The sequence below is a fragment of the Tympanuchus pallidicinctus genome, unplaced genomic scaffold (assembly GCF_026119805.1).
Source record: "Tympanuchus pallidicinctus isolate F22 unplaced genomic scaffold, pur_lepc_1.0 scaffold1, whole genome shotgun sequence".
NCBI lineage: Eukaryota > Metazoa > Chordata > Aves > Galliformes > Phasianidae > Tympanuchus > Tympanuchus pallidicinctus.
In genome coordinates, this window is record NW_026294618.1 from 59,546,491 (window position 1) to 59,668,386 (window position 121,896).

The 121,896-nt window shown below is 38.3% G+C and overlaps 3 protein-coding genes across 9 annotated transcripts; 1 reads left to right on the top strand and 2 right to left on the bottom strand.

The window, feature by feature from the left end:
* Positions 1 to 6,604: 6,604 nt before the first annotated feature.
* TFB1M (transcription factor B1, mitochondrial) lies at positions 6,605 to 31,943 on the top strand. 2 transcript variants are annotated; one of them, XM_052687079.1, is made up of 8 exons: positions 6,605 to 6,705; positions 7,693 to 7,834; positions 9,307 to 9,458; positions 11,312 to 11,420; positions 12,339 to 12,490; positions 18,176 to 18,295; positions 28,910 to 29,037; positions 31,372 to 31,943. In XM_052687079.1, the coding sequence occupies exons 2-8, from the start codon at positions 7,702 to 7,704 to the stop codon at positions 31,628 to 31,630; spliced, it is 1,053 nt and encodes a 350-aa protein (XP_052543039.1). In that variant the 5' UTR covers positions 6,605 to 6,705; positions 7,693 to 7,701; the 3' UTR covers positions 31,631 to 31,943. The 2 variants fall into 2 exon arrangements, with proteins under 2 accessions (XP_052543039.1, XP_052543032.1); XM_052687072.1 differs by lacking the exon at positions 6,605 to 6,705 and adding an exon at positions 6,717 to 6,778.
* CLDN20 (claudin 20) lies at positions 21,822 to 22,709 on the bottom strand. The gene has a single exon (XM_052687087.1). It carries the CDS (start codon positions 22,707 to 22,709, stop codon positions 22,050 to 22,052), a length of 660 nt encoding a protein of 219 aa, XP_052543047.1. The 3' UTR covers positions 21,822 to 22,049.
* A 774-nt stretch (positions 31,944 to 32,717) lies between the features above and the next one.
* Positions 32,718 to 121,001, bottom strand: TIAM2 (TIAM Rac1 associated GEF 2). 6 transcript variants are annotated; one of them, XM_052686815.1, is made up of 26 exons: positions 120,888 to 121,001; positions 117,863 to 119,062; positions 112,022 to 112,457; positions 106,975 to 107,147; positions 105,750 to 105,974; positions 94,122 to 94,307; positions 92,802 to 92,948; positions 89,747 to 89,809; positions 84,967 to 85,131; positions 82,360 to 82,465; positions 81,823 to 81,900; positions 80,812 to 80,904; positions 79,529 to 79,792; positions 63,137 to 63,240; positions 46,079 to 46,258; positions 44,517 to 44,585; positions 44,002 to 44,127; positions 42,629 to 42,737; positions 41,844 to 42,023; positions 40,354 to 40,472; positions 38,545 to 38,653; positions 36,778 to 36,836; positions 35,837 to 35,942; positions 34,999 to 35,086; positions 34,258 to 34,412; positions 32,718 to 33,463 (listed from the first exon to the last, which is right to left on the bottom strand). In XM_052686815.1, the coding sequence occupies exons 2-26, from the start codon at positions 119,054 to 119,056 to the stop codon at positions 32,823 to 32,825; spliced, it is 5,175 nt and encodes a 1,724-aa protein (XP_052542775.1). In that variant the 5' UTR covers positions 119,057 to 119,062; positions 120,888 to 121,001; the 3' UTR covers positions 32,718 to 32,822. The 6 variants fall into 6 exon arrangements, with proteins under 6 accessions (XP_052542775.1, XP_052542766.1, XP_052542784.1 ...); XM_052686806.1 differs by having other exon boundaries at positions 84,967 to 85,134; XM_052686824.1 differs by lacking the exon at positions 84,967 to 85,131.
* Between the last annotated feature and the right edge of the window lie 895 nt (positions 121,002 to 121,896).

Genomic DNA, 121,896 nt, shown 5'->3' on the forward strand with positions numbered 1-121,896 from the left:
CAGCCCTTTACAAAGCTTTCTAAGTCTGCTTCCCAAAAACCTATTCAATGCTGAGGGGTCATCTGTTTCTTGAGAACAGCCTATGTTTCAAAGAAGCACCTTGCTTTCTCCTTTCTGCCTCCTGTAAACATCCACAAAGATCATGCCCTTCAGATCCTTCTTCTGTGATGCTATGAGAAAAATGCTGCCTTTCTGAGACCGCAGCTTGCCACACTGACCATTACTAACTCAGTGCCTCCTCACTCTCTTCATTTGTCATTGTCTATATTTTCACTACTTATACACTACTAGTATTTTCAATACTATATGTACAAGGCAAGGTTTTCCAGACAGAGGTCATATCTTCTGCTGTGCCAGTGCAATTTCTGACATGCCAGTCCTTTTAGGGTCAGGTGAGTGTAAGCACAATATAAAAAAAATCCATTCTAAGCTTTGAATACAACATTGAATAATGTCTACTTAATACACAAGGCTGAACAGACACATTCATTAGCAGTCTGAATGGATTTGTGGCTCCAAATTAACTTCAAATAAGTTACTGAAGTGAAGAAAGAAATCAGTTTACCACACATTCCTCCATTTCCCAATTACAGCATGACAGAATGTATCTAGAAGTGAGCAAATCACTGCTATATTTTCAAATGTATTAGAATATATTAAAGCCAAATCAAACCAACAAGACATAAAATAATAAAGTATTCTGACCTGGTGAAAATCAACCCTGTCACCATGGCTTTAACAAAAATGTAGTAATTCACCATAGGTAAAGTCTGAGCACAATATATTTTGAGAAGACTCACACTGTTGATTAGGAGCGAAATTTCTTGTGTTTAACTCTTAATTTCAGCATAGCGCTTTCCTTTTCTTTACAGAAAGTCATTCCAGTTAGCTTTACTTTTCACTACTCATCACTATGGTAATGGTTGTGATCAGAATGCAGTGTGGTAGCTACAACACCTAAAGGATATAAGCAAGTTAAGGTTCAAACAGAGGTGCTATGTTCTATTGTACACATTGTACATTACTGGAAATTACTGTATTTGTTCATCAGGAAAAAAAAGCTGATGTAACAATCAGTCTTCTTAACGTTTTCTTAGCAAAATATGAATTCTGACCTAACCTACTTTGGAGCTTCCAAAGAGCAGAGCCACTGTGATTAACAACCTACTCTTTCCTGTGGTGTATTTAGCAAACCTGAACCTCCAGGTTTTATAGCTTGGGTTTTGCTAGCTAAATCTTCCTTTCTTGTTTACTGTAATCCTGTATCATTTAACTTCTGCTTTTTATTTCTGCTAGGCAGAATATACGGTGCTCATATTCCAGCAGCCTGACTTGACATGAGGATGTACAGCAGTCAGTAAACTTTTCGTTCATTGGTAGATTGTAGCTCACTCATCGTGAAACAAGAGTGGCACCCAGTGGCCAGAGAGTTTGGTTCAAATTCTCATACCCTGAAATTTCTCTCTGCATTTTATAAATGCCTTTCCAGCATTTTGAAGACAGAAATGCTTCCCTGCTCAAACTCGCAGAGCTCTACTTCCTCTCCCACCTATCTGAAAGAAAAAAGGCAGAGAACTGATACTAAAACATCTCTCTTCTGTATTTTCTCTGAATATCACTTTTTCTTAGAGCATAAATAACCAACCACGGGTATGACACACGTAGATAGGTTAATACTTATCAGGGATCAGGCAGAGGCTGACTCACTTGAAGTGAGTGCAGAAAAAAGAGGACCTTATCCAACTCCCACAAATTGTACAGTGATGCCTGCCATATGAGGTAAGTTTACATACAGAAACTGCCTGGCAGACACTTCAAAGAAACACTACAACTGGAAAGAAAAACCCAGGGACATGCTTGTTTTGTGATCTGCCCCTGTGGGGAACACACAGGTTCTGTGCTGCTCCCAGCCCATGGCTGCATGTTATAAGACAATACAATAGATCATTATACAGAGTGGCCATGAACACTGTTAACTTTAACAAGTGTGTGCTACTACAAATTTCATGTGCTTCTCAGAGGACTGTGTAATTTTTTATTCATTTTTCACGATCCTCAGAGTTTAAAAAATTTTGTTGATGCGGTATGCTATACTTTTAATGAAATTCAATGGCGGAGCTACTGCTAGTAGTGAGGAAGCCATTACTTTCCATCATTTTTCTTTAACTTGTGTGACTTACTGCTTAAAAAAGAAACATGAAATTTGAAAATTCTCTGTCAGAGAGTCTATTTAAGTGGGTATGGTTTACATTGCTGAGTCTGTTCTTATGTCTTCAGGCCCACCTTGCAGTGTGAAAATTCCCAGTTCCCCAGAGGCTGTCACATAGGTGAAAATAGTCTCAGTGCTCACTGTAACTCCTGGCATTCCTAAAATGGTACCACAAGCTTTGCATTAACTGATTTCTGCTTGTCCTAGAGTCTAGAATGGTATGAGCATGTGGAAATCAAAACTGTATAGTAAAAATAAACTTTTTTTAACATGAAGGGATATAGCTAGCAGTCGACAGTGTGACACAACCAGATTAAGGGGCTCAGAAATGAAATGGCACATCAGAAGAATAAGCATCAAAAGAAATCCAAATGTTTTAAAGTAAACATAATGTTTTTTAGACATCTGCTGTGGCAATGATGAAAGCCATGAATTTTTCTATTTCCTGAGTTATGTTAGAAAAGGACTCAGCAGGCTGGATAGCATTTTCTGCCAGATTTTTTGCTAATGGGAATTCTTTGTTCCTTCAGTGTTTAGTTTTTTCCACACAACATTATTGAAGTGGTAACAGAGAAAATACTGTTCTTGATCATACTGTGGCTTGATGATTCCTCAGTGGTACACAAGGAGGAAGATTTTACTCATAACTGGATTGCTTTGCTAGAGCAAAGAATGGATGTAGTAATTCTGTTGTACTTCATAACCATTGCATCTAACAGAACTATTTAGTTCAAGAAAAGGTACTCTAAATTGCATTGCCTCCACAATCAAAGAGCAAGAAAGAGCAAGAGACCATTTTATGGATCTTCTTCACAGTTAATACAGAAGATGTTCCATGGCATTTTTGAATTTTTTATTTTTTTTTTTCAGCCAGTGGCTTCTAAAATTACCATAACTATGTATGAAAATGTATCTCTCTCTTCAGTTATCTCACCAAAACCTTTTACCGTTTGCGATTTACTCTCTTCAGCATTTTATCTGCTTCTTCAGAGGGAAGGCAGTTATCATGTTGTTTGTACAGTGCCTGGTGCAATGGGCTCCTGAAGTCTATTTACAATCCTTATGAGGTGGCGCAATAGAAATAATAAACATTTCATTTTAACAGTAGGAAACACTGTATATGAAAATTAGTTGAAGAATAGAGGTCTTGTAGTATCGAAATCCAGGTGTTTTTTTTGTTTGTTTGTTTGCTTGTTTGTTTTCCATAGAATGGGAAGGAAAACTAAAAGATTTTCTGTCTCTAACTTCTGTGTGTTACATTTTTGTAACATTGTTCAATTCTCATAATTGCCATTCATAATTTGTTATTCTATTTACCTCAAGCTGATGTAAGATAATTGCCAAATAGGTGTTTCTGTCTAAGAATTCTAATAGAGTGTGGCAATTATGGGAGTACAGTGTGAAGCCAGTTTTCTAGAACAAGATGCCATAACGTATAACTGGTAATAATAATCCCCAAAGCACAATCATTTTAAGCCACTGATATCGTGCTTCCTTTTACAGAGGAAGGATTATTTAAGTTCTAACAACTTGAACACGGAAACAATACATAAGTCACAGTACTTATGAAGAAGCACAGCAAGTCTATAAACCCAAAAACTGAAAATGCCAGTGAAATTCTCAATTACAGTGAAGACTTTTCAGCAGTACAGTGTTCTGTAATCATGGCTGCAAAGTTGGTTCCAATGCTTGTAATGCTGGCAAATGAACCCGAATTAAAGCCACACTTTAGATAAACAATTCCAAGTGATCCCCCAAGAGTGTTTTCACACAATTGATCTCACAACCTGAATGTTTCTTCAGATGCCTGGTTTACCTTTCCCTGGCATCTGTGCAAAACTGTGGAAGGTGGAACTGTGGATCTATGTCTCCAAGGCAAGGAATGACTTTTCTACCCTTCCTACTATTATTTTTTTTCTGTAATTACTATTGATATAGATTGTTATATTCCTATAAATTACTTAAATATAAAACTATTACATCGTGTTATTATTATAGTAAGAGTTGTGGCCACACAAAATATCCAGAAACTTCTGTACATGCATCTAATGAGTAAAGTGCCTTTACTTAAGCAATGGTAGAACTATTTTCCAATAGAAAGATTTGTTAGACCTGAATTTGCAAGATGAAAGTGCTCAGCCTAGGTGACAAACAAGTATGAAAAGCATTATTAAAAAAAACATTCTGACATAAAAAATTTTCATGTACTGAGAAAAATTATTAGACGGGCAATTTTTTGCTTTAGAGATAAAACCGCCTGGATTATTCAATGATCATAAAACAGATTAATTACATGCTATTTTCACAGTTGTTCTTCTGGTCCTCATTTCTTCAAATTTCTTCACATTTTAAGTAGAAAAATCATCAGTATTATTATTTTCTTCTACTTCTTGGGTGAAATAACAAATGAGATTTGAAATCCCACATTCCTACCAACAGGTGGAGCATGTATTTTATTTTTTCAATTATGATAACTGCAAATTCATTCAAAATGAAAAGACAAATATTTTATAGCTCACAAATTCAAAATGACAGTGTTTCAGTTATGACTATGACCAATGACATTTTATTCTAATATTCCACTGTATGTAAACAATAACTTCTAATCCAGCTCCCTTTGTTACTGACACTAATTGCGATTCTCCATAAATTTTAATGACTCCAAAATTAAATCTATTTTCTTTTTTCATTTTTGTTGGCTCCACAGGTGTTCACAACATTTTTTTTTATCTGACATGCACAAGTTTCAACTGTGATAAATTCTGATCTCAATACAAGATTGAGCCCACATTCATAAAATATATTTATGTGGTTACAGTGTACTTACTTTCTTCTACTTTATTCTATTCTGACAACATTACAATACACTACAACGGAGAAGGAATTAGAAAACAAGACAGATAAGCTGCTGAGGAAACTGAGATTTAGTCTGGAGAGGAGAAGTCTGAGGGTAGAACTCATCTCTCTTTGTCTGAAAGGTGGATGCAGAGAGAAAGATGTTGGTCTCATTTCCCAGGTGGTATGTGATAGAACATAAGGAAATGGCCTTAGTTGCAAAAAGGAAGGTTTAGATTGAACTTAGAAAGAACGTTTTTAAAAGATAGGGTGATCAAATGTCAGAATGAGCTGCCCAAGGCAATGTGGTGGTTTCTCCATCCTTGAAGATATTTAAGAAACATACACGGATGGCACTGAGGGACACAGTTTAGTGATGCAGCTGGGTAGCTCAGGTTGATGGTTGGACTTGATACAGAAGGTCTTTTCCAAGCTAACTGATTCCATGATCTAAGCAGAACATGATACTGATGGCAAAAGCTGTGTCTAATGTATAGCTATTTTAAATTACATCCATTCTTTGCACTGAGCAAGGAATTACTTTTGGAACTCCTTGAATGTTTCCATTTTCTCACACCTAGGTGATTATCTTTGGCTTTTTAGGAACATTAGCTTTCTGGAAATATCTTTTAAGTGTCCACTTTTTGGGGTAACAGCAAATAACCATTGGAGCAAATTCAAAGGAGGGCCACAAGGATGATCAGAGGGCTGAAGCACCTCTTCTACAAAGACTGGCTAATAGAGATGGGGCTATTCAGCATAGAGAAGGCTCCAGGATAGCTTACAGCGGCCTTCCAGTACCTAAAGGGGACTAACAAGAAAGTTCTGGAGAGATTCTTTATCAAGGAGCATGGCAAACAGACAGGACCGATATCTTTAAAATGAAAGAACAAGTCTAAATTAACTATTAGGTGGAAAATTATTCAGAGGTTAGTGTGGCACTGGAACAGATTGCCCAGAGATACTCCATCCCTAGGTTAGGGGTCAGGCTGGATGGAGCCCTGGCCAGCCTGCAGCCTGATCTGATGGGTAACAAACCTGCCCACAGCAAGGGGCTGGGACCGGGTATCTCTAAGGTCCCTTCTAACCCTTATCAGTCATGTGGTCCTGTCATTCTGTGACTTACTTACACTGTTGTACTAATCACCAAGCATACCCCCATAAAAGGAAAATGGAAGAAGAAACCGTAACACTCGACAATTGGTTAAAAGCGTTGCGGAGAACAAAACTTCTTTAATTCACCGTTACTGTGAGCACACAGCACGCCAGCAGCTCCCGTCACCACTCGGAAATTCTAAGCTGAGCAGTGCTGGAAAATATTCAAAGCAATATAAACGCAGACAACGATGCACACACAGCTCCGAAAATTACAGGTCCTGACCCTAATCTCAAATTATTCCGCAGACAGTCAGAACAGACAAGATCCAAACATTCACACGCAGCTGCGCAACCACCGCGCTCAGCCACATCCCACAACAGCCCATCACCACCCGCACATGCGCACTCGGAACACCTGCTGAACGCGGCCGTAGCGGGGCGCATGCGCAACCCTGCCCCGAGCCCCCACCGCCATCCAGGGCGCTGTGCGGGCACATGCGCCTGCAGGACAGGCCGCAGAGCGGAGAGGTGTTTCCTATTCCGGGTCAGCTCTCGCGTGTACTGTAAGAAACTGCTGCGATGCTTGCGGCTGCTCGTGAGATTTCTTTTTTACAGCGGGAGAAAAAGAAGAGACGGGTCAATCACCCCTCCCCCGCTTACCCTTCTTGTCCACGCTTGCAGCTGCCGCGTGTGTGCAGCCGGGACTCCGTGCAGCGTGCCAAGGAGCGGCTGCGGGGCGGGGTTCCATCAGACCCCGCCTCGCTGTGGGAGCTTGGGGATGTTTGGGCCTGAGGGCTGTAATGGTTGGGCTGGCCTTGGGGTGGAATGCTTTGCTTCGGTGGAAGGGGGTAGAATCTTTTAAGAATCAGTGGTGCTGCTTATGCCTGCCATTCCTGTTTTTTTAAATCTCTGCTTAGAGGAGCAGGTGACTTAGCAGTGAATTCTTGCTATGTGTGACACCACAAACCAAACAAGCAAGTCTTAATGAAGACATAAATTGACAGTGATAGGACAAGGGGGAATGCTTTTAAACTAAGACAGAGGAGGCTTAAGTTAGATATTAGGAGGAAGTTTTTCGCATGGAGGGTGGTGACACACTAGAACAGGTTGTCCAAGGAGTTTGTGGATGCCCCATCCCTAGAGGCATTCAAGGCCAGGCTGGATGTGGCTCTGGGCAGCCTGGTCTAGTGCTTGGTGACCCCACACATAGCAGGGGGTTGAAACTAGATGAGTATTGTGATCCTTTTCAACCCAGGCAATTCTATAATTAACTATATATTGTTGAAAAGTAAAGAAAGATTGAAAGTGAACAGTCATGGGATGGTTTTGTTTTGTTCAGTGTTTTGGCAAACCCACCAAATGAGTCTCACTCAGCTCCCACAGAGATGCGCTTATTACAGGCACTGTGTCCAATAGTGAAAACACCCGTGGGTGAAATCAAGCACTTGTGTAATGATTTGTAAATCATCTATTGGTTTGTAAATTCTGTGGAGTTTTGACATGTGTAAATTCACTGCAAATGCCAGAACTGTCTTCTTGGTTCTCTCCAGTTCCGTCCGATGGCTGCTGCAGGAAAGGCTGCTGCTTTCCATCTGCCTCCTCTGCCAACAGTGGGGGAGATCATTAAGCTTTTTCGTCTTCGAGCACAGAAAGAACTTTCCCAGAATTTTTTGCTGGACTTACGATTGACAGGTTAACTATTTTATTTTATACGCTTTTAGCTGTTATGAAGTACATACACATCTCAAGTTTTGTCAGAATCTGATTTTTGGCTAAGGGGATCATGTTTGCATGATAACATCTGTCAAATATACAACAGCATAGAGTCTCCTTTGAAAGCTCTTTTAGGTTAGACTTCTTGATTTTGTTTGTGCATTCCTAGAAAACATCTTTCTTTATAGAGTAAATTGCAGGATATTTTTTAGGTATATTCCTATATCAGTATCAATATCAGTAACAAAATATCAGTTCAGTGCGAAACTCCAAGCCTTAGTTGTACCATTTCCATTCAAATACTGTCATTTAATAAGAACTGTCAAGAATTACCAAAGTGTTGACAAATTTGGTTAAATTTCAGGTGGGTTGAATTTATATTCAGGAAGGATTTCCTTCAGGTTATTATATATCACAAGTACTGTTGGTCCTTCTGTCTTTCAATATACTATATACTGTACTTAGGAACATTGGTTAGGTCAGTCTGATAGAAATTTCATAGCTTTTCAGACCTGTTACAGTTCAGTTTCCTGCAGCTTCATCTCAGCAGTGGCTGACAAAGATGGCAGTGTGCAATCCGTAGCAGATTTTTTAGTTGTATAAGTGGTGGCTGGGTTTGACAGTAATCAGTGCAGTGTATCTTCATGTACCCAATGATTCAATTATACATTGGTACTCCAGCTGATATAGATTAGGAACGTGAATATAAAACTCTCTTCCCTCTTATGAACAGCCAGGTTCTTATGCTAGAGTAAAAATGTGTGAATGAGTTTAGTAAAACCTTAGAATAGAAGATTGTCAGAATCTCTTGTTTTTGTTACACATTTAGAAGACTTGTAGAGTGAGCAGTATAGTTTCCCTCAGCATTCCAGTATAGGCTTCCTAAGAATCTCTTTGTTTCATTAGCAATGTTTTTAATCCTTACTTTAAGCCTTTTTCAATTGTTCATTTGTTTTTTCCTGCTCATCTGTATTGACTTCCAGAGTTGTATCTTTCTATTCATGTACAGTAGTCTTGCTAGAGCTTCACTGTATCCTTTTTGCCTCTCATTTCCTTAAAACAGGTGTTCGGTAGTGATACACCTTTATAAAGATAAGTATTGAGACCCCAGGTTGTTGAGTGCTTACTTACAGTACTGCTGGTTTACAGATAAAAAAGTAATATTCTCCTTTTATTTGATTCTGTAATGAGCAACAATGTACATGAAAGACAGTAAACTGGAAGTAGCCTTTCTTTAAACAGTGGAACAGTAAAGCAGTATCTCTTGGCATGAAACAAATCTGAATTCTGTGCAGTCTAGCAGGCATGTGATTGTGTAAGTGGGATGTGTCACTGTTTGTGCCTATTCTGAGATAAACTCATTGTTTATTGTTAAGAGTGCGAATGTGCTTATCTTAGTAAGCTGGATCCTTTGGAGAATAAAGGCTTAGTGTGTTCTTATTGTCTTGCAGACAAGATAGTGAGACAAGCTGGCAAGCTGAAAAATGCTTATGTCTGCGAAGTGGGCCCTGGGCCAGGAGGAATTACCAGGTCTATTCTCAATGCCTGTGTTCAACAACTCCTCTTGGTTGAAAAAGATACTCGATTTATTCCAGGATTGCAGGTATCAATTGCAGAATGATTCATATGAATGTATGCCTGAACATTTTAAGAACGTGGAAAGATTCAAGGTGTCTTAGTTAGATCAGCACATTGAAAACAGTTTTGATACTTTGGCTCAAATTAGAGCTGTCATTTGCTTGAAATGAAAACATGTACTATGGCAATTAATTGATCCTGTCTTATCTTAACAAGTACTCCTTGTCTCTTTCTGACCTGATGCTGCAAATGAATAACAGTTGTTTGTTTTTTTTTTTTTTAACATGGGGATGTTTCAAGTGCTTCAAAGAGGCTATTCATGAAATAGTAGTTTGAATGTTGATGTTGTTTGATCTCATTTTTCATTTTAATCCTAATAATTTTACCTTAAAGTTTATAACATTCTGACCATATATCTCCAGTTAAAACAGTTCAGTGTGGGTTCGCATTCAGGTACAGAAGAATGAAATAAGCATTTATTTCATATCTTTCTTGATTTGTATGACAGAAAATGTCAGAGATTAACCCAGTTGTTATTTTATAAATGTCTTCTTAGGTATTTATAAGATGCTGATATAAAGCATGCAGCATTTTTCACTGGCTGTTTTTTTGTCTGTGATCTCTATCACAAAGCTGAAGCTGGGATCCGCTACTGCAAAAATGGAAATACAGTGAAGAACATATGTGTTCAGAGTAACAGTTTACACAAGCTGAGAGTCTGTCAGTTCTGTCTCACTCTTAAAGAAACACAAACGCCTTATGCCATATGCCCTAATACTTGTTAGGCTGGAAAGATATATGAGGAGAGAGAAGGTGCTCTTAGTTAGAAAGTAGTTTGAATATGCAGCTCTTCCAGGGAGCACACTTAGTTTTTGTGAACCATGCCCTTTTTGTTTTTGTTTTTATACACCCTTTCCCTCGTGTATGAAGAGCAAGAGGATCTGCATAGTGGAAGATTACTCAGCTCGTGTACTAGGTGCATAAATGCTTCTGGAACCATGTTAGCTGCACACATTGGCCTTAAAGTGAAGAAAGCTTCAGTGACTTCCCTCAATTTCTGATTTCAAATTGAATGTATACAGTTGTGATTTTCTGGTGTCAAATGCATTTCTCAATTATGTTAATTATAATACTAAATAAAACCCGCATTCCTTCTGACATGGAAACTAATATTAACAAACAGTAGAACATATTAATAATCCTTTGTGTAGGTGGGTCTTGGCTTCTTCTTGTACTGTTTTCTAAGTTTATTGATCTTACATTATCTTTCATCCGTTTACAGTACTTGGAATAGCTTCAAAGAAGAATTTGACAAATCATGGTAGATTAGAGAATTTGAATGCAATATAATTGCTAATGTAGTGCTGGAAAACTCATTAAGTGATTTGGATTTGTGGTTAGATTTGTTTTTCTGGTTGAAAATAATTGCACTTAAATCATGTGGAATCATAAAACCCTAGAATAGCTTGGGTGGGAAGGGAACTTAAAGTTGATCATCCAAGTCTGTGCCATGAGCAGGAACATGTTCTACTGTAATAGATCCAGAACATTTCCAAAATTTGCTACGTTCAATACCTGTTAATAAAGCAGAGCTTGTTAATAATTTTTGCGGACAAGAAACTTGTCAACCTTTTCAGGCTTAAATTTCCTGTTCGGAACTGTGCAGCTTTGAATAATAAGGTTTTAGATACGTACTGAACATTTTTCACCAGTGCTTGCTTTTCGAAGGTAAATAGTTATTAAGTGTGCTCAGTTTTAATTGCTACTGTTTTTTGTATAATAAGGTATATAGCAGGGGTTTTTCTCATACTGTGGATGATGCTGAAAATCAGAGTGGTTAATATTCACTGTAAATTCTATTTGCGTGTATACAAACAGATGCTGTCTGAAGCAGCTCCAGGAAAAGTACGCATTGTTCACGGAGATATTCTGACATATAAGATGGAGAAGGCCTTTCCAAATCACTTAAAGAAGAACTGGGAGGATGGTTAGTATTTGGGCTTGTTTTGGTTTCATTTTAAAGCTTTTGAGTTGGAAATCTGAAATACTTGTAGATTTCAAAAATATACTTACCTGTGGCTGGTATTTGAGGAAAAATCACAAATATCCAAGAAATATCCTAGCCTAGAAAGTGAATAATAAATAAACTGTGCCTAAAACACAGCTTGAATTTGGTATTGTCATCTGCCATTCGTGTAATTAAATGCTTCAGTATCTAAGAAACAACAACACTTTCTTCTGTCCACCTCTTCTGCAGTACTTACTGTGTGCTGTGTAACATTTCCATTGATGCAGTGCAGAATTGAACAATACATATAACTTTGCATGGCTAAGGAGCTGTCTTGTGCTAGTTAGAAAGCTTTCTGATTTCATATATGGGTCTCTGTGCAGAGACCCATTTCATATATGGGTCTCTTTAACTTGAGCTAAGTTAGTTATGACTCCCCTGAGTCTCCAAAGCCCATGGGATGAAACGTGCTGGACAGAATAACATATGCCTGTTTTCTCTGTATCTGATAGTCATAGTTGAATGAAAACAGAAATGTCTAAATTATGTATTTCTGCTGTTCTGGAGTAGCTCAGCTGAAATCTATCAATCAGCTGAAAATTGGCTGAAAGCTACTAATTTATTCTAATGTAAACAAGAATAAAACCTACCTTTTTTTTTTCTATTTTTTTTGCAACCAACTACCATAAACAGTAACAGTTTTGTCAGTATAAGACAAGTATAAATAGAAAGGCATAATTTTAATGTGTCACAATAAAAATTGTTTTAATATTTTAACTCTAGATTGATAGGCTCATATGTTTGTTATGTAAATATTCTTTCATGGCAAATCTTATCCAAAACTTTTTGTCAGTTGTTTGTGTTTTTTGTTTTTTTTTTCCAATCAAATGTGAGCAGAGCCACCAAATATTCATATCATTGGAAATCTACCCTTCAGTGTTTCAACTCCTCTAATCATCAAATGGCTTGAAAATGTTTCTAAAAGAGATGGACCTTTTATTTATGGAAGGACGCAGATGACACTGACTTTTCAGAAGGAAGTTGCAGAGGTACTGTTACTGTTTTCCCTAAATTTTAATTAAAAAAAAAAAAAAATATATATATATATATATATATATATATATATATATATATATATGTATATATGTATATATATATATATATAAGGACAGTCTTAGTAGATACACAAAATACACTGGGTGAAAGAGAAATCCATTCCTTGAAATAAAGAAAAAATGCAAGTTTGGAAGATTTTAGCATTATTTCCAGTTTTGATTAAACAATTCAAACACAGGAGATGTTTGGTTCAGGCCGTGGAAACTGACTCCAGCTTGAACAAGAAAGACTTCAGTTCAGAATTAGGAATGGATTTCTGTCAGCCTTATGAAAGTATAAAAGCATCATTTGTGTTTTGTCACAAATTGAGGTTTTTAGCGTCTCGATAGTTAGATTCTCAAAGAAGGCTGAATTGATTTGCTATGTTTTGGTGTTAAAACTAGGTAAATTAATATTAGGAGGATTTCACTCAGAATGCTTTCAGGCTTAACAGTTTATTTTTGTTGCCATGGCATAAAACATACCATAAATCTGGGGATTTGTTGTGATTCTGTGATTCTTACCTGAATCCCAGTTGCTGGGTTTTAGTGTTGTTTTTTTTTTTCTGGTTTTCTTGTTGTTGATTTTGTTGTTTTTAAAGGGAGGAACTGTGCGTTGGTCTGAATAACACATCAGTACATGTTAGAGGATGATCTGCAGGAGATGAGCTGTGCAGAAAAGGACCTGGATGTCCTGCTGGACACCAGAATGGCCATGAGCCAGCAGTGTGCCCCTGTGGCCAAGAAGGCCACTGGTATCCTAGGGTGCATTAAAAAGAGCATGACCATGGTCAAGGGTGGTGGTCCTCCCCCTCTGCTCTGCTCTGCCCTGGTGAGGCCACGTTTAGATTACTCCGTCCACTTCTGGGCTCCCTAGTTCAGAAAAACAGGAATCTCCTAGAAGGAGCCCAGTGGAGGGCCACAAAGATAAAACAGGGCCTGATGCATCTGCCATAGGAGGTAAGACTGAATAGCTGGTTCTGTTCAGCCTTGGGAAAAGAAGACTGAGAGGAGATCTGATAAATGTATAGCAATATCTGGAGGGAGGTGGGAGGCAAATGGATGACGCTGGGCTCTTCTTGGTGGTGTGTAGCAAAAGGGCAAGGAGTAATGGCCTAAGACTTGAACATAGGAAGTTTAGTGCTAACGTGTGGAAGAACTTATTTATGCTGAGTGTGGCAGAGCACAGGAGCAGGTTGCCCGTAGAAGTTGTGGATTCTCCTTCTCTGGTGATATTCAAGACCTGTCTGGATGCCTACCTGTGTGACGTATTGTAGGGAACCTGCTTTAGCAGAGGGCTGGGCTTGATGATCTCTTGAGGTCCTTTCCAACCTCTGCAATTCTGTGATTCTATATCATTGAATTTCCATCTAATTAGCTGAGAATACGAAATAATGTTTCCTCTGTGCAACCTAAATGTATATGTTGCTTTAATTATGTTGCTTTAATTTTTATCTTTTACAATGAATATTATAAAAATAAAATTTTACTCAGTTTTTTACTGTATGCAGAGAATTATTTATACATGCAAGTGGCATGTCTGCTGTCATTTTGTGGTCGTGGAAAACCAGTCTTTGCTGTTACTGCTCTAGCTCTGCAATCAAGTTTCAAGAAAAGTACTGAAGTTGTTCCAGCAGATGGCTCTAGAGATCACAAGGGACAAAAGTTTTTTATGACATGAGTAGGATTTTTTAATTCAGTTCTGAGTTTAGGCATTAAAAAATCCTGTTCTGTTTTCCAGAAGGACTTCGTGTCATCTGAGGTTATACGTTGTTGTAAAATATGGCTAATGGACTAAGATAGAAAATGCAAGTGATGATTAATAATAAACAAAGACTTGTGACAGCAGTGAAAAAAGTGGCAGAGCGCTGAGATAAGTGGACTCTGTACTTTTTTTTTTGTAACCAGCTGCATATGCTGATGGTGACATGCAGATTATAGTACTTCTGTACCCAGCGTAGCTCAAATGAGATGCAAAATGCCATGCACTCTCAACTTCCTAGCTTTTTAAGTGCAAATAACTTAAAAACACTAGGAAGTGGAGTGGTATGTTCAAGACTATACAATTAATCAGTGTTAACTGTTGTTGACTTTGCATTCTGGGACATCTTGATTCGTGTTTTTATGCTTATTCAAACACAGAGCTTGCTGTGATGCAGAAATTCCATAGTTTATGGTTTGTGTTTTCATAGTGAATGCTCATTTGGGATACACTATTTTGTTTTATGGTTAGGAGGAATGGTAATCTTTCTTGTGCCGCTCTGAAGTAGCTTAACCATTGATATTTGGCAACTACAGGCCAAACTGCAGGTATTCTGTACCTGCAAATACAGAACAGTTTAACACAGTAGAAAACTTAAAAAAATTTATTTATTGATATTTTATGTATCTGAAAGGAAAATTTCTTAATAGCTTGATATTCTCTCTGATCCTTTGAAGCTAAAAGCCTGAATACTGAATAAAGTATTGGTTGTGTATATCACGAGTTCAGTGGAAGGATAACATGCTGTAATGGAACGGTTCTGTGTGCTTCACAATCACTTCTGATAACTTGATGTTAATGGTGAGAAAATAAATCAGTGTGCCAATCCATAGTCAAGCTAGTTTGTGCTGTTATATACAGGTAAAAAATACCTTTGCCATTTCTTGCTGGTGGTAATTTCCTGCTTTTCTGTTTCTTTCTAATTGCTACGCTGTCATAAGTTATGTTAGTATAGGCCTATTGCTACTAATTTCTCTATTCTGATACAATTTAATTAAATTGATTAAAATTATTGATGAGAACCAGTAGTTATGATTTATATACTAGGTTTTAAGGACTATTAAGGAGGATAAGACCAGATATTTACAGTTATAAAAATGATGCCTGGAAGTGTTGGGTGAATCATTTTGCCTCTGTAGTTCATTTTTGTAAAATTGTTTGTTATTTTCTGGAAAAAATCTTTGCCAGAAATTCCTCAGTAATTCATCTCAGATTTGCCACTTGGGCTGGATACTTTCTGACCCACTTATATTAAAATGAATCATAATTCAGTTTAAATGGAAGATCTTTGTCAGTGTCTAATTTTGAGTAAAACTGGCTGCAGAGTGTAGTTCACCTGCTGCTCCACCAACACAATCTGTAGGCTGGGCCATATACTATTAGACGTCTAGAAGATAGGAGTATTAGAGGAGCAGAATGCTTAATCTGTGTGTAACGCTGCTATCTACTTAGAAGGCTAGAGAAAAGGTGCTAAGAAATTGGAAAATAGTTCAGGTTTTTGAACTATGAACAAAAGAAGACTTACTATGTTTTCTTGAGTTGTAAGATGTAAGTTAAGTTCTTAAGTTAAGATGTAAGTTGTGTATAAATACTGGCATTCTGAAAAAAAGTAATTGGCTTGTGTATTAGGATTGATTTGATAGTTGTAGAATCACAGAATGGCCCAGGTTGGAAGGTACCTCAAGGATCGTGAATCTCCAACCCCCTGCCACATGTAGGGCCACCAACCCAGGGCCCAGGTCCCCATCCAACCTGGCCTTGAACACCTCTATGGATAGAGCATCCACAGCTTCTCTGGGCAGCCTGTTCCAGCACCTCACCACTCTCTTGGTAAACAACTTCACCTTGATATCCAACTTAAACCTTCCCTCTTTGAGCTTAAAACCATTTCCCCTTATCCTGCCATTATCTACCCTTGTAAAGAGTTGATTCCCCTCCTGTTTGTAGGCTCCCTTTAGGTACTGAAAGGCTGCAATGAGGTCACCCCGCAGCCTTCTTTTCTCCAGGCTGAGCAAGCCCAGCTCCCTCAGCCTGTCTTTGTAGGGGAGGGCTCCAGCCCTCTGCTTTGCCAGTTCTTAATTCTTTGTGTAGGTTGATTCCTGTGATGGATTTTGCAGATTGATTGATAATGGGCTTTTAATATATGCTTATGAAAAGCATGGCTTACTGAGGAACAAAACGAATAGTTGTCCCTGAGGAACATTGAGAGGAGTTGATAGTGAGCAACATTAAAAAGATGTCATTGTACCACCTTGACTGTGTTCCATGTTATGTTCCAGAATCAGTGTTCTGACTCCTGCCTTGAAATTTTTGTAGAACATAGATACAAAAATGTTGCCTAGTTAGCTGAACTTCTGACATGGTTGACTTACTGCAGTTTCAGATGCTATCCACATTTTAAAGGTAAATACAAAGAAAATTTTGAGAGCTAAGGGAGAAACAACCCAACTACCTAAATAGCTCAGGTTACAGAATTACTGTTCGTAGCATTTTTGCAACGTGCCATACCCACGTATGCTCCTGCCGATGCGATTGAAGTAATTTAAGATGTTACTGCCCAGAGGTGGATGTTCTTACCTTATTCCCTCTGTAAACTGAGAGGCAGGAACTAAGCCTGAGTCTTGTTTTCATGGAAAGTAGACTTGCTTGTTTGAATTGGCAGTTGAAGAGCTGTAAGTGCTGTCCATTTCATTTCCATTGCAGAATTAAGGACGTTTGTATCTGATTGCTTTTTTTTTTTTGTTAGATTTTTTAATCAGTTTTCTTTTTATTTATTTATTTTTAATAAGTTTTCTCTGAAGCAATAAAAAGTAGTTTGAAGAGCTCGTGTAGGCTGAAAGAATCTCTGAGTTTGCTTTCTGAGAAATTGTTGGAAAGGATTATATTTGTTCCATGCTAATACTTAAACTGCCTTTTAGGAGACTTGTTGGAAAAAGAGGAAGAAAAAAAAAAAAGAGAAAAACTTGAGCAATGGGTTTTGTTTTTCTGACATAGTTTGAGCAGTATTTTATCAGCATGAATTTCACATGAAGCTGTGTAACGTACAGATGTTATTAGATATGTAAACTGCTCCTTTTTAAAAAAATTAAGGTAGTTGTAAATAAGATGAGAAATCTTCAAAATTCAATTGTTACCTGTAACCATTTGAGAGATGTTTTACTGAGAGTTTTTTTGTTTGAGTCTTGTTTTTGCTAGCGAGACAAGCAGATAGTGTTTCATGCCAGCTTTTGAAAGTGTAGAAAACCTCTTTTGTCTGGGTGACTTTTTGATAACCTTTGTAAGAAATTCCATGGGAAAATTAGAGAGCTGCTAATTGAACTTTAAGTATTAAATGCTTGTATTGTTAGGTATCTAAACTTAAGTAGATTGGACAACCTTGCATACATAGTAAGCATAGATGAGTTTAAAACAAAGAAATTTTGTTTAGTATCTGATTTTGAGTTTATGGAGCTTTAATTTTGGAGAAAAAAAGGAAAAAGAATAAAAAGATCCGCAAACAGTGGAAGGGAAGAATGTGAAAATATTATCAGCCAGCACTGTTTTGATTTGAATTCTGCAGTGACATTGGTTTAGTCTTCTCATGTTCCCATACAAAATTATGTTGACATTTAGTTAGTTCTGCAGAAGTTCAAGGAGCTCCTTTCTGTGTGCTTTTGATTGAAGGACTGGGATTGTAAATTAGCATGATGTCATGATGAAATGGTATTACATAGGATAATATAGTTCAAGACGATTCAGGCTTAAACTCTGATGTGAGCTTTTAAAGGTTAGTTGTTTTTTTTAATTTGTCCTTGATTATAGTGGTAATCAAGCTTTTGTGTAATTGACAGTTTTGTCCATTCAGTTTCACTAATTCACGTGTTTTGATTCTTCAACAGAGGCTTACTGCTAATACAGGAGGCAAGCAACGTAGCAGACTGTCCATCATGTCTCAGCATCTCTGCACTGTTGAGAACTGTTTTGTAATACCAGGCCAAGCCTTTGTTCCAAAGCCAGATGTAAGTTTTGTTATGTTCTTCTGATTTTATTGTTAACTTTTCAGTTAGGCACTCCATTTGATTTTCAGGCAGGAAAGTAGTTGGGTCCTCAATTCAGCATCTCCACACTACTAAGTAGACTGTTTGTGGTATGCGTGAAAGTGACACATCCATGGCTCAAGAGCATTCTTTTCTTTTTGGTTACTGAGAACTTGTGCTTTGATGTTCAAGTCTATTTGCATGATCACTGTAATTCTTTGGGTGTTTGTGGAATTTTAAATTTCGTGGCAGGATAGTTTGCTAGAATTGCAGCATCTTTGAAAAGCTAATTATTTTACAATTGCAGTTATAGACAGTTTAAAACTACCTGGAAAATTTGTTGAGTCTTCTGAAACAGGCTTATTAATAAAAGCTTTTCAAATGCCACTGATAACTATTTTTACCATGTCTGTGGTCTGTGTATTTCACCTTACTCATCTTCAGCATTTTGAACTCCTTCATGTTTGCTATACTACTTAGTCACCTACATCCCACTCCCTGTTTAAAAAAGTAACCATGTTTTCTCTATTTTGTCTGTTCTTTAGAGGAGAAAAGTGTCTTTACTATCCTCTTATTTCCTGCTACTATTTTTTGTTGTTTTAATAAATCCATTAGGATAACAGGAATCAAGAATGCAAAAATTAAACTGCATTTTGATCACAGATCTACCTTTTTTTCTTCTTTTTCTTTTTGTAAAAATGTGTGCATGACAATAAGTAGGATCTGTTTGCCATGAGTGCACATGGACATTTACTTGCTCCTTCTGAGTTTCTCTTAAAATGGTTGGTTTGGCTCTTAAGTAAATCATCCTTTCCCTTTCTCACAGTCTCCCTGTGGGTCGTTTTATTCTTCAGTCATATCTCTCGAGAACCTATAGAAGGTTATTCTCTTTCTCTTATATTGAATTTTACAGCCTATATCTGTGCATATTCAGATGACGTAGAATTCCTTTACTGTTTTTTTTAAACAAGTAACTGTCCAGACATGTTGCACTATTATTTGTGACAACAAATCTTCACTATTGTGAAGAAAAACGGCCATTCATGTGACTTTTTTTTTGCTTTACATTTTTGTTTGAATTTGTTCGTATTTGTTTTGTGATTTTCTTGCCCTCCTTTGTGTTTTTTTTCCAATAATATTATCATATTATTAATCTGAATGTTAAATATGTGAAGTATTGTACAATAAGACTAAAATTTGGATTTTGTGGATGTAGTATGAGAACATATTAGAGCTGCAGTGAAAAATATTGTGCCATCTGTGTCTCAGCACTGGGTAGCTGTAACTGAAATTCCCATTTTCCTGTAATGAATAGGCTTCAATTGACTGAGTGGGAAAGATAACTCCATGAAGGTGTGACAGCTGTCTGAGTGTAAGCAAATCCTAGAATCAGTTGTTGCTTAGTTGAATAAGGACCTCACAAAAAGGCAGTACTGCTAAACACAAACATGTAATTATTTAATATATTTATTTGATTTACAGCAAATACAAATTACATTGCAAGAGCAGATAATGCAAGCTTTTCAGGAAGACCTGACACCCGTTGCACTGTACTTTGTTTCCTTCTAACTCCTGTTGTAGCTTCGTCTCCTGTTTTGTTTGTTTATTTTGGATTGAAGTGGTTTGAGGTGTCGCTGTTGCTGAGAACCTTTGCCTTCAAAGAAAGCTCTTGCAGATGTTGTGAATAATGCAGCTGTGTACCTGCCTTTTGTTTCACAGGTGTCCAAAGAAGTTCAGGTACTTCTGTGTAAAGTTTTAGAAAGAAAAATGTGTTGCTTATGTAATTGAAAAATACTTCATTTTGCTTGGAGTATGGAATTGTTACATTTTTCGTATGTATAAACATCTTTGGTTTCTGTTTTATGAATGTCAGTTTTCATTCACGTACGTTACCAGTGATCACAGCATAGTGTTGTGTCAGGCCCCAAATGAAAGGTGGAGAAGAATGGTTTCTGGGAATGAGTTGTCTACCTCATTTGCTCAGTGAATGAATAATATTTTAACAATATCTATGAATATTGAGTCATAATGGGCTTCTGTTTTATGAACAAGATGATGCTGCAAAGCATTCTGTCTTAATGATGAGCAAAAAGCCAAATTTTCTTTGCTTATGTCTCTGCAGTATTAAGTAACTGCTGATAAAAGTAGTAGGCATAGTGCAAAAGAAGCTCCCTGATGAATAGATAAGAAACTTCAAATGGCTACGTAACAGTAGTAATAAGAGCAAGATGAAGTTTGAAATTTCTTTCAGAGAATGCAGACAGTAGAACAAAGACTTTACATTATTAGATACAAAGCATTTGACTTTCTAAAACGCTGTAACAGAAGATTTTACTTTTTCCAACAAACATTAGATAGATAGATAACATTATGGGCTCTTTATACTGTTCTTGGAAATTTGGGATAATAAAACAAGAACTGAAAGTTGCATATAAATATACCAAATAAATAGCAGTTGGTTTTGTTTGAAGACTTGTCCAAAGTTGTAACGTTCCTGAATTTAAGGGTCTGCATCATATCCTCTTACCTGTGCTAACAAATGGGCATCAATTTGATTCCTGTTCAGTAAAATGTTTAAACAGGACATCTGCCAATGAACACTGACAAACAAAATTGGTTTGTTGAAAGAAAAGGTTAAAGGATCTAAGATGAGCAATCAAATTAAAAGAGTTAACATATACATTTAAGTGTAATAGCATTCTCTTATCATTATTGTATATTACATTTTACACTAATAAGATATCTGGGACTGGGCCTGAAACATACCTTAGTGGAATAATTGAAAGCACCTATAAAGTTCTTTTAGAAGGCCAAAAGCATTCAAGGCAATAAATGGTAGCTGAAGGCAAAATGCTTCTGGATTTTTCATGTAAATAGGTAAACAGTTTGTATCCCACATTACAGTTTTCATAGTCACAGTTACATTTCAGTTGTACTGCTCCTCAAATCTAACACTTGTGATAGATTAGCAGCAATTGAAGAGTGCCCAATTGGCATTGCTTTAACAGTAATAAATGAAACCCACAGCAGGTGGTAGTTTAGGGGGTGAGAGATGATTTTGGCAGCATCTGAATGATGCCACTGATTTTCCTTCCTAATGTGTAAATGCTGTGCAGCTAAGGTTGGGAGTACGAGTTTGTGTTGTTAGTTTGGTGGTTTTCTTTTTTGTATTGGGCAATTTATTTCTTTTTTGCTTTTTATTGTTGTTGTTTAGGAAATCTAAACGTTACTATGACAATTTAGAACAAAAAATGAAAGGCAGATATGTCCCTTACATAGAAATTGTTGAATTGAGCTTCTTGGACAGGGAATAGTTGCTTTTTTTCCTTGCATCATAATTAAAGGGAAAAAGGTAAAATACCATATAGAGCATTCTGTTACCAGTGGCCTGATTTCACTGAATTGAAGTGTCTTTGCTGTAACAAGCGATCAGTACATTAAATGTACTGTTGCTTATGCTGAAATAATTTATTTTTCTTCGGTAAATCTTACTTGGAAAGTCAAAGAAAATGGTTTGAGATGTCAGTTAAAAAAAGTACTCTTGCAGCAGACTCAGGGACTGCTTCGTAACTTGTTCTTTTTGCTGATATTGCTAAGAGGAAAATATCTTATGTAAATATAATTGCAGCCCAGATGTAAGAAAATTTAGGTGTTACACATTCTTTACAATAATCAGAGTACACTTAGCATTAAAAAAAAAAAAAAAAAAAGCCTTAATGGATAAAAACAATGGTATTTACACGTAGTCCTTCAGGTTGTAACCTGTATTGTTCTCCTGCAATGTGGGTGGGAGATGCTGCTGCTTTGGAGGATAAATCCATGCTCCTTGCTGCTTTTTAAAGCAGGAAGTACAGAAAATTGCACCTGCGACAAGCAGAAACCCTGCTGAAATGAATCCTATATAAACTGCTCCTCCTGGTTCGTGTTTACTGCTCTCTGGAATGGTCTGGTCCAGAAAATTGGAAATGATTTCTCTCGTGTACCAAGATGTTGGTACTAATCCAAAAATTCCTGCGAGAATGAAGCAGACTCCTCCAGCAAAACAAGTGTGACTTTTGCTGTCGGTGTCCCCTCCCAGCTTTGTGCATTTCATTCCAACTGTAGTGATGCAGATCCCAAAGGTTGATAGGATGCAAGACAGTACCATGGTGGTTCGTGCAGTCTGGATGTAGATGGGGAGAGACAGAACGGAGTATTTCAGGGTGCAGCTGAACATCCCGGTGCTGTACCACGTGCAGTCCATCCACAGTCCTTGCATCTGCGTTATAGCCGTTATGATGTTGGAACCAACATCTGCATTTACCTTCCAGTTCGGTAGCAAGGTGGCTGCGATGTCTCCAAAAAGGCCAAACAAAGCCAGCATAAAAGCAAAGAACTGCAGACCAGCTGATGCCATGCTTATCTGCTGTCCCCTTTTGTCTGCCCGCTTCTCTCTTGTAAATGCGTGTAACTGGTTGGTAGCTTCGTAGCCAAGGCTGTAGCTGGCTGTGGAATACAGAGGAGGGGGAGGAGAAGTACAGAGAGAAAGAAAAAGAAATCAACAAACAAAAAAAGCTTGCATTTAAAATCAGAGCTATGTGAATGAGTAACTGAACGTGACCCTGCAAGCAGATGAGAGCAGCTGAGCCACTGTATGCAAGGCACTTGGTCCTCAGTGATAACAAATGGACAGTGTTTTAGCATTGCCTGTAAGGGGGAGCTACTCTGCCATACGTGATTGCAAGCTACCAAACAAAACATGGTTTACCAGAGTGGTGTTCAGTGGTAGTATCAGATTACAGGCTTACTGGACAACTACACATTGTAAGTGGGACATTAGAAACTTGCAGATTATCAGCCATTGTGGAAAAATATTGTGGTGGAAAAATATTGTGGTGAAAGATATGTTGTACGCTCAGCATTTCTTCTGTAAGCACGTTGATGACTGTAGCTGTCGCTCCTGTTGACAGTTTTTTTAGCGAAGAGCACTGATGATCATATCTGTCACTTAAAGTTCCAAGCAACCCTTTATTTCAGTTCTTTAAATACTTGTGTTCTTTTCTTTGCTTTATTAACTTTAATAATTTTTTTTTAATAATTTTTTTTTTTTTAAAGGAAAGTGAAATGGTGCTTAGTTTTGCTGTATTTTCGCAATTAAGTCATATCAGAACATATCAGAATAACTTACTCATTTTCACTTAAGTGATTCTCAGTCCTCAACATAGACAAGCAGTCTTAGCAAATCTGTCTTAGGAGTGAATATGATGTGCTTTTGTCTATAAGTGAAATACTATTTTTAATACTCATATGACACTACTTAGTTGTGTAAGAGCATTTTTTTAAATCAGAAACCTGTCTGAAATAATCTGCAAATTTGCCTCACGGTGGCACTTCATAAAATTTGTTAAAAAGCAGAAATGCTGTTCTTGTTTTAAAGGCTGAATTTCACATAGTAGATTAGAACATGTAGTTGTTAGGAAGCACCTGTGAAGATAGAATTGTTGCTGTTACAGCAATGGGACAATTGAGATAGCAGAGACAGAAGAACAGTTTGAAACTTATGATGAGGATTAGAAAAGATGTCCTGCATTTAGATTGGGGCTGGATAGTAGGCAGTTCTTGTTTTCTACCACTATGGTAAAGAAAGGGCAGTCCTTGCATTTCCTCAGACATTCTGTCTGAATATGAACAGTAATATTGGAATTGGTCTTTAGCAATGAACATTTTTGAAAAGTTGTAATAATAGTGGATACAGTTGAAATGAGTGGTGCACAAAATAACTGCAGCATTGTAAACTTATTTTGTATTTTTATGCGTAAGACAGCAAGCTTTTGATCAGTATGTCATTAGTGGCATTACATATCAAGTAATTCTCTAATTCTGTAGTATAGGATTACTCATAAGCTAGAATTTATATATTGAACTTAATTCGGGTAATTTTTCAAGTATGTGCTCTGTCCAGCATAAATGTATGTATATATCAAATGATTACATTTCAGGTGAATATGATAACAAAAACCTTATTTCCAAGTCTTGCCTATTTTGAAATTCTGTCATTTTGTTCAGACTGTGAAGAGCTCCTTTGGCAAATACGTATCTTTCTTTTTGTATCGGGCCCACGGGAAAGATGGCTTATCTTCCTTTTGCAGAAGGAACTGACATTTTCCTGATAGCTCAAAAGTCATTCAGAATCTTCTGGAAGCTCTCACTAGGACCTAGAGTTAGCCTTTTTATTGTTTCATTTTTAACATTTCAGCTACAGCATGCACACACAAACCCAAAGCACTGCAAACGGTAGTCACGCTTTATAATTAATGGGATGAACTGAATTAAAGGTATGATAAATTCAAGTATAAGCACTGAAAGTGTAATAGAAGATACAGTTATCATGCATTCCTGTTCACGTAACACTTACTGCTGGTTGTGAGATCTGAGATGTTTTCTTCACCGTCGAAGTCCTCAAAAAATAGGGTTTCACCTGAATGGGACTGTCCCTTCTCATATAAAACTGCATTGGCGTTCATTAACAAAATTTCTTGGAGTGTTGTTTTTTCTCTTCTCTACAGCAAGTGCTGTACTGTTGTTTGTTCCCTCTCTTAGTTCCATCTACCAGAGAATAAAGGAGTACTTTGTTTAATGAGTTTTGTTTGACGAACACTTAGAAAGGGAAAGCAAAGAGATTATAGAGAAAAATACGTGGAGGCTCTTAGTGCTAAATGCATAACAATATCCAACTGCTTTGATTAAAGCTGCCAACAGGGATTAAAAGGAAAGAATAAAATCATAAGAATCCAGAAACTCTATAGACTTACGAATTTGGGCTGGATATGATTCATTTAAGTTGATCTGGGAGCTGTAGAGCTGTTTTCTCTCATTATTTTTTTTTCTTCATTTTTTCATCACATGTAATCTTATTATGAGTTTAAACTTCCTAGGAAAGAACTATGCAATGTATTTTAATTTCTAATTGGAGCAGCAGCACATTTCTTTTCAGCTACAGGTTTTGCTTGTCTGTCCTTAGTAGCTTTCGCCTTCTGTAGGACATCCTTTACTCTTTACCTTTCCATTATATATAAAAGAATAAAGGGATAAAGCTGCTCTAAAACTTATATGATAATTGCAGCGTATTGGTGAAATGGCCTCAACAAGTCAGGGTAAGAAATCATTAAGCTGGGAGAAAAGCCTTTCTGATTGTCACAGTGATATAACCATAGCTTTTGGTTCTGAGTTGTAGTTTCCTGTGTCCACATCTGTGTTTCAAAAGATTTTTGGAGAATAGAATTGTTTTAGTTTTCATTTGCCAGTGAAGAATGTTTTACATCCTCAGGTTTGTCTCTGTAAATGTTGTGACATTTAATATCTGGTCAGTTGTCACATCCAAGAGAAGTTTCTCTGTTCCCAGATAAGCACAGGTGTGATGATTCAGGAGCTGCAGTATGAGCTGATGTAATGGGTGAACACTGGTACAACGTATTCAGTTGTTCTTAAGGATTTTTCTGCTTGTCAGGAGCTTTCTATAGTGTTGAGCAAACTGGTATGAGCTGCTGTAAATATCAAAAGTAGTGGATAACGCATGCAGAAATGCACACAGTGTCTCATACATTTGTTTGGAATGCTTTGGAGCAGAGAATGCGTGGTCCACAGCATGATTTCGTTAGGCTCTTTGAAGGCATTTGTGGTGCCCTCACAACACTCTTGAAAGAGACCGTTGCAGAGTAAAGAGGAAAGGTCTCATCAGGGAGAAATGGTTGGCTAGAAGATTAGGTATGAGTAGATAGATAGAAATAAATGGTCAGTGGAATTGTACAGCAAATCTAAGCAAATGCTTGTGCTGTGTAGCCTAAAGAGTCTGGAAAAAATGTGAAGATGTAAAATTTTTTGCTCACAAAAATCATGAGAGTAGTAAAGATGGGGTTTAACCTTGAAGAATTGTAAAGGGACCTTTATAGTGCTACTGATTAGATGATAAAATAGCAAATGAATGAAGCTTTAATGCATAGGATGTGACAGGCGAGGGGAAGAGCACTGCTCACGTCGTGTGTGCAGTAACTGTCTCTGAATTCATCAACCTGAAATGAGGTTTTATAGGAAAGTTCACTGTGTTGCTTTAAAAAGCCTCATCTTAGTGACTCTTTGCTCCATCAAAAAAAAGTGGTGAGTAAAGTAGTCAGATTATGAGTCATCCAGTGCCTCTTCGTTCTGGAGCAATGCTCCTTGTGAGGAGATCTGTGTTAAAGAACTGAGAACTATCCTTGGGAAGAAAGCTCATCTTTTCCAGTATGGTAATAAGAAGTTGTATATAATTGCTCTTAGTGCCGTGCCACAGTTATTTTCTGCTGGAGGGAAAACCAAAGTGAAACCTTCACATCAGAATAAGGGGCTGTGTGATCAGCATACCTGGTGTGAGACTGAATGCTTGCCTGTAGCATACAGACACAGAGCTGGTGCTGAATGCTTGGCTAATAGAGGAGCTGCCTTAGAACTGTCTTATTAGGAACTCAGACAGTCCACTTTAATGAAGTGTAATATGTTCTGCTTAGGTTTCAGCTCCCTGCAGGAGAAAATTACAGCTTCGAAAAAGATACATGGGTTTGCTTTTAATACAGGCTTATTGCAAGATACATGTATTACCTATCGTGAGACTTCTGTTGCTAACAGTTAGCTAAAATTGTCTTATGTAGGCTTATTCTGATTTAGAGCATTGATTTCATCAACAAGGCAACAGACTGAATTACATTGTATTTTGTCACGTGTTCCTCCTGCCTCACTAGAGCATAAACCTTCATTGTACTTAAATGCTAAAACAGTAAGAGGAAAATAATTGTTACACTATTGACAGTTCAGGATATATCGGTAGGATAATTTTCATATTCATTATTTTATTAGAATTGAGTATTATTTTGAAAATAGTGGTGGGGCAAAAAAAAGTGTTAGAAATAAAATGATCCTCAGATTATCTTGTGTGTTCTAAGTACTCTTGTGTACTCTGTATTGATTTTCGTAATTCTACTCTCTTTTTAATGCATATTTAAAAGGTTAGCAACAAATAGCTTGGATAATTTTTAAGGAGTGGCCAATTAGAAGTGAAAAGCTTTCCCTGTATCTGTCACTATAGTAACCAGGCAGCTTTCCTGGGGTCCAAATAAATCAGTGTCTGTAATGGAACAAACGCTGAGGAGTGCTGTTTTCTTTCAGAAGCAGAAATTATTGCCTTCCAGCCTCTAGATAGCAAGTTGAGCTGGTTGTTTTTTTTTTTCCCTAAATTTTACAATGTGTTTTTTTTCTTATCCTTCAGAATTTTGTGGTCAAAAATGCAGGTGTCAGGGATTGAAATGTATTGTTGTATTTCTTGACAAAAACGTAGATAAGTATACATGCATGTAAATAAGTCTTTGGTATTTCTGGGCATGGAGGTGGTTGGTCATGCAAAGGATGTATTTACCCTGTTCAAAAAACTGAAGTGTTCTGACATTCAGTGTGAGCAAAAGTTTTCATTGTGTGCTTGTGCTCTTCCTTACAAGTAGGGGGCTGTGGCAAGTCTAGAAGCCCATGAGAAATTCAGAAACTATTTTTGAGATATGTGCTAATCTCCACAGATTCTGTATGCCAGGTTTTTATTTGTTATCTCACTTCTAAATAAGCTCTCATGACATTTTTTAAGCATTTTTATATTTTAGTCATTAAAGCAGTTTTTCTATCTTAGTCTTGCAAAAAAGTCTAGCTTACAGAAAAAGTGGAAAAGAAAAAAAAAAAAAGGTATATTTCAGGGTGTTTTTATATGATGTAACTATAACTGCATGACATATTGTGTTTTTTATATGTACATCTGTGTATACTGAAGGCAGGATGTTACTTCAGTCTGTTTTCAGACACAAGGGAAGTGGCAGGTCTGTGAACCAAGCTGATATAGGAACTACAAGAGAAAATAACAAATGTGAAAGAGATCTGTGTAGAAACATTCAAATGTAATTTTGGATTAACGGTGATGGTACACAGAGTATGAGTTCATAATTGACTCTGAACACAGAGTTCAACTGTCACTTAAATTGAATGCAGACTTATTTTGATCTGCAATTCCTTTGAATAGATATGAGTTTTAAAATCTTAATATACTGGAAAGTAACTCCTTGGCTCTCATTTTGCCAAAGCCCTAGAGCAACAGAAAATATATGGGGAATAGCTTTGATTTCTAATTATAATACCAATTTTCTCCTGCTGCCCTTCAGCCTGTATATTGAATATTGTCTAATTTGTGTATCATGTCAGAATTGTCTTGTGGAAGGATCTGAAGAAAGAAGTGCTAATTACTTTACGGATGACATGGAAGTTGTGCTGGATGAAGAAAGTGCCATGGGGAAAAAAGCACTAAGTACTAATGGTGTGTGAGCTAATTAGAAATATGTAGATAACCAAGAAAGACTAAAATACTCCAGGGCTTTGAAAGCTAAGCCAAATCAAGTACTGGGGCAGTGGTTTATCACACAGCTGTTACCTGTCACAGTGTTTTCTTGTATTGTCCCTGTTTTCTTGACACCTATCCTGCTAACTGTAAAGAAGTACCGTGTCTCAGAGGAATGAATCTGCTCAGGTATCTTGATGTCTTGTTTTTCCTTACAGGTGGATGTGGCAGTGGTGCATTTCACTCCATTGGTGCAACCAAAGATACAGCAGCCGTTTGAGCTAGTAGAAAAAGTGGTTAAAAGTGTTTTTCAATTCAGAAGAAAATACTGCTGCCGCGGAGTCGAGTAAGGAACTTGAAGGAAAAATCCTCTATTTTTTGTTTTTATTCACTCTATTTAAATATGCTATTCAATGTTCATCAAATCTTTCAGTTTCAGAACAGAGACAAAATTATGAGCTGAATGCCTCTCTGTTTTTGTTAAATAATAATTACTGTGAATTTTTGTTAGTGTAATTGAAGCTGTTAAAATTACTGGGATAAATTGGTGATCTTTCCAATTTGTATCTTTCCAATAATTGAACAAAATAACAACAAGAACAAAAGCAACTGAAAATCAATAGCATTTGTTGGTTGAGTTAAAAAATGAAAGTCTCAGAATTCTTAACTGACGATTGCAGTCCGTGGAGAGAGAATTCGATCTGTGGGAAATTTTACTTATTTGGAGGGATAGTGTCAAAAGGTCACATTCTTGCTTCTGTGCCCCTATATGGAGTTGTTATTGCCTCTTTAAAAAGCCTTGTGTCTCACTGAGAGAATTTACTAGCTTCTTTAGCCGGTGCAGGAGAACTTCAGTCTGTTCTCCAGGGATCCTGTTAAAACTTGAGCATAGATACATGTCTGACTTGGGATGGGAAAAGCCCTGTGCTGAGCATTGTAGAAATATGTGACAGAGCTCTTTTAGGGAATTTGAGGCGTAGAGCTGTAGCTTCATCTAGCTGAAGTTTGCTGGAAGTTTTGAATAAGTTTAGGATGGATGGCGCCTTGCTAAACTGCAAGGGTTATATGTTGCTGTTTTGAAGGTGAATGTACATAGAATTTTGCCTTCATTTTTTAGACGGAGAAGTGTTTTGTTTGTTCTTGAGGCAGTGAGTGATATTGATGTATGGGATTCAAAACTGAATGCAAATTTGCCTGCAATAAAGTTTGAGTATACATTTGAAATCGGTGAGAGATTGAGGTATCCAAACCAGCTAGGTTTGTATTTGATTTACAGTCTTCATGGAGGAGTAGCTTCAGCTGGCAATATAATCAAGAGGCACATGCAATCAGCATATATATGTTATGTGGAGTATTTTTGCCAAAGTTTTTTTTAAAAATTGTGTAATATGAAGTAGCTAATAACAGCTGTACGTTCTTTTGTGGCAAGGAGAGCGAGTCTGAACTTCTGAGCATCACATATTCCCTAACAGATTATTGGACTTTAGCCCTAGCACGCAGCCAAGAAACACAATCCTCTTACTATTTAGCTGACCTGAAAAAAATGAGCAACTTGTGGTGCATAATGGGGCTGTTACATTTCTATACAGTATCTTGTAAGTAACAAGGTAATAGAATGAGTGTACATTTGTGTTTCACTTCTGGGACCTGAGAGAGATGTGGCATGTAAGATTAAACTGTTACATCCAGGAAGCATAAAGTGTAGCAGAAGTTACCACTCATGTGTGGACCTTTCATAGTCTGTGTATAAAAGGTTGATTTTTGGCTCAAGGAACATCTGAAAATAATGGAGATTTCTTTAATCAAGGCCTTGAGGCGCACTGCAGCTTAAACCCCATCTTCTCTTGTCCTTTTAGACCCCTTTTTAGCTTTGTGTTCCGTCTGTCCACCAAGAGCCAACTTTCAGTTGCACAAAGCCTAGCTTGTCAAAGGCAATCTGTGCAGCATTTTAAAGTTTGATGTATGTATGACAACAACAGATAATTGGAAAACTGAGGCATGCTTATCAACCATGTGTCCAGTGCTTTCAGTAGCTTGAACTACTCGTGCTATGCATTTTTGAGGGACATTAAAAATCACTTGAATTAAGATTTGAGAAGTTGTGAGAGAGAGGCCAATGTAGGTCACAGAGTACAGGGGTTAATTTGGCTATTTATAAACAGTTCAGAGAGGAGAAAATGACATCTAGAACTTCAGGCACAATTTCCCATATTAAAATGTGAACAATAATTAATTATTCATTTCCTCTTCCTTGGCTTTTTTTTTTTTTTTCTGGCATTGGAATTAAAGTATTAATGAGAAGTTATAATAATACCTGTGCCATTGAAATGAAACAGCCTGAAACAAGTTATGTAGTTTTAACTTGATGTGCTTTGCGTAAAGTTAACTCTATTATTGTTCTTTAAATATTAGGCTAATTCCAAGAAGGCTCTGTGACAGTATCCATACACAAAGCTCTTTTTTAATGTTATTAATCATGAGCATACATGCATGGGTTTGATGTACAATGCACAAATATAATCTTCCATGTTGTTAAAAGTTGCATTTGCAGAAAAGTGGCCCTTCTATGTTTCCATTTGCTTAGACAGTGAACTGTCTTAAGATTATGTAAAAGCCTTGTGTCTCTTTCTGGAAACTGAATTGTCTGCACTTTTCTGTCTGCTCTTTGCCTTGCCTTTAGGATCTTGTTTCCCGAAAGAGAACGTTTGAAAAAAACAGAACAGTTGATGATGGCAGCAGATGTTGATCCAACTCTGCGTCCTGTTCAGCTCACTATGTCGCACTTTAGAAGTCTGTGCAATGCATACAGGAAAATGTGTGATGAAGACCCAAACCTTTTTGCATACAATTACAGAGAAGAACTAAGACAGAAGAAGAGGAAGCGTTCCCCTGAAAGTACAAACCAGCTAGAAGAGACTGTAGAGGAAAATCATCTGTAACTGCAGCAGACTGAACTGAGATTTAACTTCTTGATCTAGAGGTGTTGATTTATGTATTCTTACATCTCTTCAGGTATGCAAGAAATAACTTTTGAAAAAATGGTGAAGGAGACTTTCCTATTTTATTTGTTCTGTTCAGCTGTAGACAAAAGTTTAGAACAGTCCACTTACAATGTGCCTACTGGTTCTTCTCATTTCCAAGGACAGAACACACACCCAGAACAAGGTATGTTGTGAGATACGTAATTAAATTGAAATAATACATTTTGTATGAACGTGAGTGCTTTACTGCAGCATAAAAACTCTTTTCATACTTGCAGCATGTAAGATGTTGTCTGAGGTCTTATGCCCTTTTTATCTGGGAAAATCCTCTGTGCAGAGTAATTTAAAAATCAAAAGCCTCATATAAATATACTCAAGTGACTGGCTTATAGGAGGATAAAGTGCACAGATTGCCTCAAGGTCTGCTAATACTCTTTCTCATATATACAAAAGCAAAGAACTTGGGAGTTTAAGAGAACAGCAGCACGATAAAAAGTAGAAAACATAGCTAAGTACAATACTTATTTGTCTTTTACTGTACAGGCTGGTAGAGAAAATAAAAAATACAGTCAAATAAAAGATTACAGGCCAAGCTTTGATTTTATATTTACACATATATATATATATATAAAGTATAAACAGCATCTTGAAACATACAAAAATGCAATTTCTGCACTGTTGTGCACTAAAGCACATTCAAATAACTTAATTCTGCTTTAAATAAAGCAAAAATGAAAACCAAAGAAAATAAATGCCCATGGTATTGAAAAATTCATTTTGTTATACTACTTTCCACTGCATTTACTTCTGCCACTCACTAGCACCTTTTCCACATAACTTAACTTAAAAAAACTAACAAGGCCACCCTTCCCCTCCCCAAGAATAATACTACGTAGTCCCAATAAGCGTTTGAAAGGGATGAACTAATTTACAGACCTTGGCAAACTTAATCTATTTTTGATCCACAATAAATTAAAATAACTTAAAAATCCTTTACAGCTGTATTTGTGGAAAAACTGTACTAGTGCTGAAAATCAGATAGTAGTTTTGCTGTGGCTTCCATGAATTTACTGATTTTAAAGCAAAATAAGTTTGTTGAATTTTATGTGGACTTCAAATGAACATTTTGTATAGAGTGCTGCTCAGAAAGCTAGGATTTCCCATGCCTCTCCACAGCTTCATAAAAACAGTCCTCATTAACTACAGATGTTAAGCTCTGGACACTGAATTCTCTCTCCAAAATAGAGTTCAGGTCCAAGTTTGCAGCATCAGAGTGGCTGTCAAGGGACTGGTGACGTTCCTGCATTGCCATTAAAGTTCCCCTGTTACGCTTTGTGCTGTTTACTTTTCTCTTCACTGGGCAGAAATGGCCACGTATCAGCTTTGGATGTTCTCCCATCTTGAAACCATCTCCTTCCTCCTTTTCTGCAGCTTGATCTCGTTCAGAGTCAGTATTGGGTTCCTCTGAAATCTTCAGCCGTTGGAACTGAATTTCAATGTCTTTAGTAGGGCTGCTCTTCTTTAGGTTCTGATAGTCATCATCGTCATCATCACTGAGAATATCAGATTCTTTGACAAGAGCATTAGAAAAGTCAGAGGCACAGCTCTGTACATGCTGATCAGGAGATGAAGTTTTGGGCTCCTGTATGCTCTCAGTGGTGTTGCAGCTGCTGCTCTGGGTGCTGCTGCTCAGGCTGCACTCATCAGAGTCCTGGAAGGTGCCTTTCCCTTGGTCACCGTTCCACTCACTGCTGGGTGAATTCTTCAGTACCTTCAAGGACCTGGTGGAAGCTGTGCAGAAGAAGAAGGCAGTTTTATCTTCTCATCTAAACATCTGGTTATACTGCCTGTCTCAACAACCCACTGCCAGTCACGATGTACCTAGCCTCATTCAAGGTCAGGTGTGTCAGCATTCTGATACCAGCAGTGTAATTAAGCATCAGATTTTTCTCTTACCTCCTTCAGAGTTAGATGCTTGCCTTTATGTGCAGGCATATATACCTCAAGTACTAGAGGGCCAAGTTGGAGGCATGAGTTGAACTGTCCCTGATCCTGCCACATAATGAGGATTTTAGTCAACTGAACACATAGAGAACTAGAAATACTAGTAGGAAACCAGTAGATAAAAAGCCTGAAGCCTGTGCTTAATTCATTACCATTTGTGCTGGGATGCAGATTAAGAACATGGAGAGAAACAAGAGCCCTGTCTTTTGTTATTTGTTTTAGCTTTGACTGTTAGCAGGGCCCAGACACTAGAGGTAACTCTGAGGAAAGAACACAGTATTCTGCAGGCCAAAGGGAGTCTGTTTCTAACCAACAAAATGGGGCTTTACTAAGTCTACCCTTAAGAAAGCTAATGACATATCAAATGTGAGAATACAGTGGGAACCAGCAAGCTTGCTTATCTCCTCTAGCCTTTGTCATACACTGAGTTGTGGAGAAACTGCTGCAACTACTCAGCCTGAAAAAGAAAATGGAATTTGTGGGTCTGGCACACGACACTGTACAGCCACTTTAACAACTGCAAATCATTGCCAGCTCTGGATTCCAGCCTCCATTTTTCATTTTGAGAACCTGTTTCTTACCCAGTTTAGCTGTGGCAGGCACACGGTTCTTGAGTGGAATGAGGCGATCTTTACAGGTTTTCTCCAGAGGCAGCTCACATTTTATGTGACGTCTGAAATTCTCCCGCAAGATAGAACGGATCACCTTCACAATGTTAGTCTTGTTCTCACAGTCACTGGAAGTTTAACACAACAGATAATCTCATTTTCACATCTAAAGAAAGACAGCTGAAATCACATTCAACCTCCTGCTTTTTGTTGATGTGTTTAGCGTGGTGATTTTTTTCAGTCACTTTCCTTAGTAGTAGTTTGGCAGTTAACATTGTTCTGTGTTGTTAGGTATGTCATACTCTTTTGTGTTTTGAGTTCTTAGTTACTTCCTTTAAAACAGCCTGAAAGATCAGGTACCAAAGGATTACCCTTTGAGTGGTGTTATCAAGTTGGGGTTAGGCAATTTCTGCTAACCAACCAAGAGTCTGGTAAAATTAGTCTGCTCCTATCATACTGGAATTTATGATACTACACCTGTGCAGATTTTCACTGGATCACTGCATCAAGTTCAAGGCAGTTTCAAACTGTTATGTCTGTTATATCTTATGCAGGTAAATAGTAGCACAGTGCCTAGATTTAAAGACTGGTAACAGCTTTAGAAGTGCTGATATAATGGTCACAGGCTGGAAGGGTCTTCTACTTTTTAAAATTTCATTAATGTATTAATTAATTTCACACATTAATTTCATCCAACTTCCATAAAAAGCTTACCTGCTGCACAACTGAAAAATGGTTTCTGGCCTGCCTTCCAGTTCTGACTTCGTGTGAATCAGTTCCCAGATACAGCTGTTCTCTGTTCCTGTGCATAGAAGAAGATGTTATTTTTGTATATATTTCACAGAACCTTCAGCATTAGAAAGACCCGTGGAGAGCTCCTCTTCTCCTGAAAGCAGTGTCAACACAGGGTGTGGTAGATCCACAGAATCTCATCTGAGATAGAACCCAAAAGAAAGTTCCCTGAACTCTCTAGTTCTAGCAGCCTGCAAGGGCTACCTTTGAAAACTCTACGTTCTCTCTTGGAGAGTTGCTTTCCCCTGTTCTTATGCTTCTTAATGCCTTCCAGCCTTAGAAGACCTTCTCCCATTTCCTCTAAGACAGCCTGTGACACTATACAAGGTTCAGAACTGGATAGAATCGTAAAAATCAACTCAGAGAAAACAAAGAGGTGGCCCTCTGCTACCCCAGTTATACAGTTAGCTTCCCACACCAAGACTCCGCACACAGAAAGGGCATAACCAGGATGTCAGCCAAGGTAAACCCCATCCTGTTCATGGTATCTTTTTACAGGGAATTTTCATTCTGTCATATCTTCATATCACCCTCCATCTTCTTTAACTCAGGGAAGAAGAGGGATAAAGCCAGCATATGGAACAGAGAAAGTCTATTTGTGAATCAGGTCTGTGTCCTGTGAAGTCAGACAACAGTAGATAGTACTTTCTCTGTACCTGCCTGTTTCCAGCAGCTCCAGAACTACGTACAGAAGAAGCAGTACTGGAGAATCCCAGAAAACTATTCATTCCAGAGTTTTCAGTACAAGGAAAATAATTACCTGCTGTGTTCCCAAGCCGAACTTGAAGAGCAGATAGAGGAATCAGCCAGCGAAACTTAAATGGATCCAAGTCACCATAATTATGGGCAGCACGAACATTACTAGGCTGCAAAAACAAAAGCAAGAAGATATTTTTAAGAAGTGGTTCTTTTTTGCTTCCATTTCAGATCCATAACTGAAGAGAAACTGCAGTTCATTAGACTTTTTCCTTCAACCCCATAATGTGTGCTTGTAGCTGGAATGGTCATAGATAGACACAGCCTTGGAATTTGTAGTTGCTTCAGCTTTTAAAAGCACTTGATTTTAATGGATAAAAGTAATATATATAAGTGCTATTTGGGAACAAACATTCAACGGAGAAATAGTCTAGGGATCATACATTAGCAGAAAACATTAATCATGTCACTGCTGCTGCTACTATTCCTAAAGCCCTTTGATCTCTTACGATTTGCAGGTTGCAGTACATTGCCACTGATACTCAGGATATACTCAGGATACTCAGGTTGCTGCTTTAGTATTCCAGTTTTGTAAATGGGGCCAGAGAAAGTTACATTTATACATCCTTTCAAAGTGATCAAGGGTTATAAACAGAGGTCTTCAGTCCTCACAGTGTTAAGGTAGGCTGTCACAAAAGCTATCTGGAAGGAAGTGATTCCTGTATGGCAGTGTTTCATCCCTGACAGAACCATTGTATTGCTGACATAGAGAAGATGCTGGAGCTTACTATATAGCACTAAAAACAAACAAACAAAAAAACAGCTACAACTTACTGTTACATAAATACTGAATGCTTGTTTTTTCTGTGGTAGCTAAAGTTCCAGCCTAGTGAGAGGAGGTGGCATTTTACCACAGCCACTTCCTCTTCAACCCCAGTATGATCCATTCTACACTACAGCAGGATCCTGCTCATAAACATCCACCACAACTCACACCAGACTTACCATTTTCTTTTTCAGTTTGTAGTTCTCTTTATACACCAGTATTACAGCCCTCTTAAAAACTAAAAAAGAAAAGAAGAAAGAAAGAAGACTCTTAATTGCAGATACAATATTCAGTGAAAATATCCTGAAAAAGCTGAATATTGAAAGTCATGAGACGAGATAAGCAAAGTGATTGGGAAGCATCTACTCCGTATTAAAATATTGAGTTTTTCATCCCACATATGTTCATGCAGTAGCAATATTTATTCTCAGATCTTCTGAAGAACTTTTTAAGGTAAAGCCATTCTGCACGTGCATTATGAAACTACTGGCAGCCTGGCTCTAGCAAGTCTTCACACAAACATATAAAGCTGATGCAGTTTAGACGTTAAGGATTCAGGTTTTCTTTTGGATGGATGCCTTCATGTGGAGTGAAATGCCAGTACTAAGAGAGAACTGTGAAAAAGGATGATAAGTCTTCCTGCAGGCCAGCTTTTGTTCAGTTGGAAACAAACATTCATCTCAATTCCTACTTCTGCATCTGAAGGAATTATCTGTCTTCCACAGCATCTGAGTGGAGTGGCTCACTAATGATATCTAATCTCTCAGCCTCCAGTGAGGCAGTGACATGTTCTCTCTAATCAATAAGGAGAGATCAGAAAACCAGGGACATTGAAGGTGCATCTGGACTATGGGATAGCAGTCCTGGATCCCAGACTGGATGACAGCGGTATAGCTCTATTCTTACTTATGCATCCACATTTCCTTCCAGTGGAAGAGAGGGGCAGTGATACTCAGTAGGCTGTCATGCCTTCATGGAGCCAGGATGCAGACACAGTGAGCACAACATTTAGTCTACAGTTGGGCATAATTTCCATTAGTTTCACATATTAAGTAAGTGCACTTTTCAAGCTGCAGTAGACTAAAGTGGGAATAAAACCAGGTTTCCCAGGTGGCAGACAGTCTAAGCTACATATCAGGCCAAAGTCCCTTCATTTATTTATACACACCCTGTTGAGAACTCCCACTTACTGGGCTTGAGTGACTGGCATGTGTGGATCACTGAGAGCTCATCCAAGTGAACATGTGGAAGCAGTTTACATTTCTTCTGTTTAGAAGCACTTTCTCCCCTTATCTAGCATGCTTAGAGAAACTTGGAAACTTAGGAAAACTTGTCTCATGAACCTGGAGTTGTTCTCTGGCTCCAAAGACATTTTAAATAGATGTTTTTTAAATAAATAGACAAGTGCCTAATATGTTTCAGTGAAACCTTTTGATTAGTAAGGTAATAAATGATTAATAGTACTTATACTGTTCAGTAAAACTCTTGATTCCATGCACTGATTTCCACTTACATGTTTCAGATTAAAATAGTCTGAACAAGGACTGGCAGACAACACATTTTGATGTAACAGTTGTAAAACAGGTTTTCCCGTTTTCCCAGGAGTGAAATAAATCACCATTTTCCTACCAGCCTTGTTTGAAAGACTTATTTATCATATTATTTTAGAGATAATGTTGTTGCTTGAAAATCATTGATTTCCATACTTGACACACAGAGTAGATGAGGTTGGCTCACAGAACAGACAGTAGCAGCAAGCAAATTAAATAGAAATGTTTCTCTTGTATTAGGAAATGTAATAGTTTTGCATATGCTTTCAGATGCATGTCTACATTAAGTAACCCATGGTTACAGGAAAAGGAGATAGTGGCTTTAAAAAATGTGGAAAATTTTAATTTCTTCATCTTTAGATCTGAAAGAACAGAGTCATGAAGGAAGACACTTACCAAACACTGTAAGTTCAAGGTCTTTTCTTGCTTTGCCCAGTGATGGGAAAGGATTTAGCCAGGAAACTGTAGAGTGCATCAGAAGTTCTCCCATGGAAAGTTCAGTCACCTGGATTAAATTAAACAATAATCAATTAATAACAGACAAAAATATAAGCAATATACATCAATGCCATGATACAAAGTTGGGAGTAAATATTAAAATGAGTGCACATTGATAGCACTGATTATATGATTTCTGTATTTACTGATTGTACACAGTGAGCAAGACAGGGAGCTCTGTACAAAGGCAGGAAAGTGTGAGTAGTTCCCCTAGGTTGCTCTGAAAGTAATACATCCTATTTATTTCCATGGAAACTACAACAGATACAAAGAGCACAGTAACACAGATTTGTTAGAGCAAATTCTCAACTACCAAAAACTTGTTTCAACAGTCAGCTGATTCACTTGAATGAGATAATAAATATGCTCTTCATTTTGTGGTGTGACAGATGTGCACAGCTGTCTGGAGTGTGACTTATCTTTCACACTGCTGTCACCACTGCTGAAACACACCACCCACCTCCTTACTGTGCTCACATCACTGTTTGTCTCTATCGGTGTTGAGTGAGCATCAATGAATGTCAGTTGGGTGCAATGTTTTCTTCAGAGGAATTCAGTGAGACACCTTTGCTACAACTGCACTTCAGTGTTGGATCCCATTTGTCAGACTGCCCCTCTGCTGCCATCTGTCAGATGGCAACAAAAAGAACAAAATACTGGTGAGAAGGGTCAGCCCGTACAGCCATACCATCAACATCTGCTTCTGACGCTGGGAGCCAACAGAATAAAATAAGAGGCATTACTTTCAGAGCAGCCTTTGCAAAACAGATAATAACCGTAAAGTAACAGCATCTAAGTTATGGATGCTGGATAGAATTTCTATTAGCTATATATCTTTCTATAGCTTATAAGACTAAGCTGACCTGATGATCTGTCTACGTATAGCCAGTTGTGAACTGGCTGATTTATTAGAGGTAAATGCCTTTATAGAGTAATTAGTATTAATGACACTGCCAATGGCAGAAGTAATGCAGGTCTTGCTCTCTAAGGCTCTTCTTTCTTCACTTGACAGTGTATCTCAGACTGTCAAGTTTGTTACCTAGAAATGATGAGAAACTAAATTGCCAGTGGAGGTGATTTGGCTTTAAATATAAGGAAATATAACAACTGACTTGGCATCTTCATATTCTCTACCTCTACTGATTGTGTCTGCTTCGTAATTGTTTGATGTAAATGCCTAAGTTGAGACATTGCTGCCCCAGTTCTGTGAGATGTGTGCACACAGTTCACTCAGCTAATGCTTTTGCTCTCTCAGATACCCATGGATGCCTCAGCCCTAGAAGTGTAGAGAATGAGAATAACAGACATTAATGTGAAATCCCTAGAATTGCCACTTTCATTTATATGGGTGAAAAAAAAAATCTTAAGAACTCTGAAGCATAAAATCTGAATGCCTTTGGGCATGGATAATCTCTGCAGCACTTGAGAAGAGGAAGATGTCTTTATTTTTTCCTACTGAGAATTAATGTCTACGCCTGCTTGCAATTCTTGTCAGTCCAGAAGGCTGTCTGAAAATTTTTACTGTAACCTACTGACAAAAAGAAGTTTCACAGGCAGATATGAAATGGAAGTCAAAATATTAAAGGAGAATGAAGGACGCCCAGCACAAACAAGTTCCCAGAATTACTTCAGGAAGAGATAAAGACCCCCAACAGCTAGAAGGATAATGCTTCAGGACTGAATAAAATACTTTGTTCCTTCTCTTACCTCCTTCTCTGTTCCACTTTGATCTGCAACCAGTTGATCAAATACAGTGCCGTAATCTTCATAAATCTTCTGCATCTCATTGATGTGACTTGCTACTTTTTCCATTGCCTTCAGCGCTTCTGTAAGGTTTAAAAAATTCATAGGCAGCTATGTAATTCAATTGTATTTTCTAACCATGACATTTTGTATAAGAATTCTACTTGAGGCAGCCAAAACCATGCAGCATTCCCAAAGTTTGTTGATCAGAATTCTAGCTTTAGATCTGTGCTTCTCATAGCAGCTGCAGAAAATGTGCTTCCTGATCAAAGTGAAAAATGTTTATCTGATCTCTTGAGCGCCTGAACAAATAGCAGTAAGTGTTCTAGTGATGAATATTCATGAATTTGGAGTTCGTAACAACATGACAGGAAACACAGTTAGGTTTTACATCTTGTATAAATGGAGCCACTAGGCTATCCAGAGTCATAAACACCCATACTAGAATAAATAATTTAATAATTTAATGAACTTTAATGGAAAATAATTGAATTTGGTTCATCACAAAATACATAAATAAATACATTGCTAGGTTGCACAAATTCATCACTGGTTGTTATCTATGAAATAAAATGCTGGTAGTCAGGTTTTATTTAAATTTTGTTTTCTGGACAAAGAATTACACTAGATAGCATTACTTTATTGTTAATCCACAAAGGAGTTGGATAAGGGCACTTAATTACCCTAGTTCTTCCAGCTCTTAATGGTGTAGTCTTTTAGCAGTTTGGCATTCACCCTTGACCTACAAGCAAGCCATCCTCAACCTGATTGTAATGGCAAAATATAGTATTAGAATCTCCCTTTGAAGTCGATAACATTCTCATGACTTTTTGCTGACAGTGTATTTGGCCTGAATTTATTTTGTTAAAATGAAATTCATCTCTGGACTTTGATCCTTAAGGTGCTGACAGACATGAATTGAAATTCCTCAGGGTGAAATTCCTCAGGTCCCAAGCATCTGAGCCTAGAAAAAGAATCTAATATATATATTAGGACAGCCATGAATTTGTGTGTGTGAAGACTGTGAAGCTTTGACACAGAACTCTTCCACACAAGCAAGAATCACAGCCAAGCCTCAAACAACTAAAATTGTCTTCTGCAATGCTATTAAAATTTGACGTGTTTCAAGAACTAATAATAACCACAAGTTATTTCCAAGTGGAAAAACAATACAATGAGCTCCTGTCATAAGGATTAAGGAGAAAGACCCAGTCCTGTTTGTCATGACAAATTCTGACTGTATCTAATTTCTCAAAGGGACTTGGACATGCTAACTGGGATTTTTCGCTAAAAGCACAATAAAGCTACTTACTGTTTTTAATGAGAGAGAGGGAATTCTCTCTAAGTTTTGAAAGTTCTTTGCTGCCCAGTGGAATGGCTGCCTGCATCTTTAGAAAAGGCTGGAAAGCAAACTTAACTCACATTGATTCCTGCAGAAGAATCCAAGAAGTTACCTGTCAAATGATAGTGCTCCTCACTCTCGTTGTCTGTCAGAGACACCAGCTCTTTCAAAAGCAGTGGATATTTCAGCACTCTCTGAACAGGCTTTATGAGATATGACTCCAGCGTAGAGGAGTGTTGCTTTGTAGGATTGCGGGCATCCAGGAAGGCCTTAAAGGCACTGTCTGTCTTGGCTAAATATGAATGGACGGGTTGGTCAGTTGAATGTGGAACTCATAGTGTGAATTGCAACTCGTAACCAGCATCAAGTACCCCTCCTTTTTCAGTAGATGCTTTACACTCTTCATTTCATTGTCATTTCATGCACTAAATAATGTACTGAAGGGCTAAGAGAGCAATCATCTAAAGGTGACATTATTCCTCTGCACTGCAGGCCTCTTCTGCATCAAATTAAAGAAGTGATAGCGGAAGTAATTCCTCACTTACTCAGCCATTCATTGCAGCTTTGATTGACATCCATCATTTAACATGCAAGCATATGCAAACCAAATATAGCAGCAGCTTCTGGAGTATGAACTAAATCTGCAGACAGCACAAACCTGTGGCAGATGTTTCTGATGCTATTCAGGCCACCGCTTAGCTGTCACAAAAGAAATCTCATCCCTTCAGTTCTATACCGTACTGTAGCAGAACTGCAGATCTCAGCTATTTCTATTGAAAGATACCCTATTAGTCCTTCCTTTGTACCGATATTTGCTGCAGGTCAGAGTTTGTTACAGTGTTTCACTGAGGTTTAAAGTCATGCAAATTAATTGTAGTAATGAAGACAATGAATTACCTCTCTCAAGAACTTTCTGAACTTTGATGTGATTGGCACAAAAGCCACTGTACAGTTTAAAGTGGTCAGCATAATACAGAAACGATCCTCCCAGGGAAAACAGCAGTTTCTGAAATCAACACAATCAAAATATTTACTTTATTACCAGAACCCAAAATAAACATTCAGGTACATAACACAGAGACTCAATGGTGTGAGCATCTGCTGCCTTTCTATATATATCCTAGAGTATATGTATACTAATATATATATGTGTGTGTGTATATACACATATATAGAATACATGTATGTGTGTGTATATAAAATAAATATATATAACAATTATATTACATGGATACATTATTCGTAGTAGTCCATGATGCTTCTTTGTTTCAGTAGACTTCAGAAAGGCAAAGCCTGCAGTTTTTCTCAGTTCTCCCTGAGCAAACACCACTACTGTAGGCACTGTCTTACTTTATCTTAGAGACAGGACAGGAACAAAAAACTATAGGCATGTAGCAGGTACGTTGTGCTGGGAAAACACACGAGCACTTGGAAGCAGGGCATGAAAGTGCCAAAACCAGAAGAGAGAGTGTAAAACAAAGACAGGGTTGCTTTCCAACTGTTTTCCTTCTTTTGGGCAGGTGATAATTACAGAGCACCTCTGCTTTCTCTGGATGAAGAGGAGGATGGGAAGATGTAGGAGGGACTGAGTCATGAGGAAGATCTTTTTAGAGAAATGCTTCTCACAGCAAAGATAAGAAAGACAAGTAGTGATGGAAGAGGAGGTGAAGGGGGAGGAGGAGGAAGAGAGCAACCTTCTCTCATATTTTTGATTACTGTTTGCTTCACAAAAACCAAGGGTCAAGCAGACCTGCAAGCAGTCTCTGCTAGCTTTGTGACAGTGCCAACATCTCTGGGGAATCTTCTTCCTCAAGTATGTCAAGTACTGAGTGATGCCACTGTGAAGACTACAGCGCAGTGAGGGCACAATCGACAGTCATCTACACTTCGTAGATGTGACTCTGTTAGACCTCACATCATGAGAAGCTCATACTGCATTTAAAAGGAAAAGCTCCCAGTCTGCAGCAGGTGAACAGGGCATAGCAGGGAGTCCAAGGCAGGGCGCAATTCAGCATAGCAACAATAACCTTTCTACAGAAGTTACACTTTGTGTAAGCAGTGCTACTTCATAGCATACTTGAAGTCTACTCTGCATTGTCTGTCTTACATCCTTTGCCACGGGAAAGAGGAAAGACCACGGAAAATAGCACTCATCGTCCACTGCTGATAGGTTCAAACATAAAAGCAACCATATGAAACAGAATTTTAAAGCCAGATGTCCACAAATATTTCCTGGCAAATTTTAAGTTACTAAATAACCACATATTTACCCGGAACTGAGACGGTGTCTGCAGTGTATTAAAATCTGAGGAAGAAGATATTCCATCTTCAAGGGTCTCCAAAAACACCTTCTGAAAATCCAGCATTTCTGGCAGACTGCCGAACAAGGACTCCATCTGTGAAAAAACATTAGTCTATGACATACAGCACTCCATACAGCTACCTTTGGTCTTGAGAAAATAGTCCATTAAGGAGATACAACACACCAAAAGAGGTTGCAAAGACCAGTAACATATTCATTAATATTTTTCAAATGCATTTTATTAAAAGGTCATTATAAAAAAAGCAGACTTCTTAGCAGTTAAATCAGAAGTACAACTACCATTTTTAAAAAGTGAGGGATGTGTGAACCAGAAGGACACATACAGGTGTAAATCCTATTGTTATATTCATAGTTTTGCTTTTCTGTAGTGCTCTAAGTAGTGAAAAACAAACAAACAAAAAATAACCACAAGGTCTTAACTCACGAAAGAATGGAAAGAACATCTTTCAGTAATTCCCTCACCTCATCTTGTGTAAGGAAGGTTTCATTTTGGAGAGGCTCCAAGTATAGCTCAAAGAGGCAACTCAAATCCTGAAAGAAACAGAATTTATTCACATTTATGTAACTGTTTGAATTTGTCCTTTATATAACAACTGTGGGAATACAGGTAATTTAAGGAATAAGTTAGAAATACCATTCCTCTCCTGTAACAAAGTCACCCGTGTGTTAGCACTAAAGTGATGGCTAAATTAAAAGCAAATAAATTTCAATGTAATGTTTCTGTTTCATCTTTCAGGATTTACAGCTTTACTATTACAAATTATATTTTAGTGTAGCATGAGGAGGAAACATTACATATGATGGCTTTCTGAAGATCTGTGTATGTGAGCAGTATCAAATATTTTAATCATGCATGTTAGATAAACCATATAAATAGTCACTCATTTAAACATCAGCAATAAAATTTGTCAGGACGTGTGACATTTTAAAATCCTATTTGGTATTAAAGCATTCAGTTATATTGTCAAGTAGTGTGATTAGGCGCTTTTTCAGTCACTTCTTCAAAGAATTGGTGCCACTTTTGAAGACTTACTATCCCACACCAAAGCATGACAACAGGGTTGGGGCCCACGCTGCAGGGCTCTGTGACCCTGAGGAAAGAAATGGCAGAAATTCTTCTGGAGAAGGAATAATCAGCATCTCTGTGAGAATCCCCCTGAAGAGCATTTACAACCATCCAGGAATTTGGCCTGGTGCTACCCATATTACAGTGAACTCCATGATCTCCTTTGTTCAAGTGATTTCTCCATAAGAAACACCAGCTGGACATACACAAGGGTTCATGTTCTGTAAATCTTCCTCAAGCTTTACAGTGTATGGTTGTATTAGTGTATGGATGGATATGTTAGAAACGAGAGACTGGAAGTTTCTCTCCTTTCCCATACACATTACTGCAACTGAGTACTGATATCAGCAAGTATGAGTTTTGAGATAAGTAAAATAGATGATTCCTTCTTGCTGAACATCAATGAAATCAAGCTTTTCACATATCTTTTGGCATTCATTCACATGAATTCTGTGGAGAGATTCTCTCCTAAGGGAGAAGGCATATCCAATAAATCATGGGCTTATCAGTCAGAAGAGAATAAACGTACGTATGATGTTAGAACCAACTGGAGTTGCACCATTTAGCTTTGCTGATTCAAAAATAATAATGCGCTATTCCTGACAATTAAACTTCTTTAGAATTTGTAGGAGATTGTTCCATTCTACCAGGGTTTTATTTATTTATTTCATTTTGAAAACTATGAAGCATCCCCTGGAATACTCTAGTGTTAAAATTTTGCATATGGCTACTCCCTGCTAATGACTTCTTTCAAATCTAAACACAAATTGACCAGAACTGAAGTGACCAAGTCAAATCCTACACCAAATATTACAACCTATTGAAAAAAAAAACCAAAATCAAAAAGGCAACAGGAACAATTATATAAGCAGACTCTATATTATGACACTGGTTATATAAAGATAAGCATGAATATATTAAGAACACCTACAAGTCATGGTCAGCTGTACTTTATTACCTTGACATAAGATTTCTCAGTATCCATAAGTTCTTGGATCACTTTCCTCAGTCTGTCTGCATCAGAAAGGTGGCGAGCCAGTGGTCGTGAAGGCAGATCCTGGTTGTCCTTCTGCCCTTCCATGCTGCTCGTCTGGACCTCTTGGAAGTTCCGGCACAGTGCACTGATCTGTTCTGCGCTCTGTGAAACGGAAAGAGACAAGTGCTGATGTGCTAAAATACAAACTGTACTACAACTATTTTTAAATTCCTCAAATTTTGCTTTTCTTCCAAATTCACAAGCCAGCATGGGCTTATTTTTGACATACACTTATCCTGGATAGCTCTGAACAGCTTGAATTCTTAACAGATCTGGATCATAACAGTAACATTAACTGAAAACTTTCTTGTGTTTTTGCAGTGTAAATCACTTTAAGTCATCAGATACACACTTGTGAGATGCAAAAGATGGGAGAGCACACATAAATCATGCCATTTTGTTCTTATGATGCCAGCATCACACTGGTGTTTTTTTTTTGCAACACTTACTGCATCAAAATAGAAAAAAATAGTAGATAAAAATCTTACAAGCATTCTGAGTCTCTGGATGACCATCACTTGCACCTGAGAGCAGCTTATGCAGGCAATAATGTTTAATGCTTAGTATGAAAATCATTTCAATATTCTTTTCAATATATAACATTTTCCTGAAAACAAGAATATTGCTACCATGACCTAGCTATACATTAGCACCTGTTGATATCCACTTTTTTGTACCATGTGAAACAATTCCTCAGCATTTCTCTCACACTCTCCCAGAGATACTGGAAGTCACATATGCTGTGCCACACATTATCTTGAAGTTAGCGAATGTATTCAAATGAAGACTAGATGAATGCTGCCTTATTTCAAATGGAAGAGAACGGAACTCAAGTACATTTCAGAACTGCCTTGATGTGCACTGATTTAGTCCAAAAGCTGTTTCAAGCAGGCTGCTGGGTCTCTTGATTCACTGATTATGCGTACAGCTGGGTTCACCAATGTACTGCGTCATCATATGGGCAAACACAGAACTTATTCTGAAACGGAACTGAGCTATACTAAACCCCTCCGTAAGGTAGAGACTGAGTGTACCAGCAATATTAAACCTCCACCATTCATGTAAGAAAACACAGGTACATCCCACACATCTCTATGATGGAAATAAATATTAAAATGCCAAAAACGTGCCACATAGTCCATATCGCTTGGTAGCTTCCCAACCCTCCAGTTTGGAATAACGTCACCACTTCTAAAGAGAGTTAAATGATTCTCATCACTAAGATGTGCAACTATCTTCCACAATCCTGTGTAATGACAGTTTTCAGGACTCTGAAATTTACATCTATACTGTATTTAGAGCATTCATTAGGACCTGACAAAATGCAATGTGAGCATTTGTGGTGCTTGGTAGAAATGCAGCTACATACTGATGGAATACATTAAAGAAATCACAGTACTCTGTACCACTAAAAATAATTCATGTATTGGAAATAAATCATGACTTCATTTAGGGAAATAGGAGGGTATTTAAAAGCAATTTCTAAATAGCTCAATTCCGCAGTACTTGAATTTATATCTTCATTTCTGTTGTCGGAAAGTTTTGTATTTGTATCAGAATGACTCAGATTTTACACTCTCTGCAGTTCAAGGCATGTGTGGGCAGCTTGATTTACATCAACATGATGCCAGATCAAGGATACTAGATCAAGGATTCAGGATGGCCTATTCAAAGGGAGCCATAAACAGCATCGTCAAGCACAATTTTACAGGTCACCATAGCACAAAGCGGTAGGACAGGCAGATGCTGGAGAACTCGCCACATGTTCTCTTATCCTGCTCAGTTCTGGGGCTAGAGCTGCATCTAAGAATCATTGGATAAGAAAGTAAAAGGAAATAGATGACACTCCTCGATATAAACAATATTTGAAAAACAAAGCAACATGACTTTGGTATCAGAAATCATTCTGTACAACTTCATAGTAGCGAACAAATAGAAAGGAATAAAAACAATTCTTGCTCTCTGTTCCTTTCCAAAAGTCCCTTATTACATTGGTTGGGTCTCACATCCTTTTCTCTGTACCGCTGTAGATCACTCCCCACTCAAAACAATGTCCTGCTCTTTATTATTATTGCTCTTTAAAATAGATCTTTCTAGGTGTGAGGACAATCCCTAAGAGCACATCTTTTAGATCAGATGGGTTTGCAGGAAGGGCTCAGACTCTGCCCTATTACCTTACAAGCTCTTGAACTAGGAAGCCTCAAAAAAGCCCCAGGTTGGTACTACATCCACCTTAACAATAGAATAACCCAGAATTTGCTCTGAAAATTACACTGCAACACCTAACGCTGGCTGATTTGACTTTCAGATCCATCTGGTAAACTCCTCAAGCACACAGGTTCTTTTATTTGCACATGACCATGACTGTCAGTCCTTAGTAAAATTTACTTAGGTAAAACTTCGTAGCACACAACTTGTTGGAATAAAATCATTTTAACTAGTGAAAAGAAGGTTTTTGACTGTGGCCAAGGCTGCAAAGTAGCTGGTTACAGAGAAGAGCTGAGGAGAGCATGTAGTGGAAGCAAAGGACTTTCTTCATAGTCCATCACTTTAGCTGACATGTGATACATTCAGCAGCATTTATAGACGGCAAGCAGCTCTGGCTTACCTTTGGCACTGGACAGAAACTTAAGATTGCCAGTGCTGAATTTGAATGGCAAACTTGGGAAAGAGAACTAGAAGTTATGCAGGGTTTGTGGAAAAACAAGTACTTGCATTCTAGGGAGAATCTAGTGAAGCTGTTCTGTTCTACTGGTCCCTTTTACAGATTTTCCAGCAAAGCGGTATAACCTTTCTACCAGACCTAGCAGCTGGAAGAGCAGGCTCTCTTGGAAGGATGTGTAGAAGCTGTCTTGAGAAACTTTGTTTCTTTTTTATCCTTGCACCTGTGTTCTGTATTTCGGCCCCATATATTTTAGCTTGGAGTATTAGTTATTAATGAGCATTGTTCTCAGCAACTTTAGAAGGGAAACTTCTAATTGTCAAACTTCACCCATAGCTGCCAACAACCACAGTGGTGCTCACAGCTTGTAAGATGAAGATGAAGCACATCCTATTTTTAATAATATTCTCAAAAAGAAATATTAAGGATTTTTCCTTCGAAGTGAACAAAAGATATGCCTACAAAGACTGTCTTACAGATTTTCTTTGGTACTTGCAGACAAGCATATCATCATCTGAGGCTGTGCTATCCCCACCAGAGTTAAAATCTCCATAAAATTAATTTGTAAGAGGAGAGAAGACATTAATCAGGACTGGTTAAGCATTAGCACAACAATTTCATGGCTACTGTGTGACTTTCATTGAATGATACTGATTGAGCATAAATGCTGCACAAGGTCAATTAGTGTTATAGAGTCTCTGCTCACTGCTGTTTCTCTTAGTCTCATTTATACACCTCACAGATCAGTAGGGTTTGGTCTGTTGGTTCACTGCAGTTTAGTGTAGGTTGTGGCTAGGAGTGTTTTTGTTGCTTACATATATATATATATATTTCTTTTTTCTTTTTCCTTTTTTTTTTCTTTTTTTTTTTTTTTTTTTTAAGTGATGAAAAGGAAAATTTAAGTAGGCTTATAAAAATCTTCAAGCTTAGGAAGATTCCTTGGGAAGTTTACAGCAACACGCATCCTTTGACTAGCTTCCAGATTCCTGTACCCTTGTGGAGAACACTGGCCACACCTACATAGAGGTCACTAACCCTTTGAGTTCATTATCCATGGGAAAGAACACACATAGAAAGCCTGCTGCTGGAACAGATCAGTCTTACAGCTTTTAAAAATGAGAAGCTAACAGCTCAGTGCTGTCTGATGTATTTTTTTCAGGAAGTAAACTGAATGCACCAGACAGCAAAAGAAACACAATTACAGGGGATTTTGAGAAAGAGCAACCAGCCAAAGACATTTTTATATCTCTCACTTTCTGAAAAAGGAAAGCCTTGGAGGTGTGCGTCACTTTCCTTTTATATCAGAAGACTCTCCAGAATAAAGACAGGCCTAGCATCCAGCCTGTTTTGCACAGCTATCATTCCACAGACTTCTCTAGTCTGGGCAGTACTTTGTAACCAAGCAATGTAAAAAGCTAGAAATTAAGTCTTAGTAGTCCTAAAAATTGCTGAAAAAAACCAGTACAGTACATGTACTTCTCTAAACTAAGACCAAAAAACAAAAAACACAGCTCAGTTTTGCTGAAAATTGCTTTGTGGGATTTCCATCAATATGTTTCTGGGAAAGGCTGCTGCTCAGCTTTGGGCAATAGAAGCTGAATAGATTCAGTCATCACAACTTACTTTTTGGTCCTTTTTTTCATAATCTCAACACCAACTACTCTTGATGGACACCAATGAAATTCTGAGAGTCTATTTTGTTTATCAGTGTTTATTGCACATCTTTTAATTGCAACACTAAAAAAGGATAAATCGTCTTTCAGTCAGAAATTCAATTTCAGTGAGATTTATAGGAACAGTTAGCCTGTTCTGGCAATGCAAGGAGTTATTAACAAACTTATGTAGAAATCAGAAATGCAGTTGGAAGAGGGCTTGATGTTCAGATAAAGAGTTCCTGTCAGGACCATGTGGCTCCTAAGATGCAACCCATTTGACCTGGTGCCTAAGCTATCAACAGGAATCGTGTGGTGGGAAGTCTTTGCTCTCTCTTGCTCATCTTTCTCTTTGGATATACAGGAAGACTCTCTGGTGCCTTAAGTATTCATTGGCAATGCTAGTTATAAACCAACTCATGCACAAGGGATCTGGGCCCAAGAGTCTGCAGCAACCAGATCCCAAGGACCCGAAGCTCCCATTGAGCAGGAAATCAGTCACTAAAGTCATCTGATCCAAAGCATATCATAGCCAAATGCAAAACAGAAGTCATTTCCATCATGGAAGGTTAAATCCTAACCACTCAAAATACAAAGATGTGTGTGTGGGGTGGGGGGTGAATCATTGAAAAGAACAAAGGAAGAGGAGCTCCGATGCCCATCTCACTAAAAGGAGACTCTTGACAAGTAACATCAAAGCACAAAATGCAGATTTTCTCAGAATATGACTCTATGAAAATATTGTCATGATCTCCTTCCCCAAGTCCTTATCCTGATGTTGGCAATATTTAATACAGAAGGCTCATATACTTTTCTACCATCTGCATAATGTGTTTACTGTCTTCTTATATTTTCTCATTTCCCCAGCCATTCCTTGATCACAGCTTTTCTACTTGCCACCCTATTTTTTCCAAAATTCCAAATCATTTGTCAGAAGTCAGATAAATAAAACATTGCAGCAGATATTTTACTGAAGAATTGTGTTAAAACCATCCCACTCAGCCCTCCCTCTGATAGAGGCAAGTAATAACTATTTGCTGGAGCGCACACAATCAACCACCCCCCCTCCCACCTCAAAACATTCAAAAAACCCAAATCTTTTCCAGTGCAGCGCTGATACGGACTCACCTACGGAGCACACTAATGACCAGCTGCTATTTATGAAGTACAGAGACCCCAGCAACCCGTCTCCTATCTCAGCCTGCTCACAATCACCCCAGCCCCAGACTCACCATAGAGAACATCCTGTGCAGGGAGCCGTACGCTGCTGCTGCCTGCTGCTGTGTTTTGCGAGCCAACGCTAAACTCCTAGCTCTGGTTTTACTCCTCCTGAAGGCGGGCATTGTGACTTATCAATACAAACTTTGCCAAAGGAAAGGCCCCTGGAAAGGAAGGCAGGGACGCCGTAGCCTCCCACGAGCACACCTCTCTGCATTCAGCTGCAGCCTGCCAGCGTGCACAGACACAGCACAGAAGTTTTCCTTTTGTGCTGATGAACAAAAACGGGAGACACTCTCAATGTCCCGGTTTAACTGGGCTAAGCAGTGCATGAGGCAGCCGGGCCTTCCATTATTGCTACAGAGGCAGTGAAAACCTGCCAGAGGAGAGGAATTTTTATAAATAGCCTGATGTAGCGAACGCTGGACAAAGCGCAGTCATGCCAAGGGAATGTGGGTTTTATCTCCCAAAAAGGTACCTGTCTCTGTGCCCGTAAAATTCACCGCATAAACAAAACATCAGGTGCTGTGGGAAAATTAGCCAAATACCTAAAAATATCTGGAGGGTGCTGACAGCTCTGAAAGTCGGTGTGACTTATCAGTGGCACTGATGCTCTGTCAAGGGTATATGTTGTTAAATGATGCTGCAGACACATGCACTTACAATGATAAAATGAAAAACAAATAGGCAGCTCCACGGAAGATTTGTTCAAATAATTGTGCTTGTCCTTTGTTTGAACTTTCTCATTGCAATTACATCAATAAAAGGAAATTTAAACTGTGCTCAGTAATAAATTTGAAAGTAGAAGTACCCATGTTGATATATACAAAAACACTCAGGTCCACAAACAAACTATTCTAAACAAAATGTAACTTTAAATAAAACAGGATATTACAACATGGTGGTGAAGAGTTACAAGACTGACAAGAAATTTAGTAATAAAAGGAGAAGAGTATCAGTGTCATTAAAAAAAAAAAACAACTCCTATATTCCTCCCATTACAGCACTGTTAGGGCACACTGATGATGAGATGCAAGGCTTCTTTCAGCACTGCCCTTGCCACCACCTCTTTGCATTCTGGCAAGCCCTTTTCTTTTGCCCAAATGATACGCTAAGCTTGGGTGCACATATCCTTGGTTATGAGTGTGCTACTTCACAGGTTTCAAGGATATTCGCCCTCCTACAAGCAAGGGAATAGCACAGCCCTCTCCTTTAATTACTGCAATTAAACTTACATCCATCTCTTTCCAAATCGTTAGCGCAACTTGACAGCTCAGCATTTGCCAAACCATAAACCTCAGCTGCTGCATCCTATCACAGGAATAAGGATGCTGGCTCCCTGAAAAAACAAGCTGCTGACAGAGCACTGAATGTATCGAAGGAGTATGAACTGTTTGTTTTTTAAGGACTGGGCTATTTTGGAGAGAGATATCAAATTTAGTGGGCGAGAAGACTGTGTAGCAGAAAATTGAAGGAATGATCTCGATGGAGTGAGATTTTCCAGGGTGGACAGCCTTGCTTAGAAGTCCTATTATATAGACCACCGTGTAATGTGCACACAAAGTTTACTTTTCTTATCCACCATTAGTTGGTTGTGGTTGCTTCTGCAGTAGTCCACAGAGACTAGGAATCTACAGACCATGTCCAAATAGACAACAGCATTGCTACTTTCTGGAAATTACATATTAAAAAAATACCGGAGTTCAGGACACCAGGTCCACCTTTATCAAGAGCAGAGCTACACTGTACGGAAGGACATTGTGTCTCCTTTGATTTTTAAAACTCCATTGAGTTGTAGCAATTTCAAGCACTGTTTTTCATAGAATCATAGAATCACAAAAAAAAAGGCTGCTAAGCTTCAGGTCCAAGCAATGCCGCCAATCTCAACAAAAAACAATGACAGGACTTTTTACTTCCACATTAGGAATTTATTCTTCCCCAGATTTGCTAATTAAGCCTGAGTTATTAGCTAACTATATGCCAGCTAAAAGATGCTACCTATTGACATTTGGGGTTTTTTTTACATGTATTCATCAGGAAAAAAACCATGATGTTTTAACAATACTTCCAATCCCTATTGAGGAGCCAGGATCAACCCAAAAAGTAAAAAACACAAACTAAAATAAACCAAATGAATAAAAGCATTCTCTTTAGCATTTCTTCTCCTGAAATATGCAACATTCAGGCCATCCTCAGCGATATGCCTTCTAAGTGAAACGTACATGCAAAATAATCAATTGCCTTGAAACACATTCAAGATGACTGGAAAAAGGACACAGTCCTGTTGTTTGTTCCTGTGTGCTTTGAGTAAAAATCTTTCCATTTACAGACATCTGCTTTTCATCTTTCCATTTCAGAGGCACCAGGCTTGATAGTTACCATAACAGTAACATCCTTTGCGATACAGGCTTCCCTCTATTGTCCCAATGCCTGTAGGTGCACTTATCTGCAAGGAGTTTGCTTCCCATCCAGCTTTTGCCCTCAATCCATGAAGGTAAAAGGTTAATTTAGCTGGTCTCTGGTTCTCTGCGGGGATCTATAAGAACTCTGCTCTTCACTTCTTATAAATGTGGGTGGGTGATTTGTCTGCCATTCTTATTATGCTAATAGCATGTTTTAAAATGTCTTTAAAATATATTTCCAAAGCATAGTTGACTAAATTGAAGACATTTTTTTTCATTTAAAACTGCAAACGGTTAATGCTCCAAGTATTTAAAATTAATTCTTATTTAATTTTTAATTTCAAGCATGTTAAAGACTGTTTTTAACATTTTTACTCCAAGCGTTTTGTGCTGAATACAAAAACTTTTTCAAGTGCTGAATTAGAAACTATGGCAACCACTATGACATTATCTTTGCAGTTGCATTCAACTTGCACAATAAATTTTTGCAGTGTGCTTTCTTTAGAGTCAGAGAGGGCAACCTTTACCTTTTTAGGCATGTTGAACCTTTAATGTTCAGAGGTGCAATAATCCCACTGTAAAGACAGAGGCAGACCCTTGAACTCTACACCAATAGTGCTGTTGGCAGCAACTAATGAAAACAGGTGAAAAGCTGTTGTCAGTTTCCTGACTCAACTGATCCTATAATTTCATAATTCTCCTCCCTCTTCCTTCCTTTCAGTTTCTTTATTCTTGATTTTGCAATTTCCTGCAGGTAGTGGATTTTTTTTTCAATTTTGGCATTTCAGATCTACCTTTGGCCCTATATGTTCCTGACAGAAAATAGGAATCAAAGCCTAACCAAAACGTATGTGTGTACCAGGATGCAGCTGCTGTCTGAAATTCTGCATTGCAACTTTGTGTGACTTTGAAGTGATCTTGTATCCTGTGGTTAACTGTTGGACACATCACATACCTGTTATGTGCTGAAATTGTGCTTAAATGCTTCTGAATCACACAGGGAATAAATGCATGTTATTGTCAGTTCTGTAATGGAACAGTATCTTCGTCTTAAAAAAAAAATGACAAGAGGAAAAAAAAAAGAAAACATAAATAATCTGTATCAGGGAGTTTTCCCAGCTCCCTGAGTCTGTCAGAAGTACGGTTAGGTATCTCGACCTTCGATTTCAAAGTGAAACACTGCCATCACGTCCTGTACTGCAGGCAACCAGGGTTGCCTTTGGAGACCCAAGGTGGATGATGCTAATGAAGATTCCTGTCCTTCGTCAGTGAAGTCAAAAGCATCTCCAGAGGCACTGCTAACCATACCTTGTGGCAACGAACCAGTACTGTTCTCACACACTTCTTTTCAGATGCAGGTAAGCCGCATGGATTTTTTCCCAGCAGATCACAAAGACAATCTGCATTATAACTCATCTCTCACCAGCTTTTTTCATTTGCAAGCAACAACACAATTTCTTTTCCTGATCAAAGCCATCTGCATGTTTTACACTGACAGCTGTCACAGTACTGTTGAGAGGATGTTTCCTTCGGTCTGAGGAAAAACAAGAACCACCACCTCCTCCACAGGCCCCAGCAACAGAATGTATGTAACAGCTCAGAGCGCAGCAACACAAGTTTACACCTCTACATGCGAAAACTGCACAATCTCCTTTTCCTTTTATTTCCAGTACGTATGCATGCAGGTCTCCATCTGGAGCTTGCAATAATGTCTGGGTTACAGGATCAATGTAGGTATGGTGCCTTTCATGCTTAAAGCTTTATGGTTTTAATGCCCCCTACTACATTAGCCGAGACCTGCATTCAAATTATAGGTGATCCACAAATTAACATACTGTTGCAGTAAAGAACTGCATGATAAACAAAAAAAAAAGTGAAAATCCAGGGCCAGGGTTAGGAAAAAGCATTCGCTTACAATAAGCCTTCTGTTTACAATAAGCCTTCTGCAATCTACTGCATCAAGTTTGGTGCTTTTACTAAGGGGTGGAGTAGAATACTGAAATCTAAAGAAATTAGCAAAAGTCTTACAGACTTCTAACAGGCTATGATTTTACTTGTGTTGCTTTCTAGTACCCCTCTGAAAAGGATCCTCAATGACAACAGGGTTTCAGCTCCACATTGCTGGAGCCAGCCGCTCTGTTTGGGCTGCCTACAAGCCAGGCTGTCTGCAAGGGAAGTGCAATAATTAACAAAGCTCTCCACGGGCTTCTGCCTCCTTTCAGTACAGAACTGTCCCCTCTAGGCAGAAATGAATCAAGAAAAAGCAGTGCTGAGGAACTTGCTGTTCTCCCACGCTAGCTCTCAGACTCCCTCAATGCATCTCACAACTTTAAGGATAATGACACTTCGACTGAAGAGGAGTACACGTGATTTTGAAAGGAGTACTACATTCACCACTGTTAAATTCCTTTCACACAAAGAACATTAGAAGGGATGTTAATTGCAGACTACTCCCCAGACTTTTGGGTTTCATCAACTGCTGAAGTTCTCATGATTGAAATGAAGGGAAAAACCTTAATGTCCTGTGGATGTTGAGCCTACCTTCAGGCAGACAGCTCTCTTGCAATTAACGACATGCTGTGCAAGTAGGAACTGCCTGGGCACAGCAAAATAGAGCTAGTAAGAAGATACCACCATGAACATCATTTACCTGTAATTGCTTCCATGCATAAAATAAGTTTGGGGCCACATGGGACTACCAGTTTTTAACTTGTTTTACTTCTCGCAGAGGGATCTCTATTGAGGTTCTGGTCATTGAGCTCAACTCAACAACTGGTGTTTCCTGGATTAGTAGTAACATTTGCCCTCCAAGATTTTTATACTCTTTGCTTTACAAAATTGCTCTTCACACACACTTTCCTTTTTCTTTCTTTCTTTTCTTTTCTTTTTTTTTTTTTTATTTTTTTTAGTTTCTCTCAGTGTTATTAGAATATTAATGCTTCTTTGGGGATACTTTGGAGGTAGGAATCGCTACCTGACTACCAAGAAGGGTTGCCACTTACACTAAACTTAGAGAGATACGGCTCTGAAAATCATCAGAGACACACTGAATATACATACACAACACCATCCTAAATGCCATCAAAACACAATTTCTACTTCTGGGTTTTGATGTTTTATGCAAAATATTATTGAAAATCTTCCTTCCAACTCAGTATATTTTGGTAAATCTTCAACTTTCCCATTCAAAAATCCTATTAGCAAACTGTTCAACTTCACTAGGGAAAAATAAACACTTCTTGATATCTGTCCATTAAGGCAATCAGCCACTGCTTACAAACACATTCATACTGATGTATGTACTTAATTCAAGATAGTGAATGGTTTTCATTGCTAGATCAAAATAAACAAACCACCACAACTGAATATATAGGATTACATTCACTGACAGTTCCTATAGAAGGCTGTTTGATGTGGTTTGAGTAAGTGTCCTCAACTATCCCACTGCACATATTGGAAAGATCACTTCCAGGTAATAAACTAGAGGAAAATATCATTTCTATCATCCGCTTGATTTCTTCTGGAAGTTGAAATATCATTGAAATCATTCATAAACAGTGAACAATTATGTTAATTTTCTGCAAAGATGGGACTGTATGAGTAATGATTACTAACTGCTTCAGCCTCCATTATTCCATGGCAGCTGTCGTAGTTGCCCTCTTTCTCTCTCTAAAATGAAATCATCCTGTTTTCTTTAACAGAAGAAAATAAGTAGAAGCAGACTAGCAATGGGATACACATTCTTACTCTCAGTTTTGAACCTAACCACCATATATAGTACTTCAACATTTTTACTATTTTCTTCAAATGAACTTGGTGGTTTTACTGTCGCTTCTAACGAAGGATTTTCCACATCAGTTTCAGACAGCTTAAAGAGAAAACAATTTCTGTTCAACTTATGAAGATCATCCCTCCAGTACATGGCTATACTGTATACTCAAGAGGCCAAAACAATATATGCAGTGATCTCTTTACAGTACTCAATGATTTTTATTACAGAAACAGCTGTTGTGAAATCAGCTAATACAAAACACAAGGATTTCCGCTTTGTAACCATGATATACATGTTTTGCCTTTGTTGAAAGCACTGTTCTGGGAAGCTCCCTGTGATAGGTGTTATCTTCTGACTCTGTCTCAGTCTCCTATTTATACCACCCAGGCACTGTCTGACAATCCAGATGCTCAAACTTTATGGGCAAGTTTGCACATCAGCAGTGTGAGCTGTGTGGCGAGAATTTAATGCCAGCCCAAGAACACACTGGGTGCAAAGAAGCCCAAATCAGATTTCCTACCATGATATCTGATATTCAGAGTTCATGGAAACATCAGTTTCTCACTATACCTGCTGAAGCTCCTCTTTGGCTAATGGAGGACTGTCCAAAACTGGCATCACATATAAGAGAAAACACAAGCTTCAAAAGCACCAAAGGGATGCACCACTTGGCATTATATAAAATATTCAAGCAACCTAAAGCAGATTCTGAAAAGCACAAGTAGTTGCAATATATTTTTCCTACTTTTGTTTTGCAAAGTAAAGCTAATTTCTGTAAGAGTCTCCATAACCAACTTCCAGAGTCTTTTACTTCATTATTTGAAAGCAATATAGCACCACTTCCAAAATGCTACAAAGTCAAACATGTTGGGCATTCTATAGAAAGCAAATTCTTGTTAACATGCATAGTTTCTCATCACACTAGATGTCGTTTCTGCATCTGCAATGTTAATTTTTAAAGATGCCAGCATAAACTCATTCTGCATTCACTGTCTATTTTTATTTATTATCAACACTAGCTATTTGTACTGGGCTTATGTGTATTAAGTTATCCATATTTCTTATAAATACAACTCTTTATATGCATGAGAACACAATAAAGTTACTTCACATATTTGCACTAAATTTATACCAAGTTTTTTTTTCATGATCTCTAAAATATTTGAAATGAAAACATATCTTCCCCTTCACACAGATGCATTTATAAGAAAATCCTTCTTTCCTTTTGTTTAAATTTAACTTGAAGTGGCAAATAGTTGTCTCTTACAACACACAAAATATTTAGAGTAGCCAAAATCAGAGCACAACTATCTTAAGTGAACTCCTAGGAGAGGAGTTAGAAATATTGTAAAATTTCACCTTTTAGCTATGCTTATCTTTCATAAGGGGACATTTTTTAAAATACAGAAAATACAAAGCAAGTAAGAGATGACTAAACTTCACTTAGAGGAAACCGTGGGTTAAAGAAAGCATTTCTAACCAATACAATTAGAAATCACAAGTAACTAAAGGAAAAGTTGCATTCATGCTACCCAGGTGCACAGACAGTTTGATTCTTGGCAACTGTCAACGTACCAGGATTTAACTGAGCAACAGAAACCCAGACAAATAATTCGCAAAATGATTAAACACAACTAAACCTAATTGCACTGACAGGCACACTGAATCCCCACATTTTCTAAGGTCCTCCATTCTTCTGTCAACGGGACGCCTACGTATTCCACAACCAACAATTGCAGGGACAACTTGCCAATGCCACATAAACAGTATTTTAACACAGTTTGAAAATGCATTGCAGCAGAGTGTGTTAGAATTGTAACATCTTTTCTTGGTAGATGAAATAGAAGGAAGGAAGGAAAGGAGGTTTTCAGTAAAGGTATGAACAGGGCATCCCAGAGTGTACAGAGCTGACAAAACTAATGAGCATCTAGAATAGATAGTTCTTGACATCCATGTCTTTTAAATAATATTTTATAACTGGAGGAACAGTTTTCATTTCTGGAATGAAATAATCCTCTACTATCTTCCTAATTCATTTCTTAATTCTCAGATGAAAGACAAACAGAGCTTTCTAAAAATCATTCATTTCTTGGACTACAAAAAAAATGAATGAAAGAACAAATGAGCACATATTTGAATGTAGTACGCATGCAACAAAAGACATTTTTATTTGGAATTACTAGGGAAATGCCTTCCTGTATGTTTTAGTTAAGATAACGTTTAATCTTAGCTTGGTATAAGATGAAGAGAATAATAGTGAAAAACAGTCAAAAACATTGCGAATAAAAACATTAAAATCCAGAACTCACACATGCAACCATTTAAGATTGTTTTTTAATTACTTACATGTTATGGGACAGAAAACAACCAAACTTCAAAGGAGCCTGCTCCCTCAGAGCCACAGAATTACATCTACAGCTGTTGTCAGCTGGGAAATGAGCATGTCTGGCTGTTTCTCTCCTAAAATAATCCCAAGCTGCCTGTTGTTCCAGGCTGTGCTCAGTACCTCTCAGCACCACCAACGTCCTCTCCACGAAGCTGCGGCTACAGATCTGCTCTCCCCCATACTCTGCATAACACCAAGGTGTCTGCCCTATGTTCTCCCACTTCCATGGATCAAGTTAGCACACGCAGGAAACAGAAGGCAAAGGGGATGGGAGAAAAAAATCAACAAAACAAATCCAGATGCTGTGCTTTTTGAGGCTACACAATTTCCTCAAACTAGCTTTTATTAGCAATAGCTATTGTTCATCTGGTGAGCAGTCCCAAATCACAGCTATAAAAACAAAAATCATTTTAATTTTTTTTATAGCCAATTACTGAGGCACGTAGAGTATATACTGCTTCCTAAATTTACTGCGATGTTTTTAATTCTCCATTTATTGGAGAAATCAGAAGGGTCAGACAAAAGCTCTGACAGTAATAGGCACTCTCCAACAGAAAAGCGGCAGTCAATTACAAACCATTTGCAGAAATTGTAGAGCTGTCACAGACTCATTTACAGCTGCAGTTCAAGTCAGACTGCTTTTGATTTGCTGAGCCATCTCTCCCCCTTTGCGCCTAGAAAACTAGGACAACTTCAAATAGTTTTTAATGAAATGACACTAGCAGACCTGCACACCAACCCAAGGAGCGAACTGCCGTATGGTCTGGGCATTTACTCCAACAAATTGTGCACAAGCCATTAATGCTGATGGATGTGATTGTTTTTCAGCTGGAGAGAGGTCAGGGAACAGACCTATGTGTTTTCCCCCTTTTTCTTTTCAAACTACAACCATAGCACATAATTCAGAGCATCAGAGCGAATTTAGCAAAAACTGCTCTGAAAGAATTGTTCTCTGTGTATTTAAATCCAGCTGAACACTCCCTAGTTTCCTATAATTTGCTGTATTTGACAGACAATCAGGGGTGACTGACAAACAAAGCCTTTGTTTCTCTGCTAAAGCAATACTGAATCTGCAGAGCCTCCTCCCCTCCAGCAGGATGGGTGCTCAGTCCCCCTGCCTGCATGGCACACTGGGGGTGGCACGCACCCCAGGCAAGCAAGGCACCTCGCAGCACTAGGGATGCAGCAGTGACGTGGCCAAGCACCAGCCTGCTCACACAGCCAAGTGCTGCATAGGTGTCACCTCGCCTGGGTTCTCACAAAGGTGGAAGGTATTTTGGCTCTGACTGTAACACACTGCAGATGCCCTAGAACATGACAGCAGAGAAATCTGCACTGTCACCACCAAATGCATCCTAAGGGGAGAACAATCCCCCTAGGATTTTTTCTTTATGGTTGCAAAGACGTTTTGGAAGCATAATCACAGTGGAACACAAGATAGAGATTATCTCCATGGGAATTCCCTGTGCAAAAAGAGATGAGCTAATGGCCCCAAATCACCAAGCTTCTCCTTACTCTCACAGAAAACTGCATAAAGTCATCTGTATTTGACTGAAGGAGAATACAAACGGACTGCAAACATAAAAGACAATCAGTTCCTCTGGGTACGGTATGGCCAGAGGCAAAACGCATTTTCCTCACTTTGGTCTTCTGAGATTTTACATTTTGCTTAATCTCTGGCTTTCTACTGCTCCTCTCTTACCTCTGTCTGCCTATCTGAATATTCCATACAACCAGTAATACGTTCCTGAACCATATAAACTTCTTTTCTGTTATATAATTGTGTAACATAAGTGTTATCACACATTTAATTTGAGGTACAACCAACTCACCAACAGAAACAACAAAACCAATTCTGCTGTCAGAATGGCAATGCCTCATAAAGTCCACAGACACGAAAGCTACCCATACTAGCACCTGGGGGGTTCAAAACAATATGCACTTGGGCTGGACACAGACTGCAGTTTGACAGATGTGGAGGCAAAAGGGTAAAAATTGCTCTCTGAAGACCAATGCATTCAAAGACAGACACTAACTGTGAGGGTTCCTACATCATTCTCCAAAGCCCTAAGTGAGAAAAGGCATGAGCATCCATTATTTCAGCTGAAGTTAAATAATATTCGCAGATGCATAAAGGTTCTTCAAATAAGACAGCAGAAATCACTAGGATCTCCAGAACTGCATCTCTCAAAGTTTGCAGGTCAGTTCACAGAATCACAGAATCACAGAATCACAGAATCACCCGGGTTGGAAGGGACCTCAAGGATCATGTAGTTCCAACCAACCCCCCTGCCTAGCAGGGCCACCAAACGTACACATTTAGATCAGGTTGCCCAGGACCCCATCCAACCTGGCCTTGAACACGTCCAAGGACGGGGCATCCACAACCTCCCTGGGCAGCCCGTTCCAGGGCCTAACTACTCTCCTTGTGAAGAACTTCCCCCTAACATCCAACCTAAATCTTTCCTCCTTCAGTTGAAATTATTCATGTTATGTAAGTGTTGCTTTGGTCAATGCAGTCTCAACAAATCCTAATAAAGTCCCAGCAAAGAAAAAAAAAGTAAGAATTAACTGAATCAGTTAAAAAGCTGTACTAGTTTCATTGTTCTCTGGAGAAGTGGGTTCAAGCAACACAGAAAGAGGAATTTGACAAGTCTTCATCTCTTTGCCATTTGCCCCTATCACAATGCTTTTGGAGATGCAGCAGTTATTCCAGAGATGCTGACCTGCCAGCAGACAGCAAAATACTAAATACAGCTAATATGCATGCATCTTTTTCCAACTTAGTGCCATTATATTAATTTTTTGCCCCCTCAAAACACTGTGTTAACAATGAGATATCTCTACTTTTTCACTTTTAAGGATTCTTATGTCAGGTATATTCTTACCCTGAAAGGTGGATCAGTCTTCTCCCTCTGTGGTACTTGGTCCAGAGTGCCATCCGTACTGCTCCTTTTCAAGCTGGATGTGACATCGGGCACATTATTAAAATCTGCATTTGAGAGAAAACAAATAATTTAGAGGGTTACAGGAGAGGAACAGGACAAGTATTTGCTTTTATCTGCAGACACTTTTAGTGCCTAGCAGAATTTTTATAGAGCAAGAGAAGGAATACAAGATTTGCCACTCACCCCCCCTGCCATATGGAAAATAACAGAAGAGGACAAAGTCAAGAGAAGCTCTGTCTGAAAATTCTGCTTTTAAAACAATGAGCTGGACATGTAAGAACCATCTGAAGCAATATGCATCTCTAATCTACAAAAACAAGCCTCACATTCTTGCTAGCAGCATGCTTTCTAAAGTAGCTTTATTTATAATCAGCACACTGTGCTAAGACAACCAATGAGGATGCTCTCAATAGCTCTCCTTGGATGAACATGCTATTTGACATGACTTAGTCCTGAATCCCTTATAGATTTAAAAAGAGAATTTTGCCTTGGAACAAGCACTACAGTTTATAATACTGACGAAACTTCATCCTGTTACTATCAGTTAACCAATTTTAATAAATTTGGATTTCAAGTGCAGGGCATCTGGAAAAATGAAAAAACAGAGTAGTAGGGAATGTCCTACTCTACTTATTGAGAGGCTGTACCTCATTTATGTATAAACTCAAGATCCATCAAACAACACTGAACATTCATATAAAAATAGTAATTTTCTCTTTATGGTTCCTCAACTGGTTGCTTAAAATGTGCAGTGAATTCTTTATTAAAAAAACTATTAGAAGGGAAACAAATTCTTCTGTTTTTTGATCAGCAGTATTATATCAACCCAAGTCCTGTTTTCTGTCATGTAAGCCTCTAGGATATATCCCACACCACATTTTCAAAGTTTTCCTCAACACCTACAAATGCTGCGTATATATTTTTATATGAAAGCTAAGATTCTCATTAAACACTGACTTCAAAAACTAATTGGCAAAAGTATTATTTATCTTGTAATAAAATCATGAGAAGCAATGTGATTTTCTCTCCACCTGGGTGTTTAAATCCTGAAGTGGGGCTTTTTCTGCTGTTTTTATTTTTACTATGAGGCAGTTGTTGTATCCTCTGCATCCTCGGATTTGATGGAGAGCTATCAACCAGACTTCCCTTCCCCAGCCAGCTCAGCAATATCGTTGCTTTCTGGCTTCAAATCAGTTGAGGACAGGACTTGTTGCTGGCCTGTCCCGATCAAATAGTTCTTGTTAGCAAGGATTCATAAACTCAAGCAAAGAAGGAGGTGGGAATTTTAGACCTGAAATAGCACCACTTATCTCAAGCTCGGTGTCAAGGTTGACACTTTACACTCAGACACCGAAGACTTGACTACTCTGTCTTTTCCCACTTAGGACCAGTGTCCCATCTCTTTTCTCCTCTCAGTATCTTGTGCCTTTTCCATCTGGAGTCAGGTGTAGCTTCTGATATCTCAGGCCCTAAGCCACCTTTGCAGAAATAACACATTTTACACAGCTTCACCAGTCACACATCTTCATTAAGAACTTAACATGGAGCTGCTTTTACTCTTCTTCCTCCACCACGCATGAATTATTTTCTTCTGCCTTCTGGAATTCTAAAGTCATATTGAGCCTCCCTTTTGTATATGGGTCACATGAATGACCACTGACTTCAGTCACTGTCAGCTCCTGGATTCACAAAAAGTAAGCTAACTCCTAAAATATTCATTGACTTTATTTGCCATTTGGGCTCTTTTTACTTGTCTTCTGTCTTTCAGTGCCATTATTTTCCCCTGCCTTCACACAGCATGCAGCTGAGATTGTCTGTTTGTTTTTCTCATCAGAGAGCTACCTGATGTCAAACTGGATATCACTGGGAAACTCATATCCTTTCCTTGATTAACAAAGTGACCACTAATCATAGAATGGCTTAGTTTGGAAAAGACCTTAAAAGTCATCTAGTTCCAACACCTCGGTCATAAGCAGGCTGCCCAGGGCTCCATTCAACCTGGCTTTGAGCACCTCCAAGGGTGGGAGGCACCCACTGGGCAGTCTGTTCCAGTATCTCACTACCCTCTGAGTAAAAAATTTCCTCCTAAAATCTAACCTAAAAATTCCCTTTTAATTTAAAGCCATTCTCCCTTGTCCTGACATTACCAGACCATGTCACTCTCCATTCTGCTTATAAGCTCTCTTTAAGCACAGGAAGGTCATAATGAGGTCTCCCTGGAGCCTTCTCTTCTTCAAGCTGAACAAACCCAACTCCCTTAGCCTTTCTTCCTGGGAGAGGTGCTCCAGCCCTCTGATCATCTTCATGGCCTCTTCTGGATCTGCTCCAACAGCTCCCCATCCTTTCTGTGCTGGGAGACTGAGACTTGGACACAGTACTCCAGATGGGGCTCCATGAGTGCAGAATAGAGGAAAACAATCACCTCCCTTACCCTGCTGGCCACAACATATCAGTCCTTTACAAAACAGGAAATAAGTGAAACTAACATCCGTAAGCAATGAAGCAAAAGCATAAATGTAAAAAAACGACAATAAGGTAAAACAATCAGTAGATCCCAAGAACAGAACAAATCATCATGACAACAGCCAAAGCAGGCAGCAAAATATTGTATCACTTTTTCCCTATAATCTATCTTTTCTTCCCTTCACTCTCGTCTTTTTTTTTTTTTTTTTTCTTCTTCTTCTTGTAGTCTCCTGGACTGTCAGAGGTTGATTTATGTTGTCTTGACCATTTTCATAGCATTTGCTATTGGCGTAAAAACTGATTAGAGTTAAGAGTAAGCAATATTAAATGCCATTTTAAATAGTAAATTTTAAAAGTACATGGAAAGGATCCAAAGAGAAAAAGGACATCCTACTGTACACTGTATGCCAAACTAACACAGAGAGGGAAGGAAGGAAGCATGGCTTGTTGATCAGTTTAGCATCCATATCCTGTCTCCCTTTTCTCCTTTTACTGTGGAAGCAGACTTCCTCTGGATTCGTTCCTACACATCACTGAACTATTCCCAAAGAGCAGAGAAGCATCAACATCAGCTGCATAGCTAAAAAAATAAGTCAAAGGGTAAAGAAAATATACACTGCCTTAAAGAATGTGAAATTTCAAGTGCAAAGCTTAAGAACACAGAAGCAGAATACCGAAATTCTCTCTTGTTTTACCAAACGAAACAGGAATAATAAGGCAACCCATAAAACTGAATCTTCTTTAAACTTTTACATATGGATTGAGCTGTACCACAGGATTCATATAGCAAAGATGTTCAAAAACTGTAAAACTGTTACCTTGCAGGCTGCGGTAGCTACTGTTCTTTCAGGATAGCAACATAACCACAGAGAGTGTGTACAGCATTCAGATCAATGTTATAGCCACACAAGTATAAAAATTGTTTCAGTATATAACATTCTGGATCTTCACTGAAAATTAACAAAGAAAAGTATGCAAGTAGATATATATTCCTAAAAATTATCTAAACAAAAGGTCAAATTGCCACTTCTTGGCAATGGTGATTTCCTCTTAGCCACCTCTATGTTACTTAGTACAACTACATTACTAACTAGTTAGAAAATAAAAAAGAATGACTGCTTTGCTGGAACTATATTGCCTAGGAGATGTCCAGAATAGTAATGGGGAGTATCTCTAGTTCTGCCACTACCAATACCACTACCATAGTATATTAGATTTATCCTACTGATATGGTTGTAATAAACCTTTCTGGAAAAAGAAAGCATCTGATAACGTTGCTGAGTTAAATGAAATTTGTTTTCAATATTTTAACATAATTTTTCTCACATGATGCTGAATGAACATCCCTCTGTTCTACTTACACATGTAGACGCTCACATACAGTGAGTTCAAATGTATATCCCTTCCATCTGAGAAGGACAGATATCTCAGAAACAGATAGCTGCTTCCTATTTAGCAAACAGGAGAACCTCCAGATGCCAAAATACAAGTCAGCTTACTGTGAGTAAGCTAAGTAGCAACCTCAGATAAATGATAATATCCTCAGAAAAGCACAGGGACAAAATGCCATTGTGTGAAAAGGTTAACTACAACATATGACATGCACAACAAGCCTTATGCTTGCTTTCCAGTGATGAGTGATCAAGCATTAAGAACCCGATGATCACCTTCAACTACCAACATCATCACCAAAGGAGGAAGTGCGCTGTGCGTATCAGGCTTTGGACCAACAAATGCAAATGTTCCAAATGAACTTACTCCCCACTGCCATTACCTCTGCAATACCGTGTCTCTCTGGAAGGTAGATACATGACTCTGAATCACTCAAGACAAATAGCGAAGAGAAAGAAATGATAACGCAACCACTAAAAACTGAAAGAAAATATACTTGCTAAGTCATGTTTCTCATTACTAATTATTTGGTTTAAAGTGGGCATGGTGCGAACAGATGGGAGAATCAATGAGAAAGATAAAAATACAGCACATCTGAGAGCTCTGTACACCTATAGAAATGCCTCTTCCACGTCTCTGTGATGAAACATGTAAAAGTGGTCAATATAGAAGACATTCAAATATTTGTCAGTGATGAGGTACAGTGGAAACATCCTCCAACAGATATGTGAGACAGTAATAACTCATGCTATGTTCCTAGCCAAGAAACCAAAGGAAACCAATTGGAAAATATCAACATCCAGCAATTCATTTACCATAAAGAAGTCATCAACAAATTCAAATGCTACTAATCTCCTTTTTTTGTTCAATTAACAAAGAAGACTTAATTACTTTCTACTTGGTGCTGCTCTTCCACTTCAGCCACTGACTGCAAACAAAGGCAAAATTACCACAGGGAAAAGGTATAAACTGAGAATTCTGCTTCTTTTATAATTCTTGTTTGTAATACTTTGAAACACGTTTAGATTTTTCTCACTAATTTCAAAAAGAGAAATACTCATCTTAAGCATGTCAAGTGTTATCAAGTGTCAAGCACTATGTAGGTGGTGTAACCAGCCCCTTTTTCAAACTACAAGAAGAGGGTGTGTTTCCATCTGCCACTCTATTGATAACAATAAACTGCTAAAAAAAAAAAAAAAAAAAAATCATTCTAAATCTACAAGAGAAGGTAACACAGCAAAATTAAATGCACCCATTCTCTCACTTCAAGACATACTAAGAGCAGTGCAGGGGCGTCATTTTCAGCTCTTAGCAGCAGCAGCAGTTCTGAGCATCACTTGATAACTACCCTCTGCAAATGAAGAGGCACTTTTGACAGTCACAGGCAGCCATGACCTTGATAAAAATAAAGCCATAAAAGCCATATGGAAAATTGGTTTTCCATTTTGTCATATTCCCAAAATTTTCCCATATTTCAAAAATCTTTGCTTTGCATCAGAATGAAACTGTTCTTTTGTTTTATGCTTTTTTTTTTTTTTTTTTTTTTTTCTCCCCTCCCCCCCAGAATGCTGAGAAATAAATTCCACTGAGCAAAAAGAAATAGTTTGACATCAGGATATTGATCTGTGGTGCAGGGCAGTGATAAAGACTCCTGCTCTGTCAGACTCAGGCAGGTATCTGAACCCAGCTCTGTCTCAGCTAAGGTGAGTTGCTTGTTAACAGTAGTTAATCCTTTGAGTCCTTTCTGGTGTCTTGCTTATGGTAAACCTGGTCTCATACCAGGTTTAAACCTGTCTACCTTCAACAGGAAAAAATGACACAGGAAACCATTTTCATAATGACCCAGATGCTGATGGAGAAGAGAGGATGATGATTTCTTGAACAACAAGCAATACCTATGTTAAAAGGAGTAAAAATGTTGGGGGACTCGGCTGTAGGAAGTGACCTTCCTAGTAACATACCAAAGGCTTTCACAACCAGAAATCTAAGCTTAAATAAATAAATAAATAAAATTAAAATACCTTTACACCTTTATAATGTCTCAAGGGATATCATTTCATAAAATGGAAGAAAATAGGAACCAAACCACGGGAGAACTGGCTAGCAGAAATTACAATAGGAATTACTGCAATTAAACACACTGATCAATCAAACTTAATACATATCATTAAAAACATGGCTAGACTACCATACAGAAGGTGCAAAATGACCTTGAACATAGAGTCACAGTCCCAGAATGAATCTGTGCAGGACACAATTTTAACTACTCATAAGAACAATTCCTTCTATAAGCTGCGGTTCATCAGTTGGAAACACAAATGAAAAGCATGAGAGTGTGGAGAAAAGGGTAAAACCAGAAAGCTTTGAGTCAAAGCTACCTAAGCAATGGTCAGGCCTGGATCAGTTATAACACTGGCCAGGAATTTGCCTATGCAAAGAATAATGAGAAGATGGGCATTTAAACATCACATGAATGAACTTCTGACAGGCTTATCCAGGATGCTAATAGACCACCCTATTTTAAAATAGGATAGAACAACCATCAATAGAACAACTCCATGAACAAGGTTGTCGAAAGCCTCAACTAGCAGAGGACTGGATTCTGTGAGTCTGGAAATTCTGTTCCATTCTCTGTTTCTATCATTAATGTAGCATCAATATAGTACGTGAAAGCTAAAGCACTACTATAGCATGTGAAAACTAATTACAGCTACACAGGCACATACATAGACAACTATCTGTTAGCACAGCACAGAAATTACTTTGTTTCATTAGTGATGGTTCATAAGGATTCTGGCAAAGACCATCAAAGACTAAGATAATGTTTATATCACAAGTGCAAATAGGTGAGGTGCATCCTGAGTCCTGCACCTCAGTTGCTTGCTGACTGCACCTTAGATGTTTGTTTTTAACTCTAACTTTTTTTTCTGCTGCAGACTTATCTGGTTGTAGTTCTCTAGCACTCGGGAAGGAAATGGTGCTCTCATTTCCCATTCTCTTGATTGAGGATTTTTATCTCCAGCAGATAGATGTTTTAGATGTAAAAACACATGCACACACAAAGCTTCTACCAATTAGGATAGCCTTGGTCTAGTCTGTAAAAGACAGATATCCAGATTCCCAATCAGACCAATTAGCAGCATCTTTAAACTCTGGAGCTGTCTGGTGGTTTCACATATACATTGCAAATAGCAATAAATTGGATATAAACTTAGGTATAAGAATAAAAGTATAAGATTTAAGCTTGAAAAGGCTAGAATCCAAAATTATAAGGAATTACAGAGAATCCTATTCTCTGGGAAATACTGCATTCAGTATTTTTACTAGCTCTCTAGAAACTGCCTGTAACAAACAACACAGCCAACCTTTAGCATGTAAGATATTCTCCATCCTAGACTTATGCTACAGAGAGTAGCTAGTGGTTAGGATGGAAATAAGAAAATATATTTGGGCAATAAACTTAACCAAAGTATGGAAAGCTGCATTCTTCATTGCTATGTGAATTCTCCAGACCGATCAGTTAATTATCATAAGGTTTTAATTCCCATATAATTCTAAACAATGTTACTATTAAGAGAAAAGTAGATTTACTAGAGAAAATAACAAATATTTCTTAAACCAATATTCAAGCCTGAGCTAAATCTCAGAAAGGTACAAAGTCTTGATGGTCTTTATTCCTTGACTCATTGAAAAACAGGGAGTGGTGAGTAAAGCATTCCAGCATTGCCTAGAGACACAAAATATCAGTGTGTTGAACTCTAACAATGCTCCCTTGGAGAGTAGCACTCATAACCTCAGTTAAATAACTAAGCCTGGCAGGTAGAATGCTTGCGCTATTTATCTTGGTCTGATACAACTAAATGTATTTCAAGTTTTCAACAGTGTATTTACTCTTTTGTAGTGAAGTTAAGAAGATAGGTATGCAAGCATTTCCTTCTGTATCCGTTTTTCTTTCTAAATGGCTCCAACGAATACCTTTCAAAAAGTAACAGTTAATCCCAAGTAATTATATGACGGCTTTCAAGAGATAGCCTCTCAATCTTTGTTGAAGAAGGCATTCAAATTTTGCAGGAGAAGGTTTGGGGTTCACTAGTTTTATCATGAATAACTCCTATGTCTTGCTTATCTTAGAATCAGATCTTTGAGTTTTTTGGCTCATATTATCCCCTAAGACCAGGATGGAAGGGGCTCTCGGCTGGTCCTTTGTCCTCCCAGGGCACATTGCTGCCTCGTGTTCAATTTGACCCCCACTAGAACCCCTACATATCTTTCCGTAGGGCTGCTCTCCAGCCTCTCATCACCACTAGGAAGTGAATGTAAAACAGTAAGGTCAGTATTTCAGACCAAATCTGATCCAAAGTGTATATTCTTATTAATCTCCAGTTAAGTTTTACAGAATTACGGAATTATTCATGTAACATAAATTCCAGCTAAAATTACTGAATAGAGCTAAGTGTTTAACTACTGTACAGTGCCAGTTCAGTTGTTTCCCTGCAGTTGGTACTCACAGGCAAGTATTACTACTTAAGTGCTCAGATTCCACTGCTGGATTAAATTCAAAACACTTTTGTAAGGCAATAACTTTGGTTATTAACTGTGCTTTTCTGCTGCTTTAACCAACATTTCAGAAGGTAGTGAAATATTAAATTTATTACCAAATAAAAGCCTCTTCCTCTCCAGGTTAGGAAATTTTCAAGTTCTTCACAATGACTTTAGCATATGTTCGGATGCTAACTTTCAAACTCTTGCTAAATTAACACAACTTGACTCTACTAGTACTAGTAAATTAAGATTCTAGAAAATGAAAACTAAACAAATAAGAAAAACATACTAAAAATGCACTCAATTTTACCATTCAGAACATTTTTCTTTCTGCAAGTATATTGGCTTCTATCATTTGGTTGTTGTAAGTATTTCATAACTGGCTGGAAGGCATGTTCTCAGTTAAGCTGACTCTTTGGTGTAGCTAGAAACATCATTCAATAATACATTCAAGATGTTAAATCTGGAAAGAAGATTATAATGCAGCTGTCATAACACCAGTCTTCCTAGATAGTGTTCTTCAAAACGTGATTAATAGATGCCTGTCACTGACAAGACGAATTGTTACCAAACAAGGCTTGCAGTTATTGGCCAGACAAGAAGGCTCTACTCGCAGCCTCTCTCATCCAGATGTTTTGGTTTCAGAGAGAAAACTGTTGAAACATCAGCAGGTTCTCTATATGCTTGCCAAAGGGCAGCAGAACCAGAGTTGTTCTTATTGCACAACTCATAAAGCGTAGAAAGAGAGAAGCTCATTCTTCAGACAAGAGTCTGAAAAGGACTCTTTTCAGTGGTGAGTGGAGACAGGACAAGGGGAAACGGCCGGACACTGCAGCATAGGAAGTTCTGCACAAATGTGTGCAAGAACTTCTTTACAGTGAGGTGACGGAGCACTGGAACAGGCTGCCCAGGGAGGTGGTGGATTCTCCTTCTCTGGAGATGTTCAAGACCTGCCTGGATGCTGACCTGTGCGACCTGCTGTAGGGAACCTGCTTTGGCAGGGGGGTTGGACTCGATCTCTGGAGGTCCCTTCCAACCCCTACAATTCTGTGATTCTGTGAAATACTCAACTAGTATAAGTCTCCTTTGTTCTCATTCTTCAGTGAGAAAAGAGATGCTTCTTGTTCAACCATTGCACATTTTCATGTTTATAAAAAGCCAGCACGTTTGTGCAAATATTCTTATATCATACAGCTTGAACTATGTTAAGCCACGTGCTGAACAGTGGCTTAGCTCCAGTCAGCCACCTACTTCTGCAAGTGTGACTTTCTGTAGGCTGCTTTATGTACTTTTCTTCTTTTCTTTCCCCTTAAAGATCTGCAGAAACATCCACTTTGAAATTAGAGCAGAATCTTTTAGAACCCCTGGGAGTTCCTTTGTTGGTTAACTGTTGGTCAGGAAACAAAGCAATTTGACTCACTTGTCAATTCAGTTATCAATAAGAGGTACAAATTAGCAACATAGTAGGAAATAACTGCCTATGCTTCTGTAGCAATGCCTGATTACCCCCTGAATTTGAAATGTTTTTATGGAGTTGTTTAGCTTACTAAACTTCCTCCGTACAAGTAACTGCCAGCCAGACAACCGTGCAGGCTTTCCAGTTTTAATCTTAACACTTTGCACTGGCTTCTCAAATTGTTACCAGAATGCATACATTTCCCAAGTGCACATTCCTTGACATCCTCTTAAATAGACTCTTGCTGTTGGACATGCAGGGTGCTGCCAGCAGCTCTCCTGATTGCTGTGCTACTGCTCAGTGGTTATCTGTGCCTACCAGAGCAGGACAACAAATGGAGTTGGCCAAATGCACCACCTTAGATTTTTCTTCTCCATCTCAGCTCCATCTCAGACGCAAAACCAGCAAGAAAAAAAAAAAAAAGAAAAAAAGAAAAAAGAAAAAGAAAAAAATAATAATTTAACAGTTTAGCAAGAATTTGTGGCTGGCTTAGACAGTTTGTTTTTATAATTACCGAATCTATTTTACCTCTATGAAACATACAACAACATCTGCCATTTGATGTATTTTAAATGTGCCAAAGGCATGTGCGTGTCTCAAACTTTATCATTATTAATAAATCTCCTTGCTTACTTTATTATAAGTCTACAGGATTCGAAAGGATGGGTAACATCATAATTCATGTCCATGTATTGCCACAGAGTCAGAGGGTGCAGCTCCACAAGGTTTAACAGAGTTTACACCAGAAAAAAAAACAACTTTGGGCCATTGACTTCATAGGGATGAAGTCATAGCAGCATTTAGCAAAGCAGAACAGAATGCACTATCAGTAGAAAAGCACTACGAAGAGCATTTAAGGCTGTCCCATTTTAGAGCATAAACAGTCTTTTAATTTGCAGCATGTGCATCTAGCAGGAAGCAAACAGAAGTGTTTGTCAAGTGCTAGTAAGAGCTCATTAAACCACCCTTCTTGGGAAACATTCTGTATTACACAACACACAGTAGACAACAAGTGCTCCTGTGAGGAGATGAATATTTCTTTGAATTTACTGCTACACTGTTAATAGTCCCAGGTGTTGTTCAGAGCCACAAATGTTCTTTTCCCAGTGAAAGACCAGAGCACAGCTCCAGCATATTCACATTAATGCTGCAAAAGCAGTCGCTGTGAAAGCCAACTTAACAGTATTCCAAGGCAATTTCATACACCTTATCTCTGAGCTCGCCTTGACACCCAGCCTCAGCATGTCCTCTTGCGCTTGCATAGCTTCCTGCTGAAGTAAATTGGGTAATGAGTGAAAATAGAAACTCGAAGTCATAGATCTTCACACTGATAACCAGTCACCCTGCACAGGCAACAATACGATTGCTCTGTGACACTGCTTTTCTAGCATATTCACACCATGCAAACCATCAGATATCAGGTATTCAAAAGATCAGGAAAGAGCCAACAACATTCAGGAACCTGGAACACCAGCACACCTTCCTCACAGATAGCCTAGCAAGACTGTGGGAGTCCTCAGGAAGCTAACAAGTAATATTCACCTCCTCAGAGTTCAAAAAAGCTTCCTGTGACAGAATAAAAATAAATTGCATTCATTTCTCACAAGGACGGCTTTGCAGCACCATGCAAAGGAAGACCATGCCCCACAGCCAGATTAAGAGAATTTAGGCAAACAAAACTTTGCAATTTGCGAAGAACTACATGAATAGGTTATGTTGAACATGTCTTCTGGTGTAGTTTTACTTTTGTTTGCAAAATGTGTTGAATCTTAGCTTATAAGAGGCTTATGAAATGCTCTGAAAATAATAGGGAAGCACTGTGCAAGGCACAAGGAGCTTGTGTTTGCTATTGCAAGCAGCAAGTTAACTTCCCTTTCCTTCTGACTTTCCTTCTTTTCTTAAGGGACATACAGGTCTTCCAACTCCAAAAGGGCTAGAAGAACAGGCAGGAACTTCTCCTTCATTGCATAACAAGGCTCAGACAGTGACACAAGCACAGACAGAGCCAGCCCCCACCTTTTTTTTCTCTCTGGGCTCGACAGTACCTGAAAGATGCTGAATGGAGAAAAGTTTTCTGGAGCAGCTGTGGTTTCCAAATTAGCTTTACAGAGGCACTGAAACTATCACCTGAAACATAGTTGAAATAGGTCAACTGAGGCACTTTGCTTCTGAGTAAGCTTGCAAAGGTTAAAATCAGAAGCGGATTATTTCTTGAAAAACAGAAGAGACACTTCTCATGGAAGAGTTTAAACCACTGATTCTCTTCTTGAAGCAGTTACATTTTGCATAAATGACTGGTAGATATTTCATAGATTAAGAGCTGAAAAAGAGCTTGCCACCTCTAAAAGCAACTCTTCTTGAGCAGCTCTGCCTCCCATGCCTTCCCTGTTCCTACCTGCAGGTCTTGCTGCTTACCTGGCTCTGACCATGGTCAGACCTCTGCACCCACCAGTTCAACTCACTGAGTTTGCAAGGGAGAAAGAAAAGGAGAGGAAAAAAAAGTTTGTTCCAAATTGTCTTCATCGAGGACTCCTACAAGTGCCACTGTCACAGGGGCAGGACCAGTGCTGGGGGCTGGACAAATGGGCCAAGGCAGTGCTGAGAAGGAGGAGGAGCAAAACTTTCACTTTGCAGTCTTCTGTTTTTTAAAAAATAATTACCAACATTTTTTAAATCGTTTCTTTCCCATTTACTTCTCTGATCCTTCCAGATAAAAACTATTCCTCATGAAAACTTGTTAAAGCATATCCCAACTGCCATCATCCCCCACTTTGCCCACTTTGTATTTCTTCTTTACTTTTTATAAAATCAAAACTATTTACAAATTAGAAGTGATTTCAACAGTGTCAGCTACCCAGAAATGACAGCTTTTTTGGCAAAAGCCCACTTGCTGGAAAAATAAAATAAAGTTGCCCAACTCTGACAGCAACTCACACACTTCGATGGGTTTTCACACCTACTAACGCTTCTGCCTCCTGCTTCAGCACTCTGTAGATGTACTGTGAACACACATGGGACCATCTTGGAAAATAGAGTTTTCCATTCTTGCTCCTTCTCTGCTGTTTATTCCTTAAATTTCTATGCCATCTTAAAAAAGAGTTAATTTTTTCTCTACAGTCGTAAGAATTCTACACCAATTCTTTCTCTTTTTTTTTCTTACTATACAAACATTTGTTTAATTTCCTTAGCATGAGCTTGAAGCAAGTTTAGCTGCTCTGCTGTTTGTTTTTCCACAGTTATACTGTATTTTTAAAAAATATTTCAGCTCATTGCTTTTCCAGAACGAGTTTATTGCTAGTCAAGTGGCTAAGCAGCAGCAACACAGTGTTGCCATGTGGAAGGTCAAATGATACGACCACAGGCAGCTCCAAAATACTGCCACAAGGCTTTGGCACCCTCTTGGAGGGAATGAATCACTCCCACTGTAAAATTCCCTGGGAATGATTTTTAGGAGTGGAACAGTCAGTGACTGGAGAAAGTCAATCACTTCTCTTCTGTACAGTAAAATCTGCCAAAGTTTGGCACGAGGGATGGTTGAGTAACCTCTGTGCAGCAGGGTATGTATGAAAAGGCATTAATCAGGGTTATGCTGAGCAGTTACACAACTGTAAATAAATGTGGACAAGCTATTTCCACCTGAGTTACATGAAGGCAGAGATTTAAAGCAAAACCTCTTTTACTTTTACCTGGTTGTTGACATCTAGCAGCTGGCAGGGTAGTATTGTGTGACTCTCAGAGTGTTGAAAATTTTCATTTTTCAAGCACTTTGTTAATTTTAGCTTATTAATCCTCACAATATTCTAAGAAAATAAATAGAAATAGTTGATATTTAAAAGGAGGAAGGTGACAGTCCAGAAACACTAAGGCTTTTACTTCTAGGTATGTACCCTGGGACAATATGTGCTTGATTTTTGAAAAAGGAGCCCCACCACTTGTACTGATGGACTTTCAAAGGCACTGTCTTACATAGCAGGCTCAGAATGAACTAACAAATATCAGAAATTATTTACAAAACTGTATTCTTAAGAGTGATTAACTCAATGCTATCAAAGGAAATAGAACAATATTAAATTAAAATAAAAATAAAAAATGAGAACTTGGCCTCCGAATTCCTGCTCAGATTACTAAGAATCCATCTTCTTATCTAAAATCTTACTCAATTCCTGAATAAGGAAAAGGAACATAGAACAGTTAAACCCTTTAAGAGTATCTTAATTCAAAGCAATGCCATTTTCTTCTGTTTTCATTTGAACTTCATCAGATGATCAGACACTAAGCTCTGATACTTGGCAATTCAATAAACATAAAAGTCCTTCTCACAAAGCTTAAGTTTGAACTATTTGTTCACTTTCAGAATAAAATAAACCTCCCTTTGCTGCTTTTAAACAGAAAAGCAAGTATACTGTGTCATTTTATACACTGGTGCTTAGTGTATAATATATACTCCAGTAATTTCCTATTATAATGGGCTATTTGCACAGGTTGAAAATTTATCCCTGAGGAATGATGAATCTAGTAGATGGACACATACATTTATTATACCAAATACTCCAGGTAATGCTGGTTTATGATACCAAGCCAACAAACTGAATGATAGCCATGGTGTAATTATGTAATTAATTAGCTCTATTATAATTTTTGTTTTATTACACTAACTTTTATGCCACCAGTCAATTTAATGGCATTTTAAATTGAACTAAGGCCCCTGAGAGAGATGCTACTTGCAAATCTTGTATTCAGATTACTTTTAATTTCAAAAGATGACCTAATAAAATTGCTTTATAATTAAAATCATTCTGACAACTTCTCCTATGTGATTCTTTCTCTCCTCTTCCATTTTTAATTATGAAAAAAAAATCCAATCACAAAACACTTGCCATCATAATTATATACAAAAAGCAGAGATCCCTTTTTGTACCTCTCCTTTCTATCCCTTACACAACAGTGCACTCTGGCTAACTTTCCTGTAGAATTTTACTAGCATCCCCCAGAGGCACAGTGAGAAAACTGCACCTTTTTCATTCAAGAAACTGTAGTTGAATTTGCTTGTAGAAATTTGTTTGAAAACTAGTCAAGACATAAAAAAGATGGAGAGCAAATCCCTGAATACTTTCTGTTTCAGACAGACATTTTATATATATTTTAACAGCACAAGAAGCATGTCCCACCAGAGACATGGAAAACCCCCCAGAAGGGTTTCCCAAACAGCATGCTCCTTGTGCACATCTGTCTGCCCCAGCCTGGTGACACAGAGGACTGCAATCTGCAACAGTGAGTATTAATAGAAAGGATGCAAAGGTTTCTCTCCAGTTAACTGCTTACAGCAATCCCAGGGCTGTGGGTCTTTGTCTGTTTGTTGTTGAGGCTTGCTTAATCAGTTGGAAACTGATGGAGTTTTGAGTGTTGTCAATCCCTAGAGCCATTCTGGCTCAGAGACATAGCTATGAAGGCCCCTGGAGGTGACCAGTTTTACCTACAGCCTGTCACACAACTCCTCAGAGTACTTCTGGGTGCTCTTCCCTGAAGACACCCTATGCCAGAGACAACTAAATGACTGTGCACAAATCCAGGAATGTGTTCACAAAAATAAATAAATAAATAAATAAATCAGATCTGAGCCAGTTCTCTAGCGGACGGCTCCTGTGTAGGACCCTCTGTCCCAGGAAGGGGAAGGGTAACCACGCTCCTCCATGTAGCACCTATTTCCATCTGGAAAAACAACGCAGCATTGAGCACTAGCAACTTCCTTGGGGTTGGCAAGGTCATAGAATCATCAAGGGGCTGAGTCTTTTGGTGTCTTTTTATCATAGAGTCTTCTGGCACCTTCACTGTCTAGTATTCCTCATATGTAAACCCATTATGCTCTGCCCCTGACACAGCACCATTAGGATACAACTGAACTTCATTCAATGTTTAGTACAGCACTATCGTATTAAATAAGAAATACACCCAGGTATGGTAGCAAAACAGACTCTGTGAAAACTGTTTTCAAAGGCTCTACTCTACACAGCAATTGGCTACAATCAACTGGAACACTCTAGGGATAGTATGTTAGGGTTAGCTTAGAGTTGAACAACTAATTTCTGAGGTGTTAATGATTATGGCATTCAGGGTACCCTTAATGTATACAGTATTTCAGAATTTGTAAAGCATGTTAAACACAGCAATACATCTGCCTCTGAAAATCATCACATCACTTCAATCACTCATGCCTGGGAAACTGATGTACTGGAGATACCCAACATTACAGAGACTTGTGCCCTGTAATGCTGGATGGTATGGCCAAACAGATTAAAACAATGTAGCTTTCCAGAAGACACGATCATATCTCGTTCTATTTCTACTTTATAGAAAATAATGAAATAACAGACAATATATGGAGCATAAATGGAACTTCAGTTGTTTGCATTTGGGTTTCTTACTGAGGCACAAGCAGATACATGACATGAGGTTTTAAAACATTGCTGTCAACTTCTTACCATTTGCTGTATTCTTTCTGAAGTTATCTAGAAACTCTTCCAGAAGCTGTGACTGGTTTGGAGGTGGCAACAAACTTTTTGGATCCCTGGAAATGTCACCATCTGATGACCAGGATGCACACAAGGGTTGCTGACTCCCACAGTGATTCATTCTCAAAGTGAGCATTACGCTTCTCTCTGAAAACAACAGCTCCATCTGCCTAAGGTCAAGATCAGACACAGGCTCTCCATTTATGCTCAGGATTTCATTGCCTACTCGTAGACCTGGGAGCATGTGAAAGGAGAGGAAAAGGAGAAAAAAGAAGGATGGAATACAAAACAGAAAAGTCACAAACCAAACCTTACAATGTTTCACCTTTTATTTTTATTTTCCATAAGTCTGTTAGAACTGATGAAAGTTTTATGTGTGTCATAAAAATACAACTTAATCTCATGCCTACTTTGATACAAGTTGCTTACTCCTAGAGATGCTAGAGGATTTAGAATGGAAGATGAGTGCAACTTCTGAAAAGATCAGAACAGAGGCACCTCTCATGACTCACATATCCTGAATTCATTACAAAAGATGGCATCAGCATACAGCACAATAATACGTATAACATTATTCCAGTCTGCAAGAACAAGAAACTAGTCACATAGATCAAATCATTCATGCAAAATAACAGTAGATGAAGTTTTTATAAGCTTTTGTATAAATTTAAACAGTAGCAACAGCTGTCTTTCAAGATTTGCAGCGACTAAGTGGTCATTATTCTCAGGTAGCTATTAAGACTTTCTATGTTTTCAGTATTCTCCTTTCTGTTTTTCAGAGAACCAGAACTAACATGATCCTGCCAAAGAGAAACGCAGTTTCTGAGCACCACAGTAGAGAAGGAGCTTGGAGAAATGTATACAGAAAAATATTATCATGACAGAAGCTACTTTTTACTTCTAGCAACACCGAAAGTCTTGGGTCTTGGAGACTGACCAAGCCCATGAGGTTTCCCAGTGTGAGAAAATCTCTTATTTCAGCCTGCTCCTTCATGCAAAAACACTTGGTCAGATCAACAAATGCAAAATTTGTTTCCACGGGAGAATTATTCTAATTATACTGGCAGGATAATTCAGGTATTCTGTGTACATTATCCTTCCTACTAGCATATATATTCCATGCTCATCAGGAAAGAAAAGTATGAATAGTAAAAGCCAAGAGCCATTTCACAGATAGCAGTACTAAATCTCCTTCGTGTTTTGAGGCTGATATGACAATGGAGTGCAATGTTAAATGTCAATACGGTACATACCTTCCTTGTATGCAAGCCCATCAGGGAGAACATCACTTACAAATATGTGTGTGAGATGCTGATTTTCATCAACTTGAGCTGTGACAGCAAAACCTGAAGTAATACAGGGTTAAAATCAAATAAAATCAAATTTCTCTGGAACGTTTTTATCTTGTGTATTTAGTGGAATTAACATAATCAGCTAGTTAATAATTCTCATGAGAAAGCATCTACAGATCATAGAAAAGTTATCTTTTTGTTTTTCAGCCATTTTTAGGACAGATAAAATTAACAGGTCTTCTCAACTTCGAGGAAATGTCACGCTGTGCAGTAAAAAGAGAAATACAGTTTGAAAAAAATACGTATATAAGCTCCACAGAATGGTTCAATAACACAGCTTATCATTACAGTATGAGTTCCATAATGTGTCTGTGAGACAGAGAGTTGTTTTAAACAATTCCAGAAACTGAAAACCCAACCTATAAACGGAGCAAACTTAAATCCATACAGATCCAAGCGAGCCCAGGAAAAAAACCAAACATTCATACCCATAAACATGTAGATGAAAAATAGCACAGAGCCACTTTAATAAGATACCTGTGCTAAGTATATATTCATTTTTAGGCATAAATACCTCCTGCAGATAAAAGACTGTCAGAATTTGTTGATACTGTTCCAACCTGTGTCAACACAAAAAAAAAAAAAAAAAAAAGAAGGCAGACCTTGACCATGGTCTGGTTGATAGTATTAACCTTGGCAAAGGACATTTTTCTTCTGAAAATTCCAACAAGCTTGAATAATTTATTGTATACAGAAGAATATACAATGGGTCTTTCCCAAACAGAGAAATAAGAAATGCATTTGCCAGTGTAAAACAACCAATCTGAGTGCTCATTATAAAGTCAGGAGTCTTTTGCAGACAGATTTTGGCAAAGATGGCTCTAAAAATGGCAGAAAGCTCCTGAAGAGAGAAAGTAGATAATGAGGATAAAAAAAAGAAAAATTCCTGAGAGCTGTTTTGGTTAAACTTACCAAAATCAGTTATATTTTCAGTCTTTGTAAGATGAATGTGATAAACATTTAATGGGCAAATTTCTATTTCATCATACACCTGTTGGAAAAAGCAGAAATAGAGGTGATAAAATTATGAAATTGTAAATATTAAAACATAAAGGTACATCATAGGAAAGAAACGCAATACCATTTGCATCAATAAAGAGCCAAACTTTGGTATATTTACACAGGGAACTGTGTTACACTGCAAGCATCACTGGAATCAGTGGAACTAAATGCAGAGTAAACTAGATATAGACAGTCTGGAGTTGAGACTGACACTATGTCTGTACCAAAATCCTCACTTAAATTTTCAAACAGTTCTTGAAGAGAGTGTTTGTAGTGCCTACCCATCTGAATGTCTGCACAGGCATGAACTGTGTGAACAAGGATGGCAGAGCTCAATGCATGAGCAGCTTTAAAGCCTTATTTTAGATCTAAATCACACATTCATAGGTGATAATTCAACTGTAGCTACAGACATCACGGAGCTGTATCTAAGAAGAATCACACTTTCCTGGTCTACTATGTATTCGTATGGTTCAGGAGCACAGTATTCAGTATTTTCATCAACCAGTCTTCTGAGCTGTAGCCCATAGTTCCTTGGCTCCAGTTGTTTCATCTAAAGAAAAGAGAATGGGGTTTGAAATTTATTATTTGTTTCCAGAATCCAGAGGTCAAAGCAGCGACGCACACACAAGCATATGCACAATCCTTTAGAAGTTGTGCAAAAGTAATTTTAAACAAGTCATTTTCTAACTATTTCTGTGGTATAAACAAAACTTAGCTGCCTTGCTTCAAAGCTAATGTTGAAGTACGACTTCTATTTTCCCTTAAAATTCACCCAACTCCTTTCATAAGTACTATATCTTGGCTATTAGATTAACTGAACATTGCTATGTTTCCAGAGGTAATCATAACTGCTCTCTGTACTTTTGAACTTACACACAGAACCACCTTTTTTTGTAACTACTTGTAATGACTCAGTTCTACTTAGCAACTTTTTCTTCTCATATAGGAAATGTGTATGAAATATGGGCTGCTAGAAAAGGGGATCAGGTGGGAAGCAGATTCCCTAAGGGTTTGCCTTTATTTGATTCTACTTTTATTGCTGGGTTTCATCTATGATCAGAGAGTTTCACCCATTTTTTTTCCACCATGTGAGGTCAAAGCCAAAACCTTGTATCAACAGGAAGCCAAAGGGAGATAGGAATATTCCCAGAGAATATTAGCCTGAAAATGCAAAGCCACTGATAGGAGTTTCTCTGAAACCAGGATGCTACTGAGAACACTGCATAAAACATTTCTTTTTAACATATTAATAAAGCAAACATGAGAGGAATGACTAAAACAGAAGGAATGACAACAGCATCCCTTAAGATTATTTAACCTCATTTACATATCTCTGCAGCTTATGGAAACAAAATCTACTGAATAACTAGGAATTACTTGACCATTTTATTATGTATAGCAGTTTATGAGTTACAAGTGTCTTATATCCTAAATAACTGTATTTAAATGCACATTCTTTTTTCTGTATGTGCTACTCAAAACCTCAGATGGAAAACAGAAATGAGAAAATTATAAAACCCATAACACATGAATGATGAAAAAAAAGTGCTTTGAATTGTATCCTTATACATATAGCGTTCAAAAATGTTCTGTTTGGAAGAAAGATTCCTTACAATCACCTCAGCAGAATGAAAATATAAGACCCAGGACAGATGAGCAGAAAGTAGTCAGCTTTAGAGAATGCTTATGAAAAGCTTTGCACACGGAAGAGGAAGAAAAAAATAAAAGGGAAAGAAGTTTTAGAAAAAAATCAAATAATTTAGAACTAAATTTTCATCTGATACAGACATTGAAAAATTAAAAGCCATCTTTTTCCAAATATCTTGGAATGATGGATTAAGAGAGGTAAGGAATTTCATTTTCAATTTAATTTTATGTTTACAAATTTTATTTTCATCATTCAGATATATTTCTTACGCGTTATCTTAAAAATGTCCAAATATTTCAGCTATACTGTGCCATCTGCTGGTGAAATACCATCTCTTAAAATTCCTTCAGCCTGAGCCACACCATGTATTTTTGAGAAGTAATCTAGGCCATAAATGTTTCTCCAGGATTCAGTATGCACTGTAGACAATACTGCGTCTTGTCTAAAAGAGCGTGCTCATTTTAATTTAAAATATGTAGTCCATCCCAGATTTTCAGAAACTTGTATGATTTCACAATTTCTTTCTTTCTATATTCAGTTTACAAAATTATCACATGGTAAGAGTCACTAAAGTGGAGTCTTTACTTCATTAAAAGCCCCAACTTCCAGCCAGCTGAATGAGCTTACCTGAGATTTCACACTAATGAATGCCAAAAACTGCAGCTGGAAAACTTTTTTTTTTTTTTCCCCCATTTTAGCTCCTTATTTGTGAATTAAATAAAATATATTTACCACTTGTTAGAAAACAGGAAAACATGATTTGAGTATAAAATGTTATCTCTTTCAAAGACCTTGTTTGCATAATTTGATTTGAATCATGAAATCAGAGCTAAACTCAACTACTGGCACAAATAAAGACAGAGGAGCTAGGTAAGTTGTGATTCAATTTTCTGTCCCAAGACATACTGCAATCTCCCAGATTTATGGCACTGACTGTCAGAACAGAATGCACTCTTGGAAATTCTCAGGTAGGATTAATATCTAGTTAAAAGCAAAAATATCTAGTTAAAAGCCCTTTAAGAAACATACATATCCGATAAGCATTTGTCATAGCAGTCTGAAATGTCTTATCCTCATTTGTTAAGTCAACTAGTCCTCATTACTTCTCTGTGACTAATCTGTGCAGAACAGATCAGCTTGCTGCAACGACAACTTGAAGTGGACACATGGGGAGATCTCTCGGAGTCTGATCACCTGGCAAATTGTCATCACTCATTAAGGACTCAGTGTTCTCTGTCTTGATCAATGCTTCTAGAAAAGTTTTCCACAGCCTTGCTACTTTGGCTACAACACATAAATGCTGCTACTGAAAGAAACACTGTAACCACTCAAAATGTTGATACAGAGACAGGGGTGTCCTCAAACACATTATGTTCCTTCTGAAGCATATAACAAATGAATACCTTGCATGCCAGAGACAGAACATCTTCCACTCTGTGTTCTGGTTTCAGAGTTAAAGCTACTCCTTGACCGTCACAGAAGTGAACATACGTTTGTGTTTCCCAAGCATTCTCCTTCTGGATGCTGTCCGGTACTGAGCAGTAGACATTCGAAAATTCATCAACTTGCTGCTGGAAGCCAGGGCAAAAATGCAAATCATATGTGAATGTTGCAAAAATAATGCTAAAAAATGTACATTTACATTGGCAGTTTCCAGTGCATATACACCACCATATCTTTAGACATTGTACTGTGTATACTCCCATGGCAAATAAGGGGCAAAGTTCTGTTACCGATTGTCATTTAATGTCTATAACTTGATTTTCTTGATAATGGAATGTACTGCCACTGAATTCCCATTATGGGCTTTTATGCCTTTTTCTCTTATTATTTGTTGATTTAACTATAACTGAAAATACGTAAATACCTGACATTGTACCACAGTAGGAAACATTTCTTAAGAGGAGCTGACTACAACAATTTTACTTAATTAACAGATCTGAAAAAAACATAATTTCTGTAATTTTGACAGGAAAAAAAAAGATGACAATATACTAAACTTCCAGCAGAGAGCACTATGGAGCAAGGCTTGCCATAACATATTAAAGGACTAAAGCAGAAATAAAGTATTACCCTATCTACTGCTTGAAATCACATTAATTCATAGCTAGCAGAGTATTTGCTTGTTTATCAATCTCGTTCATATTCACACTCACTCCAAACCCACTCAGCTTGATCCAATACAACATCCACCCTAACTAAAATCCCTGTCATTTTCTCACCCTTCATTTTGGGTGAACAATGTTCTGCACTGCACTTCAGGCTAGACATTTGAAAGGAAACCTCACAAGGAAAAGAAAAACACTGCGAGCACTTCTAAACCTGAAATTTCACTTCTCTATTTGGGTCTGCCTATTCAGCACATCACTTCACTGCCCTCATCAAGGCATTTCTTTTACAAAGAGGTGCTCCCTGAATTCCTCCTTACAGCCAAAGGAAAGTGACAGTAACCCAGGAAAGCAGCATAGCTGCGATCCAACGTAAATCTTAAGATATTCTGAGCTATCTTACAGTGCCTAACTTCTGACTGCTTTTTCTTCATTAGTTTGTTTTCAGTCCCTGTTGGTTTGCGTTGGGGTGTTTTTGCCCCCTATAAAAAGCTTCTTGATTATGCAATTTTTCTTCCTGACTCTGCAGGGACACAAGCCCAGTGGTCTACTGCAATTAAAAGCTGCAGTAAAATCACTGCACAGGGACTGCTTCCCTTGCTTCAGGCATCAAAGTTATTGACAACAATATATCAACAGCAACAAAGAGACCATATTATTTTGTTTTTCTAAATAACAACTGTGACTGTAAAAAAGATGTAATAAACAGTCCTATTCATGTAATTATTAAACAGTGCAGAAATTTAGGTTGCAGATGAACCACAATAATAATTTTTATGCTACAGTAGTGCTGGTTTTGGCAGAATTATTTTAATGAATCAAGAGCATTCAAGAATCTTATACTGATTGCTCAACTGTCCTTTGTAACTTGTTGAAAATGAAATATTGACCAGCATAGGTCCATGGAAATCCTACTAAAATAGAACTATTATACATAACAGCAGTTCTGTTATGCCACTGCAATTAATGGAACAATGAAATCTACAGCGGTGGGGTTTCACTTCAAGTGGCTGCAGCTCCAGACTGCTTGTAAAACTGCTGTAGTTGAAAAAGATAACTCCAGTGGATCTGTGGTCCTCTGAGAAACCAGTCAATCGGGTGCCTGGGAGCAAATGATGGTCTTCCACAGCATATATAGCAGGAAGGAGAAAGGGCAAGGCAAGTATACTGCAAGAGATGGAAATGATCAGACTGAATTCTCCAGCAGCTTCCTTTGAGCTACACTAACTTAGTTAGATGCTCCCATCAATTCAGAGATTTGTAATTACCAAAATGGTTTATTGTCCTGCAATAACAGCTCTTTGTATCTGTTCAACAAAAAATGAATCTCATTTTTGCAACAGATTAAAAGAAAAAAAAAATCAAAACAAGAGAGGATGAAGGTGATGAGAAATAGATTTAAGTAAGGCCACCTTCTTCTGGTAACATTTATGGCAAGAAAAAGTTCTTCCTCCAATGTAAGATGTTTTCCCTTTCTTTCCATGTACACTAGTGCTCAAATACATACCACAAGATAAACTTGTCTCTATTATTAAACAAAAATATGTTCCTTAACTGCAGTCAATATACTGTTGCTTCATCCACATTTTCCATCTCAGAAAATCTGACATGAAGAAATTTTTTTCCTGTTATGCCCACTAATGTGACTAATAGTACAATAGTTCATTCATTCATTGCCACATAAATTTAAAACAACCCATCCAATTTTCCAGAAATATATGCCAGGAATTGCAGACTGACTGTCAAACACTGTGGACATAGGTTTGCTGCAGGACCAATAGATTACTTCATAATTTCCTCCACTGCTTGTCTCCATTTTTATCATCTCTTTCAGGGAAAATATAGCCTTCCAGGCAGAGTTTGCTGTTTGCAATTTACTGCATTCCTTGGGTAGTATTTAATAAAAGTTTTTATCCTGTTTTGTTTTTTATTGAAATTAGCCTATGAAAATGGGCTAAAGCCAAAGTAACGGTTTTCAGAGCTATGATGAATCATTTCTGAGTTGTCGTGTGATTCACGAAAATGTCAGGATCTTAAAAATGCCCACACTGTATTTAATTCCCATTAAAAAAAGGTTTTTGAAGTACAGTTCAGATGGTAATGTTTTTCTAGAAATAAAGTTGAGATCCAGAGCTCCACTTCAACACCTAAGTTGGAGTATTTTTTGAGCCCTGAAACAACCCCATTTGACTTTGTACTTGGCCTGTCCAAAACCTGCAGTAAGGTTGACTGTATGCTAGCTGCTTTTGCCCAGATAGAGCAGAGACAGACCTTGAGCCTTTCCTGATTCAGCACCATGGGAATTGAATGCCATTCTTCCTGCTGTCTGCCACCTCCAAGACCGGTCTGTCTCTCCTCAGAGGGGTTCAAGAGGAGCAAGAGATGCCAGGGGACACAAAATCCACAGCAGACTTGGCTGCATCAGGTGATGCTGTTGATCTCTCAAGTCTCAATGGGGTCAGAGGCAAAAATGAGAGACCAACACAACATTTCTTTGGAAAGAATCTTCAGGAGTTGCACCCAAGAGATTTTGTTTGCCTCATAGCAGTTTTAGGAGAGACCAAATCTCCCCAAGATTTAAGAGGACTTGACTTTTTTTTGCTATTTCTGAGGTGTGAAACTGAGGCAACTTGACACCATAATCACTGGTACGTTTTGGAGGAATTTGTGAGTTTTCTCTACAAGAGATCATCTCCCCCAGAAATCTCACATAATTTATTTGGAAAAGAGAGGGGTGACTTAGCATAAATATTTTCCCACTCCAGAAAATAACAGGCAAGAGGTCAAGGAACAAAGGGAATTCAGTTGTTTCAGTACATTGCTTCAAAAGACACACAAAAAGTGAAGATACTTTCAAGAGGCAAAAAACCAACATTACAGGATTAGTTGCTGTCAGTTGGAGATACCTCTCAGTGACATAGCTTATTCATAATTACACATTTCTTAATTACCTAGCCATCACATGAATACCTTTGATGGGAAAAGAAACCACATAGCACGTAATAATACCCCAAAAATCCAACAATAGGAAAATGTATGAAAGATTTTGAACTTTGTCCAAATCTTTGCCATGAAATCCATTATAACTGTTCACTATAGTTAAACATTTTCAAAATCAGGATTTTATTCTAAAAAGCAGATTTTGACTTTTTGTCTATGATCTGGTACACTTACACAGATGAAAAGAAATAGCATTATAACATGCTTTATTTCTTTTCTTCAAAGTCTTCTCCTTAGTCTTAAACTATATTAAAAAAAATATAACTGTTTCAGGAACAAAAGAAGAATAGGGATAGAAAGTAGATGGGAAGACCAATCCCTTTTTTCATCTGGCACATATTGCAATTCTATACACAAAACAAAGTCCAAAAACTCTACGCCTAATATTTAATTCTTTACTTGGTGCTTATCTGTTTAAGCCTAGGGAGGGAAGAAAAATCTGTCTGTATAAGCTCCATGGTAGTTAGATGACACAAAGTGCTCCTACATGTCCATGGTTATGGACTTGAGAGTCTACTGCTCTGCTTCCAGCCAGTGGATTGTAATGCTATCCCCAGAGAGGCTGCAGGAACCAAAAGAGATTGCGACCAATGTCCTGACCCATGTACATTAACTCACTTCTCTGCCCACAGGACTTAAGTTAAATTTCATTTGCCTTAACACTCAAATCATACAGGTTCTGTTGAATTAGATAAAGGGGAAAAATAAAGCTTAGAATTGGCCACAATACAAAGGCAAAACTTTCAAACAAACTCAGTTCAAAATCTGTTTCTTAGACCTTACAGGCAGTGTATACCAGTAAGGACAAGTGCTGTAAAGAATTTTCTAGTTTTGTTTTTTTGTTGTTTTTTGTTTGTTTGTTTGTTTGTTTTTATTATTATCATTACTTGTTAAAGGCTACCACGCATATTGAGAAATTGAAAGTGAGCAGAATTTTAATTCTGCCACCTAAAACTGACTTTTACAAACCTTACTGGGGTTTCAGAACCAGCCTCATAACATGCTTATATATTCAGGAAATATATTTGAGAATTTAAAAATAAGATGGTGCAGAACAGAGACAGGCTTCTCTTACCTCAGCAGAGTTGGCTGAATTCTGGACACCGGCAAATCCATGTCCTCCAGCAGAGTCAAAAATCTATTAATAATACAGATAAATAAATAGGCTAAACAAATTAAAAATTAATTGCTTATGTGTGTTAGGCAAATTCTTTGAATAACTGAAGAAACAAAAACGAGATGAATATATCTAATTCCCAAACCAGGGATTGTTTTGCACTTTTGATTGTTTTATTTTGATCGGAGGTAGTATTGAAGAAATAGGAATTCTCCCTCCATAAGGAAAATTTAAGTCCGTTTTCTGCTTCAGAGTATGTATACACTTACATTCAAACATGTATAAAAGCATCCACATACTTGGTTTTTTCTACCCACTATTTAGCAGTAACTTTAAAGTCAATGACTATCCAATCATGCACTCTTCTCCAAGTTACAGTTTCAGTATTTGTTACATCATTAGGTACAATTAGCAATAAATCTCATCATGATTTAAAGGAAAAATTTCAAATTAATGTTCCAGTTTTGGACAATTTCATCCCCTACAATTTTTTAGCTCATCTACCTGAAAAGTGAGCCTGGCACCGTTGATAGCAATATAATTTTAGCTAGAATAGCATACATGGTTCCCACCAGCACTAGCAAGAAATGGAAACAGCTGACTATTGCCCTACTTCGGAACTGATGACAGCAGAAACTGCAACCTACATTTCCCATATGCGTAGAAAGTAGTCAGTTTCTACAGAGAGGCTAGGAAGTAATAGTTAATAGTATCTCACAAAGATGGTAGGACTATTCATGCAGTTAAATAAAAAATGAATAGCTAAGGATACAATCAGATATTTTGATGATAAGAGTTGCATAAACGTAAGGATAGATCTGTACAGTTCACATAAGAGCTTGAGATTTGCAGGTACTAACATTACTGTCCTGAAGTGCAAATATAAATTGCTCTTTTAGTCTCCTTCTGAAATCAACAAATCAGTACGATATCATCTGACTTACATCTGACCTTTCTTTTTTTTCTTCTGTTCTCGGAAAAACCTTTCGGATAATCCAAGACAATAACAAACTCTTTTCTGAAATTTCACATGAAATACAGCTTCTGACAATGTGTAAAACAGGCACTACTTTTGAACTTCCTCTTTCTTGTCTTATCCTCAGATGTAGTCAAAGCATTTTATTGTTTATGATTTCTCAAAATAGTTTATCGTTTAGACTGAAGAAAAGCAGATAAGCATTTAAGAAACTGAGGATAATGTGAGCCTAGACGTCCCCCATCTGCTACAGTTCAGTTTTATTAACTGGTTTCTAAAAGACTGAGTCACTTCACTAATGTTTACGAAAGCCTCCTGGAATAAAAACTCAGCACTCTATATTTTGAATTATTATTAACAACATAAAAATAAGAAAAAATTTAAAACTTCTCTGCTGCAACAATGTTTAAGAACATATCATCTAATTTTGAGTACTACAGATGAAACCATACTAGCTCTAGTCAAATGAACTTTAATTAAATCCATGAGTGCAAGAAATTTTTAACCTATTTTTTGGAACAGATGTTGGAGCACAATTAAGAGAGAACCAACCCTGACTTTCCTGCTTAACCCAGTTTCCCAGAGGGTTGAAAAGTTGACAAGAAAGGCAGCCCCAGGCCCATTCTGATTTACAATTACGTGCGTATACACTAGTCTGAGCAATGACATGGCTCCCTTTTCAGACACTTTCCAGGTTCAAGGGTCAGTTTTTAATTCATGCTTTTAAAAATTCTTCACTTTTATGGGTATGAGTCATAGTGCAGTGTTATTAAATATGCAACACTCAAGATTTACATTTCCTTAATTTTATTGTAGGTTGTTTAATAAAAAAAAAAAATCAAATAAATATAAGAATCTGAGTTCTTGGATGAAAATGAACACTTTAGGGACAGCTGGTTGCAAGTTTTGGAGCAAAAAGGGTGAAGACACACTGGGGACACCTCTGCCTGTGCTCAGGAAAGAGTTGGGAGGGCAGCAGGAGCCTCTCTGCCTTGTTGTGGAAATGAGATTCCCTGTCCCTGAGCTCAGCAGAATCCCCTTCCCAGACTATAAAGCATACAGGAGGATGTATCATGCAGTTAAGGCAGTGAGAGGTATCAGCTCAGCTGGAAATGAAGCTAATAGGCACAGCAACCCTTCCCTCAGGCCTGTTATTAATAAAGAAATAGAGATGTAGAACTCACAGACCAGCCTCACCCGTCACAGAGAACACTGAAAAATATATGAAAAGGACCACCTAGAGAAAATCTCTCAACCAGTTCCCTCTTTCAAAAGACAGATCTGAGCTTTTATTCTTATTAAGTGTCACCATGTAACACATCTCAACTGATATGCAAAAAATGCCTAACAGTCATTCAAAGAAGCTTCATCCCAATGCAACACGCAGATAAATATTTACCTATTAAAAATATAAATAACCAGACCAGAAAATCCTGATGTGTTATTTTGCAGTGCTAAATTATCTGTTTCATCAGCTCTGGGACTACAACAATACAAATATGGATAGGTTTGCTTTGTATACCTCCTGTGAGAGGCAATGCCAAAAGCCACTGTCTTTGGATCAGCTGCTCCATTTTTTTCCGTGGAGATTCACCAATGTTGTTCTGTATTAAATTGCAATAGTACTTCAGAGTCCCAGATACATGTCAGCACAACACTGAATTAAGGATTTGCATGTAGGCTTTCTCCAAAGAAATCCTACTTCAGAACAATTTGCAAGATGGCCATAAGATGAGTTTTCTTACAAATTCAAAAGAGATTGCCTTGTACTGCAGATACGCTAATCCACAGGGTCAAAATCTCTCATTCATCAACCTCATTTAACACAAAGAAATCCAAAATCAGACATATATCAATGCCTCTTCACAAGTGATGCTCTCACTACAAATCTATAATATCTACTGAAATTGTAAAGGCAAGTCTGATGGACAGATGTCTCCTTCCCCATGCACCAACAGCATTAGGCAGGATAAGCCCCAGCAGAAACAAGCCCTTCTCTGCTGCCAGTATCCTAAATCCTCAGCAAATAAGATTTACCTGTGTTATGGAAGGTCGCTTTTCTTTTCCTTTCCTTGCTAGTGTGTCCAGTCCTTTCAGTGAAGAAAACAAACCCTTCTTGTTTCTGACTCTTTGAGACAGAGACAGGGTACGCTTCCTGAGAGCAGCTTCATCTCTGGAGCAGATCTATTTAAACACAGATAGGACTTCTTTATAGCACTTTCATAAGAGCAAAATACTGATAGTTACTACAACCTGAGACAACAAATGAAAGTTTCTTTAGTTTATCGCAGTGCAACATGCCATGGTACTTCTTTTGGTATTCAAATGGTGTGACAGCATAATTTTTTTCATAAGGCAAAATTGGAAGATCATAGGAAGGAATTGGAAAATGTTGCTCTGTACAATGGAAGTAGTTAATGAAAAGAGTCTGAAAAAGAATGATAATCTATTATCCAGATAAAAAATTGCTAGAGGAAGAAAGATAAAGTTGGCAAACATAGGAGATAAAAGTGCTATACTCTCATGTTCTTGACAAACAACAAAATAAAACACACAGATAAAAATAGTGGCTGAGAGAAACAGATTCTCTGTTGGGTCTTTCAAGGCTACTATTCAATCTGGCTTCTTATGCAGAAAACACGCTCTATTTCTTGCTGTAGAGATCAACTTCATAGACCAGTAAGGTTAAAAAGAAGAAATGTGCCTGCTATTGTCATAGTTTACTTGAAGCCAAGAAGGGGACAACAGCTTACAACAGCAGAGGAGCTTCCTCATTCTTCTTTGGAAACATAAGCCATCATTTCTAGAAGTGACTTGCAAATTTGGATTGCCTCAGGTTTCTGTCGACTCTAAAAATATTTTCCCTTCAGGAGGCTACATTTTCTAAAAAATGAAAAAATTGGGGGATCTTCTGGGATCTCCACAAAAGATTAGCTCAACCTAAAGGTACCAGAATCACTTGTTAAAAGTAACAACCAGGGGTTTATGTCATATACACTTAAAACTTCAAACTCAAAGGGTCAAAATTGCAGTGACAGAATTTCAACACTACTGCTTGTTTATATTTATGTCTAGTTTTATTTCTTTAGATATGTGTCAAAAGTGGCCAATTTTGAAGTCCTCAGAGACCAAAAAAAAATCATGGTTATATATCGTCATGGGTTCAAAGTCTTTCTCTTTGAAAGAACATTTGTTGCAGCCAAGGAAGAGGCAGAAACAAGGAAACAAGGCCCAATGCAGCAATGAACAATGCATGGAGGTGCAACCATTACTTATCCTAGCACAATTCCACATGTAAATACAGTAATAATGACGGCTTTTGTGTGACACACCCATGAAAAGTACATTTGTACTTACCAGTGCATGGAAAGATGACACTGAGAAAATGCCGAGCCTTCCCAGTGCCAATTTTGAAGGACGACTGGCAGCAGCCAAAAGGCTCTTTGGGTTCGGAAGCTCCCCACCTTGCAAACTGGCCAGGTAACATCGCATTCGGAAAAGGTCCATGTTAAACTTTTCCAGGTTCTGTTCCCATTGCTGGATCTGTTTAGATATAAAAAGGGACAATTAAAAGGGGAAAAAATGTCTTTGTGGGCTGCACTGAAAATCTGAGCTCTTCCACAAACCCACAGTAAATTACTTTCATCTGGTGCTATATGGATTAGATTAGTTATTCCCTGCCAAAACACATTCAGTCATATTGTGTTACATCAACCCAAAAGATGACTTGAAATAAAACAAAGCTGGTGGTCTCAAATGCATACTGACAAGATGAACATACCATGAACTTCGGGTAGTCTGATAGCCACAAAAGCAGTTACATAAAAACATAACCTTGTGGTTCATGAAGCCTTTTTTTTTTTTTTTTTTTCCTCTCTTTTTTTCTTCTTGGAGATTAGTTTTGTTTCCTTCATTTTATGAGTTTAGATTGTATAGCTGCCTGGCTGAAAGTGAGACTACATAGCTACACTAATTCACTACACTAAGTGAAGTAGTGGCACTGATAGGTTCTGCTCATGCTTCCTACAGCCTCTCTATCTGTACACAGGAGACAAAACTGGCAATGGAAGCATGCATAGTTCTTTGTTTGACTAAGAGTTTAAGACATGCCTGCGCTCAGTGATAATCCAAAAATAAGTTTCATATACTCTGTACAAATTACTGGACCACATATAAGAATGTATACATACCCTGATAAAATTTTAAAACATATTTAATGTAGATAGATGCAGATGCATCAGATAAGTAAATCTAATTTTAATATAAAATTAGGAAAGTGAAAAGACTCAAATATATACTAGATGAGTAAAATCCAGAATCAAGACTCACATGACAGAAGCATTTTGCATACATGCACACTCATCTACACAAACACAGATACTTAAATACTACACTAAAGTCAGAATTTGCTTTTAATTTTTTCTGTTTACACATTGGTAGTTGCAGCTTAAATCTCCCCCATGGCATTTAAGATACATTAATATGAGTAAATGGTACAAATAAGAAGGCAGCTGTGTTTAATATAATAGACACATTCACACATGAGAAGACAGACAAGATGTCTACATTAGGTTAATGTACAATAACTTCATGTACATCAATTGAAGGTTGTTAAAATCTCCTGACAATGCTTTTCTTCAAATGTCAGTTCAGATCACTGTAAGCTTGTTGTTAAACAGGAGGTTTAGGGTTGTGGAAAAAGTTTATCACATTTTTCTCTTACATATATATTGCCTTCATACATTTTGCTGACATGCCTTGCCTGCTTCTGAGCGTAAAGAAAAATATCACCTTAAATTTAAATTAATCAGTACTGGAACAAGCAGTTTTGCAACTTAGAAAACAAGCTGATAAACACCATAAAAATATCAGGTGAACTTTACGACTGATAGCTTCCTCTAGAAGGAATATCAGTTCAATTTTCTTATAATGTTGCCAAGTACCACAACATCACTACAACTGATTCTGGCTTTCCTACACATTACAGAATCACAGAATAATAGGGGTTGGATTCACTCACAAACTGTGGCATCAGCTGAGATTATATATATATATCTCTATATATGTATATATATATATATATTTTTTATATATATATACACACACATATATATAAAACAGCATATAGTTGTGGAAGCATTAGGCATTGAGGGTAAAGAAAGGAAAGGGAAGGAAGTAACAAACTCAGAATAGTCCAGAGAAAATGGACTGAAATATATATGTAGATCACTCTGAAAATCATATTTCCTGTTTATTTCCATGGAAACTACAATAGATACAAAGAGCACAATAACACTATTTGATAGAACAGATACAAAACAATATTTTTCAGCACAGTCATCTCCATTAGATGAGCATTTTCACCAATGATGACCAAAAGCCTGCATGTCATGCTCATGAAAATCTGCATGGCCATTCCAAATGTGGCTTGTCTTCCACATCACCACTGCTGAAACACACCACCCACCACCTCACTGTGCTCAATCTCCTTCAGCGTTTGGCAATCCCTGACAAATGTCAACGAGTACAATGTTTTCTACGTGGAGGAATTCAGTGACATACCTTTTCTTCATCCACAGTTCCCATGTCAGACATTATTTTGTCAGACTCTCCCTTTTCACTGCACAGCATCAAAATATAATGGAATATTGGTGGGAAGGTTCAGTCTCTACTACCATTCCACCAACATCTGCCTCTGATGTCATGGACCAACAGAATAAAATAGGAGGCATTAATTTCAGTGTAGCCCTCATATATAATGAAAACACCTCCTCCAATCTCATGCTACACATTCAAAATACGCATCCTTTGTGTCCCATAAAGAAAAATCATTTTTTCTTGGATTTTTTTTGAACATTGTCCTTTATTTTGCACTCTTTTCTTCTCTCAGATACTCTTCATTCAATATTTTACTGCATGCCTGCATCTTACACATGGGATGACACCAGAAAGAGCCTTTGTGACCAGCTCTTCCTCCACGTCAATGTCTAACTAGAATGAGAACACGGTTGCCAGCTTTTCACAAAGCCAAAACCTACAAGTTCAAGCAAAGTCTTTCCCTCTTGAATGAAATCTCCATGAGTACAGAGTCAACACCTCAAAAGAATAGAGCAAGGCTTGTTCTTGGTGCTGCTGGACTGGAGCATCCTGTTCCCACTGAACACAGGCGTTGTGTTTCTGAGGCTTTCTTCAGAATCCTCATTACTCATTTCAAGTGAGTTGTATTTTAAAATAATCTAAGAAGGGGAGTAAGGTACAACACAAGGATGTTCTGAAGAAATAAATTAAAGTGTTTATCAGTCATTCAGGATGCTAGCTAATCAGCTCCAAAAGCATCGGTAATCATGATGTTACATTTAATGGCATTAGCAAAAGCTGTAGGCAGGGAATTTCTGAGATTGTCTTGTAGTCTTATCAAAACCAGGGATGTCTGGAAACAATTGGAGACCATGAACCAATACCAGCTGCTATTTGTCTAAGGCTTTTAAACTATGATAATTCTTCCGAAAGATTTATATTCTTGAGGGCTAGATGGAGGAAGCTCACAAATGAAAAAAGCAACAACTTCAAAGCTCAGTACGACCTGGTCTATGAAGTTAATTTACAGCCTGCAGACTAGATGCTACAATCTTCATTCTGCTTTTGTGTGAGGCAAATCGCTGGCCCATGCGAGAGGACTGCCCAAAGACAGCTCAAGGACTTAGGTTCATCCTGTACAGACAATACAGCCCTTTTGAAATCTGTTCTAAAGCAAACGGGAAAAAGCACATGCAGCAGACAGCAGTGAGAGTGGGAATGGGTAACAAAGGCTAATAGCAGCAAGAAGAGAGTCCACAAAGAGATAAGAGAGACCGCCTGAAGGAAGGCACGCCAAAACAAACAAGCATATACGAAATCACACCCTGTGTGACCCACTCAGTTATTGCTGCTTGTCTGCACTGCAGGCTTGAACATCAAGGGCATCCAAAACACTTATCTCTCTCTCCTAGTTTCAATCACAATTTAAACACCTCTTAGTGAATTTCTAGGAGAACCATTAAAGGAGAGGCAGAAGGCAGGCTGTTATTCTCAATACAAGCAAATGTGAGGCAAAGATATCTGGGTTTTGTGGCAGCATGAGAGAGAATGGGAGAAAGACAAGGAGAGGCCACCCAAAAAAAAAAAAAAAAAAAAATTCAGACTAATTGGATCCCTGTAAAGTAGAGAGAAGAAGGAAAATATAGCAGAGAATTAGAATGAAGCAGAATGCAGGAAGTGCAAAGAGCTAGGATCATAAATTATTTAGTTTGGGTCACCGGGGCAAATTAAGGCCAGGAAGCCTGATTTAGGGACAAGACTAGTTATGTTGGGAGTTCTAAGTGAAAGGGCTACTTTTGGTAACAGACACATACATCAGGAATGAGATCTTAACAGTTAACACACAATGTGGTACTTCTAGCAGCAGTTTAGCAGTAATGATCTTTTTTCAGAACATAAACATTTTCTTCCAAGTTAGTGAAAAATCTATTAAGACACTAAGAGACAGTTGTAAATTGATTGCATTGTAAAATATGCAAACAGATAAGTTGAAGGAAGGTGCTACAAAGTGAATCTCTACATGTTCAGTATCACTGCTAGGTTGGTTCTAGGTAAACTATGAACTGGGAGCTTGGGAAAGCCAGGAAGTAAATACATTCAGAGCAGATCACACAGACCAGGGTTTCCAGAATGTGTATGAGGAACCAGTGACAACTGCTTTGGAGATTATAAAAAGCTAACAGGGAAGGACAAGTCTTATCTGCTATGCAGCTATTCCTGTAGGTGATATACCTAATAGAACCTCCACCTGAGCATGTCTCAGGGCTGCTGTCTGTGAAAGACAAGACCCAGCAAAGGCTGTGCTGGTAGAGGAACTTAGGGACTGGCCCTGGCTCCTCCTATCATACATGCAGTGCTAACAGCATCCTTCGGAAGGGAGAGGAAAAACAGTTTCTTTTTCAAATACACATTTGCTACAAAGTAAGAGAGTTCAATGTAATAAAATCAAAACCAGCGCAGAATTAGCTGAAAGCAGTGCCAGAAATGACAACATACCAACTCAGAGTAAGAATACTTCAAGTAACAAGAGGAAGGAGGGAAGGAAGAAGCCTCCTGAAGCTCACCTAATTAATTGCACTTATTTAAGGTAACACAAAAGTAAAGATTCACAAAGATGAAGGTGTTCTCTCAGTGATTAAGTCTTTAAAATGGATTTGATTTAGTAATGGTTCTTACACTGTACAGAAACATCAGCTCCTCATGGCACAACTATCTACAGCAGTAAGAAATTCAGAATTTTCCCCTACACAACATCTTCCTAGATTGAATCATCTCTACTAAGTGACGTAAGGAACTCTGAATTTAAAAGAAACTTCCGCTGTTTTATATGATCAGCTTTTTAACCACATTACAAGCAACACCAAACTCTTAGCATCCCAGTTCTCAGACACAATTCATATTGCACCCATCTGGATAAATGAGTCACTCAGTATCTTGGGACAGGAAAAAGACTTTTATTGTCATTTCTTCCTAAAGAGCAGCATAGGGGCAGTCTGACAAAATGGCATCTGACATGGAAGTACACATAAAGCAAAGGTGTGTCATTGAATTCCTCCATGTGAAAAACATTGCACCCATTGACATTCACCAATGATCGCTGAATGTAGACAGAAACCAAACAGTGGATGTGAGCACAGTGAGGCAGTGGGCAGTGCATTTCAGCAGAGGCAACAGTGGGTCACCTCTGCTGGTACAGATGTTTACAAGCGCAACATGCACGCTCTGGGTCACCACTGGTGAAAATGCACATCTAACGCTGGTGACTATGCTGAAAAATATTGTTTTGTAGCTAAGAATGTGCTCTATCAAATAGTGCTACTGTTCTCTTTGTATATATAGTAGTTTCCATGGAAATAAATAGGAGGCATTACTTACAGGGTAACCTACATACATATCTGTGTCCATTTGCTCTTCACTTTTGTGAGTTGGCCTTTTATAAGCTTTTGTAAATACAGTCTTTCAGAGCAACACATGTACATACATGTCTATAGTCAGGAATGAAATTCAGAAAGTAAAGTCATTGAATCCAGCTGCCCTTCCCCACAAAACAGCAAGATAGACCTTCCTGCATACACCTCTGCAACAGCTTCATCCCACAACCACTACTATACAATTCTACATTTGCTAATGTCTATTCATTATTTTATATTAAATCTTTCCAAAACAAAGATGGAATTTCACCCATCTGCAAAACAGTAATTACAGCAGCGAAGAGAATGGAGATGGCTGCTTATTCTCTTCACTCCTTAGTGACTACCAAAAGAGAAGGATTTTACTAATAATGCAGAGGAGGGTCATACCACAACGAAGAGTAATACCTGAAAAAGAAATCAAACCAAATCACTCAGAAAGTAGAGCTCTAATCTAGCCAGTTCAAAGACCATCTAAATAGAAGATCTGTTACACCAAATTTAGATAACATTTTTCTTTCATTTGGAAGAGTGTAGAAGAAAGAAAAATCACTGGATATTACAAATAAATGAGAATTTTCATGTGGAGAAACTAGCAAGAGTTATTAAAATTCCCTGGAAATAATATATTCCAGGATTATTACTGTGAGTTTTCACCTAATTTTGGACAATATTTCATAAGATGCTTCACAGAAAAATGAAGACATGCAATTTGGTCTTCTGAAGGGAGTCTGGAGAGTAAAATTCTTAAAAGTACACAAGTTATCTCCCTGTACATATTAGTGAGAGAAAAGATAAATAGTCAGGTACATTTTAGGCAAACTGTAATGAAGTTATGAGGTGAAACGCAGAAGTCACCAAAGGGAAAGGAGGAAAGGTACTAATTTATTTAACGACAATTCAGAGAAAACAGAGTATCACCTTACTGATCCCCTTACTTTGCTTTATATAGTAACAGATAAACCACTTGTGGTTGCAGGGTGCATATGAAAACTTACATAAAAATCATCTCCAAGCATGCATTTGTTCTTCTCATTAATGCCTCATTATTTCAATGTTTGAAAGTAAAACCTCTGCTTATAACCTATCTGATAAATAAGTCTAATGTACACAGAAAATATGAATCAGAACAGAAAACCCTGAATAACTTGGAAAATAAAACATTATTATGCAAATACATTACAGTTTGAAAAGTCCAGAATGCTTTCAAGCAGCCATTATTCACATTACTGTACTAAAATGAGACAATAGAAAAGACTTACATACAAAGTACACAAAGAAATACACCCAGAGCTGCAGTGCCCTCGCAGTGAGGCTAATTTTCCATTCCATTAAAAACATTTCTACAGGCAAAGGCAGCTCCAAATTAACATGCAATATTTTGTTAAAAGAACTCCAAATAAATGCCATTAATCCCTTTCACTAACTTCAGCGGCAGTTAGACAAGGCTCCGTTTTCACAGCAAATGCTGTGAACACCCCTCCAATGATAAACTTCTAGGAAAGTTAATATTTTTTAAAGACAGACTTTGTGGGCTTTGAAATCATGCTCAGTGATGTGAGAGTTTTGAACTTGATACTTTTTGTCTCATTATGTTACACACTGGGGAAAAAAACCAGCACCACTAAACAGCATATTTATTGCATATACTAATACAAACATACATGGCCGTAGATAGTACGTGCACACTTATTTTCAGCCATATGACCAGAGGCCTAATGGGAATAGTTCAGTAAACATACTGCTCTCTTCAATCTCTTCTAAATTGCCCCATTGTACTGATAGCTATATCAAGGGTTGCTATTTTCTCTTATGCTGCTAGTAAGTCCTTTGAACTAGTAAGTCCATTGAGCAGTGGACGTAGTCTACCTTGATTTCAGCAAGGCATTTGATACTATCCCACATGACATCCTTATAACAAAGCTGAGGAAGTGTGGGATAGACAAATGGACAGTGAGGTGGGTTGAGAACTGGCTGACCAGCAGAGCGCAGAGGGTTGTTGGTGGTGCAGAGTCTGGCTGGAGACCTGTAACTAATGGTGTTCCTCAGGGGTCTGTGCTGGGTCCAGTCTTGTTCAACATCTTCATCAATGACTTGCATGAGGAGATATTGGCCACCCTCAGCAAGTTTGCTGATGATACGAAGTTGGGAGGATTGGCTGACACGCCTGAAGGCTGTGCTGCCATTCAGCGAGACCTGGATAGGCTGGAGAGCTGGGCAGTAAGAAACCAGATGAGGTTTAACAGAAGCAAGTGTAGAGTCTTGCATCTAGGGAGGAATAATTGCATGCACCAGTAAGGTGGGGGGATGACCTGCTGGAGGGGAGCTCTGCGGAGAGGATCCTGTGTTTCCTGGTGGACAACAGGTCGGCCATGAGCCAGCAGTGTGCCCTGGTGGCCAAAAAAGTCAATGGCATTCTGGGGTGCATTAAAAAGAACGTGGCCAGCAGGTCGAGGGAGGTGATCCTCCCCCTCTACTCTGCCCTGGTAAGGTCTCATCTGGAGTACTGCGTCCTGTTCTGGACTCCCCAGTACAAAAAAGACAAGGATCTCTTGGAAAGAGTCCAGGCGAGGGCCACAAAGATGGTGAAGGGCCTGGAGCATCTCCCCTGTGAAGAAAGGCTGAGTGAACTGGGTCTGCTCAGCCTTGAGAAAAGAAGACTGAGAGGAGACCTGATCCAGGTCTATAAATATCTAAGGTGGGGCAGAGTGGTGAGGCCAGACTGTTTTCAGCAGTGTGTGGAGACAGGACAAGGGGAAACGGCCAGAAATCGCAGCATAGGAAGTTCCACACAAACATGCGCAAGAAATTCTTTACAGTGAGGTGACGGAGCACTGGAACAGGCTGCCCAGGGAGGTGGTGGAGTCTCCTTCTCTGGAGATGTTCAAGACCTGCCTGGATGCCTACCTGTGCGACCTGGTGTAGGGAACCTGCTGTGGCAGGGGGGTTGGACTTGATGACCTCTGGAGGTCCCTTCCAACCCCTACGTTTCTGTGATTATTATTTTTGGGCTGGTAAACCCAGACAGAGGGAATCCCTTATCTAAGCTGCAGGTCTGAAGACATTTCTTAGCCAGTTTGATAGCATCGAGTTTCTAAGATAGTCATTTATCTAGAAAATCAACCTTCTCATTCTAATTTTTTGTTTGCACTTCTATGTAGCACTAGCTTTATCAAACTCTAGCCTGCAAATCCATAACTATAAAAAGAAGCATCGGAAGAACTTTTCCAGTTCACTTGCTGCACACCAAAAATAAATCTGTATGTACATTTAAGTACATACAACAATTTTAGAAGTCCAGATTTCCTTACTGTAATTGCCTTTCAGATGATGGTATCTGTGAAACAAAAGATGATGTTGCATGCTTGTAAAGCCTTGTTTTATCAAGTCTTCAGTAGAGAAGTATTCATTTTAAATCAATATAAATGTGGGGAAAAAAAAAAAAAGAAAGTTGAAGTTGAGTGGTTGTTCTAAGGAATAGGAAGGAAAAAGACAAACGATTTAGAAATCACCATTTCTAAGATAACTCTCCAGTGAAAATAAATGTGTCTCATCTTCATTAAAACAAAAAACAAACAAACAAACAAAAAACAACATGGTGATCCCCCTACAGTCAATTGCAGTATTTTCTTTGACTTCCCAGAACCTATCAAAAGTAAAGTTATCTGGAACAGGATGTGTATAATATACTTCAGTCAACTCCTACATGATTGAAAACACCACCAAACATAGAGAATATTTATAGTCCTCTTGTATAAAAGTGGCTTGTGTCTAAAAGTGGACAAAAGATAACTGAACGATTCCAGTTCAAAACAATTAAGCTACATATATGCAAACATTTCACCAACGAATAATGCTTTTTCAGAATTGTTAGCATAATAAGTATATTAAGAATACTTACTAAATACATTAAAGATTTTCTTGGATTTTTTTTTTTTTTTTTTTCCAGAAGCCCATCACTGAGACATTAAATCAAAAGATCAGGAAACCCAGTTATCTACTGACTTTTCTCTGAAGTGATCTTGCTGACAAAACTTAAAACAGCTGTAAGGAGAAATTTTATAGAGATCAAAGGGTTTCAGACTGAAGAAAAGGTTCACTGTGAATTTGCTGTTTGCTAACTAGTGGATGTTTGTAGATGATTCATTTCACTCTTTGTCTCACTAGTATGCCCTCAGTCAACATTTTGAGAAATTAATAGACAGACGATTAGCAGAAATAAATCTTCTGCAACCCCAGTGATGGATTTTAGTTATAGCAGAATGCAGCCAACTCCTTCCAGGATCAGAACTGGAAAACAATGGCAGTTCAAGGACAGAACACCTAATTAGCAGAAATAAAGAGATCATCATTAGTAAAGTTCACCTGAATCTAAATAAACTAGCTTCAGTATCTAGTGAATCAGTGAGCATAAAAAAAGATTTTTCTTCAGTGTGTTACACATGATGAGGCCATATTAAGCACTAGAGAATACTTTTCTATGTCTCAAAACCTACAGCAATAAAAGGATGCCTTGCTCATCCTCCATTCACCCCAATAGGCTCTGGACATGGAAAGTACGTATGAGCTTATGAACATCACCACAAAAGGCTGTAAGCAGCGAAGCTTTTACCAAGACACTGAGAGACACATCATCATTTGCCAGTTGTTGCCTATACAGCTGCTGGTATGGGCAACATGTCAACATCTCAAGATGTAAATCCATTAGGTGGCACTGGAGTGATTCCTGGTTTGTTTGCTGAAAACTAAGAGTAGAGAAAGGCTTTATGTCTATGCATAACTGCACAGACAAAAATGTGACCATTTTACATGAAGAACAGTTCTAGCTATTCATCAGTCTGCTATGACTGTTTGTCTTAAGCATGGCTTAGCTGAAATACCAAGGTGCACATGGACTACGAAAACTAAATTTCAATAGGAGGATGGAGAGGTACTCCAGTTTTCTTTTTAGAAATAAACCATAGTGATGAAGTTTCTTCAGCATTAAGCTGCAGCTATAGCTAAGATTCAGTCATTTCCACCACCACCACCATAAGAAAATTCGAGCAAAACTACACATTAGGCATTCAGAAACTATTTGCAGGAAGAAGCAACTGATGATTCAGACCAGTTCTTGCTGCAATGAAACAAAAGTAACCTAGATGCAAGTACGGATGCAAACATATTAACTGTTCTGTCAAGTGTAAAAATCTTGGCTGTAGGACAGCCAAACTCCCAAGCTAAACACCGATGGGTCTGAGCTTATACTGATACAAAAAATTCCTAGCACAAAACCAGGAAGTGCTGCTAGTGACAAACAGTTCCCTTTTTCTTTGAGTTGATAAGGTAATAATGCTCCAAAGGCTGTCAGTGGTATTCATGGAAGTGCTTTTCCATTTGAGATAAATGTTGGTCTTGACTTCTAGTTCTCCTTTGAACTCTTGTGTGGATTTTCAAGAAGCCTAAAGGATCCTGGACTTGTAGTAATGGCTAAATTTCAGCTGAAACATATGGTTTTGTCTGCCTTTAAACATTCTTACAATTTTATTTGGATAGAGTATATGTCCCATCACATCTTAAGGTGCAGAAATATATTGCTATGTACCCACTCTAAAATCTTTCCTGCAGTTCAATAATAAATTAAATTATTCACAGAACACATTGTAGATCCTGTGGTATGCTATATAATAGCTAGATATTATTAGCATCTAAGTGTATCATAAAACAAAGCAGTGAAAATTAATTACATTTTTCCAGAAGAGAAAAGAAATACGTTTGTGCTCATAAAACAGACCAGTCTGATCATCAGTTTTGAGTGCCGGTCTACTTCCTGAGCTGCTCTGGATTGCTGTAGATACTTGACAATAATTACAACTACCATATCTTGCCAACTATGTCCACAACAATTGCTTTCAGGCCTACAAAGCATTAACAGTCAGAGACCAAAGCTAAAAGCTATGACAAATGCTCTCCCACAATAATACTTTGTAGCAGAAACAAGCTATACTATTTCCAGTACCTGATTCTCTATCGCCTTCCTGTTTTTTGGATCACTAACAATTGAGAGCTGCAATTCTGCCATCTTTTTCATCTTGCTGTCCATATCAATCTTCTGGAAGAGACTCTTGGTCTGATTTTTCAGTAGCCGAACTGTGTCCTCCTTCCCAAGTTTCTTTGCAAAGAGGGAAGCACAGGCTGAATGTATGGCAGTAACCCAGTTTTCCAGATCTGTCTGACTTGTCGCCTGTGGAACAAAGCAATAGTGCAAAATTACAACCAGGAAAAAGAAAATCAAAATGAATCTGCAGCTCTAGGACATTAATTCTTCCATGGTTTCCCTGAGACCTGAAGTGTTTTTTTTCTCAAAACTTCTCAAGTAAGGTTTTAAAGCTACACAAACAAAGAAGCTTTTTCCACACTGTCATGACTTGTATCCAAACTCCAGCTTCGGCTTCTTAGACCTTCTAGGTCTGAGGGCTCTGGGAGCACAACAGAGCACACAAGCTGTGGGTAAGATGTGACTTGCATTCTTTAGCCCTCGAAAGTTGACAAATTTCAAAAATAAATGTCCTCTTGCAGAGGTAACATAGCAACAGGGATGATTTTAAAAGTTAATTTTGGAGGAGTTTGCTTACTTTAAAAATGCCAAATTAGTGTAGCAAAGCATAGCAAAGTTAAGAGAATACATCTGCACAAAGTGTCTCCAGAAATGTTTACAAGTGTGCCTATGAATCAACATGTTTTTATGCATGCGGTTCCACATAATACTGTTCTTTATTAATATTTTCAGTACTGTAGTTAAGCAGCCAAGAACTATTTTTAACCTTCTTTTTGAATGCTTCACTCAACTGAGACATTCTCTGAGGCCAGCAGAGTCAGAGTTGTGTCCATCATTCTGTGAAGGCACAATGCTGATAGATGTGAAAACATTTGCTAAGACTCTTGATTTTCTGGAAGCCTGTAATAATCAACCAGAATTATCTTGTATGTTTGTGATCTATGTTCTCTTTATTTTTGAACTGTAACTGGCTGAGTCAACTGGTGTAATATTGTACCCTTGAAGAAGTACTGTACACTTACATCAATACTATAACACTATACTGTAATAATGTAACTATAGTATCATTTTTAAGTCAGAGACATGAGACTGTATGTGTATGTATAAGAATCACACATGTAAGTGCATACTCACAGATACAACATATAATGGAAATAATTAGAAAGTTATGTATGCATTCTGTTACCTGGAATAGGTAGACATCTCCAAAAGAATTGCTGAGACAGAACACATTTTCTTTCTTGGGATGTTCTGGAACAGACTGGACTATACTGTCTTCAGCAAACAGAGCGTATCGAGGCAAACTACTCTGCTCCATTGAATTCCTTCCATAGGTCTCATAGAACAGCAGAGTACAACCTTTGGAGTTCAAAGGGACAAGAAATGTGAAAAGAAAATCAAGCTCTGGATCTTTCATTCAAGTTCTCTTAGATTAATGCTTCCATGAATTAAAATTCCCAATGACAGAGAATATTTAGTTCCCCTCTTTTGAGCTAGTAAAATGAGTGGGATCCTCAAAACTGGGAAATAGGAAAAGTTAATACTGAATTTGCCAATGTAAATTTAGAACTGACGTCCAATAGAGATGCAACGAATATGCAGGACTTAAAAAATAAACAAACAAAAAGAACAGGATAGCTCAGTAAACTCAGCCTATTAAAATATTTAAGCCTGTAGAAAAAATCCTGCTTAGTTCAATCAGCTTGTGTGTTCAGTTATTATTTAAAAGAATCAGCTCTCTCTCAATAACCTTTGTAGTTGCAGACAAAAGATTTGCAATAACATTTGTCTTCCAAAAACATGCAAAGTGAATAAACGTCTCAAATTTAAATTGGACTTCCTTCAATCTACCTGAAAACTGTCAACTTAGACCATGAACATTATCTGGATAATTTAAAACAGCTTAAAAGGATTGACTATGATCATGTTCATTCTCATTGGTAGAATAATATGCAAGATGTGAGATGTACATCCAGAAAACTAATTTCATTCTTGACAATCATGAATGCAAAGAGAAGGAGGACAGAAGAGCAACCTTGGTCCCAGTACCCAGAAGTATGATTACGTTGCCTTTGGCAGTGAAGCTGGCGTAAAAGCTGTCTGCCTCTCCTCTGTTCCTTGCCAGCCAATTACTGCTGCCGTGCATTACAGCCCACTGTCCTCTGAGATGTACCAATTTACATGCCCAGGCAGCCACAGTCTGAGGTATTAAATGATCTTGTTTAAAATTATCTTGGATTTCTGAAGAATTTCTTAACCCATTTCTGCATCTAGAGAAAAGGAGTAAATCCACCTCACTCTCATTCCTGTGAAACATAAAGGTTAATACTAAAGGAGTTGATGCTGTTTGTTTTTTATAATTGAAAAACTAATTAACACTAGACTATGGCTGGATGCTTAATCTGGAAGAAATAAAAAGAGATACTATAAATATAATTTTGAAAATTATCTAAGCAGTTAGAAAACTCTGAGACTGTTGGTGGATTTTCCAGCAAGGAAAACCTTTTCTAAAAGATATGCTTCGATTCAATCAGGAATTAATTTAAAGACTTACAGCCACATTATGTATTGTCTCAGACTAAATGACCACAATGGTCCCCTAGGGACCAGAAATCCATGAATATATTACTGTTGTAGCCCCTATACATATTCAGTGGAGAACCTGAAACTCAGCCAGTATAAGGATTAAGTTTGTTAGGGCTACACCATTGTTATCTCTCTGGTCTGCTTTTTCTTGGTTGTTTTTTGTTTGTTTTTTTTTTTTTCCTTCAAATCAAAGAAACAACACAACAGAAGGCATATACTTAGGCATATAACTTTGGCATATCTACCTAGGTACCTAGGTAGTTTGTATAAAGGGAATGTTGCAAAACCTGCAAAATAGAAATGTTTCCTTTATACATGCATTTATAATAGTTAAAACCAGACATCAAACTTTGTTTTAATATTTCTCTAACATTGGTACACTTAACATTGTACTAAAAATCCCAAACACATCATCCAAATTCATGTAATTTTGAGGTAGTGGTTACTCAAAAGTTAGATCTGGAATCAGAACCAAAATCCTTGATTTTGGGGGTCCTTCTGCCTGATTAAGTAAAATGATTTGTCTGCTTGGTTTGTGAGGCATATCTGTTTTGAGAAGTTAAGAGAGAGAGTCCACTCTTTCTCTCACAGACCAAATATAGAGTATATGATAACAAAAAGTCAACAAGATGAACCTTCATCACATTCTGCAGTGCCACTGAATGTAAACCAGTTACAGGAGAAATGGAAATCACAGGTTACTGAGCAAATCAGTTGACAATTGGAAGGTTTTAAAAGGAAGGCATTCAATTAATAGCAATTCCTGTGCACTACCTAAATGCATCTTTTCCTACTGTTGCCCAGAGCATCTAGCAGAATATTCAGGATAAGAGCAAATCTTACAGAGTTGCTCCTATCCTTTTCCCTTACCCACTCACACTTGTGCTCCTTTACAATAGAGACAGCTGGACATCTCTGCAGTAGGAACAGAAGGATGTGGTTTGTTACACTGTATATCAGACATACCAATTCTTTAGGAGTTTCACCATTACAGGACAAACAAAATCAACAAACCAAAGTTTCCTCTTGCACTCTTCAGCAGCAACACTGTACAACCACTTCCACTTTTGTATTTTAGGAAAGTGCAAATTAGTTCTATTTAAAACTTCCACATTTCCCCCTACAAATTATCAGAAAGGTAACTAAAGATATGTTGCCTTTTATTGTGGAAGCTTACATGTACAAAACCAAACAAGTAAGTAATTGTTGAAGAGCATGCATGTGTGTTAAGGTGTATGGCACTCAAGATATATCTTGGGGTGAAGCATTAGCTGGTTTCATGAATCCTAAGAGAGCCACTGGGACTGATTATAGTTCAAGTATTTTCATCAAAATGTGAACTGAAGGGGAAGTGCAGTTGGAAAGCAATTTCCCTCATTAAAATAAATTAATTAGACAAGACAGATGGGAAAGAGAGATCCTCATGTTATTATTCAAACATAGGTCATGATGGCCCTGAAAGTGAAGCAAAGGTCTCAGGACACGTCTGCTTTGAAGTATGGCATACAACAAATGGTTATTTGCCTTCTGTGTATTTACAATTTAACCCATCTCACCAGAGTGCAGAGAAACACACTGCTCTCCATTTGCATATGTGGCTATTTTAAGTCATATTTTAAAATATCTTGTCTACTTAGATTTCAAGAACAAATTAAATACAGATTTAGTCAAAGTGCTGCATCGGGGAAAACTAAAGCAAGAGACTTGATCTCGATGCAGTATATTATGAAAACAGAACTACGCCTTGATATCCAGACAGGCAAGTTTATTTTGGCACCAGAACTCTCTACAGGACAATAAAGGTATGAGATCAAGGAAATGAGAAATATGTATTTAAAACTGTTAGCAAAGTGGAGGAGATTCTGCATCATGAGTGCAGCCATATCACTCATCTTAAGAAGAAAGCATTATATTGAATAGTTATAATGTTAGAAGCTAATAAAGCTTTTTCCAAATAATTTTATTATTCCCTTGTTATGGCTGGGTAAATGCAGGTAGCAAGAAGGGAAGTGACTTATTCAAGGTAACCAGTAAGCCAAATGCATAGCAAGGAACCAAACACAAAGCGCCTGACTTCCTTCCCAGAGCACTTCATTATCTTAAAAACATACAGACAACTAGTAAAATATACTACACTTTCTGCATTTGACAGATTTGTTAAGAAACTGCTAGAATTTTAGAGGAGGCAGATAAAACTCATATTTGCACTCCTAAACACAAACATATAATAAAAAGAGTGGCATTCAGATATTGTTTTTCCCTTTGTATATACTGCCTGTAAGCATGAATCATGCTACCTGATGATCAGTGTAAGTAATTTAAGCTGTTAAGACTGCCTACATTTTGATCCTTTGATAACAGGTCTCTGAATTGTAAGGCAGAATTGCTACATTCTTGCAAGTTTGCTTCCTTCAAATCAGTACTAGCAAGGGTAACACTCTCCGCACTCGCTATTTGATGTTCATTTTTCTTTGGTCTACACCCATGCAAAATTTTGAAAAGGGCAACCTGTGGGAAAGTTGTTATTTTCTCTCCTCCAGTCCAAGATATGCTAGGAAATCATTAAGTTTGATCATTTCCTCACTCATTAACTTAGCACTACATCCTACTGAAAGGCAAATCCTTTAGATACAATTCAAAAAAAAGGAAGAGAGAAAAAAAAAAAAGCCTACAAACTCTCACAGTAAATTCCTTTTCCTCCCCACAATAGATGTTATTTTCCTTCTCACACTTTCTGACACCCATACACTTCTTGCAGCACACCTACCTGCTCCATTACTCTGAGCTATCAACACACGCTGCTAGTGCAGGGCTAAACACAGTAATCACACAGCAGCCTACAGGCAGCAGCCTCTGTTAAGTGGATTGCCTTCCCACAGCAAGCGAAGAGGGGGGAGATGGGAAGGGCAAGCATTCTAAAAGGCAAAAGTGCTCAGCAATACAGAGCAGGCCATGGGAAAGACCATCTGCAGAAAGAAGGGAAGCTGAGGAGCCCTGGAAATTGCTGCAACCACAGAAGCAAGCATCCCTTGCTGAGCTTTGGGCATTGCAGTCTTTCCCCCCTGCTGCTGCTACTGCTTCTGCCCTGAATGTAAATGTTTGTCAGTGCAAATGCCTCAGCACGGAGGTACTGACCTCTTTGTTAACTTGCCACCTGGCAACAAGCCAACTGTTTTCACCTCAAGTTACCTCAACTTAAAGTAAACTTTATAACAGATCCAAGGAAACATTGTGCCTGAGCCAGGGACCATCAGACATGAGGGACCTTTTAATCCTTAAATTTTGACTTCCTCTGACAGAGAGATGTAACTTTTCTATTTTTACCAGTTTTGGTTCAATTGAGTCTTTGACCTCCAAATATCCCAAAGCATCTTCTAAAACCCCAATTACATGTAAATGCAAGAACTGGGAAGTCGGGTGAAACAATGCCTGCTACGGTAAGAAATGCAAGTGCACATGCTGTACTAAATACACGAGCACCATCTTGATTTAGTGGGATGGTTTGACACATGATTCACTTCATGTGTGAGAGTAGACTACATTAAGTTACAGGAATTGCTAATGGGAACCATCACGTGGGAAAAGCTGTGCAGACACAATGGAAATAATTGGTGCTGCCAAGCCAGAGGGGAAACACGGCAGTTTACCTTTGAGTGTTACCCAGTACTGCTTCCACTTTCGCCGTGTGACCAGCTCCAGCTTCTTCTCTTTCTGCAGGGTCACCAATGGTTTGAAGAACAGCCACCCTGCTTTGCGCACCACTCCTTGCTCCTTCTCATACAACAAATCCAGTTGCTCCAAGGAGCTGAGGGACTCGCTGCTGGAGTCCTCCGTTTCTGATGAGGTCTCAGTGTTCTCCAGGTTTGCCCTGCTCATCTCCAGCTCCCGCATGAAGTTTTCATAAATGTTCTGCCTCAGGGCATCACTGCTGACTGCATTGGTGGACTCACTTCTCTGGGACAGGATGTGACTGGAGCTGGGTGACCACAACAAAGTAGGCTGCTGTGATGGTGCCAGCGTGTCTGTGCTGAAGTTGTCCATTCTGCTGTCAAAGTATTCGCCCCCATCTTTACATTTGGGTTCCTGCATATTAAAAGAAGTTGCCAGAAATAAGTCACCAGTAAGTCTGAGTGCAAACAGGAATAACACCACAGCACGTTGCTTTATTACAGGGCTTTCAATGCTTTGGTGACCCTGTAAATGCAAGGCAGCTACCTTTACCTTCAAGCATATCAGAATCGATTTTATCTGTTTTCTCTCTGTCACACAAAATGTGCATAACCAACAAAAACAGCCAAAAAAAAAAAAGTCAAAAGTTTAAAATATTTTAAGCCTGTTAGTATTGATTAATGAAAATCTAATCTAATATACAATTAAAAAAACAAAAAACAAAAAAAAAAAAAGGCAGGCAGGCTTGCAGACTGGCAAGAATCCAGTTTCCAAACTGCAGAGGTGTGTATTTTCTGACTTGCTGGAAACCCCAAGGGAGCTTGACTATCTCATCAAGCACCCACAGGCCTTTTCCCAAACTGCATTGTTAGTTTGTCCCTGCACTGAGAGGCTGGCCAAACTAATTTGAAATAATTGAGTCTGATGACATCCCCATGCCTTGCTATATGACCATTAATGCATGCCCAGCTCCTGCTTCTGACTGTCTAAGTGGGATCATGCTGGCAGCTTGGGCTTTGCCTGTCTCAAGCCTTTCCCAATAACAAGCTACTCACTCCCACCTCTCCCAGGTGGTCAGGGGTTTCTTATCATGCAAAGGAGGGGCACACCAAAGCCATCTGTTATGCTTCCAACTTACATTACTGATGGTATTTAAAATTAATTTTAAGATTTAAGAGGACATAGCACAAAAATTTTGCTGCCTTTTGCTCTAGAGAAAATTTGAGACTGTTGCTTGAAATGTGTGAATGAAAACAAAAGAAGAGACGGTTACAAAAATCAAAGATGTGAAGCTATTTACCCTCATAAAAATAAAGCTATTATACTTCTAAGTTTAGACTACTTCTACAGTTGCATTTATTTGCTTGCAGATCAAGTAAATAAGCCTTGGTCTTCCACAATCTGCTTTCACCAAAAGTTTTGAAAGCAACTACTATTTTTCCCTTTGCTTTCCACTTGAAGCTCTCAAACAAGCAACGTTGTGTTTTGATGGTAGAATGGCCTCCACATGCAATCAGGAGTCACGGTGAGCCCACACCCAGGTGCAGGTCTCACAAGGCAAGCCACTTGTCAGGCTGCAGGACACTGCTGCTGATGGCACCCCAAAAGCCACACTCAGCTGAAAACTATGACCGTTTACAGTATGTTTAGCTTCAAGTCTGGCTATACAGATCACCCTGCCCACCCACAAAGATCGAATTCTCACAGTATGGCAGCACTTCTCTCAAACCCTGTGGCAAAGCTTTCATCAGTGTTAGAGTGGAGCTCACTGAACATCAACAGTTTTGCCAAATATGCCTGCAGGAAAAATCCTGAAATTCAATGAAAGGATATGCATTTTCCTATATATACAGCTTGACAAGATATGTACCCTTTTTCATTGGCGCCCGTGAGAATAGATGAATACATCCAAGGCAACAGTGACTGTAAACAATTTTCCACAGGCAAGCTGAGAGATGGTTGAGGGGGGAGTAGAACCACATCTGTAATGTGTTTAAGCCCACAGAACAACTGTACAAGATGGATCACAGAACTGCACCAGCCATGTGCAGTTCCGTGGGAATGGAAAGCTTTCTCCACCTACTTTTTAATTACTGTTACTGAACATATGTACCAAAATTTTGTGTTTTAGTTGTTTGACTATTTATTTGCCAGAAACTGTCCTCCAGAAAATATTCATGTACACTTTATGAAGCATATCTATTTATTTCAGTACTAAATCACTTATTTGAATAGCAAAGAAAAAAGCACATATAAGAAGACGATTTCTATGAAGGGCCATTACTGGAACAACACACACCGAGGAAAGAGAAGTAAAGAACAACCTAACCACCAACAGCCACCAAGCACATCTGAAGTTTTCTCAGAAAGGATGCACGATGAATGAAGCGCTGGGATTATATACATTTTGCCATGACAACATAACTTGTATGTGCTAAAAATGAGCAGCAGTGGCAGCGTCACAGTCTCTACTGGTCCCCAGGGAAGCTGTCACTGTGGCAGTATCTGGTAGCTGTTGCTCATGGTGCTTACCCTGCTCTTTTTCCCATTGTTGTATCTGATGATAGAAAATTCCCACTGTATCTGTGCAGCTGCATTCAAGCAGATCTCTTAATGTCTGAGATATATCCTGGATTAATTGCAGATAAAGCAAAAGATAAAGAGGATAACTAAGATACTAATTAGACAAAGTGACGCATGTAATAATTAGCTGTAAGGAACAAGGCAGGAAGTAATGCAGGCTGTTAAATGTATTAAGATTCAAGCAAAAAGTGGGACTTAATGCCTGCTTTCCAGCCAAATAAAGAGTTTACCTCAGTGCACTTTTCTTTTAAACTCTCTTTACACCATCAAGCTTCATGCTCACACTTGTAAAAGCCAGTGCATTTCAGAAATGATTCTTCTGAAAAGACTACTTCATGCAAAAGCCTATCTGCACAGAAGTTTCTGGTGGCTCATTTTTTTTACTTCATACAGCATCAGCCCTTTCTCTACATGTTATACAGACAGACACAAGGGCAGTTCTTGCACCACGATTGTTAGAAGGAACTGACTGCAGCAAGTCTGCCTAGGTCCTGTCCACGCATCCAACATGCTCAAGACACACCTATGATTCTCTTAAAATGTATCATGATACAGCATCTTCCCAGTGCTGTTCCATAAAGAATTAAATCAGTGAGGATGTGTCATGCAGTACAGCACTAGCAATTTACAAAAGCAGTGCATGAGGATACCATCCTGCAAAGAAAGCTGGGCTATAGCACAGAACAACAGCAAGTCTTTGACATGAGATGATAATTAGAAAGGCAAACTCAGTTCCAGGATATAACAGATCAAGTATCAGATCAAGTCAATAAGGAAGCATCCACCTCACCGGACAGGACACAGCCAAGGGCTCATCTGGAATATCCCATATCTGAATCTGGTTATGAATGATTCAAAACAGGTGCAGAGAAAGGGTGCCAGAACACAAAAAGAAGGACTTCCTATCTTAAGACAGGGGACCAAAGACAGTCTGCACAGCCCAGAAAAGGTGGGCCAAGAGGAGATACAATTTCTCCCTTTAAATAAATTGTAACAGATTAAATAACAAGGAAGGATAATTAGCATAATGGACAATACTGGCATCAGAAACAGACTGGCTGGGACTATATTTAGTCTGCAAATTAGATGAGAAGTTCCATGCATCTGAGTAAGAGGGTTTGGAAATGGGCTTCAAGTGGGGTAAAAGCATACCAGATCTTTGGCTGAAATTGGTTCAGTTAGGAAGGAGGTTATATTCCGCTGCCTTTCTGACAGCAGGGGGCTCGTTCCAACTGCCCTCATCGTCCTTTCTAGCCTTGAGCCCTCATGCTGCAGCAGGCTTGGCAGAAGGGCCCACCCACCCACCCAAGTACCAGTGCTCTGGCGTACCAATAAGGATATATTCCAGCTTTCACTTACTCTCAGCCTAAGTGACTCACAGCAACGTAACGAGGAAGGGACACAATGTTCAGAGCAAAGTAGAAAGGCTGTAATCACGGTGATGAACAGTCCTACTGACTGGGACTAACCAGCTGCCAGCGGAATCATGCACAGTGCTTTTGCCCTTTTGAGTCAAAGAAGCTGGTGAGAATATAGTCATCACTATACTACAACACAGCAGCGCTCCAGAGAGATCACAGGTTATTCAAAACATGTGAAGCAGAAAGAAACTGACCAAACCTCACAATGAGGGAAAATCATAAAGCACTTGCTGCCTGCTTTTTGTCATGCCTGCAGTTGGATACTTGTCTGATAAAAATCGATGACTAACCATTTCCTATACCTTTTTCTAAGAAATCATTTACAGAATTGGAGCCAACTTCCATCTATCAGAATCAAATCTGAGTTTGATGCAATCTCACGAGCAGAATTTTTTCTCTGTGCCTAAAGTAAGCTCACTGCACAGTGAATTCAAGGCAGCTATGAATCCTGCATCACAAATACCATTCTGAAAATGTCATAACTAAGTAATACATGGCAAAGGTCTGGGATGCAGAGATCATATGTAAAGCCAGGCTATAAAATCCAGAATAGCTGCAGATGTCAAAATCAGTGAAGAATCCTGGCAGAAAGCACAGGGGCCCACTTTACTGATTCCATTTTTTTCTCTGCTTTCTCTTTCACAGCTGAGTAAGAAGGTGAAAAGACAAAATCTGATAAAATACATGAGCATCAACTCACAAAGCAGTGGCTAAAATACATGGCTTTCATTTTCATCTTTCCAGTTCTGTAGCCCTTACCTAGGAAAGAAAGAGCATTATATGATCTTAGCTAAGTTGCAGAAGTAAGGGTTCCTCTTACTCTCTTCACACTTCAAAAGCAGCCAGCAACCCAATATTGCTAAAACAGAGCAGATCCTTTATTTAGAGAAGCACGGTGACTGTTCCTATATGACTGACATTAGAGAAGATAAAAAAAAAAAAAAAGTTTCTGCCCTCCAACTCAATGTTTGAACTCACACAGAAGTCCAGGTGCAGTCTGGCATTTAAAGAGCTGACTCTGGGACGTATGACTGGAGACAAGAATTTCATTCCCAACCACAGGAATCCTACATTCCTATTAATGGGATTAGTTTTAAATTCTTCTAAGGAAACATCCTTTCCCTCCCTCTTGCCCTCCTCCCATCTCCTTCTTCACAACATCAACTGCCGGCAGGCCAGATGGCAACTCAAGCTCCTCCATCTGGCAAGCTAAGCTCACGCACATGAAGGAGGAGGGCGCCCCATGTAAAAGCTTAATGGGAGGAAGATAAGAAGCCAGCAACTCTGGCCAGTGGCCTGCAGCTGCTTGCCTCACTACACGTAGGCCAATGGAGAAATCAAAGTCAGTGACAAAGCATATAATAGAAACACAGAGTGTTTGCAGTGGTATTCTTAACGTGCTGCTTTTCAAGTTTACTTCCACTGTTCCTTCCATGGTCTTTAAATGCTAGTCTAATTTTCATATTTGAAGCAAAAAGAAGGCTTAAAAGCTCCAAGTTACTCCATAAATAACAAATGAATACAAAAGCTAATTCACTGAGATATTAGAGTTCAGAGACTCAAGTTAGCTAAAAAGGTGACAAAATAGGAAGGGAAAATTTTTACACAGAAATGCTTTTTTGTTTGTTTTTTTTTTGTTGTTGTTGTTGTTCTTGTTGTTAACACTTATGTATAACTTCTGGGTTGGAAAATTTCTCAGAATTCCATGAATTACCATAAGAAACTGTTAATTCACTATTCTGTTAGAAAGATAAACATGATTCAAATCTACAAACCAACTTCCAGACACTTAGGCTCAGGACTGTTTGTACATACCTGCAACTTCCTTTTCTTCCTCGAGAGACTTCCTGTCCAATCACTGATGCGCCTCATTCGGCTTTTTAATGTGTCCTTCTTGGACGCATCATCAGTGAGGGGCTTGGACTTTCTACATGGGAGCGTGTAAGAGGAATAATGAGCAGGACTTCCCTGCTCTACCCTGGAGGGAACATCAATGTCTGAGGCGAATGATACACGGTTGCTTAGGCTACCGTGAGTATCAATATACTCATCAGACAGCCTGATCACAGGTGGAGGAGTGCTTTCCAAATTTGTATCCTTATAGAGATCTCGAAGTGAGGAAAGAGATGAGCTTTGATTGAAGGACTTCTTGTCGCCTGCTGGGAAACTGGCATGAATGCTTGTATCTGGAGTGCTCCTAGTCAAATATGGACCATCCAACTCATTGATATCCCCAGCATTTCCCCAGAGAGAGTCATACCATGAAGACTCGGAGCTTAGGGAGCTTCCCTTACTAGATCGAAGCCTTGAATCAGTAGGTGACAGGCGATGGTTTGAAGAACAGTCTGCACTGGAGTTCCTCCTGACATCAAGCAGATTATTTGACTTAGATTCCAAGGTAGGTGAATATCTCAGCAGCTGGACTGGCCCACTGGACTCCTCAGTTGGTACTTTGCTGTTGCTACTGTTGTGGAATTCGACTCTCAAGCAACCATCCAGCTTCCCCAGTGTTTTAATAAGTACTTTTGGACTTCTCCTGTCCTCTGATGGGGAGGTTGATGCAAGACTCTCATTCTTTCCGTAGCATTTTAGTATGTGCCCATTGCATTCTCGGGGAGCAGCATGATTACTTCCAGCTTGAAGGCCAATATAGTGGAAACCATTATCAGGCAAAAACACTGCATTATTTCCTGGACAGTAGTCCCCTGAGGTGTGTGTCCTGTGTTTGGCAAGGACGTTACTTTTGGAGGCCTTCACCACAGTATCACCAAGTCTAGCTGAATAAGGCTGACTACTCTTGAAGTGCGAAAGGCAGCTTCTAGCAAGAGACCTTGACTTGTAGTTTGAGCCACTATTGGTATGTCCCCATCCATGCAAGGAGCAAGACTTTTCATCTTTAGCATGAATGCTGCGAATTTTTAGAGAGCAAGGCTTCTGCTTGGAACCAGTTGAAGCAGTAGCATGATTTTTTGATCCCTGAAGACTGTATTGGCTTTCTGAATTCCCCATTTTCCACTAAATTAAGAAGAGTTTCATTAGAAACAATGGCCAGAAGACAAAGCAAAAAGTAACAGACCATATTTATTCTCCGTACAGGAAAGTGCCTTTTTAAAAAGTTACATGAAACAATTGCTTCAAAAAAACCCAAATGATTTACAACATCAAATTCATAATTGCATTAATTTTAGGGGCAGCCTCAGAAAGCCTATTCTCTGCCGGATTTATTACCCCTCTGTTTTAAAGCTGGAATCTAAACCCATTGAAATCACATCAACACCTTTCTCCACCCACACCCTTGGCAACATCTTTTTCTTATAACTTACAAAACCTCTGGCTCCCAAGAACAATGGCATAATGAAAGGGAGACAGCAAGATAATCATTACTTAGATGTAAAGTGAACTGTACTTTCAGAGAAATCCCTTCTGCCAAGAAACAAGCAAACTGCAGTTTCAGCTTGACTGGCTTCTATGCAACCAAGTACTGCCTCAATAAACTGTTCGGCTAACTCCAATTTTATGTTTAAATGGAGTCAGTCCAGGAGAAGAGGAAGGAAGAAAAAAGAACTTGGTTAGTGAAAAGCCTCATCTTCCATTACAGCACAAAACTGCATTGTGTTCATTCAGCATGGGGTGGTTTGATAGTTCACTTAATAGAACACGCTTCAGCTTCTTACTGAATTCACAGGGAATGGTGCACACTGGAGCAGGCAACCTGCCAGAGTGAGATAATTACAATTTTGCACCTTCATAAAGTGTACTCAAAAGTAAAAATGATCTCCTGTTCCTCCTGTTACTTGGAGTGAATCTCCACTGTTTGTAATCACAGGATCACAGAATGGCCAGGGTTGGAAGGCACCTCAAGGATCATGAATCTCCAACCCCCCTGCCACATGCAGGGCCACCAACCTGCACATTCAATACTAGACCAGGTTGCCCAGGGCCCCATCCAATCTGGCCTTGAACACCTCCAGGGACAGGGCATCCACAACCTCTCTGGGCAGCCTGTTCCAGCACATCACCACTCTCTCTGTAAAGAATTTCCCCCTGACATCCAACCTAAATCTCCCCTCCCTCAACTTAAAACCATTTCCCCTCATCCTGCAGTTATCAACCATTTCAAAGAGTTGATTCCCCTCCCCTCTGTAGGCTCCCTTTAGGTATTGAAAGACTGCAATGAGGTCACCCCGCAGCCTTCTTTTCTCCAGGCTGAACAAGCCCAGCTCCCTCAGCCTGTCCTCATAGGGGAGGTGCTCCAGTCCCCTGATCATCTTTGTGGCTCTCCTCTGGACCCTCTCCAACAGCTCTCAGTCTTTCTTGTACTGAGGGCTCCACACTTCGATGCAATACTCCAGATGGGACCTCACAAGAGCAGAGTAGAGGGGGACAATCACCTCCCTATCCCTGCTGGCCACCTCCCTTTTGATAGAGCCCAGGATAGCATTTGCCTTCTGAGCTGCAGGAGCACACTGCTGGCTTATGTTAAGTTTTTCACCTATCAAGACCCCCAGGTCCTTCTCCACAGGGCTGCTCTCAAGGACCGCTCCTCCAGTCTGTATAGATGCCTGGGATTCCATTTTATGGTAAATTTACAGAAGAAAGATTTTATGGTAAATTTACAGAAAGAACACTGAAGTCCATTTTTAATCAGAGCTATGCTTCTTTGTCAGACTTCAGACTATCACTCTTAGTAGAATTCACTGCAGTCTCAATCAAAATTTTGTCAAAACAATCCATTGTGATTACAGAATCTTATTTTCAAGAATTTATATATATTGTAATAGCCTAAGTTCCATTTCTTATCACTTTTAGACAAAAGAAATGTATAAAACAAGAAACATACCTGTAGAATCTCTCTCTCAAACGTAGGTATGGTTATCAGTTAGCATCATTTGCATTGCCTTCATAGCCAGCTGCTACACTTGCCAAAAAAGCAGGATGGAGATGAATGCAGGCTTTCTAAAAGACACGAAAAAACACAAAATAATAATAATAATGATGATAATAATAATAATAATAATTAAAAACAGGCTTTCAGTCATAGAAAACATTTTTTAGTTGAACTATAAGCAAAACACACACAAAAAAAATCAGACAGAAGGCACAAATGAATAAAAGAGATCTGATTAAATGGATTCTTGGACTTCAGACATCAGTGTTAATAAATATGCTTTAACAATTGAAACTGAATGAATACAATGAAGTCACAGGGTAAGTGTTTTATTTTCTAATCCTTTCATTTTCCCCACTAACTGATGAATTAGGGTGCATTTTGAGCACCTTCCATTTGGCTTTTGGTACAACAATTACAGATGACTGAGCTGTGCAGTGATCCACTATAATTTGAAACAAACTGATCAGAGCATGTTCTGCAGGATCTGTTTATCCTTCCTTGTCATTTCTCAATTCCAGCTGACTCCTGCAGTGAAAGGCCACTGTACAACTCACTCCACAAACTACCCAGCAATCTCTCCCCTTAACTTTGTACCTATTTTAAGTTGCTCTGCCAGGCAGCAATAGAAAGGCAGCACTGACCACCCAGCACACAAGAAGGTAGCAAGACCCAAGTTTTTCCTGAGCATCCAAGCGTATCAATCCTTCACTAAACACACAGAGGCTTTAATTCAAAACAAAGATATGAGCTGAATCTCACAGAAAATACCAGTAGTGTAGGGAATAAAAAATTCAGTAGGGGAAGCTGTACAAGAGCTCTGGCTCAGTGTGCATAAAAACTTTGTAGATTTTAAAGGAATTCAGTGGTAACCGAGGTACTTTGCTAATCTTACAGAAAGCACAGGAAAAGGTTGCCAACTAGAATTAAAAACAGTCTCATCAACAAGCTTAGAAAAAAA

Bases quoted from the DNA above. Each gene is read 5' to 3' on its own strand.
- CLDN20 (XM_052687087.1), bottom strand. From the start codon at position 22,709: ATGGCATCAGCTGGTCTGCAGTTCTTTGCTTTTATGCTGGCTTTGTTT.
- TFB1M (XM_052687072.1), top strand. From the start codon at position 6,722: ATGCTTGCGGCTGCTCGTGAGATTTCTTTTTTACAGCGGGAGAAAAAG. The intron at 6,779-7,692 runs GTCAATCACCCC...GGTTCTCTCCAG, and splicing joins GGGAGAAAAAGAAGAGACGG to TTCCGTCCGATGGCTGCTGC. The intron at 12,491-18,175 runs GTACTGTTACTG...ATTCTTCAACAG, and splicing joins TTCAGAAGGAAGTTGCAGAG to AGGCTTACTGCTAATACAGG.
- TIAM2 (XM_052686806.1), bottom strand. From the start codon at position 119,056: ATGGGGAATTCAGAAAGCCAATACAGTCTTCAGGGATCAAAAAATCAT. The intron at 94,308-105,749 runs GTACTGGAAATA...ATATCTAAACAG, and splicing joins GGAAGGCGATAGAGAATCAG to ATCCAGCAATGGGAACAGAA. The intron at 82,466-84,966 runs GTATTCATTTGT...TCTTTTCTTTAG, and splicing joins TTCTGTCTCTGGCATGCAAG to ATGAAACAACTGGAGCCAAG.